General features: G+C 33.1%; 6 protein-coding genes and 1 pseudogene across 6 annotated transcripts; 5 read left to right on the top strand and 2 right to left on the bottom strand.

Annotated features, from left to right (window-relative positions):
• Positions 1-6,096: 6,096 nt before the first annotated feature.
• Positions 6,097-8,490, top strand: LOC139896277 (GDSL esterase/lipase At5g14450). Its single transcript, XM_071878876.1, has 4 exons — positions 6,097-6,463; positions 7,141-7,523; positions 7,729-8,002; positions 8,111-8,490. Exons 1-4 carry the CDS (start codon positions 6,214-6,216, stop codon positions 8,362-8,364), a joined length of 1,161 nt encoding a protein of 386 aa, XP_071734977.1. The 5' UTR covers positions 6,097-6,213; the 3' UTR covers positions 8,365-8,490.
• Positions 8,491-10,504: 2,014 nt separating this feature from the next.
• Positions 10,505-12,002, bottom strand: LOC139900062 (protein ALP1-like). The gene is made up of 2 exons (XM_071882868.1): positions 11,998-12,002; positions 10,505-11,858 (listed from the first exon to the last, which is right to left on the bottom strand). Exons 1-2 carry the CDS (start codon positions 12,000-12,002, stop codon positions 10,505-10,507), a joined length of 1,359 nt encoding a protein of 452 aa, XP_071738969.1.
• A 16,207-nt stretch (positions 12,003-28,209) lies between these two features.
• LOC139896278 (uncharacterized) lies at positions 28,210-29,357 on the top strand. The gene is made up of 2 exons (XM_071878877.1): positions 28,210-28,737; positions 28,928-29,357. Exons 1-2 carry the CDS (start codon positions 28,381-28,383, stop codon positions 29,087-29,089), a joined length of 519 nt encoding a protein of 172 aa, XP_071734978.1. The 5' UTR covers positions 28,210-28,380; the 3' UTR covers positions 29,090-29,357.
• Positions 29,358-31,648: 2,291 nt separating this feature from the next.
• Positions 31,649-32,756, top strand: LOC139896279 (uncharacterized). Its single transcript, XM_071878878.1, has one exon. It carries the CDS (start codon positions 31,662-31,664, stop codon positions 32,754-32,756), a length of 1,095 nt encoding a protein of 364 aa, XP_071734979.1. The 5' UTR covers positions 31,649-31,661.
• A 28,823-nt stretch (positions 32,757-61,579) lies between these two features.
• On the bottom strand, positions 61,580-65,619 carry LOC139900063 (SUPPRESSOR OF GAMMA RESPONSE 1-like; annotated as a pseudogene).
• Position 65,620: 1 nt separating this feature from the next.
• Positions 65,621-93,937, top strand: LOC139900064 (uncharacterized; the record flags this gene model as incomplete). The annotated part of the gene is made up of 2 exons (XM_071882870.1): positions 65,621-65,865; positions 93,439-93,937. Coding segments are annotated over 2 exons (744 nt in total), but the record flags the coding sequence as incomplete, so codon positions are not given.
• Positions 93,938-108,010: 14,073 nt separating this feature from the next.
• Positions 108,011-110,225, top strand: LOC139900065 (hypothetical protein At1g04090-like). Its single transcript, XM_071882871.1, has 2 exons — positions 108,011-108,152; positions 109,564-110,225. Exons 1-2 carry the CDS (start codon positions 108,011-108,013, stop codon positions 110,223-110,225), a joined length of 804 nt encoding a protein of 267 aa, XP_071738972.1.
• The last annotated feature ends 24,241 nt before the right edge of the window (positions 110,226-134,466 follow it).

A 134,466-nucleotide genomic window follows, 5' to 3' on the forward strand; every position in this document is an offset into this window, starting at 1 on the left:
TTATAGTCCCACTTTTAAAATCTAATATTTTTGGGATGAGAATACATGCAGGTTTTATAAATGATTTATAAAATAGACACAAGTACGTGAAACTACATTCTATGGTTGAATTATCGAAATCGAATATGCCCTTTTTTATTAAGTCTGGTAATCTAAGAATTAGGGAACAGACACCCTAATTGACGCGAATCCTAAAGATAGATCTATTGGGCCTAACAAACCCCATCCAAAGTACCGGATGCTTTAGTACTTCGAAATTTATATCATATCCGAAGGGTGTCCCGGAATGATGGGGATATTCTTATATATGCATCTTGTTAATGTCGGTTACCAGGTATTCACCATATGAATGATTTTTATCTCTATGTATGGGATGTGTATTGAAATATGAAATCTTGTGGTCTATTATTATGATTTGATATATATAGGTTAAACCTATAACTCACCAACATTTTTGTTGACGTTTTAAGCATGTTTATTCTCAGGTGATTATTAAGAGCTTCCGCTGTCGCATACTTAAATAAGGACGAGATTTGGAGTCCATGCTTGTATGATATTGTGTAAAAACTGCATTCAAGAAACTTATTTTGTTGTAACATATTTGTATTGTAAACCATTATGTAATGGTCGTGTGTAAACAGGATATTTTAGATTATCATTATTTGATAATCTACGTAAAGCTTTTTAAACCTTTATTGATGAAATAAAGGTTATGGTTTGTTTTAAAATGAATGCAGTCTTTGAAAAATGTCTCATATAGAGGTCAAAACCTCGCAACGAAATCAATTAATATGGAACGTTTTTAATCAATAAGAACGGGACATTTCACATACCATTTTCTAGTATGGGGGGAGTTAGTGCCCGTAGGTCTACCTTTAGGATTCGCGTCAATTAGGGTGTCTGTTCCCTAATTCTCAGGCTACCAAGCTAAAAGGGGTGATATTCGATTCGATAATCCAACCATAGAATGTAGTTTCGATTACTTGTGTCTATTTCGTAAAACATTTATAAAAGAATCGCATGTATTCTCGGTCCCAAAAATATATATTGCAAAAGCATTTAAAAAGGGAGCAAATGAAACTCACAGTACGATATTTTGTAGTAGAAATATGCATACGACGATACTGAACAATGCAAGGTTGGCCTAAGATTCACGAACCTATATCAATTATATATATATATATTAAAACATATAATCGTAATCGAACAAGTTTATGTATTATTAGTAATTGTTATTTTAGTAACTTGTATGTCTCATTAATAACTAAATTAGCTATATTTATTTTATATACTTTAGGTAAATAATTAGTATTAATTATGAAAATATTAATGTTGTTATGTGATATGTATTAAATATATTCTTATATGGCTATTTATTTGGTAAAATAATATTAATAATAATAAATAAAAATTTGTATCTTTTTATGATAATAATGATACTAAAAATAATTAGATTTAGTAATGATACTGATATTAATAGTTTTGATAATAATACTAATAATAATAATAATAATAATAATAATAATAGCTATAATAATTTTTAATATTAATGATAATGGTTTTAATCCTAATGATACTACTAATAATAACCTAATTGATAATACTAATATTATTAATACTTATAATAATAATAGTAATAAAAATTTTAATATTAATATTAATGATGCTAATAATTGCAATAATAACACTTATGATAATAATATAATGATAATCATAGTAATAATAATCATACTTTTATAAATTATAAAAAATCATATTTTTAAGGATGATAATAATATTAGCAATAACAACAACAATAATAATAATAATAATAATAATAATAATAATAATAATAATAATAATAATAATAATAATAATAATAATAATAATAATAATAATAATAATAATAAGTAAAATACCTCAAAGAAGTATTCCTTAAAAAAATGCCCAAGTTCGGGTTTGAACCCGCGACCTCCCGTTAACACCTTTAAACCAATGAACCAACAATTTGTTTTGGTATTAACCACCATGATTAACTAGTTCATCTTCATCAAACACTTATCATTTCATTATCATTATCATGATCTAATATCATCATCATTCTTATACCATAATCATTTCTATTATCATGATATCATAGTCATCATCATCATCGTAACACCATTTACTTTGTTTAATCACATCATCACCATGAATCATAACATTCTATCTCGCATCAACTTTATTATCATAATCATTATCCTCTATCCTCGTTACTTATCTTCATCGTACGTATATCATAACTATCATCATCTTATCATTACTTAATCAATATCTAATTCTAATTACACCTTAAATATGTACGGGGTAAAGATTTAATCCACCAATAGTCCAAATGATCAAAAAGCTCGATACTAATCTAATAGCCCAACGGAAATGTCTAAGCCCAAATAATAAACAAAGGGATACGGCCCAAATAGGAATTGAATGATTTCAGTTTGCACGTAACAGAATTAAAGCCGTCACTTTTATCTCAATCATTATTTTATACCTTTAATAAAATCAAGTGGTGTTATCTCTGATTAGTGATTGCAGGCCATAAAAAGAAAAGAAGCCGTCCTCCAATAAGCAGCAGACACAGCAAGTTGGTTCGATCATATCAAACAACAGCAAGGTGATTGTTCATCGAACACGAAAAGTAGACAGCAGGTGGTGTGATGTATTTGAATCGATCAGAAAAAGAAAAAAATATAATAACAGATGGCAGCAGCCTTCGTACAACAGTTTGTAATTCGATGTGTTTTGGTTTAGTTGCAGGTCAAACAGAATTAAAAGAAGAAGCTTTTAGAAGGAAGAAATAACACAACCGTAATATGTGATGATGTCTTGGTTGTTGTTCGTTTGTTAACATTGACAAGTTGCAGGTTTCATGGTGATGGTTTATGAATAGGAGAGAAGTAACAATTGGGTTTTTCGTTGGTGTTCTTTATGGTTTACGATTGGAACGGAATAGAAGGCAACGAATAAATTGCAGCAAATTACGTTGAGGTTCTTGATCTTGTTCAAGGGAAGAAGGGACGAGTAGGAGATGGTATTGTTGTTCAGGTTGTGTGGTCTTCGAACAGAACAGAAAATAGCTGCAGTTTAATATGAATGAGTGGTGGTTTTCGATCAAACAGAAATAGAAACGAGGTAATAATAGCGGTGTAGCAATAGAGTTTTGGTGGTGGTCATTTGATTAAACAGAAATAGTAAATGACTGTAGTAGTGATTAAAACGGAAAAATGGCAGCGGTGGTGGATCCTAGTGGTGTTCACAGTGGTGCTAGTGACTGTGGTGATAGTTGGTTAATCAAGAACACGATTCAAAGGACGAGAAGATGGTTGATTTATATCTATCTAATGTGTATGTGTATATATGCATATATAATTGAAATATTTGAATTTTACTCAATGAAAACTAAACGAACAGTAGTTCCATGAATAAGTTTTTCTATCATAATAACTTTCTGATTTATGATGATATAAGATGAGAATGAATAAGAGATGAAAATAATCATACGGTTTGATCGAGTAACGAATTGTGTTTTGAGAGTTTGAGACAGATAAAGAGGTTGTTGTAGGTTTATATGTTGTTTCGGTTTAACAGTAACAAATGGGTTCATCAAGGGTTATGGTGATGGTTATAGAGTGGCGGTGGTGAAGGTGTCGATGATGGTGACAAGTGGTTGATGTTTGGTCTGGTCTTGCTTTGACATCATTAGTAACCAGAAGACTATGGCAACGGTATTGCAGGTGGTTTGTAGCTTCGAGTAGTAGTAACGAAAGAGGATGGCTCGTGTTTGGTGGTTGCAACTGATCACGATGGTTGTGGTTGTTAACTGGCCGAGGGAAGATGAAAAGTGGTGATTGGTTAAGAGTTGATGTATGTTCAAGTCTCAGGAAGTAGAGACAAATATATATCCATTATATGTAAGTGGATGCATGAATATGTAATAAATTTAAAATATTAAAAGAGGACAAGTACAGTAAATGGTTTTGTGATCTAATTGCATGTATGTTGCGTGTAAAGTCAAAAAATTAAAAGAAATAGAAACAGTAACAGAATAAAAAAAATCATTTGTGTTGTGGATGGATGCATGCATATGTGTATCGACATATAACATAATATATAATATTATAACAATAATAATAATACAATACAATATGTGGAGGTGAGCTGACATGGATTGAGACATATGCAAAACCAATTCTCATGTAGAGTAAAACAACATGGCATAATGTATGGATATGACTTTTGGCCGAGCATGATAATGATTAGGCCCCAATTTGTTGAACTTGATCACAATAAGTTAAATATGTGCAACAATTAAATTTCTATTATAATCATCCCACGTGAATTACGATCTTGATTATTGATATTGAACAAAAATTAACAATAATGATCCTGTTTATTTATTAATTTCAAAACACCAACCTTAGCTACTTACATTCATAAATTAGTTAAAGTCAAATGAAACCAGTGGCGGATAAAAGTCTTCAGAAAAATCTCAAATTTTTATATTAAATAAATTTAGTTATTTTATAAAAACGGTCATTAATTGTTTATATTTTATTAGATAAACATTAACTCAACTGTCCGCGCTCGATCCCAGGTAAAATATAAAAAGTGTTAAAATTTAATAATTAGATCCTAAATACATTTCTAATAAGTCTATAATTTATATCGCTCATTTTCGGATCACTGATTATTTTACAATCATATAACTTCGTATTTAATTTGCTTAATATCAATCGGAACATAAAACGAGTATTACAATCATTTAATATTTATTTTTAATATACTTTTATTTATATATAGATATGTTTTTAAATAATAATTATTGTAATATCATATTTTTATTTTATTTCACATAATTACTTATACCAATAACATATAATATTTCAAATTACATTTCCAATTTTATATATATATATATATACACACACACACACACACACACACACATCTATTTACAAATAATTGTTCGTGAATCGTCGAAACTGGTCGAGGTCAATTGCATACATGAAAACAGTTCAAAAATTTAGAGACTCAACCTAACAGACTTTTCCTATCGTGTCAAAAATATTAAATCGTATCGAGAGTTTGGTTTAAAATTAGTCGAAAATTTCCGGGTCGTCACACCATTAATATATCAACGAGTAGACGAAACTTTAGACTCGCCATCCAGAGATATATTCCATTTCCAACAATCATTCCCATCTGATACCCTTGAATTGTCAATATCTATCATCATCTGTAGTAGATCATCCTCATTAAGTGACCCACTGATGTCTCTATGCCACTCCCACTTCCAACCACCATCATCCACGCGATCGGGATACAAATAATTGGGATTAGCGTCTAAATGAAATATTCCCTTATACTTCAAACATAGAGCCCATCGCCTTCCGGTTATCTCTCCAAAATCGAACCGAGTTTCCATTCCCAACTTTAATCCGAAGTGTGTTACTTCAAATGATCCCTTTATTTTTTGCTTTAATGGACAATTTCACAATAGTTAACCAATTGCTTGATCTATTTGTGAACTGGCCATCAATGCCCCCTTGTTGTCCATAAATTGAACTGGCCGTCGATGCCCCCTTGTTTCCCATAAATCGCACGTATGACTATTCCATTTCGCATCAACATAAGAGACAAAACGCCATATCCAAATCATTATGTATAGCTTTAATCAAACTCAAATTATTATGTAACACTAAACTACGTGATCATACAACACCAATTGCATCCTCAAACAGAATACAACCGAAGTTAGTTGGGGACTCAAACATAAATGCTACTGTAATTCATCTCTCTCAAATATGTCAAAAAGAGTAGGCAACGCACATGTAAATAAATAAGTAAAAAAATAGAGTAAATAACTAAATATGATTGATTTGTGAAGATCACTTTAACAAAATCTCGTGACTCCTATTTCAACAAATAAATAAAAAACAAAAAAGGGTGCAGTAGTGTCATTAATCGGTCCTTTTAGCCTTACATTGCCATCTGCTTCTAGCTCATCTATCATCTTGCTAAACTTAGCATAGAAAACCTTAAAACATCACATGATATCTTACTTTCATCCCTAAAAAACATACTTTTACCCCATCTTTTATTCACCTTTCTTTAATTATACGAAACTTCACATCAACCTCAGTATTTATAGTTCCAACAACACAAGCTAAAAACTCACACAAAATTCACTAACAAATGGAGCCATTTGTTATCAAACTTGCTTTAATTTCCATCTTAATCTCGTTATTGTTCGTCCGTTTAGATTCGGCAATGGTGGTTAATCAACGTTGTAGTTACGCCGGACTTTACAACTTCGGGGACTCGAACTCCGACACCGGTGGAATCTCTGCAGCGTTCGAGCCGGTTACTTCGCCGTACGGTATGACTTTCTTCAAAAAACCTGTTGGAAGGCTTAGCGATGGCCGACTTGTGTTTGATTTCCTTGGTAAGTGGTAACCCTATCTTTTTATTTATTTTACTCTTTTAAATTATTTTTGTATTTTTTGTACAACTTAAGTAAAATCATTATTTAACGTTGTAATTTTATTGGCTGTTAAGATTTTATGAACAATTGCAAAAGAAAGAAGCTAAAATGTAAATTAATAATTTAATTTGGAACAAAAAATGATTAGCCAGACCAATGAAGCACACCACCGGGTTCAATTCCTGGTTATGCCAAATTGTTCAAAAATGGAGTGTGACTAGAGGGTGCACATAATGCGCAATTCACCCGGTAACAGGTCTCGCGCTCGGGGGCTTGATTACCCGAGGTTTTACCTTCTATGGGGAGCCAATGTGCTCGTTCATAGGAGGGTTTCCTCGCTTACCAAAAAAAAAAATGATTAGCCAAACATGAAGATGACGTGCATTGCCACATACACTGAGGTGGTGATGTGGATGCTGAGGTGGACTGCCGTGTAGGTTTTATGGTTGTATTTTGATTATTAGCTTGTGAACACTCAAATCTAAAACACTATTGCAACTTTAATTGTATACATTTTTTTAACAAAATACAATATCAGTGACAGGCTTTACTGATTGTTTGTTTACAAATTCAATATTACTCTGAAATAGGTTAGTATAAATCTTACTGTTTGTATAATTTCATTGTTGTTGTTGAAGCCGAGTACATTGGGCTACCTTACACGAGCGCATACCTGGACACAATCAACACAGATTATCGCCACGGTGCCAATTTTGCAACAGGTGGATCAACGATTCGTAAACAGAACGAATCCATATACCAGGCTGGCATTAGCCCTTTTAATCTTGGTATCCAGACCATTCAGTTCACTCAATTCAAATCTCGAATCATTGATCTATGGAGTTCGCGTCATCCAGCAGCCGATATTAGCCAGCTCCAAAGGCCTGAATTCTTCTCAAGTTCCCTGTTTACATTGGATATTGGCCAAAATGACCTTTCTGTTGGTTTTCGAACACTTAACAAACAACAATTGCGTGCAGCAATACCTGACATCATCAATGAATTCGCTCTCTCTGTTCAGGTAAAAATTCACGATCTTACCTACAGGAGCTAGTAATGTACTCAACTTTGGCCCTTATAGCTATATACTTAGTTTACTAAGATGACCTGTTATTGGTCAAATTAAGTCAAATTGACTATTTGAGTAAATGGATTGAAATTACCACATATACCATACTGTTATTATAGTTTACAAGTGGAGTTAACTAATGTAATGATGTAAGCAGCAATTGTATCAACAAGGGGCGAGATGGTTTTGGATTCATAACACAGGACCAATCGGGTGCTTACCCGTGGCAACATTTTATGTTAAAAACCCGAAACCTGGTTATCTGGATCAATATGGGTGCATCAGGTATCAGAATAACATGGCCATACAGTTCAACAAGCAGCTTAAAGCTCAAGTTACCAAGCTTCGTTCGCAACTAACCGATGCTGCCATTACATATGTCGACATTTATTCTGCCAAGTACAAGCTTATCAGTAGCACAAAAGAATATGGTACTTTACTAGTTTCCTCAAACTATGAAAATAAAATGATGTTCAACCACTGATGTCTTTTTTTTTTTTTTTTTTTTTTTTTTTTTTTTTTTTTTTTTTTAATTGCAGGATTCAGTGATCCGCTAAAGGTGTGTTGTGGGTACCATGAGAATTATGATCATATTTTTTGTGGAAAAATGGGAACTATTGCGAATGGAACTAAAGTTTTTGGTGATGCTTGTGCAAATCCTGCGAGATATGTGTTTTGGGATGGGGTTCATATGACTGAAGCTGCAAATCGATGGGTGGCTAATTATGCACTAAATGGATCGTTATCAGACCCACCAATCCCAGCAACACAAGCTTGTCATAAGCATATGTAATTAAGAATTGAATAATGTATGTTTTAGAATATGCTATCGACGTATTATGAGTCAGTGTACTCCATGTTGTCCATGTAAAACGCTCCTTTCATATTTGATTCGGCTGGTTCTGTTGGTAGACTAATTCAGTTGATTCAGTTTGAGAAAACGTTAATCCTTGGCTACTGATTTGACTGAATTGATGAATAGACTTTGGGGTTTCACAGGGGAGCAATGGCTAGTTGAAGAACCGTCGCATTAATGATTAATTTAACAAGAATATTGATCATTGCTTTTGGTCCAGTGAAACATTGTTTGATCTTTAGCCTCTATGAATTGTGGCCGTTATCATATATTAACAGCCCATTCCACCCAAATTATATTTACCCCTTGTGACCCAATCCGTTTTGTAGAACCCATTCTGACGCATTTCCGAAACTTGTCCATTTCATGTACCCTACTCATTGCATGATACGTGTTGCCTGCATTAGCATGCAAGTTAGGGTAACACCTACCCTCTGGCGGCCCCACACCGACTAGTCTAATTGCTAATATGGTAGAGGAAAATCGTGTAACCCATGTTTAAAGGGACGTGTAGTTGGGACTGAACCCATGACCTCCGCTTTATGATGCATGTCCCCAACGGTTAGCATGCAAGTTGTCATCATGTTCATGGTATTTTGTTATTTGGTATACACACAGTTTATTGACACCATATTTTAGAGGTGGTGTGTTGAGAATCTTCAGAAAGCGAAACAGATGATAGTATCTCCATGATTGACACTTTTATCGTAACGAGCAAAATCAGTTACAGAGTACCAGTTTTTATATTTTCGATGAGGTAACAATAAGCGTCGAATTCTCGAAACACATATTTCTCATTTGATTTCAGCAAACAAGACTCGTGGAAATGGGGATTATCAAACAACGGGAACTTCATTGTAAAGAATTATTGAAGACAAAGTGTTCATGAACCTTTCAGCGACTCAAGGTACATTGCGTAATTCCTTGGTGTCAAAAGTACCAAGAATATATCTAGGATGTATGACATACATCTTTATATATAAATGGAGATATGCTAATCTAATAGAAAAAGTTCGGTACAAATTGAACTCTGATATTGAAGAGCAATTAACGATGATTGATGAATTGAAAATAAATCACTTATTTATTAAGTTAATAATTCGTCTTGAATGGTAAGGTGGTCGAGCAGGGTTCTAAGCGTCGAAAGGCTCCCTAGCTTGTTTCGGCATGCCTCCTCGTTGTGGAATTTTGTTTGATTGTGAAGTGTTTGTTTTTGTTTCGTCTGCTTTATTTGGTGTGTTTGTGTTCGTTTAGTGTAGCGTTTAGTGGTTGTGTGTTTTTTTAGGCTTGTTGCAGGGTTGTTCCGGTTAGGCTCAGTTGTAGATAATGGTTTGCTAGATGTTTTCTTTTCAGCAGTTATGTTGCCTAGTCTCGAGTCTTGTCGTTATATTGGTTGTATTTTTATCTGGCCTCTTTCATCACTCGACGAAATCTTTTTTATTATATACTTTTTGTTTGCTTTCCCAAAAAATCATACAAGCTAGTACAGAGTAATTATCACCATGCAAACTTTATATTGAAGCTATATAGAGTATCATTAAGTAAAATCATTTAAAAAAAATTAATAACTTATTCTTATTTTGGTAGTTAACTTTCTATCTTCTAACATTAATTGTGCCTTTATAACATCAGCAGTGGCGAGAATATTAAATCATTAGACCACTCCCAACCATGACGTACTTCCTCTCCAGGACACACCGACACATCAGTTTTCTCTCTCCATTTATTTTTCACTTCCTCTCCATCACACACCACTGCCAACCATGACATCCTCCCTCCCCATCACATGGCCCCACATTTTTTTATTAATATTATTATTATTATTATTATTATTATTATTATTATTATTATTATTATTATTATTATTATTATTATTATTATTATTATTTTTCGAATATATATTTATTTGAACAACACTTTTATTAAATAACATTAATACAGTTACATTTATTTAAAAAAAAATACATAATCAAAAGTTACATTAACTAAACATAAATTAAAACTTATGAAACTATGCGTCATCTTTGTCCAAGTCCACGTCTTCACTTTCATGTTCATCGTCGCTTTCGTCCTCGCTTTATTCAACATCTTCGGTGGTGTTGGAAGATCCAGCTTGTGGAGCGGCTCGGGCATGTGGAACGTGCCGAACACAGAAATTAGCCGGAAGATTCCAAATGTGTTCGATGAGCTTTTGTCGTAGTAGATGATGAATGGACGAATCTCGCAATTCTTTATTAATGCGCATGTGTGCGTCAACCCTTTCCTGGATTGAGCGATGTGGACGACGAGCTGGCTTGTAATTCTCTTCAAGTGAACACATTGCATATCCATTGTCTTCGGTGATCATATTATGCAAAATAACACAAGCGTGCATAATTCTTCGGATTCTTTCGACATAGAATTGTCGGCACGGGTTTTTTATTATTTGCCATCGACCTTGAAGTACACCGAATGCCCGTTCAATATCTTTCCGAGCAGATTCTTGATATTTTTTAAATTTTTCCGATTTTGGGTCAGGTGGACTTTTGAAAGACTTAACTAGTGTCGCCCAATCCGGATATATCCCATCGGTTAGGTAGTAACCTTTATTGAAATCACAACCACTAACCGAAAAATTACACGGTGGAGCCGTGTCTTGAAGTAACTCGTTAAATAAATCAGATTGATTAAGGACATTGATGTCGTTGTTTGAACCAGCGGGTCCAAAATAAGCATGCCAAATCCATAAATCATAAGATGCCACAGCTTCTAACATGATTGTTGGATACCCATGATCGCCTCTAGTATAATGACCTTTATATTTATATGGACAATTTTTCCAAGGCCAATGCATACAATCTAAGCTACCCAACATTCCCGGAAAACCATGTAATTTCGCATGTGCGGATATAAGACGTGCTACGTCTTGTGAAGTCGGTTTTCTCATATACTCCGAACCGTACAAGTGAATCACGCTCTTACAAAAATTATTCAAACAATCGTATGATGTTTGTTGGCCCATATGTAAGTACTCGTCAAAAGCATCAGGTGCAGTACCGTATGCTAATTGGCGTATTGCGGATGTACATTTTTTAAAAACATTAAAACCCAACAACCCGGTAGCATCCCGCTTTTGATGAAAATATAAAAAATAATCGGGAATAGGTTCTTGAGAGTAATTCATTATACGTTGGCATATGCGTATAAACAATGGTCGACTCATCCTATAACGGCGACGAAAATAATCTCCGGGAAAAGTTGGATTCTCGGAAAAATAATCATTCCATAAACGCATCGCGGTTCCCTCTCGGTCTCTATGAATAAATCTTCGAGGCGCCCTTGGAATTGGTTGATTGACTTCTTCCTCTTCGTCTTTATCTATTTGAGCAAGTAGATCGAATGCGACAATATTGAAATTAGAACTTGCAATATCTAACGCATCTTTCGTAAGACTATCAATATTTTTTTAGGCATTTTTAATGGAATTGAATGAATATTGTGAAATAAAAGTAGAGATTGTATGAAGTGGTAGTGTAATGGTATAGAGGTATATATAGTGGGGGTTGAAAAAAAAAAAAAAAAGGTTCCAACGGCATTATAGCCGTTTGAAACAAATAATGTAACAACCCGTCCTTATCCACCTGGACGAAGTCGTCAACATTTGGTCTCATTGCGAGACGTTGACTTAAATATGTCATGAACGACTCCATGTAATATCTCTAAAATGAGCAAATGCACAGCGGAAGGTTTCTTTCATACCTGAGAATAAACATGCTTAAAAGTGTCAACCAAAAGGTTGGTGAGTTCATAGGTTTATCATAACAATCATTTCAATATCTTAATAGACCACAAGATTTCATATACACAAACGTTTTAATAAAAATATTCTAAGTGGTTGAGCACTTGGTAACCATACTTAACATTTAATCAACGTCGCATATTCCCTTTATTATGAAATCTCACTACACTGTACCAAGAGTAGTCACCGAAACGAAGTACTGTGCAACCGTTGAATACTGGTCGTCCAGTCCGGTTGGGGTTGTCAAGCCCGATAGATCTATCAACAGGATTCGCGTTTACAATACCACATGTAAATAGTAGTTACCAAGCTATTAGGGAAGATATGCAGGGTGGTACAACTCAACGTAGAATATATTTTAAGTACTTGTGTCTATCTCATAAACATTTATAAAAGCAGCGCATGTATTCTCAGCCCAAAAATATATATTGCAAAAGCAATTAAAAAGGGAGCAAATGAAACTCACCATACTGTATTTTGTAGTAAAAATACATATGACGACATTAAACAAGTGTAGGGTTGGCCTCGAATTCATGAACCTATATTCAATATGTATATTAATATATGTAATGGAAATCTCATAATCTCATTTATTAATTATATAATATTTATGTGTTTGTAGTTATATAAATTCATACTAATTTTTATTTTATACATATACTTTGTTTATATGTATTATAACTTAAATTATATGTTATATATCTATTTTCTATATATATATACATTGAAAATGATTAATATTTATTCATTTATATATATATATATATATATATATATATATATATATATATATATATATATATATATAATTATATGTTTTAATGTTATATTATATATATATAAATGTAGTTTGTTATATGTAATATTGTTCATAATAATAATACTAACCTAAATGAAATTTTTAATAAATATAATAACTTTATATAAAATTAATAATTTTTGACAAGGTGATAGTTTTAATAAAAATAGTAGTAATAATCATATTAATAAATATAATAATAATATTAATAATATTACTTATGTTAATAATAATAATAATAATAATAATAATAATAATAATAATAATAATAATAATAATAATAATAATAATAATAATAATAGAAATAGAAATAGAAATAATAATAACAATAAGTTATACCTTTGTAGCATTAAAAAGACTTAAAGTGCCCGAGACAGGACTCGAACTCAAGACCTCTCGATCACACCCAACACCCCTAACCATCCCACTGTTTCTAATTTTCTATCTTAATAGACAACACAATCTATTAAACCCATTTTGTCACGGCCCAACTTTACTTAATCGGCCGAAAAACAATTTACGGCCCACAACAGTTTATGGCCCAACGAGTAAATAGATTCATGGCCTGAAATTCTGTTTCAATTTTAAATCGAATAAGGGTTAGTGGGTAGTGGGTTCGATAGAAAAAAATAGAAAAGGCAAGTTGCAGCCGCAACTTTTACAGCTCACACACCATTATCATCTTATCATTATCATAGAATCACGATCATCATCAATCTTCGTTTATTCATCATCATTATCATAATAACAACAGGAACAGTAATATTGGAGGTGGGTTTCGGTGTTTTAATGGAGGTGAAGTGGTGGCAACAGCAGCAGGTGCAAGTTTTCGATGGTGAAGGTGATTGTTTGCAGCGGTGATAACCAGAAAACAGAAAAAAGAATGCAGCAACTGTAGCATAAACAAGTTGCAGGTGATGGGTTGTTGGTTGGGTTTTTGAGGTCTGTTCGAGTATCATCAAAGGAGCAGAAGTAGCAGTATTAGGGGTGTTGGTGATGAGGTAGGTTTCAGTTGTGGATGGATGTGGTCACGAACAACAACATGATGATGGTGACTCGTGGTGATCTTGTGGTGGTTGATTAGAAGTGGGTGGTGGTGACTTGAACTAAAAACCAGGAATAGCAGCAGTCCGTTAAAAAAAACTGTTGTGGGATGTTTTTCAACTGCAACGCGTAGCTATAAGGTGGCGGTGATGATGGTTTACGGCTGATTTACAGTAGCACAACAAATGGGTTTTGAATAGCGAATAGAAACAGAAAAATAGGAACATATTAGGGGTTGGTTCGATGAGGATGATGATGATTCTTGGGTTTGGTCTCGCGTTTAACAGAAAAGAAAATAAGAACACGAATAGTTGTAGTGAAACAACTGGAGGTGACTATGTGATGGTTCTTATATGGATGCATGTATGTTAAATAAATCATCATCAAGATATTTTAAATCATACAAAAACAATAACAAGCTCAATTATATGGATTGTTTGTCAAAAGAAAAACAGTACCAGTTAATATATATATATATCTATATGTTCTAGTTGTTGGAGATATTTATGAGTTATATATATATATATATATATATATATATATATATATATATATATATATATATATATATATATATATATATATATATATATATATATATTAATAATAGTTAAATGAGTCATAAAGTTGAAAGGAAAAGGAACTAGTAATATGTATGTATTTGTCGAGTGATATGGCCAAAAGTGGTGATTGGTTTTGGGGTCGGGGTTGGTTTAATGATGAACAAGGTGAGTTGCAATAATAAAACAAGGATGATATTTTAATTAAGTTAGTGCTAGTGAGGGTGTTAGGTTCATGATTGAAATTAAAATGATATGCATATATATCCATATAAAGATGCGTAGTGATAGCAATTGGTAACAGATGGTGGGGATATATATTAGACAAAGTTGCATTGTGATGTCCTTATTTAACAAAAGAAGATTATAAAGTGATTATGAATGTGAGATGTCGGGCAAACAAACAAAAATGAATACCTATCCTTCTCCAATCCGGTCCCAATTATAAAACAAAAGATTTTGTACCGAAACTATATATGTCTAGATGCATATATGTATTTATCTCAATACATATACCTATGCAAAGTTACAAGAAAGAAATCAATCATCATGAAACAAATTCGATGCTACAAATATAGAATTTCCATTATTTGTTTGGTTCTATTTCGTGGTATCATATGGTAATATAAATCATCCTTCATAAATTTGTTTTAAATTAGTTTATAACAATCGAATGACAAATAAATGTTACTATCGTTTACTAAATAGATTCGAAATTACAAAATATATATTTAATATATTTTTTTATGTATACATAGATTTATTTTAATAATAGATTTTATTATTTCTTCTATCATTTTACAATTTAGTTCTTACAATTAAATCATATATTATATCAAACTATATTTCAATTTATTTCATATATAGATATATATTTAAATATATATGTATCTATTTATTTATAGGTAACAGTTCGTGAATTCGTTGGAATTGGTCAGGGTTAATTGAATGTATGACAATAGTTCAAACTTTTTGAGACTTAACATAACAGACTTTGCTTATCGTGTCTAAATCATATAAAGATTAAGTTTAAATTTGGTCGAAAATTTCCAGGTCATGACAAATAAATATATAAAATGATAAATGTATTATACGTTCTCTAAATGTTATAGCCAAGACATTCACCAGAACGGAACCAGGAGAGAGGAACGAGGGCGGCCGACGGCGGGATGAATGCCATCGGCGCCCTCGAGGGCGGTGGCGATGACATTACTAGGGCGGAGCCCGTTGGGAACCGTCTTATAGGTATTAGTGTCACGTAAATGTAATAAGTAGTTGGTTTTGGTTAAAAGTGCCTCGGGATTTGTTTTCGAGCTTCAATTGGTGTCGCACAAGTTGGTTACCAAACGCGTTTTGTGTTGGATACGGTTTATGTAGCGACCCCGACAAATCGTCAAGTGACGGCGTCGGCTACGTGGGTCCCATTACCTGATTATAAGTCTTTAAGATAACGTTTGACCAAAATATATCGCCTTCATTTCAAAATAAAGATTGTTTTCAAAGTTTACAAGAATTGTTCAACCAAAAGTTAAGTTACAACGTTATAAGTACGATTGAAATCTAGGCGACACGGTTTAAAGTAAAGTCAAAAGACGCTCCATGAAATGCATGTATACTCGACATCGGATGCAAGTATCAATTAGTGAGCGGAAGCATGTATCACATATCGTGCAAGACCTGAGAAAAACATAGAAATATGTCAACGAAAACGTTGGTGAAATCATAGGTTTAAGTAAGTAAGTACAAGTGAACCACAAGATTTGCATCAATGAAATAATAGTAATACATTCCAAAAGTTTGTTTCACGAGCACCCAATTATCAATGCTTAACATTTCCTTCCATTGAACCCCATCACTTAGTGCTAGAACATACACTGTTTCTCGAAAATATATTTCATTCGTAAACGGTAGCGAACCGTTTGAATGAGGGTTTGTCAAACCCATATGGATCCATACAACATAAGTTCTCGCTTACACCCGGCAAGTGTAACTAATGATAATCGAATTGAGGATTTTGTTCTAAACTCGTATGTAGAATGTTTGTTTTCCTGTACTTGTGTTCACTTAGTAAAAGAAATGTTTATGTTTTCTCATCCCAAATGTAAGTTCAAAAAGAGTAAGAGTGGGACTATGATCTCACCTTGAGTGCAAGAGTTAATAAAGTACTTCAACAAGTAGACGCGTGCAAAGACAAAGCTAGTCTTGACCTAAACATATAGGTTGTATCAATAACGGTAAACACAAACGGTCAAAGATGTTCAATTAGTCCTATGGCTCGTTACGACTCGATTAATATAGCATGTGAATCAATTAGTCAAGTTTCATGCAAGATACAAATAACTAAGCATGTTAGAACGATCGTATAATTGTTTGGTTAAGTTTGACTAAAAGTCAAACTTGGTCAAAGTCAAGGTCAACGGGGTCGGGTCGGGTATCCGACAATTTTCCCATGATGAGAAATCATTTATGAGCAGAATGGCCAAGTTTCATGTTAATCGGAGTTACGGTTAAGCGGGAAACATTTTGTGAAAGGAAAAATAAAAAAACAAAAATGAGCTGGGCATATGCGCGGCGCGCAATGGGTTGCGCGGCGCGCACCCAAGTGTAAATCCTGGTCAGAACTTAACCACGAAGGCAAACATCTGGGATTTCTAATTCTGCGCGGTGCGCGGGTAAATGCGCGGCGCGCAATACCTGGGAATCATGCAGTTTGCAGAAAAATGGTCCAAGTCACGAACCAAAACATTTTCCAACCCAACTCTTGATCCGCAAACACTTATAATGCCTATCATATATCGTCGAAAAGGTATTTTGACGAGGAATACAACTAACTACCTTTCACAAGCAAAAACATCAATTACAATAACCGAAAACTCGTCAATTGATCAAGAAAGGTTTATTTTCAAAGTTTCAAGTTCGTAAAACGTATTTTATGATTCGGGAATCCAATTTACACATACGATATGCCGTTTCGAAGGTAATTAAGCATACATTGCATCTAAACACTTACTAACAACATTAACAAGCATTCAACGCATCAAAAGTTCATTTCAAAGTCTAACAAACCCTAACCAAAATTCACAAAAATCAATAATCGGGTTTTTGAAGTTTTCTTAATCAACCTACGCATCAAAACGAAGCTAGTGATACTAGTAACACAATTAAAACATGAACTTTAACAATCAAACAACATTTAATCTTCCAAAATGCAAGATTAAGCAAACCCATTTCAAATGTTCAAACTAGTTACTCAAAACAACAAATCGAGCAAGTAAATCATATATTCATGCTAGACACGAGCCATAGACACTAACTAACACCATTTCAAATCAAAAACACGAATTTAGAGAAATCTAGAGTTTTAGAAATGTTACCCAAACGAGATGAAGTTGGTATCAAATTGTAGAGGATGAAGAGAGGATTCCAAATATGTAATTTGTTTTGTTGTAAGCCTCCTAGATCGAATTTAGATGATGAATGATTGAATTGGGTGTTTGTGTGTGTGTTCTTGCTAGAGAGAAAGAGAGAGAGATGGAGGTGATTGAATGGTGGTGATTGGGGTGGACTAGTTGACCTAGTCAACTAGTTTGCCCCGTGTCAATTTTAGTCCCTCGAGTTTAGAAGCGGGTGCGGGATTTAACCGATCGAATATTTTTAAAACGCAAGTTAACGAGAGGTGTTATAATTAAATGACGGAATTATTATGAACGTTAGTCAACGGAAACTACGAATTTAAATAACGAAAGGTATTATTTAAAAAAAAAAAGACGGGCGTTAAAATAATTTAACGGAAAAATGCGGGATGTTACATTATCCACACCTCAAAAGAAATTTCGTCCCGAAATTTAGTTGGAAGTAATAGTCGATGTCTCTTACTCGAGACCTAGTGTAGTAACTCTACGAATGATTGAAGGTACTTTCTTGGACATTCCACGAATCCGGATAGTCGGGGTGTTACGTTGTATTAGGGCTTGGTTTTACGATCCACAAGTTCAGCCGGTTTTTCCTATGAGGAGGAGTTTGTCATCAATAGTTGGTGCATCTAGAAGGATTGCACGTTCCTGTTCCGCAGGACACGTTTCTAAGTTTGTTACACGAAATGTAAGGTAAACGGAAACTTAATTGAGTCGGAAGTTCTAAACGGTAGGAAGCGGTTCCAATACGCCCCAAGGTTTCAAAAGGTTCAATATTGCAGCTATAGCCTTTCTCGATTTCCTAAAATGGATTTTACCTTTCCAAGGTGCGGTTTCTCAATATTACGCGATTATACACTGGGATTTGTGAGGTTTTCATTTAAGTTTGGTATAACTCTTCTGGCGACAATGGGTTGCCTCGAGCCCTTCTCGGACTTGAACGATCTCAATTGTTGTTTCTTGATGGAGTTCAGATTTCGGTGGTTGATGCTTTGGTTAAATGAACAGGGGTATGACATTAGCGGTCATATAGGGTTTCGGAAAGTGCTGCGTTAATATACGAGTGATAGCTGTCGTTGTAAGAGGAACTACTGAAGGTGACAATACCAGTCTGTAACATGTCTTTCCAAGATTGAATCGTACGTTTGCTCGGTTCGTCGGTTGTGGGAGATACGCGGTACATGTGTCTAAGCGGGTTCCCAAGGTTTCTTGTAACACTATAAGTGAAACGAGTATTTCGATACAGGATAAATGACGAAGATACACCGTGTTGGTGTAGAATCTCTTAAGATATGTTTGAACAAGTCAGTTAGGGTTCGAAAAATGTTCGTTAGGACTATTCACCCTCGTGGCGAATACTAATGTAATATGAGGAATTTCTCTATCCATGGAGGAATGTTACAAGGAGTTTCTTTAAACGGAAATGCGAGCGATAAAGATAGGAGTGAAATGAGGACTTAGAATAGGATGAGCTTGCATCTCGAGGTTGCCATAACGCGCCTCTAGTTGTCGAAAATTGAAGTCTGGAAGAGAAACAAGATAGTACACGTAATTGTATAGTTCGGGGTTGAATAATAGTTGGCCGATTATCAGAAACACAAGGACGTTAAGTCAAAGAAGAGTGAAGTATCGTTGGATTGTGTGTTATCTTAAATTCCAGTAATATCAGACGGTAACGGTGAAATAATATAGGTATGTAGTGTGGTACGTGATGACGAGAAAGTTGATCGGATCCACATTTTAGTATTCAAATTCTTCGTGCAAAATAACGAATTTCAGTTATGTTGATTTTTGAGTCGAGAGAGTATGCCTTTCGGCGTTCAAGTAGAAATATTTCCATGTTTGAGTTCCATCTAGTGCTATACGAATTTAGCTAGGAAGGTTTGTGTGAAGAATCACGTTCAAGGCTCAGTCATGAAGAGGTTTAAAGTTTTCCCTTAGTGAGTTAACGAGTTTAAAAGTCGGGTAACACGAGAAAAGTCAGAAATGAATCTTCGGTGATAACAGGCGAGATCTAAGATTTTACGAATACAAGTCTGAGTTGAGAGAGTTTCATGATTACGTGTGGCTTGATTTCGAGATTGATTGTAATGCCTTGACCATTAACATCATGGTCTAGAAAATTTGACTTCGTTTAACAGAAATTCTCACTCGGAGAATTTGGTATAGAGTTGCTCTTTTCTCAAAGTTCGAGCGTAAGATGATGATGTTGTTCGTTTGCCTTCTTTACTTGAATAAGTTAAGATGTCATCTATAAATACGATAACAGATTTGTCTAGATAAGTTTGCATACGTGGTTTAGGAGGTTTATGGATACGGACGAGCCTTGGATAAATCGAATGGTACTAAGAGAGATTTACAACTAACGTTGCGAGTTCGGAAAAGACTCAGGAGACATCGTCTCCCTTAACCCCCAATTGATGATAACCAGAACGGAGGTCGATTTGGAATACACGGGATCCACGCAAATAATCATGAGGTAATGGATACGAGGAAGAGAGTATTGGTTTCCAACCGAAAGTTACTTAGTTCACAATAATCTATACATAAATGTAGGGCAACAATTTCTCCTTAATGAATAGGTTTTGAGTTCCTTAGTTCTATAGGTGTCGAGTCAAATTTCTTAACGCATATCCTCCGATAAAATTTATAGGCACACAATATATTCCGTCGGTCACTTAAATCGTCTAAGTAGTATCTGGGGGAAAGAGGTGGAATATAAAGAGCACGAGTCAAATCCTTGGTTATAAAACGTCTAACGGTACTCGAATCGAATAAGTATGAAATATACGGTTTGTTGTGAAGAAACGTACCCGTGACTAGTCCATCATCGTCTCGGGCATCCTAGGTGTCGATGTTGTAAGTTCAACGGCGCGCGTTGGTTTTTGCTTTATTCTTTGGGCATTCATTCCTAAAATGACCCGATTGGCCACATTTGTAGCAAATACTCGGCTTTGGTGCGTCGGGCCCCTTTTGAGTGACGGGGGCGGTACTTCCACAATATTTGGCAATATGACCACTACCTTGGCACCGATGGCAAATTAGCTTGTCACATTCACCAAAATGATGCTTGTGGCATTTGTTGCAAAAAGGTCGTTTTCCGGCATACCCTTTCTTGTTGCCGGGGAAAAAGGGCTCTTTGGTGAAGTTGTTATTGTTGCGGTTGCTTGATTGGGAGGCTTCCCATTTTCTTTTGTTGTTACTCGGGTGGTTCTCGATCATTGGTGCCGGTGCTTCCATTTCATTCGCCGTTTCTAAAGTTTGGCGGGCCTTGGTTAAAGCCTCTTGTAGGTTAGTGGGTTGGGATGCCATTACCCCGTGTTGAATGCTCTTAGGGAGGCCATCCATGTAAAGTTCGACTCTTAGGGATTCGGGAGTCATGAGATTTGGACACATTGAGACTAGTTCGGTAAACCGTTGATTATAAGCTCCGAGGTCATTCCCGACCGTTCTTAAATTCCTTAGCCCTTGCTCGAGCCTTCGAGTCTCATCGCGCGGGAAGTATTCGGTGATCATTCTTTCTCTTAATTCGGTCCAAGAGAGTGTAAGGGCTTCATCGATACCCACTGATTGTACATACGTGTTCCACCATGAGAGAGCGATACCGGTAAGAGTGAGGGTGGAAAACTTGACCTTATCTTGGTCCTGACAACCGCTTATGCTAAAAACGAATTCTGTTTGTTCAAACCATCGGGTGAGAGTAACCGGTCCCCCGGTTCCATCGAAAGTGGGAGGATTGTACTTCATGAAGTTCTTGTAGGAGCAACCTTCGATTGAATTACCGGCTCCATGATTGTTGTTGTTAGAAAAGTGATTGGCCACGGCCGTACCCACGGCGGTGGTTATCATTCGTTGAAGAGCTTGTTCTAGAGTTTCGAGAGGAGTGTTGTGTTGACCTTGGTGAGCCATTGTTCCTTCATGAGACAAGAATATCGTTGGTTAGTATTTTCAACAATACTAACCGTGGCATGGAATAAGGATAGAGAGAAAATTTTCCTTGACTCGCCTTAAATTCTCTATGTCATAATGTCGGAACGTCCATGTGAATCACCGTAATATAATCCCGGAAATTATATTACCCTGATTCTCATGTGCATTTAACATTACTTCATAAAGTCAAGGTGGCGCATCAACAAAATTTATCAACGTAAGATCAAGATCGAATACGAGTTAGATATGATAGAAGAGTTCGAGTATAAATGCACAATTAGTCAAATAATTCCTACTTCAGTCTATATGCCGGTTGTAGTCTAGATTCACCTATGTACCCTATGACTCGGGGTGGACACAAATGAACTCTAAATCCCTACAACCAAGGCTCTGATACCACTTGTAGCGACCCCGACAAATCGTCAAGTGACGGCGTCGGCTACGTGGGTCCCATTACCTGATTATAAGTCTTTAAGATAACGTTTGACCAAAATATATCGCCTTCATTTCAAAATAAAGATTGTTTTCAAAGTTTACAAGAATTGTTCAACCAAAAGTTAAGTTACAACGTTATAAGTACGATTGAAATCTAGGCGACACGGTTTAAAGTAAAGTCAAAAGACGCTCCATGAAATGCATGTATACTCGACATCGGATGCAAGTATCAATTAGTGAGCGGAAGCATGTATCACATATCGTGCAAGACCTGAGAAAAACATAGAAATCTGTCAACGAAAACGTTGGTGAAATCATAGGTTTAAGTAAGTAAGTACAAGTGAACCACAAGATTTGCATCAATGAAATAATAGTAATACATTCCAAAAGTTTGTTTCACGAGCACCCAATTATCAATGCTTAACATTTCCTTCCATTGAACCCCATCACTTAGTGCTAGAACATACACTGTTTCTCGAAAATATATTTCATTCGTAAACGGTAGCGAACCGTTTGAATGAGGGTTTGTCAAACCCATATGGATCCATACAACATAAGTTCTCGCTTACACCCGGCAAGTGTAACTAATGATAATCGAATTGGGGATTTTGTTCTAAACTCGTATGTAGAATGTTTGTTTTCCTGTACTTGTGTTCACTTAGTAAAAGAAATGTTTATGTTTTCTCATCCCAAATGTAAGTTCAAAAAGAGTAAGAGTGGGACTATGATCTCACCTTGAGTGCAAGAGTTAATAAAGTACTTCAACAAGTAGACGCGTGCAAAGACAAAGCTAGTCTTGACCTAAACATATAGGTTGTATCAATAACGGTAAACACAAACGGTCAAATATGTTCAATTAGTCCTATGGCTCGTTACGACTCGATTAATATAGCATGTGAATCAATTAGTCAAGTTTCATGCACGATACAAATAACTAAGCATGTTAGAACGATCGTATAATCGTTTGGTTAAGTTTGACTAAAAGTCAAACTTGGTCAAAGTCAAGGTCAACGGGGTCGGGTCGGGTATCCGACAATTTTCCCATGATGAGAAATCATTTATGAGCAGAATGGCCAAGTTTCATGTTAATCGGAGTTACGGTTAAGCGGGAAACATTTTGTGAAAGGAAAAATAAAAAAACAAAAATGAGCTGGGCATATGCGCGGCGCGCAATGGGTTGCGCGGCGCGCACCCAAGTGTAAATCCTGGTCAGAACTTAACCACGAAGGCAAACATCTGGGATTTCTAATTCTGCGCGGCGCGCGGGTAAATGCGCGGCGCGCAATACCTGGGAATCATGCAGTTTGCAGAAAAATGGTCCAAGTCACGAACCAAAACATTTTCCAACCCAACTCTTGATCCGCAAACACTTATAATGCCTATCATATATCGTCGAAAAGGTATTTTGACGAGGAATACAACTAACTACCTTTCACAAGCAAAAACATCAATTACAATAACCGAAAACTCGTCAATTGATCAAGAAAGGTTTATTTTCAAAGTTTCAAGTTCGTAAAACGTATTTTATGATTCGGGAATCCAATTTACACATACGATATGCCGTTTCGAAGGTAATTAAGCATACATTGCATCTAAACACTTACTAACAATATTAACAAGCATTCAACGCATCAAAAGTTCATTTCAAAGTCTAACAAACCCTAACCAAAATTCACAAAAATCAATAATCGGGTTTTTGAAGTTTTCTTAATCAACCTACGCATCAAAACGAAGCTAGTGATACTAGTAACACAATTAAAACATGAACTTTAACAATCAAACAACATTTAATCTTCCAAAATGCAAGATTAAGCAAACCCATTTCAAATGTTCAAACTAGTTACTCAAAACAACAAATCGAGCAAGTAAATCATATATTCATGCTAGACACGAGCCATAGACACTAACTAACACCATTTCAAATCAAAAACACGAATTTAGAGAAATCTAGAGTTTTAGAAATGTTACCCAAACGAGATGAAGTTGGTATCAAATTGTAGAGGATGAAGAGAGGATTCCAAATATGTAATTTGTTTTGTTGTAAGCCTCCTAGATCGAATTTAGATGATGAATGATTGAATTGGGTGTTTGTGTGTGTGTTCTTGCTAGAGAGAAAGAGAGAGAGATGGAGGTGATTGAATGGTGGTGATTGGGGTGGACTAGTTGACCTAGTCAACTAGTTTGCCCCGTGTCAATTTTAGTCCCTCGAGTTTAGAAGCGGGTGCGGGATTTAACCGATCGAATATTTTTAAAACGCAAGTTAACGAGAGGTGTTATAATTAAATGACGGAATTATTATGAACGTTAGTCAACGGAAACTACGAATTTAAATAACGAAAGGTATTATTTAAAAAAAAAAAAGACGGGCGTTAAAATAATTTAACGGAAAAATGCGGGATGTTACAGTTTATCTCATGTAATGTTCGTCAATGCACAATATGTAACACTATTAAATCTTCGGATTATATATATATATATATATATATATATATATATATATATATATATATATATATATATATATATATATATATATATATATATATATATATATATATATATATATATATATATATATATATATATATATATAAACTCCGTATTAATTTTGGCAAAAAAAACGAAATCATTAGACCACTCCCTACAGCTAGTTATCCGTTAGTTACCCGCTCATTACCCGTCATTACCCGTAACTAACCACAGGCATGAGCTAGTTACCCGCTTTAGTTATTCGCTTTCACCATGAATTTAATGGAAGTATGAGGTTTAGTTATAGATTTGTAGGTCCCAATGGCTTTTATTGTTTGGACTTGATGCTTTATTGCTTGTACGTTGTATATTAAGAGGAGTATTGTTTTAGCCATGATATGTAGTGTTTAGTTATGAGTTAATTATAGGATATTGGTGTTGATGTGGCGCTGATGTGGAAGGTTAAGAGGATGAATAGTTTAGTTACGATAGGGAGTGGCCTTATAGGTTTTGATATCATCATCAAGTGTTCATTTTTGACACTCACTTTACTTTGTATTAGTTTTGATTTCTTTGTTGTTGTTTTTGTGTTTGTATTGTTTTGTCTTATTAACAAAGTCAAGAGAATGCTAAACATGTAATCATTCATTATACGTGTTAATTTTTCATATTATAATTTGTTTTTTATATATGAATTCAGAGGTTTAATATATTCATGAAAATATACAATTTTATATTGGAATATTAACTTTGTAATTAATATTTAATCATAACTATTGATATTAACTCATGAAAATATGTAATTTTATCTTGAAAATATTAATTTTGCAATCAATACTTAATCATAATTATATTGGTTATGATTATCATTTTTCATTAAGTTTTTTTCTTTTCAAATGTGAGAATATATCAAACTTTAACAACTTACAAAACAAGGGCAGTGTATATCATAAAGTTATATTTGTCAGGAAAAAAAAAAGACAAAATTACGTGCGTCGTCCCTGAACTTGTTTCCAGCCTTCTCAAGTCATCCTGATTCTTTTTTTTTTTTTGCTTGCGTCATCCCTGTTCTTCTAAAATATAACATAGGTCGTCCTTCTGTATACATTCCGTCCAATATCTCCGTTAAAGTCAATCATGTGCGAATCATGTGGGGGTATTTCAGTCTTTTAATAACTTGAGGGATGACAAGCGTAATTTTGTCTAATAATAATAATAATTTGAGGGACGACGCACGTAATTTTATTTAATAATAATAATAATTATAATAATAATAATAATAATAATTATAATAATAATTGTTATTATAATAATAATAATTATTATAATTATTATAATAATTATTATTATTATAATTATTATAATTATTATAATTATTATTGTTATTATTATTATTATTATTATTATTATTATTATTATTATTATTATTATTATTATTATTATTATTATTATTATTATTATTATTATTATTATTATTATTATTATGTGCTTATTATTATTGGGGCAAAATCCATAAAAAGGTAACATGTTATACCACTTTTCCTACTTTCGGTAATATATTTCATTTCGCTATAAAAAAGGAGTGTATTTTCGAAAGTTAATCAAAAGAGGGGTATCGTTAACTTTTGTTAACTTTTTCAGTTAAGTGTCAACTTTGCATAACATGTCAAGTCCTTTATCAACCAACGTTTTCAAATCGCGATTTTGACGCACGTTTTTGATGCGCGAATCCGAAACGCGTTTTCGAAGTGCATTTTCGATGTGCGTTTTCGACACGCAATTTCGACGCGCGTTTTTAATGCGCGTTTTCGAGGTGTATTTTTCGACACACGATTTCGACGCGCGTTTTTTCAACACGCGATTTTCAGGCGTGTTTTTCGAGACGCGCGAAAAACACGCATCGAAAACGCACATCGAAATCGCGTGTCGAAAAACAAGCCTTGAAAACGCGCGCCGAAATCGTGTGTCGAAAAACACACCTCTAAAACACGCGTCGAAATTGCGTGTCGAAAACGCGCCTCGAAAACGCGTTTCGGATTCGCACATCGAAAACGTGCGTCGAAGTCGCGATTTGAAAACGTTGGTCGATAATAACAATAATAATAATAATAATTATATTATTAACATTGTTTTTATTACTGTTATTATTATTATTATTATTATTAAATAAAATTACGCGCGTCGTCCCTCAAATTATTATTATTATTATTAGATAAAATTACGCGCGTCATCCCTTAAGTTATTAAAAGACTGAAATACCCTCACATGATTCGCACATGATTGACTTTAACGTAGATATTGGACGGAATGTATACAGAAGGATGACCTATGTTATATTTTAGAAGAACAGGGATGACGCAAGCAAAAAAAAAAAGAATCAGGATGACTTGAGAAGGCTGGAAACAAGTTCAGGGACGACGCGCGTAATTTTATCAAAAAAAAAGTAATAATAATCATGATATCGTTATAGACATCTATAATTTTCTTATTAAACTAGTCCGGACCGGCACGCGCGTTGCGGCGGGTGCTTTCGGCCTGCGTATTTATATTTAATGTAGCGTTGTGTATTTACAGAGGGGAACACGACCCATGTGTTAAGCGTCGTTTTAGATGTCGTTTTTGTTAAGCACTTTTTAAAAAGTATTCGTTTCTAACGTAGTTAGTTTTACTAAAATTTAACTCCTGGCGAACAGAAAAATAAGGGTTGTCGTTGTGTTTAGCGTTTTTTAAAAAGTGTCCGTTTCGAATGTGGTTAGTTTCGTTTTGTTCATAAAATTATTTCGAGTCTGAAGCTCCCGTCGAAAAAATTTAACTCGTGGCGAGCGGGAAGATACGGGTTGTCGTTGTGTTTAACGCTTTTTTGAAAAGTGTCCGTTTTGCGTATAGTTAGTCCCGTTGGTTTCGTAAGATTTTTTCGAGTTGAACGGTGGTCTCTGAAAATTTTAACTCGCACCGAGCGAGAAGATAGAGCCCGTTATAAATTCGGGTGGAGTTAGTTTCTTTTATTTTAAAAAAATTATATATTTACACTTTTTACTCCTGGAAAAGTGTAAACTTGAGGGGCCGTTGTGTAAATATAGTCGAAGTTGATGGACCGTTTGTAATGTGAACACAACCTCAAAACGACAATCCGATATAACTGAAACGACGAATATAAGTGTTAGTTAATGTTAATGTTAATGTTAAGTTAATGTTAATGTTAATGTTAATGTTAATAAAAAAAATAAAAAATAAAAATAATAATAATAATAATAATAATAATAATAATAATAATAATAATAAAATAATGTTAATGTTATTGTTAATGTTAATACTCCAATTGAACAACAAAAACTCCAATTGAACAACAAAAAATTCAAAAATTAGAAGGAAAAAATTCTTTTATTTTGGGGATATATCTGATAATCAAAGTCGAGTGATCTCTCCAAAATCCAAAGCTCTGGGAATCATTAATACAACACCGCTCTTTCACTTTACAACCATTTCAAAAATCTTCTATCAATCTTAATCTTAATCTTAATATAAATGGAAATAAACGATGACTGGGAGCTCGTTAACGACGAAGGTTTCGTCTACAAGCGTCAAAAGCGTCACAACCTTGATTCCGCCGTCGCCGCCGCCGTTCCACCGCCAGATCCTGCAGCTGAAGCTAAAGCACGGAGAGAGAGAAAAAAGAAAGCGTTATTAAACCTCAGAACAAAGTACGAACAAGAAATCCGTCAGTGGGAACTTTTATCAAACACCTTGCAGGCATTACAAGACCTTACCCAAAATCAATCCCAACCCACTTTACTGTCAGTGCCAGATCAAACGGTCAATGTTTTGCTACAGAATTCGTCTGATTCAACTTACCGGGAGCGTATGGATACCCTTCTCGCTCAGGTATGGGTTTTTGTAGCCTAATTGGGTTAAATAATTTTAGGGTTTTGTTTATTATTTTGGGGGAATTTGATCATGTAACCAGTTTGTTAATTTTTGAATTCAAATATTTGGGGGTTTTAGGGTGAATAGAAAGTGGATGTCTTTATTTAGGGTTTTGAATATAATTTAGGGGAAATTGGTTGGTTTGTAGGTTGAAGGTCAGGAAGCTACTATTAGTGAGGTATCAAGATTGTGTGATGTTGCTGAAGCACTATGTGATACCGAAGAACAACGCTTAAAGCAACCGTTTCTTGATCTTCCGATTTGGGACCTATCACCGCAAGAGATAATGACTTCACTATTAGAAGAATGAGGGTCTAAGTGAGTAAGTGTCTCTAAACGAATAATCTGTTGTGTTATATATTTTTGGTTAGTGGTGTATCCCTAGATTATAGATTCATTGGTTATCAGAGATTTTAAGTATGATTGAGCAGATTTCGGATACTAACATTAGAGAAGAAGCACATTGTTAAAGGTAACCAGCTAGCATAGTGCAACTTGTTTGATCTTGTACAAGCGTCTTAATGTAATTGAGATATTGTAAAAATCATTTGTTGAGCTGGCTGTTTAAGCATTATGTTGTAGAGTTTGTGAAAAGTTTTACACTTTGTTGGTTTATTTGCTAAAAACAAAATGATTGTTTCACAATAGTGACTGGATGCTTCTAACCCAAAGCTAAACTTTGTTTCCCGAATAGCTTTTCAGTTTTTCGGCATTTCAATCCCAGAATCATGTGAATTATGTATTAGATTACATCTTCCTTACATTCCTCCTGTTTAGGTTGTTGCCAGTAATTATATTCCCACAGCGATATAGATGTTGACATGCTGTACATTTGTACTGCCACGTGTATATGCATGATTGTGCATCATGGTGATAAAATTCCGTTGTGGTAATATGGGCGGGCGGATCAAAACGCTTGTTTTATGTGGTTTGGCTAAGATGGCTGGGCGGGCCAAAACGTGGTGAAATGGGTGGGCAGATGAAAATTGCAGGAGTTTGTTTTGTCAAATGCAGGGCTTTATATGGTCAACTTTATATGACTGGCTTAACACGAAGACGTTTTTATCATTGTGTTGTTAGTCCAGTGGTAATGACCCATACATCTTTGTTAGAGGTTGGGAGTTCAATTCCCTAAGGTGGCAACATTGCACACAATGATATCCCCTTGATCTTGAAATTCAACCCAACGTTGCCTTTCGCACATAGCATTGCGGGGCTAAGAGTGTTTTACCGGTCATGCCCTCGGATTGATCCAGGTTTCCTCCAGTTCAGCAGTTGGAGACGGGTTATGCAACTGCTGGAGATGATCATGTGGTGCCCCTGGGTGATCGCAAACTGTTGTTCATAAAAAAAAACATGAAGATGCTTTTTGATTAATGTACATGTACCTTTGTATGTATAAAATAAAATTCCAATGCATTAGTATCATCTTAGATCTTAGATGTATATTATAACAATCTCAGAGGACCAAATTGTAAAACTTTAAATTTTAAAAAATCTTCAAACCACCAACCGTAAACCACGACTCTGTTCAACGTGGTGATAGTGAGGTAACGGTTCCCTCTAGTCAACCACCCTGAGTTACATTTCAAATATTATTTATTTTAATCTTTTTATAATTCAAAAAATGTACTTAAACTGGAAAAACTTAAACGATAATTTATCCTACTAAGCACCTTAATATATTTATCATATATATACAGCGTCAACGTATCTTTGCAGGCTTGTTCATTTCATAAATCTTATGGTCACTTGTAGAGGTCCATCCAGGCTACATAAAGCCTTCCCACGTGAATATAGAAATAAAACAGTTTTTAACTGATTAAATAAATTAATTAATCGTAAATAATTAATAAATAATAAATGTTCGTTACAAAGAATACTAAAAGGGTATGGTTTCGTAGTTATATTTCTATGGTTATTTCAATTTCAGGACACACAAGAAAAACATATTGCACATATATATATATATTTAAAGAGACACAAAATCTTTACATTTATATTTGTGAGAACAAAAGCCTAAAAATCTGGAAGGTTGACAACAGGGGTTTGTTCAAGGTTTCTGCATAATTCGGAAAGATTTTAAACACAAGAGGAAGAAGATTGACATTTTTTTTTTTCTTTCATAAACAAGGATTCGAAATAATTGAAATTGAGGCCTCATGAAGGTTGACGATTATTCAACCTCCAAAAAAAGTGATGAAATCTGTGGTAAGGTATGTTTTTTTTTTATATCTTATTTCTTAGCTTAGGAATTAATAATGTTTTGTTCATATGGATACGTTTGATTTTGTTGTTGTTTTTTTTTTTATTTTTGTTAAATTTATGATGACTTTTTGTTCGTCAACCACATGAACATGGGTTCATGTTTACAACGGTTTCATATATATTATTCTTCTGTTTGGTGGATTATTTGCTTTTTTTCCATTTTTTTTATTTTGTAAATCATTGCCAAAGAACTCCAGATTTTGGATAAAAATATGAAATTATCAACAAAAGATAATGATGTTTATTTTGTGAGATTATTGTGTTGTTGTATGCGTATTATCAGAAAGTCGACAATTTCCTTGATAAAACTTGAGAATTATTTTCTGTTACATTTATATTTATTTTATTTTATAGGTATACAGCATATACTTTCCAAATTTGACTGTTATAATTTTAATTGGGATCTTGATACATAAAATAGGTATACAGCATACACTTTCCAAATTTGAGCATGTTTAATCGTTTAGGATTAATCATCAATAAATGAAATAAATGAACACTTATCAACTAACCATTTTATATTTCACAAGTCTCATTTTTATTGTGTGGATCATTTTCTTGATCATTAATAATACTGTGCTCATATGAACCATTTCAGTCATGTTCGTCGTAATATGCAGGTAGCAAACAGACTATCTAGAGTTCAATGGATGATTCGAGGGCTCGATTTGAAGAACTTCATCGTGTTATTCATTGTACTCCCATTATCAGTTTTCGGTATCTATTTTCATGGACAAAAGGTAACTTACTTTCTTCGCCCGTTATGGCAGTCGCCACCGAAACCTTTTATTCGTTTACCTCACTATTATAACGCAAACGTTTCGATGAGTTCGTTATGCAAACTTCACGGTTGGGAGCTTCGAGATTACCCGAGACGAGTATACGATGCCGTATTGTTTAGTAACGAAGTTGATATGCTTAAAATAAGATGGAAAGAAATGTACCCTTATATTACTCAGTTTGTAATTCTTGAATCGAATTCTACATTTACGAGTATACCTAAACGACTAAACTTTGCACTCAATCGAGATAGGTTTGACTTTGTCGAGTCAAGGTTGACTTATGGAACGGTTGGGGGAAGGTTTAGGAAAGGCGAGAACCCGTTTATAGAAGAGGCGTATCAACGAGTAGCGCTCGATCAGCTACTGAAAATAGCTGGGATCGAAGATGACGATTTGCTGATTATGTCCGATGTTGATGAGATACCAAGTGCTCATACGATCGATTTATTAAGATGGTGTGACGGGCCACCACCGGTTCTTCATTTGAATTTGAAGAACTATTTGTACTCGTTCGAGTTTAATCTTGATCATAAAAGCTGGAGAGCTTCGATTCATCGGTATAAAAAGGGTAAAACGAGATACGTTCATTATCGACAGAGTGATTATCTGTTGGCGGATTCGGGTTGGCATTGTAGTTTTTGTTTCAGGACGATTAGCGATTTCGTGTTCAAGATGAAAGCGTATAGTCATACAGATAGAGTGAGATTTTCTCATTATCTTGACCCGAAAAGGATTCAAACAGTGATTTGTAATGGGGCGAACTTGTACGATATGCTTCCTGAAGAGTACACTTTTCGAGAGCTTATTGGGAAGATGGGACCGATTCCACATTCGTATTCAGGCGTTCATCTGCCTGCATACCTGTTGGAAAATGCTGATAAGTTCAGATATCTTTTGCCCGGAAATTGCATTCGAGAAGACGGTTGACCCGCCCAAATTACTCGTACATATTTCTTTTTGTTTCTCTTTAGTTACTAAAGCTGTTTATTTAGTTAGATTTATATAAAGCTTGATGGTTTTTGGACTTCTGTTTTCTTCGAATTAACAAATTAAATCGGTTTTGGTTGAAAGTCCCTTGACAACTTACAACTCATTTGACCCATTTGACCAGTTACATATTTAGCTAAACGCAACACAAATAGTCACAACTACAAACTACCTGTCACCATCAAACCTTAGCAGATGCAAGTTACAAAACAAATTATACAGAGATTATAGATGTTTAGAGGCCATAAACAGCAAAAACCGAAGTCTCAAGACACTTTATCGTCATTTGCCCAGGTCATTTACTTACTATAGCCGCTCTAACCAGCCAAAAATACTGTCTTGTGAAGTAATGGCAAGTCCTGCATATGATTATCAAGAAAAAAGTTGATTAATGTGAATAAATAGTTCGTACAAAAATGAACAAAAGTTCCTATAAAAATAGATCATTTAGGATCAAATGGATAATTTCGCACAAAATGGATGATTTCAAATGAAAGTATACTCCAAATTTGCTTAAAGTCAATGGCCCGAATCACATAAGCCGATTATTAAAAAGGTTATACCTTATATGCGAATGAGCGTTATTTCACATATAATTATGCAAAATTAAGTGTGTTTCCATCGGCTAAGAGTTGTGTGCAAGTGTTATCAAGGTACAACAACAAAACCGAATCCCACAAAAGTAGAGTATGAGGACGGTACGATGTAGACAATCGTTCCCCTATTCTAAAAATAAAGAGAAGTCAGTGTTATCAAAGTCCTCCATATGTGATTTTTGTGATGACCCGGAAATTTCCGACCAAATTTAAACTTTAATCTTTATATTATTTCGACACGATAAGCAAAGTCTGTAATGTTGAGTCTTAAAAAGTTTGAACTGTTTCATATATTCAATTGACCTTTGACTGTGGCTGACAATTCACGAATAATTGTTTGTAAACAAATATATAAGTGTGTATATATATATATAAATATATATATATAATATTATGAAATAATAAAATACACTGTAATCAATTTAATTTAAATATAAATAAAATACAGAATAATTAAGTTGCTATTAGAAATGAATATATATATATATATTTGAAATCTAAACATAAGTGAGATTATACATTGTAAACTATAAATATTAAATATCTAATACAAGTTATTGTATAACATATATAATTAGTAAATATGATTAAATTATAGAATGGTAATACATTAAACTTTATATAACTGTTATATTAATATTAACATCATTACTTTCATTATTATTACTAATATTAATAATAGTATTGATATTTGTATTACTAACATTATTATTTATAAATATGAAATACTTATATATAATGAGAAGTTGAATAAAAAATAACTTGTCATATCCTTTATGTTACTTGCATTATCATGATATATTATTTTTACCTTGAACATTAAAAATCATTATTTGGTTATCCTTAACAATATGATCATTTTTAGTTTATAGTTACTATTATAATAATAATTATTATTAATATGAGTGTTATTAATATTAATATCATTATTATAATTTCTATTATTATTATTATTAGTATCATGCTGATTAATAATATTATTAATATGCCTATTATTATAATTATTAGTATTTTTGTTAATCCTAATAATATTAATAATATAATTAATATTTAATAATTATCACTATTAATATTTAAATTTATAAAGTCAGTTGAAGAATCAGATATGTATCACATTGATATGGTATAGTTATTGATTTATTCTGTCTCTAAAGGTTCCAGCTATGTATAAATCAAACACAAGCAACCAAAATTTGTTCTAAGTCCCTTTCTCCTTTATTTTTTTTTAATATTATTTGGGATACCTGATGTACAAATCTGTTGAATAAATTGCTATATGATAATTGATATATTGGTGTTAAAACCGAATCACTTCAACTCCTTTTCATTTTCTCCATCAAATATCAATTAAAACTGCCTCAACAAAATTGAATTACCAAAAGAATTGAAGTACACCCAGACTTTTTACTCTGTTCGTGCTTCGTTCAATCAACATCTCTATCTTCAATTCAACTTCAAAAAGTAAAAATGCAGATATATCAGGAATCCTCCATTTAAACTCTCTGCAAATTATCAGGGTCTAATTTCATCTATAGATCTCTAATTTCAAAGTCAAAGATTATTTCCAAAAAGTCAACCGAATAGTTCATGGTAAAATTCGAACTTGTCTTTATGTTTTAAGTTTATTTGATGATCCAGAAAGTTTCCAAGGATCATCTAAAACATATTTCATGTAGGAATTATTAGCTAAAACAATCTTAAATTCATAATCAAAATTTGAGTTTATAGTGTTCTTGGTTCAAAATACAAAAACTAGAACTCGAATTAATTTGCAAAAAGTAATAATGTAGTGTTGTTAGGAATCTCGTACTCAAGCTATCTGCTAAGTTTCAAATCTCAATTCTAAATATCGAGTACGAATTTGCATGTCAAAGTTTTTTTTAGAAAAAGTCAAAGATAGTGTTCTTCGCGAAAATTGAACTCGTTTTGATATTTCTTGTTAAATTGACGATTCGAGTAGTTTATATAAACAATTTAGAACTTAGTTCGTGTAGAAATATTTATCCAAAACGTGCTCGATAACGAAAATATTTTATTTTTTGGTTAGAAGCTGCGGCAGCAGCCTTTTTTTTTCTTTCTTTCTATGTTATATTTTTTTTTATCCAGTTAATCACTTATGGTTGTTGTTGTATCGGGTATCAAAATCTAAAATCAGTTTCACAAGTGTTATTAAGATGAAAATCGAATTTTTTTTTTCACAAGCAACAGCGACGGTAGCTGTTGCTGTTTATTTTATATATATATATATATATATATATATATATATATATATATATATATATTTGTTGTTGTTTGGTTTGTTGTTTTGATTAATCCACATTCACCTTCTTTCTGGTTGTTTACATTTCGAGTTACATGTACCAAACCAATTTTTTTTTTCTGTTATGATTGCCTCTGCTCATTTGATCCTTGAAGAAGATGATAACTATAAAAGTTGGGTTAAATATAATTGGGGTGTCCATTAAAACAGAAAGACATCAAGCGGGTCAGTGGTCATGAGTGTTGAGGGGAAGCGGGTGGTCGCGGGTTCGAGCCCGGTCGATGCCAGTTTTTATCTTTTTAGCTATTTCATCAAAGGTAGCCAATTTATTTATTTACTTATTATCATTTATTATTATTATTATTATTATTATTATTATTATTATTATTATTATTATTATTATTATTATTAATTATTATTATTATTATTATTATTATTATTATTATTATTATTATTATTATTATTATTATTATTATTATTGATGTTAATATAATTTTTATCATTAGTTATTGTTACTAGTATACTAGTAATTAGTATTATTATTTTTACCAACAAAAGTAGTAGTTACTCTTTTAGTATTATTATCAAAAATTATAATAATAAGTAGGATTATTATTATTATTATTATTATTATTATTATTATTATTATTATTATTATTATTATTATCATTATTATTATCATTATTATTATCATTATTATTATTATTATTATTATTATTATCATTAGAAGTAGTAATATCATTAATTGTATAAGATTATTAGTATAAATATTATTACTAATATTATCATGGTTATCATTATTATTATGATTATGATCATAGTTAAAATTAAGAGTATTGCTAATATAATTATTATTATGATATCTATGGACAACTAATGTATGTATTATCATTATTATTATGTAACCATAAAAACAATGAATAAAATTTTATTATTATTATTATTATTATTATTAGTAAATCATTAATATCAAAATTATCGTTTTTAAACAAATAAATATTATGTACATAGAACATACTTATTATATATACTACAATCATATTAATATTCCATATAACAACATATAAACGATATTAACATTTCTTAGATAAAAACTTACATACAACAAAATAGATATTTTTAATATTATATTAAATGTATATATATAAATATTAATATAAACATACTAATCACTTTAAATACATATACAAATAAATATATATAACATATGATTTAAGATATAACATAAAATATATGTTTTAAATGGAATTTAGTATAAATCTTATATAACTACAAAATATATATAAATAATATATATTAACAATTGAAATTATGATATTTCAATTATATGTTTTAATAGAAACGCAATTAATATAGGTTCGTGAATCCGAGGTCAACCCTATGCTTGTTCAATGTCGTTCTATGTATTTTTACTACAAAATACATTAGGTGAGTTTCATTTGCCTTTTTACCCTTTATATTTTTTGGGCTGAGAATACATGCGCTGCTTTTATAATTGTTTTACGAAATAGACACAAGTAATCGAAACTACATTCTATGGTTGGATTTATCAAATCGAATATGCCCCTTTTTATTTAGTCTGGTAATCTAAGAATTAGAGAACAGACACCCTAATTGACGCGAACTCTAAAGATAGATCTATCGGGCCCAACAAGCCCCATCCAAAGTACCGGATGCTTTAGTACTTCGAAATTTATATCATGTCCGAAGGAGGATCCCGGAATGATGGGGATATTCTTATATACATATTGTGAATGTTGATTACCAGGTGTTCAATCCATATGAATGATATTTTTGTCTCTATGCATGGGACGTATGATTATGAGAAATGGAAGTATGAAATCTTGTGGTCTATTAAAAATTATGAAATGATTATTTATGTTAAACTAATGAACTCACCAACCTTTTGGTTGACACTTTAAAGCATGTTTATTCTCAGGTACGAAAGAAATCTTTCGCTGTGCATTTACTCATTTTAAAGATATTACTTGGAGTCATTTACGACATATTTCAAAAGACGTTGCATTCGAGTCGTTGAGTTCATCAAGATTATTATTAAGTCAGTTATAGTTAGATATATTATAAAATGGTATGTACGCCGTCAACTTTCGATGTAATGAAAGATTGTCTTTTCAAAAACGAATGCAATGTTTGTAAAATGTATCATATAGAGGTCAAGTACCTCGCGATGTAATCAACTATTGTAAATCGTTTATAATCGATATGGACTTCATCCGGATGGATTAGGACGGGTCTCTACAGTTGGTATCAGAGCGGTGGTCTTAGCGAACCAGGTCTGCATTAGTGTGTAAAACTGATAAGTCGTTAGGATGCATTAGTGAGTCTGGACTTCGAACGTGTCAGCATGTCAAAAGTTTTGCTTATCATTAGTGTCGAAAATTATTTGCTTGTCATCCTTAAAGTCTAGACATGTCTTACTGCCTCTATTGCATAGACAGTGTATAGATAAATTCATATCTTAGCGTATCTGTTATTGTTACCTTTGCCTAATAGCTTCCGTAGATTCCTCCGTAACTTATGGGATTTTAGTATTATATATGCATATGTAAATTATGTATTGCAGGGTACTAATCTACATCCTATAATCTATTTCTTATCGAAAGTCCTTCATCTAATTGTACGAGATAAATCCATCAACCAGTTCGAGTCCCTCAGTTTCCGATAGCTCTTTCGATAGTTGTTCCGACAGCTATTCCGACATGGATATTCACCTAAGCTCCGAAAGCAGTGTCACCAGAATGAATCAAACAATCATCCTTCCTCAATTCATCTGATGGGTTCGTGATCGACTTAATTAATGGAGACGCGAAGAAGGCGACCCCTCCATCAACCGAATTTACCTCTTGACGATGAACCTGAAGCACTTACCGGTGAACCAGTCCGAAACACCATTTTCACCATCATTTCCCGAATATATCAACACGATTATATTCTATCCACAATTCTAGACCTTATTCAGCCGCTCGTTCCAACCGACAATCATTCCGGAATAATGGAAGAAGCCAACAAGCTTCGCGCTCGAGTAATCAATTTGCAGAATATGGTGCAAAACTTACCAGCTTCAGCAACAACATTAATACCATTACCACCAACAACCCAAGTTTCAACGTCACATGCCTCAACGTCTCATTCGGTACCTCGAATATAATCATCGTTCTACGAATCGATCTACATAAACTATCTTCGTCCTTCATGGCAATTATGTAATCTTTAATGTTTTAGAGATTATGTACTCTAGTTTTAGCCGTAAATCTGATGAGTTTAATATCACATTGACTCATTAAATCCATGATTACGTCTGAAGAAAATATATATGTATATATGTTTTCATAAAGATTGTAATTAAAATTTTTATTGTACAAACTGTTAATGGTAAAAATATTTTAACGGGTAGGTAATACCCGAGGAATATTTAGATTTCGCATTAATAAGTTACACTGTACATTCTACGAATCTGATTCAACTGTTATTTACTATCCTGCTTACAACCACAGCTATACGAATCCGTTTACCACAAAATAACCATTTTCATTCAATTTTATATTTGGATTTTGACCTATCAGAATCCAACAAGTGGCATAATGAAGAAATAATGGACACAATAAAAATTGATTAGAAACAGACTAATTGACAATATGAAATTTTATTAAGAAACCACGCTAACAAAATCCTAGCTAACTGTTCTTAGCTAACTGTTAATTCCATATTATATTTTATTTATCGCAATTTAATTATCGCAATTTATTTTATCGCAATTTTTAATTCTCGCAATTTTATTTAATTTCTTTTATTTACTTTACGCACTTTAATTATCGTCTTTTATTTTTTTTGTTATTTATTCCACGCACTTTAAATATCGGGACACGTATACAAGGTTTTGACATATCATATCGATGCATCTATATATATTATTTGGAATCGCCATAGACACTCTATATGCAGTAATGATCGAGTTCTCTATACAGGGTTGAGGTTGATTCTACAATAATATATATACTTTGAGTTGTGATCGAGTCTGAGACATGTACACGGGTCACGATACGTATTAATTAATTCGAATATTATATATTAAACTATATATGAATTATTGGACTATCAACTGTGGACTATCGGTTGTGGACTAATAACCTTGGACAATTAAAATGAATTAAAATATTGATTATAACATATGAAACTAAACAATTCTTCAAGTTTGCCACTTGATTTCATCTTAAACCTCATTTGTATCTTAACAATTACAATCTGCGTTCAAACCTTTCATGATTCTTGAAAACACCTCAATCGATAGGATGAAACAACCGCACTTTATCTACGGAAGGAAAGATTTATGCATATAGTTACGCACCTGAGAAACTCTCGACAACTGAGTAAAAGTTTAACACGTAGCCGCGTTAGATCCTTTGGCATTCATTAGCAAAAATAATTTTTCGATCCCTTTTCAAAGTAGCCAATTTTGTTACAGCTCCAGCAAGTCAACTTCGACTTTTCATTCGAAGTAACCTTACTATAATCCTGATATATATACGATTACCCTTTTGATACTGGAGAATTCTTTTATATTCTACCATATTACCAGCAGACGTACCAGCAACCTCGTTGTTTCTTGGCTTAGATCTCTCTGACAAATCATTATATTTATTCATTGAAACCCTATCATATACTCATCCACATCTTGTAAAGAGAACTGTCATAACAATTACCGAGAATAAGCAATCAGTACTTTGAAAACTCACAGCATATCTACATCAACAGTTATATGTATAACATTTATCCTTTAGAATTATGGTCTTTCATTCTGAAATGCTGAACAGCACTCAGTCTACAAATCAATATTCTGAATGTTGAAAAAGCTGAATAAAGCAGCAGAAACTGTAGACAACCGTAAACGACCTTAATCGTCGGAAGTTTAATGATAAAGAATAGTATGTTGGAAAAGCCCAGAAAAATTGAAACTGAAAAACGGATTGAGCTAACCACGAAGGAGACCAAGGACAAATACAAGGACCATACCCTATATTCAAAGGATCCAGATGATTCTGTATCCGATGAAATCTTTAGAGAATATCCTACTCCGAAGTCATGTTAAAAGCTTGCGGAAAATCTTTCTCCATCAACCATCGAACTTAGAAATTCCAAAATATCATCATCAATATCTTCGATATTTCTGAGGATATTTTCAAAAATATTCTCGTCTGAAATTATATACCTCTTCGTGCTTCCTGTGTATCATTATATTGGAAACATTCAAGAGAAAATTTAGTACCAAAAAGCAGATTATGCGAAACTATGAAGAAAGCCGTGAACAAATCACAAAGAATAAGTTTGACTTCAAAGAATCTAAATGATTCAATGTCTGTTGAAGTCTTTAGCGAATATCTTGCTCGTTACTCTAAACCCTTGCAGATAATAGTTTCTATCATCCTCTGATCGTAGATATTCCGAGATATTATCGTATCTTTCATTATAAATATCCTCCATATTTCTGAAGATATTTTCATAACTATTCTTATCTGAAATCAGTAATCTCTTCGTGCTATCAGTTTTACATCATATAGAAACTATTAGTTTCTATATTCTGTTAACTTTCGAGTTTAAAATATGAATGTTTTTGAAGTAGTGTTAGGAACTGATGCATGAGTTAGTATAATATAATGACACTTGATCAACGTGATTATATTACAGTAAGTCATGCTGAGTTTCTAATGGGACGTGATGATTCACAGAATCATAACATCATCACGTGTCATGTTACATAACTCTTTTATTCAAATTAACTTCTGAACATATCAAGAAAATATGTTCTTGATAGTTCTATTCTCAGTGATTCTGATAATTTGACAAATCAAATCGTGCTAATACCTTCTTTCTTATTTAGAACATGATGTTTATCTGAAATCCCATACTTACGAATTCTAGACCATTACTCGCTTTACTAGAGGTCGGGAGAATAATAAAAAGGCAAAGAGATCTAAAATATAAGAGAAAATATAAAGCCCAATGACAACACTTAAATTACAAACCGTGGATATCAGTACGTATAGCAATATAAAGACACGGAAGGATTATAAATACAATCATCCCTAGAGCATAATAGAAATAAACAGATTCTTCAGGTGGGAGTTGGAAAAGAAGAACGATCATTGCGATAGTTAGAATAAGAACAAGGATCAGAACAGGGTTAAGCATTTTCATAAATCTTTTGAATTTGGGAATTGAGTATAGAAGTGGTGAAAATAAATGGAACGGAAAAGGTAAATTTTATAAAGGAAATATCAGACGTAGTAAGCGAGACAGATCACCGTATTTAATTAAAGAGATCTTAATTTCCATAAATCCCGAAGAATCAGATCTTATAGATCTTCAAGATTTTCTTTTAAATCCCTTGAATTCCGAAATTCAAACCTGACTACGTCAAAAGTTAAAACAAATCTTTATTGTTCACTTCATTTTTTTGTGATAGCTTCACTCATACACTTCGAGAAATCGAATCGTTTTATCCAAATTATACAATGGTGATAAAACTCCAATTATCAACTCAAATTCGTCAGGAGAACATATTTATTGTTAGCTATGACGACCTCACTCAAATTTCGGGACGAAATTTCTTTAACGGGTAGGTACTGTGATGACCCAGAAATTTCCGAGCAAATTTAAACTTTAATCTTTATATTATTTCGACACGATAAGCAAAGTCTGTAATGTTGAGTCTTAAAAAGTTTGAACTGTTTCATATATTCAATTGACCTTTGACTGTGGCTGACAATTCACGAATAATTGTTTGTAAACAAATATATAAGTGTATATATATATATAAATATAAATATATATATATATATATATATAATATTATGAAATAATAAAATACACTGTAATCAATTTAATTTAAATATAAATAAAATACAGAATAATTAAGTTGCTATTAGAAATGAATATATATATATTTGAAATCTAAACATAAGTGAGATTATACATTGTAAACTATAAATATTAAATATCTAATACAAGTTATTGTATAACATATATAATTAGTAAATATGATTAAATTATAGAATGGTAATACATTAAACTTTATATAACTGTTATATTAATATTAACATCATTACTTTCATTATTATTACTAATATTAATAATAGTATTGATATTTGTATTACTAACATTATTATTTATAAATATGAAATACTTATATATAATGAGAAGTTGAATAAAAAATAACTTGTCATATCCTTTATGTTACTTGCATTATCATGATATATTATTTTTACCTTGAACATTAAAAATCATTATTTGGTTATCCTTAACAATATGATCATTTTTAGTTTATAGTTACTATTATAATTATTATTATTATTATTAATATGAGTGTTATTAATATTAATATCATTATTATAATTTCTATTATTATTATTAGTATCATGCTGATTAATAATATTATTAATATGCCTATTATTATAATTATTAGTATTTTTGTTAATCCTAATAATATTAATAATATAATTAATATTTAATAATTATCACTATTAATATTTAAATTTATAAAGTCAGTTGAAGAATCAGATATGTATCACATTGATATGGTATAGTTATTGATTTATTCTGTCTCTAAAGGTTCCAGCTATGTATAAATCAAACACAAGCAACCAAAATTTGTTCTAAGTCCCTTTCTCCTTTATTTTTTTTTAATATTATTTGGGGTACCTGATGTACAAATCTGTTGAATAAATTGCTATATGATAATTGATATATTGGTGTGATAGTGCTCCAAATGAACATATATTTAGTAGCAATATCCTCCCAATATGTAAATTATTTAGTTGTAATTGTCCTATTTTAAGTTGTAATCGTTTATATTAAATAAGTGCGAAGACAAAAGGCGAAAACGACGATTTGAAGACGCAAATGACCAAAAAGCTCAAATGTACAAGATACAATCCAAGTGGTTCAAATTATTGATGAAGAACGTCTAAAAAAGATAAGAGTACAAGTTACAAAACGCAAAGTACAAGATATTAAATTGTACACAAGGACGTTCGAAAATTCGGAACCAGGACATGAGTCAACTATCAACGCCCGACGTAACGGACTAAAAATTACAAGTCTACTATGCACAAGAATATAATATAATATATAAATAATTATATTAATTATTTATATTTTATATTTATATATATAAAACGTCGGCAAAGAAGATCCAAAGGGGTGTGAGCTGTATTCCATATCCCCGCGACTCGCGGAGTTCTCAGGCACAAAGTGCCGCGACTCGCGGAGCACAGAAATTTCAGAATCCCTATAAAAGGTCGCGAATTCTGCCGAGTTTAATAACATAATAATAATAATACTCCCTAGTATAATATAAATAAATATATATATGTATATATAGTATAGATTAGTGTTATATTAGATTAGTTTGGGTTATGTAAAGGTTATTTTTACGGGTTTTTAAAGTCGGAGCTCTGTCCGTGTAACACTACGCGATAAAAAATCAATGTAAGCTATGTTCTCCTTTTTAAATTAATGTCTCGTACTTAAGTTATTATTATGCTTATTTGAGCCAAAGTAATCATGATGTTGGACTAAATATTAAAGACAGGGTAATTGGGTTTTGTACCATAATTGGGGTTTGGACAAAAGAACGACACTTGTGGAAATTAGACTATGGGCTATTAATGGTCTTTATATTAAATTAACGATACCTCGTTAATTTAATATAAAGGTTATGATTTGAAGTATCTATATATAACCACATACGCTTAATCGGACACGATGGGCGGGATATTTATAAGTACGAATTATTGTTCATTTGACCGGACACGGGGATGGATTAATAGTCAATGGACTCATTAAAACAGGGGTGGATTACATTCAAGGGTAATTGGTGTAATTGTTAACAAAGTATTAAAACCTTGGTTTACACACAGTCGATAACCTGGTGTATTCATTAAGCAAAGTATTAAGACCTTGTTAAAGTTCGAATCCCCAGTTAGTTGGAATACTTGACTTCGGGTATAAGGTTAAATTTGCCGAGCAGTTTATAATTATGACCGATGAACTATTATGGACAAAAACCAGATAGGTTTCAAATACATCCAGGACAAAGGACAATTAGCCCAGGACAATAAATTAAAATCAAAACGTCAAACATCATGGTTACGGAAGCTTAAATAAGCATAATATATTTTATTTCATTTTTCCTCGTACTTTTATTTATTGTCATTTTAATTATTGTTATTTATTTTATATTGTTATTTAAATATCTTCATTTACTATACGCTTCGTTTAAAATATAAATCGACAAACCGGTCATTAAACGGTAAACCCCCTTTTATATATTATTATATATAATTATATATATTTTGTACAAATATAGTTGTTTAAAAATATAGTGTGCAATAAGCCCGCTCCCTGTGGAACGAACCGGACTTACTAAAAACTATACTACTCTACGATTAGGTACACTGCCTATAGTGTTGTAGCAAGGTTTAGGTATATCCCATTTGTAAATAAATAATTAAAACTTGTGTAATTTGTAACGTATTTCGTAGAAAAATATACACTATTTCGTACCCCCACGCTACCACATCAAGTTTTTGGCGCCGCTGTCGGGGAACTTGGCGAAACGCTATATTTTTAATATATATTTGTATAAATATATTTTTAGAAAAACAATAAAAAAAAAAATAAAAAAAATATATATATATATATAAATCTAGTTTTACGATTTTTATTTATAAAATTATAAAGTAGTTCTATTTTTATTTTAGTTTTTAAATATAAGTTTTTATTATATAAATATTTAGATTTAAAAAAAAAAAAATGTCGAATTTCAAACTGTACCAGAGTTGAATTCTGGAACCCCGCGACTCGCGGGGTTTGCAGCTTCGGGAACCGCGACTCGCGGAGCCGTCTGACACGAACCTGGTCCAGCAATTAATACGATTTAGGTTTTAATTATTTATTATTATTATTATTAAACCTAATTAGGTTTTATATATAATATTATTTAGTTTAAGTTTTTAATTAATTTGTAATATTAAGTTTTAATTAGTTTTATTTATATATAAAAATTAATACTATTAAAAAAAAAAAAATTTATAAAAATTGTATTTTTTACAACTTTTTGTATATTTTTATATTTTGTCCCTTTTTATTTGTTTTTAGCGTAATATTTGTATGTTTTTCGCTCGTATTTAGTTTTAAGACATTGTTTTTGCCGTAGCTTATTTTTATTTCTAGATTTTTAGGCTTTGCCGTAAAATCCCTTAAGTGTTTTTTTCTTTAGACTAAGATTTAGGTGCTTTAGAATTTTGCGACGCCATTTTTCGCTTTAGTTTTAAATAGATTTTAGTGCCTTTAAGTAATTGCCGTTTTCTGAATAAAATTTCATTTACCTTTAGACCTTTAGGCGCAACTTTTTAGATATAATTTTTAGACTTTTAAGTTACGATGCGCTATTTTCTTATTTTTATTTTTCGACGTTTTTCGACGCGCATTCTTTTTCTTTATTACTTCTCGACGCTTTAGTTTTTAGGACTTAGAAATTTTCTCTATTTCTTATCTAATATCTCAAACGGAAAGAAAAATTATTTAAGTGGTTAAATTAATGGACGTTGACAATTTTCTGCTTCGTAGTAATAGTTGGATTTGTTAGTGGCTGAGTTGTGAGCTTCCGATTTAAAGGGTTCTGGCTCCCTGCTGCATCTTTTGGCTATTCGAAACGTGGGCAAAAGCAGAAAAGTCTATTAATTGGACAACTTATATAAGTTTTTCTATTTTTATAACTAATAGGATAATTAGTAAATGCACCACATTGTAGCTAAAATTTGGCCATCGCAATAAAATGGAAAATTTTGAAAACAAGGCTATGGAAACTCTTTTTGATATCCAAAATCAATTAAATCAATACTTTCAAACGGGTGTTGATGACAATTCGTTCGGTCAATCTTGGATCACGAATGACGAAACAATAACTGGTTGCGAAATCTGTGGAGATTATCACTCAACATGGGAATGTTATTATTACGTTCCTATGGAAAATTACGCACCCACGGAACCTGAATGGAATGATTATGAAGAATACAATTCAAATTGAGATTATTCCCAAGAATATTTCCAAACTCAACAACCAGTAGACGAGGAAAATTACGTGTCTGAAAATTCTTTAGACAATATGAAAATCAAACTCGAAGAACTCGATGCTCAAAATGAACAAATGAGAGAGTTTGTAAATAGGCAAGCTGAAACTCTATCAGATTACACACCTGTTGATCTGAGGAGTATTGTGCAAGAAAATTTCATTTCATCGAATTTTGATGAATTCGAGAGCTCCGAAATCACCAATTATCCCGATGATACTTTTTATTCAGTCTTACCAATTTCACAACATATCGACACATTAGCCTCTACCGACGAAATCATTAATCCATCAATGGATGATGAACAAGAAATAAGGGTAACAAATTGGTACTCTTGGGAAAACAATAACGTTGAAAATTTTACCCCCGAGACCAAACCAAACTTCACCATTCCACAACCTTCCAACCCAATATTCTCAATAGACGAGTCATCCACCAGAAATGAACTACGAGCTGTAATAGATAATGACACCTCGAATTTCACCCAATTAGGTAATAGAGGTGAAAACTTTGATCCTGAGAATAAAAGGAAGGAAATATTAGGAATTGTCCACCCTATAGAAATAAGTATGTCGGTGTATATCGATCCATTTGACCAAAAACCAGAAAAGAGACATATCCATTTACTAAAAACTACACTTAAAAAAGAATTAAGTAGTGACGATCGGGTGGGTCTTAACTTTAAACCCATTGATATATTATACACCACCCGAGATGTAAATAACTGGCTCACTATTTTAATTCGTGGAACTTATTCTACCGACTTCACATGTCGTCAGCTAAGTATGGGGAAGTCTAACCCCACTTAACGTTAAATTCGGGGTTCGGGTTAGTGCATAACTCGTTAATAAAAATGCACAATTAGGGTAAAAGACACATTTTCAAATATTAGCAAACAGTTCATAAAAGCAACCGTTTTTGAAGAAAAACATGTGTGAAATAACAAAAGAAGGAATGAACGATGAGGCGCGCCATCTATCATTCGACGAGCTTTGTAATTACAAACTGGGTATTTTCAATCACTTTTCTACACTAATCACCCTCATGAATTTATAATTATAGTCTGATTTCATGCTAATGAGGGCATTGCATGATCTCAAGTGTGGGGAAGGGTTATAAATTCTCTCGGATTTACACTTGGTTTATTTGCCAAATTTTGTGAAAATTTGAAAAATATACATATTTATGAACGATGAAAACTAGGTGTTAATACCGAAATTATCGATACCTCGAAAAGGACATAAATTGAGAAACAACCCAAAATGCTTAAATTCATTTAAAATGGAATAAAGGAGAATAAAAAGGCAAAGAAAGAAACTAAGTGTGGGGAGAATGTACCAAGTTATTCAATTAAAAACTATCTATCACATGTTTCTGTAAAGTTTATTGCAGGTGCTTTTGTTTGGACTAAATTAACTGTTTTACCCTATTTACTGTAACATACTTGAAAGAAAGATGGATCTACACGATGAATCAATTCCATCATTAAAAGGAAGTAAAGTCTTCCGAAAAAGACACGCGCTTCTTGATTTAGGTCATGAAGTTGTCGTCCAGACCAGCTGTAGGTTGACGAAAAATCTAGAAAAGTCATCACTAAAATCAGCAGGAAATCCACGGACCTCAGCATTAAACAGGGTCGCCAAGTGGTCAGATTTATCCTAACCATGAGAAGGATTTATCTCGTACAATGGGGGGCACCATGCAAATTAGCTGGATAAGACAAATGAATCAGATCCCCAAAAAGGATAATCTCCTTAAAGATTAAAAATCAGCTTTTAAGACTGATATTACTCAATCCTAGAGATTGACCTTAAAGATTGAGAATTCAAACTCATGGAATTCAATGATATCTAAACTCGAGCTTGAACGAGAAAATATTTTGATCAAATTATAAACCGATTTGTTTTCTGAAAACCCATTTTCAATGCGTTCATTACCATTGAACGTAAAATCCTAGGAATTCACCTGGAATTCATTAGGTCACCTGAACCAAATCGGGTGTCAACCGTAAGAACGGTGGTTGCATAGCATGGTCGAAGACAGGACCTTGTGCCAGACCGAAAAATTATAAGGGTGAGCTTTACTATTGCTCCTACAAAGGATAGTAATTGCGTCCAACACGTTATAGACCATAATTAAAAGCATGTTAGGGGACATTGCCTTAACAGTTGCTTGTTCAACGCTTTCCTTTACAACCGGGCGGTAGTTTACCGAAAGGTAATATACGGAGCAAGTAAACTGGACGTGTTGCTTTCCTAATACAAGGTTAGCAAGTGGGTGACACAAAACCATAAGTTTTGAGCTAAAATTTTCAAATCTGAAACCCACAAAACCCACAAAAATATTTTGCAAACACCGGTGAAGGGTTATTCCGGAAAACTTATCTAGGGTAAAAGCTAGATTGAATTTTCAAAAGATCAAATGTTTTCATAAAGATCCAATTTCCTTAAGGATCTACATTTTCATAGTCATGTGGGACTGTAAACCGCCTTTCAAATGTGCACTTTGCTTTGGAAACCGAAAGTAAATCGGCTATTTGATTGCAAGTGTCGTTGACCTAAACCCGAGGCAACTGTGGATGACACACCCACCTTTAACCATGGTTCTATCGTTACTATCATTGTTTATACCACCATATCAAAATCACTAATGTACAAAGTGTGATGAATAAAAAAGTAATTCATGTATGTTTTTATTTCAAGTTCTGTATTGCTTGAGGACAAGCAACGTTCAAGTGTGGGGATATTTGATAGTGCTCCAAATGAACATATATTTAGTAGCAATATCCTCCCAATATGTAAATTATTTAGTTGTAATTGTCCTATTTTAAGTTGTAATTGTTTATATTAAATAAGTGCGAAGACAAAAGGCGAAAACGACGATTTGAAGACGCAAATGACCAAAAAGCTCAAATGTACAAGATACAATCCAAGTGGTTCAAATTATTGATGAAGAACGTCTAAAAAAGATAAGAGTACAAGTTACAAAACGCAAAGTACAAGATATTAAATTGTACGCAAGGACGTTCGAAAATTCGGAACCAGGACATGAGTCAACTATCAACGCCCGACGTAACGGACTAAAAATTACAAGTCTACTATGCACAAGAATATAATATAATATATAAATAATTATATTAATTATTTATATTTTATATTTATATATATAAAACGTCGGCAAAGAAGATCCAAAGGGGTGTGAGCTGTATTCCATATCCCCGCGACTCGCGGAGTTCTCAAGCACAAAGTGCCGCGACTCGCGGAGCACAGAAATTTCAGAATCCTTATAAAAGGTCGCGAATTCTGCCGAGTTTAATAACATAATAATAATAATACTCCCTAGTATAATATAAATAAATATATATATGTATATATAGTATAGATTAGTGTTATATTAGATTAGTTTGGGTTATGTAAAGGTTATTTTTACGGGTTTTTAAAGTCGGAGCTCTGTCCGTGTAACACTACGCGATAAAAAATCAATGTAAGCTATGTTCTCCTTTTTAAATTAATGTCTCGTACTTAAGTTATTATTATGCTTATTTGAGCCAAAGTAATCATGATGTTGGACTAAATATTAAAGACAGGGTAATTGGGTTTTGTACCATAATTGGGGTTTGGACAAAAGAACGACACTTGTGGAAATTAGACTATGGGCTATTAATGGTCTTTATATTAAATTAACGATACCTCGTTAATTTAATATAAAGGTTATGATTTGAAGTATCTATATATAACCACATACGCTTAATCGGACACGATGGGCGGGATATTTATAAGTACGAATTATTGTTCATTTGACCGGACACGGGGATGGATTAATAGTCAATGGACTCATTAAAACAGGGGTGGATTACATTCAAGGGTAATTGGTGTAATTGTTAACAAAGTATTAAAACCTTGGTTTACACACAGTCGATAACCTGGTGTATTCATTAAGCAAAGTATTAAGACCTTGTTAAAGTTCGAATCCCCAGTTAGTTGGAATACTTGACTTCGGGTATAAGGTTAAATTTGCCGAGCAGTTTATAATTATGACCGATGAACTATTATGGACAAAAACCAGATAGGTTTCAAATACATCCAGGACAAAGGACAATTAGCCCAGGACAATAAATTAAAATCAAAACGTCAAACATCATGGTTACGGAAGCTTAAATAAGCATAATATATTTTATTTCATTTTTCCTCGTACTTTTATTTATTGTCATTTTAATTATTGTTATTTATTTTATATTGTTATTTAAATATCTTCATTTACTATACGCTTCGTTTAAAATATAAATCGACAAACCGGTCATTAAACGGTAAACCCCCTTTTATATATTATTATATATAATTATATATATTTTGTACAAATATAGTTGTTTAAAAAAAAGTGTGCAATAAGCCCGCTCCCTATGGAACGAACCGGACTTACTAAAAACTATACTACTCTACGATTAGGTACACTGCCTATAGTGTTGTAGCAAGGTTTAGGTATATCCCATTTGTAAATAAATAATTAAAACTTGCGTAATTTGTAACGTATTTCGTAGAAAAATATACACTATTTCGTACCCCCACGCTACCACATCATGGTGTTAAAACCGAATCACTTCAACTCCTTTTCATTTTCTCCATCAAATATCAATTAAAACTGCCTCAACAAAATTGAATTACCAAAAGAATTAAAGTACACCTATACTTTTTACTCTGTTCGTGCTTCGTTCAATCAACATCTCTATCTTCAATTCAACTTTAAAAAGTAAAAATGCAGATATATCAGGAATCCTCCATTTAAACTCTCCGCAAATTATCAGGGTCTAATTTCATCTATAGATCTCTAATTTCAAAGTCAAAGATTATTTCCAAAAAGTCAACCGAATAGTTCATGGTAAAATTCGAACTTGTCTTTATGTTTTAAGTTTATTTGATGATCCAGAAAGTTTCCGAGGATCATCTAAAACATATTTCATGTAGGAATTATTAGCTAAAACAATCTTAAATTCATAATCAAAATTTGAGTTTATAGTGTTCTTGGTTCAAAATACAAAAACTAGAACTCGAATTAATTTGCAAAAAGTAATAATGTAGTGTTGTTAGGAATCTCGTACTCAAGCTATCTGCTAAGTTTCAAATCTCAATTCTAAATATCGAGTACGAATTTGCAAGTCAAAGTTTTTTTTAGAAAAAGTCAAAGATAGTGTTCTTCGCGAAAATTGAACTCGTTTTGATATTTCTTGTTAAATTGACGATTCGGGTAGTTTATATAAACAATTTAGAACTTAGTTCGTGTAGAAATATTTATCCAAAACGTGCTTGATAACGAAAATATTTTTTTTTTTGGTTAGAAGCTGCGACACCAGCCTTTTTTTTTTTCTATGTTATATTTTTTTTATCCAGTTAATCACTTATGGTTGTTGTTGTATCGGGTATCAAAATCTAAAATCAGTTTCACAAATGTTATTAAGATGAAAATCGAATTTTTTTTTTTCACAAGCAACAGCGACGGTAGCTGTTGCTGTTTATTTTTTATATATATATATTTTTTTTGTTGTTGTTTGGTTTGTTGTTTTGATTAATCCACATTCACCTTCTTTCTGGTTGTTTACATTTCGAGTTACATGTACCAAACCAATTTTTTTTTCTGTTATGATTGCCTCTGCTCATTTGATCCTTGAAGAAGATGATAACTATAAAAGTTGGGTTAAATATAATTGGGGTGTCCATTAAAACAGAAAGACATCAAGCGGGTCAGTGGTCATGAGTGTTGAGGGGAAGCGGGTGGTCGCGGGTTCGAGCCCGGTCGATGCCAGTTTTTATCTTTTTAGCTATTTCATCAAAGGTAGCCAATTTATTTATTTACTTATTATCATTTATTATTATTATTATTATTATTATTATTATTATTATTATTATTATTATTATTATTATTATTATTATTATTATTATTATTATTATTATTATTATTATTATTATTATTATTATTATTATTATTATTGATGTTAATATAATTGTTATTATTATTATTGATGTTAATATAATTGTTATTATTATTATTGATGTTAATATAATTGTTATCATTAGTTATTGTTACTAGTATACTACTAATTAGTATTATTATTTTTACCAACAAAAGTAGTAGTTACTCTTTTAGTATTATTATCAAAAATTATAATAATAAGTAGGATTATTATTATTATTATTATTATTATTATTATTATTATTATTATTATTATTATTATTATTATTATTATTATTATTATTATTATTATTATTATTATTATTATTACTAAAATTATTATCATTAGAAGTAGTAATATCATTAATTGTATAAGATTATTAGTATAAATATTATTACTAATATTATCATGGTTATCATTATTATTATGATTATGATCATAGTTAAAATTAAGAGTATTGCTAATATAATTATTATTATGATATCTATGGACAACTAATGTATGTATTATCATTATTATTATGTAACCATAAAAACAATGAATAAAATTTTATTATTATTATTATTATTATTATTATTATTAGTAAATCATTAATATCAAAATTATCGTTTTTAAACAAATAAATATTATGTACATAGAACATACTTATTATATATACTACAATCATATTAATATTCCATATAACAACATATAAACGATATTAACATTTCTTAGATAAAAACTTACATACAATAAAATAGATATTTTTAATATTATATTAAATGTATATATATAAATATTAATATAAACATACTAATCACTTTAAATACATATACAAATAAATATATATAACATATGATTTAAGATATAACATAAAATATATGTTTTAAATGGAATTTAGTATAAATCTTATATAACTACAAAATATATATAAATAATATATATTAACAATTGAAATTATGATATTTCAATTATATGTTTTAATAGAAACGCAATTAATATAGGTTCGTGAATCCGAGGTCAACCCTATGCTTGTTCAATGTCGTTCTATGTATTTTTACTACAAAATACATTAGGTGAGTTTTATTTGCCTTTTTACCCTTTATATTTTTTGGGCTGAGAATACATGCGCTGCTTTTATAAATGTTTTACGAAATAGACACAAGTAATCGAAACTACATTCTATGGTTGGATTTATCAAATCGAATATGCCCCTTTTTATTTAATCTGGTAATCTAAGAATTAGGGAACAGACACCCTAATTGACGCGAACTCTAAAGATAGATCTATCGGGCCCAACAAGCCCCATCCAAAGTACCGGATGCTTTAGTACTTCGAAATTTATATCATGTCCGAAGGAGGATCCCAGAATGATGGGGATATTCTTATATACATATTGTGAATGTCGATTACCAGGTGTTCAATCCATATGAATGATATTTTTGTCTCTATGCATGGGACGTATGATTATGAGAAATGGAAGTATGAAATCTTGTGGTCTATTAAAAATTATGAAATGATTATTTATGTTAAACTAATGAACTCACCAACCTTTTGGTTGACACTTTAAAGCATGTTTATTCTCAGGTACGAAAGAAATCTTCCGCTGTGCATTTACTCATTTTAAAGATATTACTTGGAGTCATTTACGACATATTTCAAAAGACGTTGCATTCGAGTCGTTGAGTTCATCAAGATTATTATTAAGTCAGTTATAGTTAGATATATTATAAAATGGTATGTACGCCGTCAACTTTCGATGTAATGAAAGATTGTCTTTTCAAAAACGAATGCAATGTTTGTAAAATGTATCATATAGAGGTCAAGTACCTCGCGATGTAATCAACTGTTGTGAATCATTTATAATCGATATGGACTTCGTCCGGATGGATTAGGACGGGTCTCTACAATTTTACTTTTTAAAATCACGGAAGGATAACAAGCTTACAAACAGGTTGAAATCTAAAGGTGTATCCAAGTCCAGATTGTCTAGATCAGCAAGAATCGCACCTCTACTGGTTAAAGGAGCAAGACCAAACTTGAGTCATCTTCCCATATGGGCAACCATTTCTTTAATCAAAATTTGGAACAAAAAAAGGGACTATTGGCTTCAAACGTTCAAAGGCCCCGTAATTCATCTCTTAACGTCTTGCTAGGGAGCGTTCTTTTATAATATTTCAATTTTACTTTCAATTTTGTTGTTAAAAAAAATCTTCCCATATGGGCAACTATATATTGTATCAAAATTTGGAACATAAAAAGGGACTACAAATAAAATGAGTAAGGTAATGTAACGGTCGTTACATAGAAATTAAAACCTAATAAATAAATACTAACAATTCCTTGCTTCACGTCACGGAACATATTCAGCATCAAATCAAAATTAATATCAAATCAAAATGGGGAAAGAGAACGGGAAAGAGAAATTGAATGACCGTAAGAATGAAAAGAAAAATCTAGTTCCTGATCACGTCATCCTTGAAAAGAATGTTGTTAATGTTGAGTATGTATTTAGGTCATAGGTGTCATTGTTAGGATATTAGGACCCAAACAACGCTAGTAATTCTACAAGATTACTAGCCGAGTAGTGATACTATCAAGATCACTCAACCCACTTAATGAAGGAAAGATTAAAATGCAAGAAATGTAAGAACGACACAAGATATAACGTGGTTATATGCAATCGTTGTGATTGCTTTAGTCCACGGACCAACTAGAGAGTGTTTATTTACTGAATATTTGTATGTGGTGTGTTACAATTGCATACAATGAGTTCTATATATAGAGAAAACAAGAACACCATGAAACTTCAACTTGATCTTCAAGTGTGCTAGCAATCATGAAAGATAAACTAACTAGCCATGCTTTCCACCTTGTATTGGCATGATCACATCCCTAATTTTAGGTGTAAAGTGATCAACTTTGCACCTAAAGTGAAAGGAGGCCAAAGCATGCTCGGATGTAAAGGTTGCAACTTGCCAAATTGCTGCCAGACACCAGATGCACCGCATCTGATGAGTGATGTGCCGCATTACCTGCTTTCCATGTTTCAGATTCAAGTACCAGCTCCAGATGCGCCACATCTAGAAGTGATGCGCCGCATCCGACCCCATTGATGCGCCATAACAGCTCAATGCTCCGCATCCAAAACCTTCGGACTATTTTGCTGCATGGATGCGCCGCATCCTTAGAGTGATGCGCCGCATTGCTCTATTTCACGCATCCCGAAATCTGCAAAATTCGTGCAACACTTTAACTCATCTTTTGTGGCGACATTTTCAACTTTGTTTAAATGTCTCCATATTCCAACAATCTCCCACTTGGAGACTTTGAACAAACTCCATTCATATCAATGATCTAACCAAGTACATTAAACCACCTTCGATTACCGCCAAATTCCATTTGGAACACGCACGCTCAACACATTCTTCGGATGAGTAGACTTTCGATAAAAGGTCTTCAATACTACTTGTTAAACTTGTAACACCATTCACATCTCTAGCTGGGGTCTTCTCTCATCAATTCGTGAGAAGACCAATTGAGGTAATGCAAAACCTCAATTTCTCCGTCGTGACTACCTTAGTAAACATATCGGCAGGATTCTTCGTATCAAGGATTTTCTCCAAGAATAAAGTGCCATCATTTATATGTTGTCGAATAAAATGATACCTTATCTTGATGTGTTTCGTACGACTATGAAACACCGGATTCTTCCCAAGATGAACCGCACTTTGATTATCACAATACAAGACGCAATAGTCTTGTCTTTTACCCAACTCGCCTAAGAAGTTCTTCAACCACACTAGCTCTTTAGAAGCTTCCGCAATAGCCATGTATTCGGCTTCGATGGTTGACAAAGCAACACTCTTTTGCAATCGAGATAACCAACTAATCGCCGTCTTCCCCATTGTGAAAACATAACCCGTAGTGCTTTTCCCCGAATCATCACATCCACCCAAATTAGCATCCGCATAACCTCTAAGTATGAGATTGTTTTTGGAGAAACACAATCCCATATTAGAAGTACCTTTCAAATAACGAAGCAACCATTTAACCGCTTCCCAATGCTCTTTCCCCGGATTAGACATATAACGACTTACAGCTCCCACTGCTTGAGCAATATCGGGTCTTGTACAAACCATGGCATACATAATACTACCCACGGCCGATGCATATGGAACCTTTTCCATATCCATTTTGTCTTTTACCATCTTTGGTGATTGACTTTTCGATAATTTTAAGGTGCTTCCCAAAGGCATAGAACGAGCCTTTGAATCTTCCATGTTGAATCTCTCTACTACTTTCTCAATATATTTAGATTGAGACAAGTATAGAGTACCCTTCACACGATCACGCACAATACTCATGCCTAGTATTTGCTTAGCCCCACCAAGATCCTTCATCTCGAATTCTCGGGAAAGTAATCCATCCAACTTGTTAATTTCGGACATGTTAGAACCTGCAAGCAACATGTCATCAACATACAACAATAAGATTATGTAAGAAGACTTGAATTTCTTCAAGTAGCAACAGTGATCCGCTTCACATCTTAAGAAACCAATCTTCTTAATAAACTCGTCAAACTTCAAGTACCATTGCCGAGGTGCTTGCTTCAATCCATACAAACTTTTCTTTAGCTTACAAACCCACTTCTCTTTACCCTTTACCTCAAAGCCCTCGGGTTGCCTCATGTAGATCTCTTCAACAAGATCACCATGTAAGAATGCAGTTTTTACATCTAGTTGCTCAAGATGTAAGTCTTCGGATGCAACCATAGAAAGTACCAAACGGATAGTAGTCATTTTAACTACCGGTGAAAATATCTCTTTGTAGTCAACCCCTTCCTTTTGTTGAAAGCCTTTGACTACCAAACGAGCCATGTACCTTCTCTTGCCATCTAACTCATTGTTGATTCTATACACCCATTTGCTTTGCAATGCCCTTTTATCATGAGGTAACTTCACTAGTGACCAAGTCTTGTTCTTCTCAAGTGATCCCATCTCTTCTTTCATGGTAAGCTCCCATTGTATGGATTCTTTTGTCTTCCTTGCCTCAAAGTAACTTTCGGGTTCACCATTCTCGGTATAGAGCAAGTAGTTTGCTGATGGAGAATACCTAGGATTAGGTTTGGGCACTCTAGTCGAGCATCTAGGTATAGGAGTAACCGGAATGGTTGGACCGGTTTCATTTGTATCCTCCTCATCACTAGAACTCGCACTATGTTCGAAATCATCACCGCTTTCCGAATCATTCCCATCATTAGCATTTTCCGACGCCTCACCGTCATTCGGCAATTCATTGTTTCCCAAACTCCCACTAGAACCTGCAAGATCATCAATAGAAACATCGTCAAAAGTAACTTGACTCGGTTTAGGACTCCCCGTTTTCGGTTTGCCATAGACCGAATCTTCATCAAAAGTAACATCTCGCGAACGAATTAATTTTCTAGCTTCGTTGTCCCAACAACGATAACCCATTTTATCCGACCCGTAGCCTATGAAAATACACTTCTTTGACTTAGCTTCAAGCTTGTCTTTATCCGCATCTTTGGTCTTCACATATGCATTACACCCATAGATCCTAAGGTGACCATAACTCACCTTCTTGCCTTGCCATTCTTCCTCGGGAATTCGAAAACCCAACGGTGTTGAGGGTCCCCTATTTATCAAATAAGCCGCCGTGCTTACCGCATCTGCCCAAAACATCTTAGGCAAACCGGCATGTAGTCTCATACTCTTAGCCCTTTCATTTAATGTACGATTCATACGTTCGGCGACCCCATTGTGTTGCGGTGTATCCGGTACCGTTTTCAACATTCTAATATCGAGCTTTGTACAATGGTCTTTAAACTCAAGACTACCATATTCCCCTCCATTATCCGACTTCAAGCACTTGACCTTCAAGTTAGTCTCATTTTCTACCATAGCTTTCCACTTTACCAAAGTATTAAATACATCGGATTTAGCTTTAAGAAAATAAACCCATACCTTTCGAGTGGAATCGTCAATGAAGGTGACATAATAGCGAGAACCTCCATGTGATTCTACATTGGTTAGACCAAACACATCCGTATGAACGAGCTCCAATTTCTCCAACTTAGGTGCATTCCCCGATTTCCCAAAAGTCACCTTCTTTTGCTTCCCATATACACATGGTTCGCAAAACCCAAGTTCTACTTTCTTCAAATCAGGAATCCTCCCACTCGAAACAAGCATCTTCATACCCTTCTCACTCATATGCCCGAGTCTTCGGTGCCATAGAGTTGATTTGGACTCAACATTAACCGTAGCAACCACCGTGTCTTCATCAAACACTTCAACCATATAAAGAGTTCCCCTTTTATGTCCACGAGCCACTACACAACTACCCTTAACCACCTTCCATTGGCGGTTTTCAAAAGTAACCGTGTTACCTTCATCATCTAATTGACCAACCGAAATAAGTTTCCTTTTCAATTTAGGAATGTACCTTACGTTCTTCAAAGTCCAATTAGAACCAAGAGTAGTCTTCAAAATAACATCTCCAATGCCCTCTATGTTGAGTTGCTTGTTGTCCGCCAATCTCACTTTTCCTTGATATGAATGAAAATTCTTCATCATGCTTTTGACATGAGTAGCATGAAACAAAGCTCCCGAATCCAAAATCTAAGACTCCATAGAATTTTCAACACTACACCAAAGTGCATCATCACTATCCCCTTCGGCCAAGTTTACACCTTTCGCGGAACCATTTTTGCAATTCCTTTGAAAGTGCCCTTTTTGATTGCAACCCCAACAAGTAACTTCACTTCTATCTTTCGATGAATTCCTCTTCTTAGACTTCTTCCTACCCTTCTTCTCACCGCGTTCAAATTTCCTACCCCGGTTGTCGGTACTTAACAAAGAACCGGACGTTGATTCTCCCGAGTTTCTCCTACGAGTATCTTCACCAAGAATCAAATCCCTTATAGCTTCAAACGCTAGCTTAGTAGTTCCCGTAGAGCTACTAACCGCGGTAACCATACCCGACCAACTTTTCGGTAATGATGAAAGCAAGATAAGTGCTTTTAGTTCATCATCAAACTTAATCTCTACCGATTCAAGCCTTGAAACGATATTATTAAATTCATTGATATGATCCGTTGCACTCGTACCTTCCTTCATCTTAGTATTGAACAAATGACTCATGAGAAATACCTTATTTGCAGCTGTAGGTTTCTCATACATGTTAGAGAGTGCTTTCAAGCAAGCAAACGTCGTCTTCTCATTCACAACGTTGTATGCAACGTTCTTAGCAAGTGAAAGACGAATAGCACCCAAAGCTTGACGATCCAAAAGCGTCCAATCGTCATCGTCCATGCTTTCGGGCTTGGTCTATAACAAGGGTTGGTGTAGCTTCTTTTGATACAAGTAATCTTCAATTTGCATCTTCCAAAAGCCGAAGTCTCTCCCATCGAATCGGTCGATTCTCAACTTTCCGTCTTCCGCCATCGTCCCCTTAAGGAAACCTTGTGCTCTGATACCAGTTGTTAGGATATTAGGACCCAAACAACGCTAGTAATTCTACAAGATTACTAGCCGGGTAGTGATACTATCAAGATCACTCAACCCACTTAATGAACGAAAGATTAAAATGCAAGAAATGTAAGAACGACACAAGATATAATGTGGTTATATGCAATCGTTGTGATTGCTTTAGTCCACGGACCAACTAGAGAGTGTTTATTTACTGAATATTTGTATGTGGTGTGTTACAATTGCATACAATGAGTTCTATATATAGAGAAAACAAGAACACCATGAAACTTCAACTTGATCTTCAAGTGTGCTAGCAATCATGAAAGATAAACCAACTAGCCATGCTTTCCACCTTGTATTGGCATGATGACAGCCCTAATTTTAGGTGTAAAGTGATCAACTTTGCACCTAAAGTGAAAGGAGGCCAAAGCATGCTCGGATGTAAAGGTTGCAACTTGCCAAATTGCTGCCAGACACCAGATGCGCCGCATCTGATGAGTGATGCGCCGCATTACCTGCTTTCCACGTTTCAGATTCAAGTACCAGCTCCAGATGCGCCGCATCTAGAAGTGATGCGCCGCATCCGACCCGATTGATGCGCCATAACAGCTCAATGCTCCGCATCCAAAACCTTCAGACTATTTTGCTGCATGGATGCGCCGCATCCTTAGAGTGATGCGCCGCATTGCTCTGTTTCACGCATCCCGAAATCTGCAAAATTCGTGCAACACTTTAACTCATCTTTTGTGGCGACATTTTCAACTTTGTTTAAATATCTCCATACTCCAACAGTCATAGGTGTCCAACTTCATAATTTATATCGTTTAAAAGCTTTCATAGAGCAAAAAAAAACTCCTTGAGGGTTGCAACATGTGTACAGTGTCCTCATCTTCATGACTGCTTTTGTCATGGCCAAGAAATGTTAGTAAATACATTGCATCCCTCCCAATATTTTTTTATTTGTGAAAGCCTTTAAACACTATAAATGATGAAGTTGACATCTAAAACACCTATACACAGTTCTCTCCATTAACAACTCTCACTTCAATGATGGCGCGATTGGAAATTAAATTCTTCTTTTGATCCTTAAGCTCATTCGATTTCTCTTTCTCGTTCTCTTTCCCCATTTTTGATTTGATAATATTCTTGATTTGACACTGAAATTGTTCCGTGGCGTGAACCGAATAATTGCTGGTATTTATTTATTCGGTCTTAATTTCATTTTAACGGTCCTTACATTACCTTACTCTTTTTATTTCTACTCCCTTTTTCTCCCAAATTCTCATTATTATTTATAACATTTAAAACGTCTTCTTGCTCAACTCACAACCCTGGTTCCTAATCCATCATCGAATTACAGTAATCATCATCATCATAACAACAAAGAAAAAAATTGTAGGTTACCTCAACTTGAAACAAGATTGTCACAACCCGTATTGGTGAATGGGAAACATAATCAGTAGTAACATCATCACGTGAAACACACTTTCCGGGTCGAGGTCAATCAGGAGCATTAATCTTTGGATTTGTTGGACTCATTTTAGACGCATCCACGCATCTAGTTCATCATTTACAACATGATTATCATCCTCCTTCTCAGTCTCCTTCTGTAGCTAATAAAATATTTTTGCAACAACGTATTATCCCTCCGTTTCTTCTTCAACAATACCTAAATGATATGGATGCATGACCCAGTTCAATTTATAAGGCTTTGAGCCCCCAACAACAGTACCAAAAAGGACCGGTATTTTCTTGCACGGCGTTTGGTTGCCATTGTGCATAACAGGTTTTGTTTTGCGCAGACGAACATCTTGGACAAATTAAATTCTTTCAATATATTGTGACGCTTTCTTTGACTAATGGGTTAGGCATTTGTGCTCCTATAAAAGACATGTACGCTGCTTCCATATATTCTAGCACCTGTAATATAACTCAAATTAGTTAAAGTTGCAAAAAATAGTTGTGTCAACTGTCAACCACACTAGATGAAATGAATGAGTTCACATTCATAGATTTGACTTCTGTAAGTGATGTGAAATCAAGTGTAGGAGAGTTGGTAAGGTTGCTGGACTCTGTTAATTAATGAACTAATACAAGAACACCACAGAAACAGAGAATATAACTTGCTAAGATTTAAGAATAAAAAGAGGAAACAGATAGAAGAGTCCACCACTTCAATCTATAGAGGATGTTAATCCACCAAGATTGAAGATAAAGGAAACACTTCAAACCACCAAATCAAAAGACTTATAAAGGAAAATGAAGATTTAAGGTAAATAGAGTTTGAACTCCATAAAGATAAAATTCATATTGACTGTTACATTACATTAGCTTCTCTTTTATAAAGGAGTCAAGTTTCTAGATACTTCTATTCCCTAGACAAATTAGAACAAAAGCTGAAAATGGTTAGTTGGAAATGTTAAGAGGTTGTAACATGGTACAATAGTCTTTAACAACCAACGTACAACAAAATAAGGAATCAAATCTGTTGGGACCACTTGGGAGTTGGGACCACTTTTGATGTCCCCATTTTCTACGGCAAATGCTATTACTCCCATATTAGCTCCATTTGCTAATTTGTCTCTATCTTCCTCCATACTTGATTGGTTAGCTTCAAAGCTTCATTTCCAACTAAAAGAGCATAGTTAAAACGACTATAATCACACACATATATGTTGCATACCAATACAAACATAAAGCATGTGATTTGTTTATCGAAAGGAAGTAAAATAAGAATGGTAATGACCTAAGCCATCCATTTAAGTAAGATTTACACTTGGTTGAATTTAGGGTCACCAAACTACCCGTCAAAATGAGACATAAAAGGGATCACAACCATAGCTTGAGTTGTATCCGTCAACATATCAGGTTGTGTAGTTATATATTTTTCCTTTAGCACCACAACCGTATAAGTAAAATTGAATTCAACAGTAAAAAAAAATATTAGTTTAAAGGAGATGGGTCCAAATATGACTACATACGTCAAAAGATGTTTATAAGTTTATTTCTTAATGCATAAAAAAAACACATAAATCATTACGAGTATATTCTAAGAGCTGGATCATTATTTAGTTAACATAGGAGCATGTTATCATACTTGACTTCAATTGTATATTAAAGAGAAATATGGAATCATTTTTGGGGAAACAGTGTTCTTGGCCAACCCAGCCTGATGCGTAATCAAAATCGCTTATTTTATTATTTTTATTTTTATTTAAAGGCAAAAGATATTTATCTATCTCATTGACCTTGTACCCAACCTGCCTAGTTTTCCATAAGAACAATAGATCAAAAGTAGTCTTACTTACCAGGAAGATTTCAGGATGCTTGTAACATATTCAATTATCCATTTCTAGCATAGGAATGAATTCATTGATGAACTGATGCTGTGTTTCATTTCCCACACCACATTTAGCTGCCAGATGTCCTAAAATCTCAACCTCACTCGGTTCAAATTTCACACCAACGGGAACCCAGGCCACTCAACTGAAACCTGCAAGAAATTTTATATTTAAAGATGAAATCTTGGTGCTTAAAATACAGATAGATAGATCATCGCTTCATATAGTATTTTATTAGCACATTTCTTACATCACAATTATCAGATCTTGAAACGGTATTGAGGGCATTCACGGGTAGCTCCAAAGTCTTTGATTTGACGAACCAAAGAAAGACTAGAAGTTTTCAGTTTCCTTGCAATAGTTCTTCCCTTAACAAGCCAAGTCCTAAATATATCAAATGTTGTATTATGAATAATGCGAAAAAGCAACTTCCTTTTTTGGGTAAATAGGTAATTAGGACCCCGGTCAACTTTGGTGTCCTAGCACACAAATTCGGGGATCCACAAATACCCTGCAAACCCGTGGAATCGGGCAAACCAGTACTACCAAAGGAAATGCAATGTTACAGAACTGCTCCGTAATAAATTCACTAATAACTCATGAAATGAGAATGAAAAATTGTGCATTACACGTCCTTATCATGCCTCATCATATCATAACCTTTATTGTAAAAAATTTCACAATGCACAACTTATAGTATATAAGAACTAGATATAGATATGTATGATGTATCATAGCTCATAGTATACCAAAGGGCCATCGGACCCTCTAACCTTGAGGTCATGGTTTCTTCAAGTCCTAGTGCAAACGTAACGTATATATCCGTGTCAAAAATCGTGGAGTGTGTGTTTCTTTGACTTTATAAAAAAATAATCATAGTTTATAATATACAATTTGCACCAAAACCTTTATTTACACAATTCCACATTTCATTTATCCACCATGATATCCACCACATATATTTATTAAAAAAAAAAAAGAAAAAAAAAAAAGCCGTTTAACTTTATATAGAGCCAAAACCACTTAGCTGATTGATCTAATAAAGTAGTCCCCTTCAGGAAAGAATATAACTCAATACAAACATACTAGTAGATGCAGTTGATACACTGACATACATATATGCATGTATATATATGACGTGTCTGATATATATGTAAAAAACCCATTGAGTTTTAATGACTGAAACCAACCCAGAAGACGATCGGAAATCGGTCTTTTGAGACCCGAACGCCCCTTCCCAAACAAATACTACGTAATATACTGTAATTATAAATAAATAAGGGTTGTAACAAGAGGGGGCATGATCAATGGGGAAGTAACCAATCGGGGGAAAGGGGGGAAGCAAAAAAAAAAAAATTTTCGTTTTTTTTTAATTTTTTTTTTCCGGCATCTAGATCACACGAAAATATGAACATTTAGAAGAGATACTTCGTGATGAATGTTATTATTTAGGTGGGAAAACGATCGACAAAAATGACATTCAAGATAATATTGTTCGTGAAGAATATGAACGTTTTTTTTCTTCATGTTTTGTGAAGTAAAATTTAGCCTGTTTTAGAGTTTAGGGTTTAGGGTTTAGGGTTTAGGGTTTGGTGTTTTGTGTTTATTCCATAAACCCAAAACACCAAACCCTAAACCCTAAACTCTAAACCGTTCGTGTTAAAAACTCAATCTAAATCCTAAATCTAAACCCTAAACCCTAAATTTCTAAACCCTAATATCTAAACCCTATAAACCCTAATATCTAAACCCTAATATCTAAACCCAAATAGCTAAAACATCAAAATACGCTCGAAAAACACGATAATTGTTATATATTACTTCTTCGAGCATTTTTTCGCCAAAATATAAACATTTATCACAAAATGTCTCTACTAAATGTTCATATTTTCATCTCATCTATAATGTTCGTGAACAAAGTTTTTTCAAAAAACGAAAAAAAAAAAGTTTTTGCTTCCCCCGCTTCCCCCCGAATGGTTACTTCCCTCTTGATCCTACCACGTAACAAGAATAACATAAAATAACATACCTTGCCATTTTTGAATCGAATTCTACATTTACGAGCATGCCTAAACGCCTAAATTTTGCACTCAATCGACATTGGTTTGACTTTGTTGAGTCTAGGTTGACTTATGGAACGGTTGGTGGAAAGTTTAGGAAAGGCGAGAACCCGTTTATAGAAGAGGCGTATCAACGAGTAGCGCTCGATCAGCTATTGAAAATAGCTGGGATCGAAGATAACGATTTGTTGATTATGTCCGATGTCGATGAGATACCCAGTGTGTAGGATTAATGTGCAAGGTACAACATATAACTATATGACTAACTTTATTTGAGTCTTCGGGGTCACACACATATACACCGAGATGTCAAATAAAATATATATATGATGTATATATATTACTCAAGTAACAAAATAGTAAATCGAAATTATTTCATTTACTATTCATGTGAATAGTAAATAAAACGAAATTAATTAATTTACTATTCACATGAAAGCGACATGATAGAAATTATTAATTATAAGTTACATAATATACCCCTAAAGTATTTGAGAAATACGACTTTGAAAAAGAAAATTACAAAAGAAGTTAAAATGCGTAAATCATAAATACGACTTTCAAAAAGGAAAATATATCCGTGATCCAAATTGATTGATACTCTTTACTTTACTTCATATTATATATATGGACGAGAGAATTGAAAAGAGAGGTAGTAAGAAAAAATAATATTGTTTCATACGGAGTATCATTTTGGATTCATAATATTAATCAAAGGTTGATTAATTATTACTTGGGTTTGGACTAGCATCCATTGACGTTGTTTGAAGTGTAGTGTGGACTATCCTAAGAGACGGTCATACTTTTGATCGTAAGTTTCTCTCTGTCTCATCAATTTCTCCAAGAAAGGTATATCGTTAACTTCTCTTTTTGAATTACATATTTTGACAATTATTAGTGGTGTAACTAGATCTTTGGGATCGTTAATCATGTGCATGTTTTATTAAATTTAAATATATGAATATTTAATTTTGTAAATGGTTTATAAAATAATAATTGATTATTATTTTAACTATCCGCTACGTTAATCTGATTTAAAAGTACACACAATTTTCCAACAGTGGTATCAGAGCCACTTTTACACCATCTTAATTGTCGCGTGATTTTCTTTAGATTTAGCTTTGTGGTGAATTGGTAAGAGTCAAAACCTTTATGGTTTTGAAAGTCAACTTTGTTGATTACCTCATGACGCACGAATAAGATCTGGAAAAAAGTCACTGTTATAAATTTTGAATTTATTTATTATGGCTTGAATAATTGTTGTTTATTTCATTCCATGGTTGTACACATGCATTGTAACTATGGACAAGTCATATGTAAGTTTTAATAATGTAGTTATTAAAATTTATGATTGCACACATAGTCCATAATGCCCCGACATATGTATGATTGTTGATTACTGCAATATTAAGTCATATTGATTATTTATTTTTTATAAGAAAGACCATTTTGAAGCCAAAGTTGTATTATATTTATTTTTCATTTTCATAGTATTGTATTTAAGTTTATTCTAAATTGTAAAAGTATTAGATTAGTTATATTTTTCAATTTTAAATAAATGTAATAAGATGAAAATTAAAGATAAAGATACAACGTGGAGTTTGACTTACAAGATGGCGAACGGGTCAAATTGACAACGATGACGTTTGTCAAGTTTTCACTTGATTCTTGAATTAAGTGGGAGCTACGCTATTACCCATAGTTTGACCTCTTGATCCCATGTCGGCTCATGGGATCAAGCATAGGATTTTTGGGCTAGGCTATGTGTGTGTGATGCATGGTTGTGTTTTAATTTTGCATTTATATATAATTGTTGATTAGAATATATATGCTAAATGTTTTTGATGAAAACATTAAATAAAACCGATAATGAGTTTCAAATATTAAAATTGATGATTTTAAAAGGTTAAACTCTAACGAGTTTAAAGTTAAATAATTTTGAGACTCAATTTATATATCTTTTTGATAAAAACATTAAATAAAACTCAAAACGAGTTTCAAAGATTAAAATTGATGATTTTAAAATAAGTTAAACTCTAACGAGTTTAATGTTAAATGATTTTGAAAGTCAAATAATATATATGGATGACATCTTTTAAAACTGTTTTAAAACGATGCACGTTTGTGTATTTGTTATTTTTATATCCTATAAATTAAATAACAAATTAGATCACAAACATAATCGACACATACAATTGGTTAAAATATTTTTTAACTAATAGTGTAGCGAATTTTGTGTGCATGCATTATTCGTTGACACAAATTTTTTTTCCAAAATACCCGTCAAATTTAAGTCATGCCATCCAATGAGCTTGCAAACACTCCTCGTTATTTTTCTGATCTAGTGAGACTAGGCTGAATTATAGCCACGAGGTGAATTTTTCGATCTAGTGAGACTAGCGTGAATTTCCACTGTTTCTAAATTGGAAGACTTAATCGTATTCACGGTGAGACCCGAGTTCGAGGCAATGATGGGACAAACATGCCATTAGATAATAGTGTTTTGTTGGACTACAAATATCTCTAGGTCTCATAAAGATCTAAGAGTTGTACTTGTAATGCAATTGGTATCCGCTACCTACCAGTAGACTCCATAACTGCTAGCTGATCAACAGATGTGGCTATGGAACCTCTATGTGGATCTTAGGCTTTCGTAAATTAATTTTTTTTTTAAAATATTATAAAAACTTGGGTAGTTAATTTATTAAAGCTCAATATCGAAAATACTAAATTGAATCTTATATCTGTTGTAGATGTCAAATAATCAAAACGTAAACCAAAACACAATTCCTTCTTTGTTGGAGAAGGATAAACTCAATGTTCAAACTTCCTAGACTGTCACTGCAACCTGAGAATTGTTCTCAAGCATAATTGAAAGTTGAATAAAGTTTAGAACCCATATCCTTTCTTCCTGTTGTGGCAGTTGCTGCTGCTCAGCAAAATGATTATCGAATGTTGTTCGATGATCAGGAAGAAATATGATTGAAGGGTGAAAAAGAATAAGCCGAATACTTTATGGAAGGAAAATGATAAATCATTTGCTAGGAAAAATATTGCACATTCCAAGAAGGAAAGCTCAACAAAAGACGCCAAATGATTCCATTGTGGAAAGGTTGGCAATTGGAGAAGGAAGTTGTCCTATCTTCCAATCTAAGCTAAGAAAAGGCAACGCCGGTGAGACTAGCAAATCAGGTATATTCCATATATAGTTATATACTTCTTCTAGTGATTCCTAGATCTTTATTAACTGGTTGTGGTCTTCACACCTGTAACAATATGAAGGGAATGAGAAGAAGTAATAGACTGAAGAAAAACACACTGGATTTGCAAGTAGATAAGGGGGATCAAACTTTTGTTAAAGCTATTGGTACCTGAAATGTCCCGTTCATATCGATTATAAACGTTCCATATTAATTGATTTCGTTGCGAGGTTTTGACCTCTATATGAGACGTTTTTCAAAGACTGCATTCGTTTTTAAAACAAATCATAACCTTTATTTTATCGACAAGGTTAAAAAGACACCACCTAGATTATCTAGAAATGATAATCTAAAAATATCACGCTTACACACTACCAATACATATTGGTTTACAATATTAATATGTTACAATAAAATAAATCTCGAATGCAGTTTTAAACAATATTATACAAGCATGCTGACACCAAATCTTGTCCACATATTAGCATGCAATAGCGGAAGCTCTTAATAATCACCTGAGAATAAACATGCTTTAAACGTCAACAAAAATATTGGTGAGTTATAGGTTTAACCTATATATTTATCAAATTGTAATAATAGACCACAAGATTTCATATTTCAATATACATCTCATACATAGAGATAAAAATCATTCATATGGTGAACACCTGGTAACCGACATTAACAAGATGCATATAAGAATATCCCCTATCATTCCGGGAAATCCATCGGACATGATAAAACAACATCGAAGTACTAAAGCATCTGCAACCATGGATGGGGTTCGTTAGGCCCAATAGATCTATCTTTAGGATTCGCGTCAATTAGTAGATCGGTTTACTAATTCTTAGGTTACCAAGCAAAAAGGGGCATATTCGGCTTCGATCATTCACCCATATAATGTAGTTTCATTTACTTGTGTCTATTTCGTAAAACATTTATAAAACTGCATGTAATCTCATCCCAAAATATTAGATTTTAAAAGTGGGACTATAACTCTCTTTCACAGATTTTTACTTCGTCGGGAAGTAAGACTTGGCCACTGGTCGATTCACGAACCTATAACAAATATGTACATATATATCAAAGTATGTTCAAAATATATTAACAACATTTTTAATACGTTTTACTGTTTTAAGTTTATCAAGTCAGCTGTCCTCGTTAGTAACCTACAACTAGTTGTCCACAGTTAGATGTACAGAAATAAATCAATATATATTATCTTGACCCAATCCATGACCCAGTGTATACACGTCCCATGCTAGATCACAACTCAAAGTATATATATTTTTGGAATCAACCTCAACCCTGTATAGCTAACTCCAACATTACTGCATATAGAGTGTCTATGGTTGTTCAAAATAATATATATAGATGGGTCGATATGATATGTCAAAACATTTGCATACGTATCTATGGTATCCCAAGATTATATAATATGTTAGAATATATGTATTATACAATATAAGTTAGCTAGGATATGATTAATATAGATTTGTTACCAATTTTCACGTAGCTACAACAAGTAAAAATATCCAATCTTGTTTTACCCATAACTTCTTCGTTTTAAATCCGTTTTGAGTGAATCCAATTGCTATGGTTTCATTTTGAACTTAAGTTTATGAATCTATACAGAAAAAGTATAAATTTATAGTCGGAAATACAGGTTACAAGTTATTTTTGTAAAGGTAGTCATTTCAGTCGAAAGAACGACGTCTAGATGACCATTTTGGAAAACATACTTCCAATTTGAGTTTAATCATGATTTTTGGATATAGTTTCATGTTCATAAGAAAAATAATTTTCCCAGAAGAACAACTTTTAAATCAAAGTTTATCATAGTTTTTAATTAACTAACCCAAAACAGCCCGCGGTGTTACTACGACGGCGTATATCCAGTTTTACGGTGTTTTTCGTGTTTTAAGGTTTTAAATCATTAAGTTAGAATATCATATAGATATAGAACATGTTTATAGTTGATTTTAAAAGTCAAGTTAGAAGGATTAACTTTTATTTGCGAACAAGTTTAGAATTAACTAAACTATGTTCTAGTGATTTCAAGTTTAAACCTTCGAATAAGGTAGTTTTATTTATATGAATCGAATGATGTTATGAACATCATTACTACCTCAAGTTTAGTAGGTAAACCTACTGGAAATGAGAAAAATAGATCTAGCTTCAAAGGATCCTTGGATGGCTTGAAAGTTCTTGAAGTAGAATCATGACACGAAAACAAGTTCAAGTAAGATTATCACTCGAATTAAGATAGTTATAGTTATAGGAATTGAATCAAAGTTTTTATATGAGTATTACCTTGATTTAGAATGATATATTACTGTAAACAACAAGGATTTCTTGAGGTTGGATGATCACTTTACAAGATTGAAAGTGAGCTAGTAAACTTGGAAGTATTCTTGATTTTATGAAACTAGAACTTATAGAATTTATGAAGAATACTTAGAACTTGAAGATAGAACTTGAGAGAGATTAATTAGATGAAGAAAATTGAAGAATGAAAGTGTTTGTAGGTGTTTTTGGTCATTGATATATGGATTAGATATAAAGGATGTGTAATTTGTTTACATGTAAATAAGTCATGAATGATTACTAATGTTTTTGTAATTTTATGAGATATTTCATGCTAGTTGCCAAATGATGGTTCCCAAATGTGTTAGGTGACTCACATGGGCTGCTAAGAGCTGATCATTAGAGTGTATATACCAATAGTACATACATCTAAAAGCTGTGTATTGTACGAGTACGAATACGGGTGCATACGAGTAGAATTGTTGATGAAACTGAACGAGGATGTAATTGTAAGCATTTTTGTTAAGTAGAAGTATTTTTATAAGTGTCTTAAAGTATTTTAAAAGTATATGAATATATATTAAAACACTACATGTATATACATTTTAACTGAGTGGTTAAATCATCGTTAGTCGTTACATGTAAATGTTGTTTTGAAACCTTTAGGTTAATGATCTTGTTAAATGTTGTTAACCCATTGTTTATTATATCTAAAGAGATGTTAAATTATTACATTATCATGATATTATGATATATTAATATATCTTAGTAAGATATATATACAGTTAAATGTTGTTACAACGATAATCGTTACATATATGTCTCGTTTCGAAATCATTAAGTTAGTAGTCTTGTTTTTACGTATGTAGTTCATTGTTAATACACTTAATGACATGTTTACTTATCATTTATCATGATTAAACATAGTGTATCAATATCTTAAGATGATTCATATGTATTTAGTAAGACGTTGTTATAACGATAATCGTTATATATATCGTTTCGAGTTTCTTAATTCAATAAACTCAATTTTATGTATATAACTCATTGTTAAAATACCTAATGAGATACTTATTTATCATAATATCATGTTAACTATATATATAATCATATATATGTCATCATATAGTTTTTACAAGTTTTAACGTTCGTGAATCACCGGTCAACTTGGGTGGTCAATTGTCTATATGAAACCTATTTCAATTAATCAAGTCTTAACAAGTTTAATTACTTAACATGTTGGAAACATTTAATCATACAAATATAGTTTTCAATTAATATATAATCATGGAAAAGTTCGGGTTACTACAGTACCTACCCGTTAAATAAATTTCGTCCCGAAATTTTAAGCTGTTGAAGGTGTTGACGTATCTTCTGGAAATAAGTGCGGGTATTTCTTCTTCATCTAATCTTCTCGTTCCCAGGTGAACTCGGGTCCTCTACGAGCATTCCATCGAACCTTAACAATTGGTATCTTATTTTGCTTAAGTCTTTTAACCTCACGATCCATTATTTCGACGGGTTCTTCGATGAATTGAAGTTTTTCGTTGATTTGGATTTCGTCTAACGGAATAGTGAGATCTTCTTTAGCAAAACATTTCTTCAAATTCGAGACGTGGAAAGTGTTATGTACAGTCGCAAGTTGTTGCGGTAAGTCAAGTCGGTAAGCTACTGGTTCGATACGATCTATAATCTTGAATGGTCCAATGTACCTTGGATTTAGTTTCCCCCATTTACCAAATCGGACAACGCCTTTTCAAGGTGAAACTTTAAGCATGACCATCTCTCCAATCTCAAATTCTATATCTTTTCTTTTAATGTCCGCATAGCTCTTTTGTCAAATTTGGGCAGTTTTCAATCGTTGTTGAATTTGGATGATCTTCTCGGCAGTTTCTTGAATTATCTCCGGACCTGTAATCTTTCTATCCCCCACTTCACTCCAACAAATTGGAGACCTGCACTTTCTACCATAAAGTGCTTCAAACGGTGCCATCTCAATACTCGAATGGTAACTGTTGTTGTAGGAAAATTCTGCTAACGGTAGATGTCGATCCCAACTGTTTCCGAAATCAATAACACATGCTCGTAGCATATCTTCAAGCGTTTGTATCGTCCTTTCGCTCTGCCCATCAGTTTGTGAATGATAAGCAGTACTCATGTCTAGACGAGTTCCTAATGCTTGCTGTAATGTCTGCCAGAATCTTGAAATAAATCTGCCATCCCTATCAGAGATAATAGAGATTGGTATTCCATGTCTGTAGATGACTTCCTTCAAATACAGTCGTGCTAACTTCTCCATCTTGTCATCTTCTCTTATTGGCAGGAAGTTTGCTGATTTGGTGAGACGATCAACTATTACCCAAATAGTATCAAAACCACTTGCAGTCTTTGGCAATTTAGTGATGAAATCTATGGTAATGTTTTCCCATTTCCATTCCGGGATTTCGGGTTGTTGAAGTAGACCTGATGGTTTCTGATGCTCAGCTTTGTCCTTAGAACACGTCAAACATTCCCTTACGTATTTAGCAACATCGGCTTTCATACCTGGCCACCAAAAATGTTTCTTGAGATCTTTGTACATCTTCCCCGTTCTAGGATGTATTGAGTATCTGGTTTTATGAGCTTCTCTAAGTACCATTTCTCTCATATCTCCAAATTTTGGTACCCAAATTCTTTCAGCCCTATACCGGGTTCCGTCTTCTCGAATATTAAGATGCTTCTCCAATCCTTTGGGTATTTCATCCTTTAAATTTTCCTCTTTTAAAACTCCTTGTTGTGCCTCCTTTATTTGAGTAGTAAGGCTAGTGTGAATCATTATATTCATAGCTTTTACTTGAATGGGTTCTCTGTCCTTCCTGCTCAAGGCGTCGGCTACCACATTCGCCTTCCCCGGGTGGTAACGAATCTCAAAGTCGTAATCATTCAACAATTCAATCCACCTACGCTGCCTCATATTCAGTTGTTTCTGATTAAATATGTGTTGAAGACTTTTGTGGTCGGTATATATAATACTTTTGACCCCATATAAGTAGTGCCTCCAAGTCTTTAATGCAAAAACAACTGCGCCTAATTCCAAATCATGCGTCGTATAATTCTGCTCGTGAATCTTCAATTGTCTAGACGCATAATGAATTACCTTCATTCGTTGCATTAATACACAACCGAGACCTTGCTTTGAGGCGTCACAATATATCACAAAATCATCATTCCCTTCAGGTAATGACAATATAGGTGCCGTAGTTAACTTTTTCTTCAATAATTGAAACGCTTTCTTTTGTTCATCCTTCCATTCAAATTTCTTCCCTTTATGCATTAATGCAGTCAAGGGTTTTGCTATTTTGGAAAAATCTTGGATGAATCTCCTATAATAACCATCCAGTCCTAAAAATTGGCGTATATGCTTCGGAGTTTTCAGGGTTTCCCACTTTTCAACGGTTTCAATCTTTGCCGGATCCACTTGAATACCTTCTTTGTTCACTATGTGACCGAGGAATTGAACTTCTTCCAACCAAAATGCACACTTTGAAAACTTAGCGGACAGTTTTTCTTTCCTCAACAACTCTAGCACTTTTCTCAAATGTTCTTCATGCTCTTGATCATTCTTTGAGTAAATAAGTATGTCATCGATGAAAACAATGACAAACTTGTCAAGGTATGGTCCACACACTCGGTTCATGAGGTCCATGAACACAGCTGGTGCGTTAGTTAACCCAAACGGCATAACCATAAACTCGTAATGACCGTAACGCGTCCTGAAAGCAGTCTTCGGAATATCATCCTCCTTCACCCGCATTTGATGATACCCGGAACATAAATCGATCTTCGAATAAACCGACGAGCCTTGTAGTTGATCAAATAAGTCGTCGATTCTCGGTAGTAGGTAACAATTCTTGATGGTAAGTTTGTTCAACTCTCGGTAGTCGATACACAACCTGAATGTACCATCCTTTTTTTGACAAACAAAACAGGAGCTCCCCATGGTGATGTACTTGGTTGTATAAAACTACGCTCTAAAAGTTCTTGTAATTGACTTTGGAGTTCCTTCATTTCACTGGGTGCAAGTCTGTATGGAGCACGAGCTATTGGTGCAGCTCCTGGTACGAAATCTATTTGAAATTCAACAGATCGGTGTGGAGGCAGTCTCGGTAATTCTTTCAAAAATACATCGGAAAATTCTTTTGTGACGGGAACATCATTGATGTTCTTTTCTTCGGTTTGTACTTTCTCGACATGTGCTAGAACAACATAACAACCTTTTCTTATTAGTTTTTGCGCCTTTAAATTACTAATAAGATTTAGCTTCGCATTGCTCTTTTCTCCGTACACCATTAAGGGATTTCCTTTTTCTCGTACAATGCGAATTGTATTTTTGTAACATACGATTTCTGCTCTCTCCTTTTTCAACCAATCCATACCGATTATCACATCAAAACTCCCTAACTCTACTGGTATCAAATCAATCTTAAATGTTTCGCTAACCAAATTAATTTCTCGATTCCGACATATATTATCTGCTGTAATTAATTTACTATTTGCTAATTCGAGTAAATATTTGTTATCCAAAGGCGTCAGTGGACAACTTAGTTTAGCACAAAAATCTCTACTCATATAGCTTCTATCCGCACCCAAATCAAATAAAACATAAGCAGATTTATTGTCAATAAGAAACATACCCGTAACAAGCTCCGGGTCTTCCTGCGCTTCTGTCGTAATAATATTGAAAACTCTTCCGCGGCCCTGCCCACTAGTATTCCCCTTATTCGGGCAATTTATACTAATGTGGCCCAGTTTTCCACATGCAAAGCAAACTATGGCGGCATTATCTGTTTCGACATTATTTGTTCTTTTAATTATGTTAAACTTTGGTCCGTAGGCCTCATACTTTGCTGCACTATGACCATTTCTTCTACACCTAGTGCAAAATGTCGTGCAGAACCCCTGGTGATTCTCTTCACACCTTTGGCATGACTGTTTTTGGTTTTTGTTGCCATTGTTGTTATTGAGATTGTTGTTGGGATTGTTATTGTTGCTATTGTTGTTGTTGTTATTGTTGTTGGGACGGTTATTGTAGTTGTTGTTAGGACGTTTGTTGAAGTTGTTGTTGCGATTAATGTTGCGGTTGTTGGGATAGTTATTGCGATTGTGGTTGTGATTGTTGTTGTTGTATTGGTGACTCTTGTCATTGGTTTCTTCCCACTTTCTCTTGACTTGTTTCATGTTAGCCTCTTCAGTCGTCTGCTCTTTAATCCTTCCTTCGATATGGTTAACTAATTTATGAGCCATTCAACTTGCCTTTTGTATGGAGGCGGGCTCGTGTGAACTCACATCTTCTTGAATCCTTTCTGGTAACCCTTTTACAAATGCGTCGATCTTCTCTTCTTCATCTTCGAACGTTCTGGGGCACAATAGGCACAATTCGGTGAATCGTCGTTCGTACGTGGTGATATTGAAACCTTGCGTTCGTAATCCTCTAAGCTCTACCTTGAGCTTGTTGACCTCGTTTCTGGGACGATACTGCTCGTTCATCAATTGCTTGAATGCTGACCATGGTAGTGCGTAAGCAGCATCTTATCCTACCTGCTCGAGATATGTATTCCACCACGTTAACGCCGTACCTGTGAAGGTATGCGTAGCGTACTTAACTTTGTCCTCTTCAGTACACTTACTTATAGCAAACACCGATTCGACCTTCTCGATCCACCGTTTCAATCCAATTGGTCCTTCGGTTCCATCAAATTCCAAAGATTTGCAGGCAGTGAATTCTTTGTAGGAGCATCCTACACGATTTCTTGTGAAATTAGTTCCACTGCTAGATCCAGAGTTATTGTTATTTTGCATCGCAGCCTGTACTGCGGCTATGTTTGCTGCAAGGAAAACACGGAAGTCTTACTCACTCATGTTCAAATTCTGACGAGTTGCCGGTGCCATTTCCTTCAAAAATAGCCCAAAAGAATTAAGTTAATCATATAGAATTTTAAGAGTAGTCAATAGTATTTCGTAGCATAGTATGAACTCATTTATAAAAGCTTTTTCTTCATATTAGCATTTTATAGTTTTAATTCAGGTAGTACCTACCCGTTAAGTTCATACTTAGTAGCTAATACACAATTCAACTACTATAATTCTATATGAAAAACTGATTATAATAATCTTTCGCGTTCAAATATTATACAATATATACAAACTTACAATAACGCTATTATACATATAGGATGAAATATTGCACATAATAACTTTGCTACTCGGCAGCTATAAAGGCAATTCTAGTTAATACGCAAGTCGTTCAGCAAAAGAAATAAAGACACGTAATTCATAAGTCCAGAAACAATTCATGCATTCTGGTTTTACTAAGACGACTTCCTATCCTTGGTCTTGTGGAAAGTATCCGTTATGACCATTGGCTAGGCAGCATGTTGTAATATCTTCAAAAGGACAAGGGTTTCGTAATATCCAACAAACCTGTAATAATCTAAAAACCTTGTTTCTCCCCCAACTACTGAATCCGTCACTTGTGGGAAAGTTTTATTTAAAAGTTGTAATCCGACGTTCTTTTTCTCACTTTGGTAAGAAGCGAACATCACTAACCCGTAAGTATAACATGCTTCTTTATGTTGCATGTTAGAAGCTCTTTCTAACTCACGAAATCCTATATTGGGATATGTTGAGTCAAAATAAGTTCTTAACCCGTAGCATAAAATTGCATTTGGGTTCCCCACATTTAACGCTTTAAAGAAAACACGATGTAACTTACGGTCTCCCCAATGTGATATACTCCACCTATCAAAGAAAATCCTTTTATAAACTAAGGCATTTATGGAAAGTCTTTCAAATATTTGACAAGTTAATTTCGCCATAACTAAATGTGCTGATGAATTCTGACCGACTCTAGACAAGATTTCCTCAATCATATCCTCTGGTAGGTCTTCTAAAATATTCGGTTGTCTACCCTTAACGTCTATTTTGTTTTTATACTGTAAAATAGACAAGGATTAGATTCGTAAAAGATAATTAACAAATAATACAAGCAATTATTTTTTTACATAGAACATAAAAGTACAAGCACACTACAATACATATAATACACAACATGATTACAACTCCCTAATCTGAATCACTGGTTTCTTCTTCTTTGAACTTGGTTCGTTTTCCTAATTTTCTAGGAATATATGGTGTTCCTCTAATACGAGCCGTCGTTTTCCACAATGGTTTAGAAAAACCTGGTGGTTTAGAGGTTCCCGGGTCATTGTTACATTTTAGGAAATACGGATGTTGCTGATACATATAAAGTTTATCGGGGTCGGAATCGAGTTTCTCTATTTTTATACCTTTTCCCTTATTATTTTCTTTCGCTTTATTAAATTGGGTCGAGGTAATTTCTATAACATCATCGGAATCCTCATCGGGATCCGATTCATCAGAAAATTGGTAATCTTCCTGTGACAATCGCTCCAAATCCATATGGACGAACACGTCATTCATCGATTTCATTGCGAGGTATTTGACCTCTATATGATATGTTTTGTAAACATTGCATTCTTTTGAAAAGGCACACCATAAATGAATATTTAAATCAATGGTTTTCAACATTTGATGATTTCTACATATAGACAATCACCGTAAATAATAGTTTACAATAGTATTTCCATTGACAATGCAGTCAAAATAAGATACACGGTGATGATTTGGTGAATGCAACGTTTCCTTGATAAACATGTCATGTAAGACTCCATGCACATAGCTTGTCTAACATATAAGCAAACAGCGGAACACTTCTAGGGAACCTGAGAATAAACATGCTAACAAGTGTCAACACAAAGGTTGGTGAGTTCATAGTTTTAATGTTTCGTATAATCTGTATATAAAGGTGGATCACAAGATTTCAGTTGTTTCATCCAGAAACGTTTATCAAAATATTTTACAAGATTGAGCACCCTGGTAACTAAACTTAACGTATATATAATTTGTACCCTTTGTATAATCATCTTAATAATATACGCAAACCAATGTGTACGCTTCTCAAATAGCATACGTCCGTTAAAAGGCTAGCGCTCTAGCTCGAACGGGGATATCAAGCCCTATGGATCCATATACTACTACTCGCGCCCACTAGTTCTTATAACTGGCAGTTACTAGTTACCAAAGCTAAGGGATTTTCGGTTCAAACTCAGTGTAGAATTTAGTATGTACTTATATCCATTGCGTTTAAAATAAAGTGCATGTATTCTCAGCCTAAAAATATAGATTACAAAAGCAATTAAAAAGGGAGCAAATGAAACTCACGCATATAAATATTGTATATCGGTTAATAAAGCATTTGCATGTATTCTCAGCCCAAAAATGTAGAGAGTAAAAGGGATCTTATGAAACTCACAGTTTAATATTGATATACAATATTGCAGGAAAGCACGTAGACGCATCGGAGATGATAAACACGAGGTTTGATTCACAAAAATACCCCCGAACATTACCCATAATTTCCTTGGCAATAACCCATATTTTCCTTAGCTCTAGCTCGCTCGGAAACTCGTTTTGAAAATTACTTGGACAGCACTCCGTCGTAATATTTTATGTACATTATTATTTTTGTATCGCAAAAATAATAACACTTATAATAAAAAAATAATAAGATTAATAATAATCTTATTATTAATAATAATAATAATAATAATAATAATAATAATAATAATAATAATAATAATAAATAATATTACGGAGTATATATATATTTGTGTATGTGTGTGATTTAAATCGAGCGAAAACACTGGAATTTATAGATGTGGCCTGACAAACACTGACATGAGATCGCATGGGTTTGAAGGCCTGTGGCCATGCGATCGCATGGCCTCCCCTTCCAGCTCACATATTGTTTGTCATCAAGCTTGTCGACATATTTTAAAAATAATATATATTATATATAATTTAAATTAATTAATTATATATTATATTTTATTCTCGTGTTTAGTGGACTTGTAACTTTTGCTCCGATAAGTCGTACGTCATCACTCGACTTATGTCTCGGTTCCGGTTTTTCGAATGTCCTATCGTATACTGAGAAAACTTGTACTTTACGTTTCGTGAATCGTACCTTTGTCAAAATATAGTCTTAAATCATCCATAAACTATACCACCGCAGCAAAGTACTGTAGCAATTCACTGTAGCAAATAGTGATTTTCAAAAACACTGTAGCATTTTGGGTACTGTAGCAATTTGAAAATGTTACTATCGTTTACTAAATAACTTGAAATTATATATATGTATATATCTTTTTTAATATACATAAATCAGTTTTTAAATACACATTGGAAGTTATTTATAAATAAATTTTAATAATAAATATTTCAACTTATCATATATATTCAAGTAGATATTTAAACCAATAAATTTAATGTACGGTATCAAATAATTAATACATTGTTACCTTTTCAAGTTATAGTATATATGTATCTATTTACATATAATTGTTCGCGAATCGTCGAAAATAACCGAAGGGTATTTAAATATATAAAAGTAGTTCAAAAATTTTGAGATTCAGTTTTACAGACTTTGCTTATCGTGTCGAAAATGTTAATCATACAAAGATTAAGTTTAAATTTGGTCAGAAATTTCCGGGTCATCACACTTCCCAATATTTTGCTTCCTCGGCGGAAACACCATTGACCATTATTAACTTTGGTCCGTTGGTTGAGGATTTTCTTTTATTTAATCGAATTACTGTAGGTATCAATATTTCTTCCTCCGAAACCTCTTCTCCTTCCGGTTCCTCCTCTTCCGGTTCCTCCTCTTCCAGTTCTTCTTCGGGAATTTGTGAATCTTTTCAAAATATATTCGACTCTTCATTATTATTAGGTGAATCGATGGGAATTGTACTAGTGGTAGACATCTATCACACAATATCAAACACATTAAGAGGTTAATATATCACATAATATTTACATATTAATAATATATAGTTTCCAACAAAAGTGTTAAGCAATCGTTTTTAAAGAAAATACGGTCGAAGTCCAGACTCACTAATGTATCCTAACAAACTCGATAAGACACAATAATGCAAATTTCTGGTTCTCTAAGACCAACGCTCTGATACCAACTGAAATGTCCCGTTCATATCGATTATAAACGTTCCATATTAATTGATTTCGTTGCGAGGTTTTGACCTCTATATGAGACGTTTTTCAAAGACTGCATTCGTTTTTAAAACAAACCATAACCTTTATTTTATCGACAAGGTTAAAAAGACACCACCTAGATTATCCAGAAATGATAATCTAAAAATATCACACTTGCACACTACCAATACATATTGATTTACAATATTAATATGTTACAACAAAATAAATCTCGAATGCAGTTTTAAACAATATTATACAAGCATGCTGACACCAAATCTTGTCCACATATTAGCATGCAACAGCAGAAGCTCTTAATAATCACCTGAGAATAAAAATGCTTTAAACGTCAATAAAAATGTTGGTGAGTTATAGGTTTAACCTATATATTTATCAAATTGTAATAATAGACCACAAGATTTCATATTTCAATATACATCCCATACATAGAGATAACAATCATTCATATGGTGAACACCTGGTAAACGACATTAACAAGATGCATATAAGAATATCCCCTATCATTCAGGGAAATCCATCGGACATGATAAAACAACATCGAAGTACTAAAGCATCCGCAACCATGGATGGGGTTCGTTAGGCCCAATAGATCTATCTTTAGGATTCGCGTCAATTAGTAGACCGGTTTACTAATTCTTAGGTTACCAAGCAAAAAGGGGCATATTCGGCTTCGATCATTCACCCATATAATGTAGTTTCATTTACTTGTGTCTATTTCGTAAAACATTTATAAAACTGCATGTATTCTCATCCCAAAATATTAGATTTTAAAAGTGGGACTATAACTCACTTTCACAGATTTTTACTTCGTCGGGAAGTAAGACTTGGCCACTGGTCGATTCACGAACCTATAACAAATATGTACATATATATCAAAGTATGTTCAAAATATATTAACAACATTTTTAATACGTTATACTGTTTTAAGTTTATTAAGTCAGCTGTCCTCGTTAGTAACCTACAACTAGTTGTCCACAGTTAGATGTACAGAAATAAATCGATATATATATTATCTTGACCCAATCCACGACCCAGTGTATACACGTCTCAGGCTAGATCACAACTCAAAGTATATATATTTTTGGAATCAATCTCAACCCTGTATAGCTAACTCCAACATTACTGCATATAGAGTGTCTATGGTTATTCCAAATTATATATATATATATATATATATATATATATATATATATATATATATATATATGGGTCGATATGATATGTCAAAATATTTGCATACGTGTCTATGGTATCCCAAGATTATATAATATATTAGAATATATGTATTATACAATATAAGTTAGCTAGGATATGATTAATATAGATTTGTTACCAATTTTCACGTAGCTACAACAAGTAAAAATATTCAATCTTGTTTTACCCATAACTTCTTTGTTTTAAATCCGTTTTGAGTGAATCCAATTGATATGATTTCATTTTGAACTTCTATTTATGAATCTATACAGAAAAATTATAAGTTTATAGTCAAAAATACAGGTTACAAGTCATTTTTGTAAAGGTAGTCATTTCAGTCGAAAGAACGACGTCTAGATGACTATTTTGGAAAATATACTTCCTCTTTGAGTTTAATCATGATTTTTGGATATAGTTTCATGTTCATAAGAAAAATCATTTTACCAGAAGAACAACTTTTAAATCAAAGTTTATCATAGTTTTTAATTAACTAACCCAAAACAGCCCGCGGTGTTACTACGACGGCGTATATCCAGTTTTACGGTGTTTTTCGTGTTTTAAGGTTTTAAATCATTAAGTTAGAATATCATATAGATATAGAACATGTTTCTAGTTGATTTTAAAAGTCAAGTTAGAAGGATTAACTTTTGTTTGCGAACAAGTTTAGAATTAACTAAACTATGTTCTAGTGATTTCAAGTTTAAACCTTCGAATAAGGTAGTTTTATTTATATGAATCAAATGATGTTATGAACATCATTACTACCTGAAGTTTAGTAGGTAAACCTACTGGAAATGAGAAAAATAGATCTAGCTTCAAAGGATCCTTGGATGGCTTGAAAGTTCTTGAAGTAGAATCATGACACGAAAACAAGTTCAAGTAAGATTATCACTCGAATTAAGATAGTTATAGTTATAGGAATTGAATCAAAGTTTGTATATGAGTATTACCTTGATTTAGAATGATATATTACTATAAACAATAAGGATTTATTGAGGTTGGATGATCACTTTACAAGATTGGAAGTGAGCTAGTAAACTTGGAAGTATTCTTGATTTTATGAAACTAGAACTTATAGAATTTATGAAGAACACTTAGAACTTGAAGATAGAACTTGAGAGAGATTAATTATATGAAGAAAATTGAAGAATGAAAGTGTTTGTAGGTGTTTTTGGTCGTTGGTATATGGATTAGATATAAAGGATGTGTAATTTGTTTACATGTAAATAAGTCATGAATGATTACTAATGTTTTTTGTAATTTTATGAGATATTTCATGCTAGTTGCCAAATTATGGTTCCCACATGTGTTAGGTGACTCACATGGGCTGCTAAGAGCTAATCATTAGAGTGTATATACCAATAGTACATACATCTAAAAGCTGTGTATTGTACGAGTACGAATACGGGTGCATACGAGTAGAATTGTTGATGAAACTGAACGAGGATGTAATTGTAAGCATTTTTGTTAAGTAGAAGTATTTTTATAAGTGTCTTAAAGTCTTTTAAAAGTATATGAATACATATTAAAACACTACATGTATATACATTTTAACTGAGTGGTTAAATCATCGTTAGTCGTTACATGTAAATGTTGTTTTGAAACCTTTAGGTTAACGATCTTGTTAAATGTTGTTAACCCATTGTTTATTATATCTAAAGAGATGTTAAATTATTAAATTATCATGATATTATGATATATTAATATATCTTAGTATGATATATATACAGTTAAATGTTGTTACAACGATAATCGTTACATATATGTCTCGCTTCGAAATCATTAAGTTAGTAGTCTTGTTTTTACGTATGTAGTTCATTGTTAATACACTTAATGAAATGTTTACTTATCATTTATCATGATTAAACATAGTGTATCAATATCTTAAGATGATTCATATGTATTTAGTAAGACGTTGTTATAACGATAATCGTTATATATATCGTTTTGAGTTTCTTAATTCAATAAACTCAATTTTATGTATATAACTCATTGTTAATATACTTATGGAGATACTTACTTATCATAATCTCATGTTAACCATATTTATATCCATATATATATTGTCATGTCGTTTTTACAAGTTTTAACGTTCGTGAATCGCCGGTCAACTTGGGTGGTCAATTGTCTATATGAAACATATTTCAATTAATCAAGTCTTAACAAGTTTGATTGCTTAACATGTTGGAAACTTTTAATCATGTAAATATCAATCTCAATTAATATATATAAACATGGAAAAGTTCGGGTCACTACATTGTACATGCAATGCTCCAATGTAAAACTGTACGGCCGAAAATAATTGATGATGATAAGTACCCAGAGGAGCAAGATGACATATGGTTTAGATTCAAGCCTAATTTTTCTATTAGATTTGATCGCCGTGAATTTTGTCTAGTAACGGGGTTTTTGTTTGGTACCCGTACGGATATGGCACATTACATCCCTAAAAATTATGAAAAAGAGACGGATCCAATTAGACAACGTTTATTTCCGTCCATTAAAGAGAGCAAAAACATTTTGATTGGTGATATTGAAAAGAAGCTACTAAAAAGTAGTCGGGTTGGTGTTTCGGACGATGATGTGGTTCGACTAGCAATCATATTAGTTGTAGAGAGAGCTTTTATGGGTAAACAATCTTCCCATGTGGTGAACAAGAAGTTCTTATATTTAGTTGAAGATTTTTCAAGTGTTAATAAGTACCCATGGGGGTCTCGTATATGGGAACCGACTTACGAAGCGGTTAGTGAAGGGTTTGGTGTTCGGGAAAGCCAATTAGAGAGCGGCAAGGCGTACACTTTGGCGGGATTTATGTGGGCATTTAAGGTAACGACATGTTTGATTTCAAATACTTTTATTATTTAAAGATAATATATATATATATATATATATATATATATATATATATATATATTGATATTGTTAAAACAAATGATTTGTAGATTTGGATCCTCGAGGCTTACCGTCGTACCATTAAATCCTTTGCTACAAAAACGGACAAGAATGGAGTACCGAGGACTCTTTTTTGAAAGCGTAAAACAGCGGAGACTTTTGGAATCTCTGATTACATTAAACTCTTAGATATTCAGGTCAGTTGCATTTAATATTTGGAATTACAATTGATTGGTAATTGACTGTTGAAACAGAGAGGAAATGGCAAGGACGCAAGACCATTCCTGCGTCCTTGCGTCTTTCTTAAGCTTGGACGCAAGGTTGTACTTGCGGCTTTGCGTACGTGCTACATTGGAGATGCAAAGCATTGTTTGCGTCCTTGCGTCTGTTTGACCAAAAAAGTTCCAAGTATTTTTTGTTTTCTTGTGTATAAAGTCATGTTCGATTATGCAGGATGATTGTCCCAAGAACAAGAAACCTCTACGTGGTCTCTTCCCCACTGATACAAAGAAGGAGTGTCAATGGTGGATTGATAGTGACACGTTATTTCTTGGAACTTTAGTTGAACAGGAGATCCAGCAAGAAGAAACCCCAATAATTCCAGAAACTGTAGAGCAGACACAGACACAGACACAGACACCAACACAGACACCAACACATCAAAATACCGAAGTACAAGAATTACATTGTGTGGTAGCGTTGTTGACCGAGCGGGTAGAAAAAAGTGAAAAAGAATTTAAAGAGCGGTTGGACAAAGTTGAAAATGAATTAAGTAAATGTAAAAGGAAATTGTCGGAATACGAAGAAAACCCTTTTCCAGAGGAAGAGTATCCGGTATATTAAAATTTATTAATTATTTTTATTTTTTGCATTTGAATATTTGTTCTCATCTGAATTTATATAATTTTTGTTTTTTATTTGTTATTTGCTTAGGACGATATGTATTATGAGAAATCTTTCTCTGACAATGAGATTGTCAACCCTTCTCTGATGCAAATACGACGTGGAATAAGAGAAAGACGGCCCACGCGTGCATTAAGGTCCCCGTTTACCTCACCTGGATATAGAAAACCAATTGAGAAGGTAAATTGCTGCATTATAATATTATAATTGTTTTTTTTTAAATCATAAATATTTGTTGTTCTTGCTTCACTGATGTAGACGCAAGGTTAATCTTGCGTCCTTATGTTTAGTGGACGCAATGTTAGTCTTGCGTCCTTGCGCTATATGGACGTAAGGTTATTATTGCGTCTTTGCGTCTGTGTTTTTTACTAACCAGATTTCCTGTTTTGCACAGTTGTCCAGACATGTCATTGAGAAAGTGGAAAACATGAATGTGGTCAACCTAGATACAGATGAGTAATTTGTTGATGAGCAAATGGTTGATCAGAAAGCTGTTGATGGACAACCTGATGCTATGGTAGTTGATAACGTTGCACCTGGTGAAACAGAAGGACCAAAGAATGTAAGTGGTAAGGATGTGAAGGTGTGTTTTAAGAGAAAAATGAAGGAAAAGGACTGGGCTACTGAAGAAGAAATCTGGGCCATGATCGACAGACTTATCAATGATCAAGGTTGTCTTAAACCACCACCCACTGGAGCATGGAGAGATCAGAGAAAGCATGCACCCCCTGCAAAAGATCCCACGACAATTATACAGAGCAAGCAAGAGACGCGTTGCAAGTTCATCTTTCAAAGTGATCAGTTCATTTACCTTAGTAAAGAGTTTTGGATTCGCTTGCTGGGGTTAGGAAAGGTAGGATATTTGGAGAACTTGGTGAGTGATCTCCTTAATGTTTTGTTTATGATATGAATTAATTTGTGTTAATATCCTAACCTGTCTTCTTAATTTGTAGCACATTGATGGCTGGGCTACATTTCTTTTAAGATATCGTCAGAGATTTCTCCCCAGAGCAAGCCAGATGTTTAACACTCCTGAGTTTCCACATGAGGTAGTTAAAGCAAGTTCTCGATGGACAATTATGCCATCTGGATTCCTGGCTCAGCTTGCAAACTTTAAAGAATTTTGGGGATTAAGTCAGAAGGAGAAGGAGGAGAGGTTGAAGCAAAAGGAGGAGAAGTTGAAGCAGGCCAAGGCCAAAGATCCTAATTTCAAAGATAATGAAGGAATCACTGTCTTTAGGGAACCAAATTACACGTATATAATTGCTCTTGGGGATGGTAGTGATGAAATGTATCCAGCTTGGTCTTCATGTGATCAGGTAAACATTCTAATTATCAATCTGGTGTTGTTTATAATTAGTAAGCAAAATGGTAGTGATGTTTTTTGTAAACTGGAACAGGTGCAAGGTAAATATTGCGACCTTGTGTCTGCAAATGTACGTGGACACAAGGTTAGTCTTGTGACCTTGCGTCTGGTAATGTGCTTAGACGTAAGGTAAGTCTTGCGACCTTGCGTCTTCGTGTAATTTGGACGCAAGGTTCTTTTTGCGTCCTTGCGTATGGATGGTTTTCTGACTAAACATTCTTTCTGTTTCAGATCTTGATCCCAGTACACTTTAGACAACCAGAACATTTCTTGCTGCTATCATTAAAGTTAGAAGAAATGAAAGTTTATGTGTACGACAGTTTACCCGGTCTTGCAAGTGAACAGCTACAACATGTTGTCACAATGTTGTGTGAAAACTTGCCCGTCTACTTGCACGCGATTGACTACTATAACAAGACGCCAGAATCACAGCTTGAAGATTACTACCAAAACAATGAGAGTATGGAGTTGATGATTGAAACTGGGCGTAATGTGCCAGTGCAGGCAGGTGAAACCGGTGACTGTGGTGTTTGGGTGTGCATCCATATGGAGAGACTGGTGTTTGCACAGGAGGGGCTTGATGACATTGGAGATCCAAAAAAGGCTGCACAGGAATATAGGAACAGAATGGCAAGTACGTTCTTCCGTGCACGTTTTGATACACTACCGCCACCACCAGAGGAAAAAGATGCGACAAAGGATGCTAAAAAGGCTGTACAGGTTGTATGATTTGTACCCTTGTTGATATGTATATGTGTTGTTGAACTTGTTGTTTTTTGAAATTCTGCTATTTTGAAGGTTGTAATTATATGATACAAGTACTTACTAGTAGGTCTATATAAATGTGACTCGGATTGGAAAGAATAGACTGTAAGAGTAGCAGAGTAGCAGGGTTTGGAAGAAAGATGGACTATCTTGCGACCATAGTTATGCAAATCAAACTCTTCTGTGTTTGGAAGTGGCAATTCAGGTTCTTCCACTTCCAAATTGTTACTTGCGAGGTTTTCTTCGGTATCATGTTGTAGTAAGAATTGTTGTGGTTGGTGTTTTGGTGGTTTTGGTTTTTTTGGTACCTCTTTTTCTTGGTTTTGTTGTAGTAGTGGCTGGTTTGTCGAGTATTTTGTTTCTGGATTTCGTTGTGGCTGATGCATTATTACTCTATCGACAATATAAATATCTATAGGATTATTTATAATTGCATATTGTAAAAACTCTTGAAAGTCTTCATCATCATCAGTAATATCAAAAACTTGATTATTAAAAACGTATCTCATTGAAACAGCTGCATTGGGTGGGAAGTCAATCTTTTTAAGAACATTTTTTTAACAATATTCTCCGATTCATTGGTTTTACCGGTGCAATTGGGAGTCTTAACCGAATTCTAAAACAATCTCGTGGCATATATATGGTTATGTTGTTAATGTACTCAAAAGAACCCCCACAACATATATTAACAACAAATTCATCATCATTAACACAATTCATAATGACAAAAATTAGTGAAAAAATGGTTAAAATAGTACCTTAACGTGGGTATAAGCTCTGCAATGAAAACTTTTGAAATTTTTATGAGACTGTGATTTCAAATTCTCAGGGTCAATCTATATATAGGGACAAAATATTATCCGTAGAAATCTAGGATATCTGACGAAATCTTATCCACAAAATCGTATTTCTGATCAGATAAGATCGCAAGATCGCAAGACGCAAGGACGCAAGCTTGTGCCTTGCGAGGGCAACTCGCAAGGCACCTTGCGTCTTGCGAGGGCAACCTGGCAAAAAAAAAAAATTTGGGGCTCCAGCGCAAGAAACTTGCTGGGAATGGGCATTTTGGCTATAATCCCTTCAAAAGTATTCTAAAATGAAGTAGATAATCAACTTGGAAAGACCATTAAAGCATTTCGCTCCGATGGAGTAAGTGAGTTTATGATTCAAGAGTTTTTGGACCACCTAAAGAATTGTGGGATTGTCTCATAGTTCGTGTTGTGTCCGAGTAAGAGGAATCGAACTTTACTTGATATAGTTTGATTTATGATGAGTCTGATTTCTCTACTACCATCTTTTAGGGATATGCATGAGAGTCTGCTGCATGCATACTCAATGTAATTCTAACTATAAAAGTAGAAAAGACACCATATGAGTTATGGCATGGGAAGAATCCCAAGTTGTCTTATCTGAAAGTCTGGGGTTGTAAAGCGTACGTGAAGCATGACACTTCAAACAAATTAGAACCCAGAACTATCTAATGTTACTTTATACGATACATAAAGGAAACAATGGGTTACTATTTTTACTACCAAGCTGAAGACAACGTGTTTTCTGCTCGGTCTGCTGAATTCCTGGAAAGAGATCTTCTCTTACAAGAAGTCAGTGGGAGTAAAGTAGATCTTGAAGAAATTCAAGTACTTTAAAGTAACATACCTTCAGTAAGCACTAGCAATCCACACGTTGAAACTGAGCGCACTGTTGGTGAGCCAGAATGTGTTACACCTGCACTTTATAGATCTAGTAGAACTCATCGGCTTATGAGGTTTAATTATCTGATTAATTCAGATAAACCTCAACTAAGGGATTATGATGAACCCTCTAGCTGCGTGAGACCATATCAGATCCTGAATCTGAATATGACTAGATTCTATGAATACAGATTTTCAGTCCATGAAGGATAATCAAGTATGAGACTTGATTGATCTTCTACCCAATTATAAGACAATGAGGTAAAAATGGGTCTTCAAAGGAAGACTGATATGGATGGTAATGTAAACACTTTTAAAGCTCGATTGGTGACAAAAGGTTATGATGAAAGTTTTTCACCAGTCGCGAGCCTTAAAACAATTAGGATACTTATTGCCATGGTTACTTTTCATGATAATAAAATATGGCTAATGGATGTCAAAACCGCTTTCCTAAATGGCGACCTAAGTGAGGACGTATATATGGTTCAGTCGGAAGGGTTTATGAATCCTAAGCATCCTAATAAAGTATGCAAGCTTCTAAAATCCATTTATGGATTAAAGCAAGCATCCAGGAGCTAGAATCTTAAGTTTAATGAGAAAATCAAAGTGTTTAATTTTTCTCAAAACCAAGATAAGCCCTGAGTTTACATTAGAACTAGTGGGAGCAAAGTAGTCTTCTTGATCTTATATGTTGATGGCATATTACTTGTTAGAAATAACATTCTAACTTGCAAGATGTCAAGTCTTGGCTTGGAGAATGTATTTCCATAAAGGATCTTGATGAAGCTACTTATATTATTGGAATGAGGATCTATACAATAGATCCAATTGGCTTATTGGTTTGAATCAAAGTACATACATTATCTTGCAGAGATTTAGCATGCAAAACTCCAAGCATGGAGCTTTGCCAATGCAAAAGAACATAACCGTGAGAAAGTCTCAAAAGTCCTATCACAGCAGATGAGATGAGACAAATGAAATGTATCACATATGCTTCGGCTATATGATCCATTATGTATGCCTTGATATGTACTATACTCGATGTTTCGTTAGTTTTGAGTTTGACGAGTCATTGTCAACATAATCCAGGTGAAGTACATTAGATTGTTGTTATGAATATTCTTTAGTATTTGCAGAGTACTAATGATATATTCTTGGTTTACGGTGGTTTGGAATAAGAGTTAAGTATTAAGTTTTATACTGATTCTAGTTTCCAAACTGATCAAGATGATTCTCGATCCAGTCACATTGTTTCTTTGTCATGATGGGCAAGACAGTTGATTGGAAGAGCTCTAGGCAGAGCACTATTGAACAATCTACAACAAAATCAGAATACATTGTTGACTGAGAAGCTGCTCAGAAAGCTGTCTAGATAAGGAAGTTTGTTGTTATAGTCAGAGTAGTACACAACATTTAATCTTCTATAATATGTACTGTGATAGTTCGAGTGTTAATATACTTTTGAAAGAATCACATGTACATAAAAGTATCTGGCACATTCTTCAAAAGTTTGACTACATTCATTAAGTCATTAAGAGGAATGATAATAGTATTCTTAAAGGTTCATACAAATGATAATGTGGCTGACCCGTTCATGAAGCCCATGATGCACAACAAGCATGATGATCATTCTAGTAATACTGGACTTCGTTATGCCGCTGATCTTTTTCATTTGTAATTTAGTATTTGGATATTTTTGGAACATTAAGCAGTTTTATATTAATGAATTGATATATAGTTGGTATGATCGTTTTCATTTATATCACTGTGTTCTATATTAGCATGTTTAATCCATGAATAATTGTTGATTATTCAAAATCTCCATAATCGGTCATGTTATGGGAATAACATGAATTAAGATTAATGTGAAATTTTGACTATATTCATTGATGATGAATAGTTAACTTGTTGAGACCAAAATTCATATGTATTCATCGATGATGAATATTGGAATGACCTAACCATGAGATGTCACTACATGGATCGTAGTCAGTAGTGAATCTTTTAGTAATTATGTCTTTGTGTCCTTAGACTTGATATGCACGCCCGTCTTGATGAGTGTAGCATTGTACTTTGATATGGTTAAACGCTGTCCTGAATAAGGCTGTTATAAAGGTCATTATTGAGTATAATGTAAAGCTCATGATAGACACGTGTATGCAATATAGGATTTGTTCCTCTAAAATGTTTGGAGTTAGATACTTTTTGAGCTCCTCGATGAATGAATAATATATTTGTGTGGCCGCACCCAGATGAAATTAAGATGAAACTTAATTAATTTGGTGATCTAATTCAGTTCTAAGATCGAGAAACAAAATTGTTAAACAAATGAGAATGACCGATGATCCATATCACAAGTTTAACTAAAGTATCTGAAACAAAAGGACGAATGACATTTAAAACTTACCATAAACAGTTTCGAGAAAATACCCTCACATGAATTTGGGGACAATGACTTGTTGCTAGACGCTTACCATTGTTTGTATAGTTACTTAGTGTTGTGCCATGCACAAGTGGGAGTCTGTAGGATTAATGTGCAAGGTACAACATATAACTATATGACCAACTTCATTTGAGCCTTCGGGGTCACACACATATACACCGAGAAGTCAAATAAAATATATATATTACTCAAGTAACAAAATAATAAATCGAAATTAATTCATTTACTATTCATGTGAATAGTAAATGAAACAAAATTAATTAATTTACTATTCACATGAAAGCGACATGATAGAAATTATTAATTATAAGTTACATAATATATCCCTAAAGTATTTGAGAAATACGACTTTGAAAAAGAAAATTACAAAAGAAGTTAAAACGCGTAAATCATAAATACGACTTTCAAAAAGAAAAATATATCCGTGATCCAAATTGATTGATACTCTTTACTTTACTTCATATTATATATATGGACGAGAGAATTGAAAAGAGAGGTAGTAAGAAAAAATAATATTGTTTCATACGGAGTATCATTTTGGATTCATAATATTAATCAAAGATTGATTAATTATTACTTGGGTTTGGACTAGCATCCATTGACGTTGTTTGAAGTGTAGTGTGGACTATCCTAAGAGACGGTCATACTTTTGATCGTAAGTTTCTCTCCGTCTCATCAATTTCTCCAAGAAAGATATATCGTTAACTTCTCTTTTTGAATTACATATTTTGACAATTATTAGTGGTGTAACTGGATCTTTGGGATCGTTAATCATGTGCATGTTTTATTAAATTTAAATATATGAATATTTAATTTTGTAAATGGTTTATAAAATAATAATTGATTATTATTTTAACTATCCGCTGCGTTAATCTGATTTAAAAGTACACACGATTTTCCAACATAGTGCTCATACGATCGATTTATTAAGATGGTGTGACGGGCCACCACCAGTTCTTCATTTGAATTTGAAGAACTATTTGTACTCGTTTGAGTTTAATCTTGATCATAAAAGCTGGAGAGCTTCGATTCATCGGTACAAAAAGGGTAAAACAAGATACGTTCATTATCGACAGAGTGATTATTTGTTGGCGGATTCGAGTTGGCATTGTAGTTTTTGTTTCAGGACGATTAGTGATTTTGTGTTTAAGATGAAAGCTTATAGTCATACAGATAGAGTTAGATTTTCTCATTATCTTGACCCGAAAAGGATTCAGACAGTGATTTGTAATGGTGCGAACTTGTACGATATGCTTCCTGAAGAGTACACTTTTCGAGAGCTTATTGGGAAGATGGACCCGATTCCACATTCGTATTCAGGCGTTCATCTGCCTGCATACCTGTTGGAAAATGCTGATAAGTTCAGATATCTTTTGCCTGGAAATTGCATTAGAGAAGACGGTTGACCCGCCCAAATTACTCGTATATATATATATATATATATATATATATATATATATATATATATATATATATATTGTTTCTCTTTACTTACTAAAGCTGTTTATTTAGTTAGATTTATATGAAGCTTGATGGTTTTTGGACTTCTGTTTTCTTCCAATTAACAAATTAACTCGGTTTGGGTTGAAAGTCCGTTGACAACTTGCAACTCGTTTGACCCATTTGACCCGTTACATATTTAGCTAAACGCAACACAAATAGTCACAACTACAAACTACCTGTCACATCAAGTTAACTAGTAAATAGCCATTAAAAAATGTGTGTAAACACCACCAAACCTTAGCAGATGCAAGTTACGAAACAGAAATAAACAGAAAATATAGATATTTAGAGGGCGTAAACTGCAAAAACCGAAGTCTCATGACTTATTAACGTCAATAGTTCAGATCATTTACTTACTATAGCCGCTCTAACCAGCCAAAAGTACTGTCTTGTGAAGTAATGGCAACTCCTGCACATACATTAACAAGAAGAAAGTTGATTAATGTGAATAAATAGTTAGTACAAAAATGAACAAAAGTTCTTATAAAAATAGATAATTTCGCACAAAATGGATGATTTCACATAAAAGTATAGTCCAAATTTTGCTTAAAGTCAACGGGCCGATTTACATAAGCCGATTATAAAAAGGTTATACCTTTTCTGCGAATAATTATGCAAAATATAGTGTTTTTCCATCAGCTAAAAGTTGCGTGTCTGTGTTATCAAGGTACAACAACAATAACAAAAACCCATTCGACATGTGTGGGGTATGCGAAAGTGGAATGAAGACAATCTTTACTCTATCCTAGAATATAGGGAAGTCATTTCTCCCCGGAGTTAAATACTGCAAGAGTAGAGAAAGCCCGTGATTTTACTTTTTAAAATCACTAAAGGATAGCAAGCTTAAAAAAAGATTGAAATCTGGAGGTGTATCCAAGTCCAGATTGTCAAGATCAACAGAACTCGCACCTCAGGAGCATCATTGGTGTTGTTATCAGACCGAACTTGAGTCATCTTCCCATATGGGCAACTATTTTTTTTGTATCAAAATTTGGAACATAAAAAGGGACTATAGATAAATTAAGGTAATGTAAGGACCATTAGATGTAAAATTGAACCTAATAAATACATACCAACAATTCCTCGATTCACGCCGCGAAACATATTCAGTATCAAATTAAAACTAATATCAAATTAAAATGGGGATAGGGAACGGGAAATAGAAACTGAATGAGCTTAAGGATGAAATGAAAAATCTAGTTCCCAATCACGTCATCGTTAAAGTGAGTGTTGTTAATGTGAGAAGATGTATAGGTGTCCTATGTGTCCAACTCTATCGTATATACCGTTTAAGAGTTTTCACATAGCAAATAAAAACTCCTTGAGGGATGCAATGTATGTACAGTATCCTCATCCGCATCCTCATGACTGCTTTTGTCATGGTTGATAAGGCTAAAAAGGAACATATATTTCATAGCAAAATCCCCCAAGAAAGATAAGATTTTAGTTGCAATTGTTCCATTTTCAAGTAATATTCGTTTATATTTAATAAGTGCGAAGACAAAAGGCGAAAACGAAGATTTGAAGACAAAAAGGTCCAAAATGCTCAAATGTACAAGATACAATTAAAAAGGTTCAAATTATTGATGAGGAACGTCTAAAAATGACAAAAGTACAAGTTACAAAACGTAAAGTACACGATATAAAATTGTACGAAAGGACGTTCGAAAATCCGGAAACGGGACATGAGTCAACTCTCAACGCTCGACGCAACGGTGTAAAAATTACGAGTCAACTATGCACAAGAATAAAATATAATATTTAAATAATTCATAATAAGAATAATATTAAATAATAAAAAGTTGTTAATTGAGCATAGTTCAGGGGTCGTAAGCGAAAATTCAATTTAACATTTTGCCTATAAAAGGCGACGTATTACGATCAATTTGAGAGAACTTTTTTTTTCGATCATTTTTTCTATCTTTTTCTTATTTTTCTATCTATCAATATCAATATCTATAATTTATATCTATAATTCTCTATCAAAATGTTAATGTAATCAGATATAACAATAATCTTAATTTTAATTTTAAATTATGATAATAATAAGATTTATGATAGAGATCGTTTGAGTGTGTAAGTCGAAATTCTGTCCGTGTAACGCTACGCTATTTTTAATCATTGTAAGTTATGTTCAACCTTTTTACATTAATGTCTCGTAGCTAAGTTATTATTATGCTTATTTAATCCGAAGTAATCATGATGTTGGGCTAATTACTAAAATTGGGTAATTGGGCTTTGTACCATAATTGGGGTTTGGACAAAAGAACGACACTTGTGGAAATTGGACTATTGACTATTAATAGATGGGGGGTATTGTCTAATTGAGTGACAACTCATTGGAGTCTGTCGAACCTATCTTCAAATTAATTAACCTAATAATTAATAATGATTATGGTTGTCCTATTTAGTGACGTTCATATGGAATCTGTTATAATCATTTAATTAATCAATTGGGTTGGGTAATTGATTATTCATTCTGATCAAGTGGATGAATTAATATTCATATTCATAAACTAATTAAAACAGGGGTGAAATTATGTACAAAGGACACTTGGTATAATTGATAACAAAATATTAAAACCTTGGGTTACACTCAGTCGACAACCTGGTGTAATTATTAAACAAAGTATTAAAATCTTGTTACAGTTTAAATCCCCAATCAGTTGGAATATTTGACTTCGGGTATAAGGGTAATTTGACGAGGATACTCGCACTTTATATTTATGACCGATGGACTATTATGGACAAAAACCAGATAGACGTATCAAATAAACCAGGACAAAGGACAATTAACCCATGGTAATAAATTAAAATCAACACGTCAAACATCATGATTACGGAAGTTTAAATAAGCATAATTCTTTTATTGTATTTCTCATCGTATCTTTATTTACTGTCATTTTATTACTCGCAATTTTATTTACTGTCATTTTATTTATTGTCATTATTTTACGCACTTTAATTATCGTCATTTATCTTTGCGCTTAAAATATAGAATCGACAAACCGGTCACTAAACGGTAAAAACCCCATTTTATAATAATAATAATAATAATAATACTTATATTTATATATTTTTGTAAAAATATAGTTTTATAAAAATATAGCGTTAAACTTCACGAGCTCCCTGTGGAACGAACCGGACTTACTAAAAATTACACTACTCTACGATTAGGTACACTGCCTATAAGTGTTGTAGCAAGGTTTAGGTATATCCATCCTTAAAATAATTAAAACTTGTGTAATATTTTGTAGTATTTCGTAGTAAAATTAATACTATTTCGTACCCTCACGCTACAACATCAAGTTTTTGGCGCCGCTGCCGGGGAGCGCTAAAACGCTATATTTTTAAATATAATAATATTGAAATAAAATATAATAATATAATAATATTGAAATAGAATATAATAATATAATAATATTTTAGATAGAATATAATAATATAATAATATTTTAGAATCAAAATTCGATACGTAAATTTTAAAAAAGTCGTATTTATTAAATACTTCAGGGGTATATTATGTAACTTATAATTAATAATTTCTATAATGTCGCTTTCATGTGAATAGTAAATTAATTAATTTCTTTTCATTTACTATTCATGAATAGTAAATGAGTTAAAAAAAAATTTGTGTAAAAAAAAACGTTTTTTTTAAAGAAAAAAAAATTCTTTTTTTATAAAAAAAAAAATTGTAAAAAAAAACGTTTTTTTTAAGAAAAAAAAATTCGTTTTTAAAAAAAAAAAATTGTAAAAAAAAAATCGTTTTTTTAAAAAAAAAAAAAAATTTTAAAAAAAATAATAAATAATAATATATATATATATTTTTTTTAAGTTTTATTACCTTTAGATTTTTAGATTATAGTCGCAACTTTTAGTATTAAGTTTATTTTTGGCGTAGTTATTTTTTTTATTTCTAGATTTTTAGGCTTTGCCGTAAAATCCCTTAAGTGCTTATTCCTTAGACTAAGATTTAGGTGCTTTAGAATTTTGCGACGCCATTTTTCGTGCTACCTTCTTATTTTTATTTTTCGACGCTTATTTTTCGACCTTTTTATTTTTCGACACTTTTCGACGCGCAATCTTTTTCTTTCTTATTTCTCGACGCTCTAGTTATAGGATATAGAATTTTCTTTACTTCTTATCTAATTCTTCAAACGGAAAGAAAAATTATTTAAGCGGTTAAGTTAATAGACGTTGACATTTTTCTGGTTCGTAGTAATAGTTGGATTTGTTAGTGGCAAGTTGTGGGCTTCCGATTTAAAGGGTCCTGGCTTCCTGCTGCATCTTTTGGCTATTCGAAACGTGGGCAAAATCAGAAAAGTCTATTAATTGGACAACTTATATAAGTTTTTCTTATTTTTATAACTAATAGGATATTCTGTGAATGCACCGAGCAAAACGTTCAGCACCTTTCATACGTTCACCGCCTGTAACCAGATCAAGACATCTAGCCAATATTGCCGCCGTTGATTTTTCTTTAGAATCGTCATCTAGTCGACCAAGAACTCCAACTCAAATTTTCGACAATCCATCTTTTGAACCCGACTTCACAACTAAGAACCCGGAGGATATTCAAGGACAATTCAGAGATCCTGAACCACTAATCATTCCTCCTGAACCACAAACCATTAAATCAGAATCTTCTAGTGATTCGTATTCAACAAATTCAATTATGAAAAATCTGGAACCTCTAAGTATGGAAGACCGAATGAGAGCCACACGCACGGGCCAAGGTCACGCCATTATTAAGCCAGACATTAATGCGCCAGATTATGAAATCAAAGGACAAATCCTACACATGGTAACTAATCAGTGCCAATATAGTGGTGCGCCGAAGGAAGATCCTAACGAACACCTTCGTACGTTTAAAAGAATTTGTACACTATTCAAAATCCGAGAAGTGGAAGATGAGCAGATCTATCTCATGTTGTTTCCCTGGACTTTAAAGGGAGAAGCCAAAGATTGGTTAGAATCGTTACCTGAAGGGGCGATTGACACATGGGATGTTTTAGTTGAAAAATTTCTTAAACGATTCTTTCCGGCATCCAAAGCCGTGAGACTTCAAGGAGAAATTGTTACGTTCGCGCAAAAGCCAAATGAAACATTATATGAGGCGTGGACAAGATTCGGAAGGATGTTGAGAGGATGTCCTCAACACGGTTTAGACACTTATCAAATAGTACAAATATTCTACCAAGGTGTCAACGTTGCTACAAGAAAAGACATCGACATAACAGCTGGTGGTTCCATTATGAAGAAAACCGCAACTGAAGCTTACAAGATCATTGATAGCACAGCCTCCCACTCACATGAGTGGCATCAAGAAAAAGATATCTTTCGATCATCTAAAGTGGCTAGAGCCTATTCTAGCCATGACTTTGATTCCGTTTCCGCAAAAATAGATGCTTTCGAAAGACGAATGGAAAAGATGAATAAAGATATTCACGCAATACGAATCAGTTGTGAGCAATGCGGTGGACCACACTTATTGAAAGATTGTCACATTGAACCAACCATGGAACAACGAGAGAATGTTTTCTATATGAACCAAAGGCCGGGAAATAATTATCAAAATAATTATCAACCGCCAAAGCTAAACTTCAATCGAAATCAAAACATTCTTTACAATCCAAAAGGACCCGAAAATAACTGGTATAACCAACATGGTCCGAATAACCAACCAACTCAAAACAACACTTTCAATCAACAAAGACCTGGCTTATATAAACCACAACAACAAACCGAAGAGAAAAAGTCAAATATGGAAGACGTGGTATTCAAGCTAGTTGAATCTCAAACACAATTTATTGAAACTCAAACCCAAACAAATGAGAGGTTTAATCAGTCATTAAGAACTCAACAAGCTTCCATTTTGAATCTTGAAAAACACGTAGGTACTCTTGCTAGCATGATGAGTGAGAGGGAACAAGGAAAGCTACCGAGTAATACTGAAGTAAATCCTCGGAAAGAGAATGTTAATATGGTTTCAACGAATTCTGAAAAACCAGCACCAGAAGATGGGAAGGTTTTAGATGAGAGTAACAATGAAGAAGTTACACCACCACCACCCGAGTATGTAAAGCCAGTGGTGGCACCATACAAACCACCCATCCCGTTTCCAAGAAAAGGAGTTGAGTATGAGCAAGTGATAGGTAATAAAGATTGTGATACCTCTGGAAAGAAGAAGAAGAAAAAGAATAAGAAAGTACAAGAAACAAAAGCCGTAGAAGTAAACCCGGTGAAGACAGTTCCACCAAAACCTCCTCTTAGGATAGGTGATCCGGGTGAATTTATTGTTCCTTGTCTACTTAGTGATTGTGTCATGTATGATGCACTAGCAGATTTAGGTGCAAGTGTAAGTGTTATGCCTCTTTCATTATATAAGAGATTAGGAGTAGGTAAGTTAAGTCCAACGGATATGAGTGTTCGACTCTTTGATCAAACCATTAAGCACCCAGTTGGAATTGCTGACAACCTACCCGTTCAAGTAGGTAATTTAACCTTTCTAGTCGAATTTATTGTCATTGACATAGAAGAGGACCCAAACGTTCCTCTAATTTTAGGTCGACCATTCTTAGCGTCCACCAAGGCGTTATTTGATGTAGGAAATGGTAGAATGACACTTAGTAATGGTGACAAATCGATCACCTTTATGATTCGAAAGTCTAAATCTCCACCAGCCAAAACCGTTGAACCAGTAAAAACAATTGGTAAGAACCATGTGGTTTTACCAACTCCAACGGTAATACTTAGCAATAATGAAACGCCTAAGTGTGGGGAAAATGAAGTAACACCTAATGATGACATGATAACAAAGAACCCCGTTGTTGATACGAAATTAAATGATCCCGTTATTAATAGTTCAATGAAGAAACTTATTAAACGGATTCGCGATGCTAGAACCAAGGGGAACTTTAAGTTATGTAACCGGTTAGTATCCAATCTATCACCTAAAGAAAAGGAGAAACTAGTTGAAATTGTGGATATTACACAGGAATCCGACCAATGGCTTAAAGAAAAAGTCACGGATATGCAAGTTGATTATGGACCAAGAGAAATTAACGATGAAGTTAATCACAATTTTGACACCACGGCTACCTAAGTGTGGGGAGATTCAAATGTTCTAAAAAGAAGAAGCTATCTAGAGCTAGTTGTTCTGTTCTTGTGTAGTTCCGAGAATGGAACCCGATTGGTCTTTTCCGCTAGCAGACACTAAAGAACTAGTTTTCTCCCTCCATTCTGAATTTTTGTTTTGTAGGTTTTTTTTTATGAAATTAATATGCATTTTAATTTAAGTTTTTAAAAACAAAATTTACTTTAATTCATTAAGTTGAAAAAATGATTTCTAAAATTCGTCGTGAGTTGAAGACTAGGTCATTAAGCCGAAATTACTTTACCCGAGGGCGGGGCGACAAATTTTGTTATTATTATTTTTAATTTTATTGATTTAAAGTATGCCAAAAATATTATACTTTATAAATTTTTGAAAAGTGGGGTTATAAACTAAACTTCAAAAAAATATATATATATATATATATGTTTGTATTTTATCTTATGTACAAAACAGGGTAAAACAACGCACTTTCAAAGACTGTCATTAAAGTTCAGCAAAAGGTACTAATTTTGACGACAAGACGCAAAACAACAAATATGATATAACAAATGAAGGAATGAACGATGAGGCGCCATCTATCATTCGACGAGCTTTGTAATTACAAACTCGGTATTTTTAATCACTTTTCTACGCTAATCACCCTCATGAATTTAAATTATAGTCTGATTTCATGCAAATGAGGGCATTGCATGATCTTAAGTGTGGGGAAGGATTATAAATTCTCTCAGGTTGGTTTATTTGCCAAATTTTGTGAAAATTTGAAAAATTTTCAATTAAATGAAGTCAAAATCATGATTATACATATTTATGAACGGTGAAAACTAGGTGATAATACCGAAATTATCGTTACCTCGAAAAGGACATAAATTGAGAAACACCCTAAAACGCTTGAATTCATTTAAAATGAAATAGAAGAAAATAAAAAGGCAAAGAAAGAAACTAAGTGTGGGAAGAATGTACCAAGTTATTCAATTTAAAACATATATCACATATTTTTGTACAAGATTATTGCAGGTACTTTTGCTTTGGACGATACTAATCAGTTTTACCCGGTTTACTGTAATACATTTGAAAGAAAGATGGATCTACACGATGAATCAATTCCATCATTAAAAGGAAGTAAAGTCTTCCGAAAAAGACACGCGCTTCTTGATTTAGGTCATGAAGTTGTCGTCCAGACCAGCTGTAGGTTGACGAAAAATCTAGAAAAGTCATCTCTAAAATCAGCAGGAAATCCACGGACCTCAGCATCAAACAGGGTCGCCAAGTGGTCAGATTTATCCTAACCATGAGAAGGATTTATCTCGTACAATGGGGAGGCACCGTGCAAATTAGCTTGATAAGACTAATGAATCAGATCCCCAGAAAAGGATAATCTCCTTAAAGATTAAAAATCAGCTTTTAAGACTGATAATACTCAATCCTAGAGATTGACCTTAAAGATTGAGAATTCAAACTCATGGAATTCGATGATATCTAAACTCGAGCATGAACGAGAAAATATTTTGATCAAAAATACAAACCGATTTGTTTTCTGAAAAACCATTTTCAATGCGTTCATTACCATTGAATGTAAACTCCTAAGAAATTCACCTGGAATTCATTAGGTCACCTGAACCAAATCGGGTGTCAACCGTAAGAACGGTGGTTGCATAGCATGGTCGGAGACAGGACCTTGTGCCAGACCGAAAAATTATAGGATGATCTTTACTATCGCTCCTACCAAGGATAGTTCTAGCATCCGACACGTTAATAAGACCATAATCATCTGCATGTCACGGGACATTGCCTTAACAGTTTCTTGTTCATCGCTTTCCTTTACAACCGGACGGTAGTTTACCGAAAGGTAATATACGGAACAAGTAAACTGGATGTGTGCTTTCCGATACCGGGATAGCAGTGGATTACACGAACCTAAAAGTTTTTAGCCAAAATATTGATCCACAAATATATTTTGCAACACCGATGATGGATCAAATCAGAAAACTTGTCTAGAGTAAAATCTAGCTTGAATTTTCAAAAGATCAAATGTTTTCATAAAGATCCAATTTCCTTAAGGATCTACATTTTCATAGTCATGTGGGACTGTAAACCGCCTTTCAAATGTGCACTTTGCTTTGGAAACCGAAAGTAAATCGGCTATTTGATTGCAAGTGTCGTTGTCCTAAACCCAAGGCAACTGTGGATGACACACCCACCTTTAACCATATCGTTACTATCATTGTTTATACCGTTCTATCAAAATCACTGATGTACAAAGTGTGAAGAATAAAGAAGTGATTCGTGTGATGTATTATATTATTTCAAGACTGTATTGCTTGAGGACAAGCAACGCTCAAGTGTGGGGATATTGATAAGGCTAAAAAGGAACATATATTTCATAGCAAAATCCCCCAAGAAAGATAAGATTTTAGTTGCAATTGTTCCATTTTCAAGTAATATTCGTTTATATTTAATAAGTGCGAAGACAAAAGGCGAAAACGAAGATTTGAAGACAAAAAGGTCCAAAATGCTCAAATGTACAAGATACAATTAAAAAGGTTCAAATTATTGATGAGGAACGTCTAAAAATGACAAAAGTACAAGTTACAAAACGCAAAGTACACGATATAAAATTGTACGAAAGGACGTTCGAAAATCCGGAAAAGGGACATGAGTCAACTCTCAACGCTCGACGCAACGGTGTAAAAATTACGAGTCAACTATGCACAAGAATAAAATATAATATTTAAATAATTCATAATAAGAATAATATTAAATAATAAAAAGTTGTTAATTGAGCATAGTTCAGGGGTCGTAAGCGAAAATTCAATTTAACATTTTGCCTATAAAAGGCGACGTATTACGATCAATTTGAGAGAACTTTTTTTTTCGATCATTTTTTCTATCTTTTTCTTATTTTTCTATCTATCAATATCAATATCTATAATTTATATCTATAATTCTCTATCATAATGTTAATGTAATCAGATATAACAATAATCTTAATTTTAATTTTAAATTATGATAATAATAAGATTTATGATAGAGATCGTTTGAGTGTGTAAGTCGAAATTCTGTCCGTGTAACGCTACGCTATTTTTAATCATTGTAAGTTATGTTCAACCTTTTTACATTAATGTCTCGTAGCTAAGTTATTATTATGCTTATTTAATCCGAAGTAATCATGATGTTGGGCTAATTACTAAAATTGGGTAATTGGGCTTTGTACCATAATTGGGGTTTGGACAAAAGAACGACACTTGTGGAAATTAGACTATGGGCTATTAATGGGCTTTATATTTGTTTAACTAAATGATAGTTTGTTAATGTTAATATAAAGATTTACAATTGGGCGTCCCTATAAATTACCATATACACTCAATCGGACACGATGGGCGGGGTATTTATATGTACGAATAATCGTTCATTTAACCGGACACGGGAATGGATTAATAGCCACTAGAATAATTAAAACAGGGGTGAAATTATGTACAAAGGACACTTGGTATAATTGATAACAAAATATTAAAACCTTGGGTTACACTCAGTCGACAACCTGGTGTAATTATTAAACAAAGTATTAAAATCTTGTTACAGTTTAAATCCCCAATCAGTTGGAATATTTGACTTCGGGTATAAGGGTAATTTGACGAGGATACTAGCACTTTATATTTATGACCGATGGACTATTATGGACAAAAACCAGATAGACGTATCAAATAAACCAGGACAAAAGACAATTAACCCATGGTAATAAATTAAAATCAACACGTCAAACATCATGATTACGGAAGTTTAAATAAGCATAATTCTTTTATTGTATTTCTCATCGTATCTTTATTTACTGTCATTTTATTACTCGCAATTTTATTTACTGTCATTTTATTTATTGTCATTATTTTACGCACTTTAATTATCGTCATTTATCTTTGCGCTTAAAATATAGAATCGACAAACCGGTCACTAAACGGTAAAAACCCCCTTTTATAATAATAATAATACTACTTATATTTATATATTTTTGTAAAAATATAGTTTTATAAAAATATAGCGTTAAACTTCACGAGCTCCCTGTGGAACGAACCGGACTTACTAAAAACTACACTACTCTACGATTAGGTACACTGCCTATAAGTGTTGTAGCAAGGTTTAGGTATATCCATCCGTAAAATAATTAAAACTTGTGTAATATTTTGTAGTATTTCGTAGTAAAATTAATACTATTTCGTACCCTCACGCTACAACATCAATGGTCAAGAAATGTTAGTAAATACATCGCATCCCTCTTAATGTTTTGTCGCTTTGTGAAATCTTTTAAACGTTATAGATGATAGATGATGAAGTTGGAAAACTGAAACACCTATACAGTTCTCTCCATTAACAACGTACACTTTCATGAGTTCGACTCTCTCTCGCTGCAAGATTTCAGGATGTTACCCCGCCCATTTCATGGACCTCGGAGGTTGCGGACGTCTTGCATTCGGGCCTCATCCGAGGAGGTTTTACCACACGCGATGCCCGTATGGATTTATCGTGTGAGTTTTCTTTTGAGGGGGCGGTATGATTGTAATGATTTGTACAAAGAAAATGATCGGGTAGGTGGCTGTTGACATCGCGTTCGACCACCTACTGGGAATCGCCCTGTTAACCACGTCCCACGACAAATGCAACTGACTTTTTAGACGATATCAGGTACATTTGATGATTTCGCAACAACTACATTTTTGGTACTATTAATTTGAGAGGTTGTCAATCGTTTGATTTTGTTAGACATTATTCTTTCTCTTAGTTTACGTCTAGAAATAGATATGGTTGTAATTCGTATTTTTGGCTATCCACTCCTTTGTAATTTATTTTATAGCTATTTGCTAGTTGATATATAATATATTCATCCATTAAACGAATAAAATAAGATATGCGACGAAAAACAAAACAACAATATAATAAGTAACAAAGGAATCATCTTAAAGCTTGCCGTTAAAAAAAAAAAAAAAAAACCATCTTAAAAATAGTGATATTAAATCACACTATATGATTTTTCTAGCAACAACTATAACGGATATCGTTATGTAGTTTTGATATATGTTGGTAAGTGTTTCAAAGTACAGGTGTTCATTGTCTCAATTTTCGGTTTTTTTTTTATTCGGTTCGGTTTCCTCGATTTTGACACTGTAAAAATCAAAATCGAAAAACGAACCGAAATCGAATTCAAATATCAAAACCGAACCTAAAATCGAATTTGAATTCAGTACGGTTTCGGTTTCGGTTAAAATCACTTTCGACTTCCACATCAATTTTTTTTTACTTTTGTTTACTCGAGATGAACATTAAGCATTAACTTTGTAAAGTATCATTCCAAACTGATATACGTAACTGAACTGATATACGTAACTGAACTGATATACAAATTTAAAAAACATAATAAACTTATTGAATACTATAATCAAATATCATTATACAATACATAATATACTAAAAATATAAACAAAATCAATAAAAGAGAAAAGTGAAACCATCTTTATTGCAATTAAAAAAAATGTTGTACATGAATTTTATTGATTCACCATACACACACATATTGTCTTGGACAGAAAATACAACTTGAAAGGGTTACGGTTTTAAAATGCAAAGTGAAAGAAACTAGAAAAAAATATGAAATTAATGATTCAAAGCATTTTTCGGTTAACCAAATACAGAATATTCAAAATTAAAAATCGAACCAAAAACCAAATTCGATTTCGATTTCGGTTTTGCTCTATCTGAAAGCCATGTAACAAATTTGGTTTGTTTTTTTTATTTGGTTGTGATTCGGTATTCAGTTTAAACGGTTTTAAACCAAATATTGAACACCCTGTCTCATGTTTTTATTTATTCTTTGTTGCATGAAAATAATACATTTTGCAAGTTTAGTAACAACTAATATTATTATTTTTATTATTCTTATTAATTATTATTTTTATAAGTTATTACTATTATTATTATTATTATTATTATTATTATTATTATTATTATTATTATTATTATTATTATTATTATTATATTATTATGTTTTTCTAATATTGTATAACTTAATAACAAGTTAGATTTGATCGTGTTTTTTTTTTTTTTTTTTTTTTTTTTTTTTTTTTTAGAACAACTCAAATTTATTAAAAACAAACCCTCCTAGCAAGTAGCTAGGATAGGCCGAAAATTACAATGGCAATGTAAGCCATGAGTTCCAGTTTACATCAATTTTGCCTCTACTACTAAACCAAACGAAAGACGTAAAAACAATAGAATCAAACAACGTGTTCTTCTTCATCGGTCGGAGAAAGATGATGCTATTTCAATACCTTCATATGTGCCAAACCAAAGAACCCACGATCGTGTACAACCTGACTTTAACTCCAATCTTTTCGCGCCAATTGTCAAACCATGACAGCCAAACCAAAGAACCCACGATCGTTTACTTTTTTTTGGATTAAAATTTTTCTTATTTTGTGGTCGTTGACTTTTTTGGATTCGCATGGATCATATGGAGTCTTAAACATTTCAGTAGCCACAATACTTGCACACCAATCATGTGCACTTTATGCATCATCCTTTGTATAGTATCTATTTCTTTATACATTTACATTTGTTTATTACAATTTTAATTTTGAAAAAGTATAACGACCAAATATTTAGTTAAGATAATACACAAGGCAAAATTAAAATAGTATCAATTCCTTTAACACAAGATTTTTGTAACATATATATAAGGAATTTGGATCTTTTATCTTCTAATCTAATGAAAAAAAGTGTATATATATATATACACACACACGTATGACTAACTATAAAATCACAGTTGGTCATTAGTTCACTAATTAATCCCATTCTGATATCATTTCAAAAGATGAATTCTTCTCCGGTTGTCACTCTGATCTTATTCTCTTTTATCTTCTCCTTCAATGTGGCAACAATGTTTAATTCACAAGATCATATTCATACCATGTTTCAACTTCCTTCTTCTTTATCAAAATGGACACGTGATCAAGGTATCACTCTTGCCCCTTTATATAATTATTTCACACTAAATTAATTTATTGATTCATAACATGTTATGTTCAACGATTACGTCACTTTCTTTTTTGGCGGATTGGTAGAGCAATGAGTAAGCTGTCCCGATGATCGGAGTTTTTTTTTATTGTATTTACATGTTAAAGTTTTACGTTTTAAACTATATTGTTTACTTAAATTTTTAACTTTTATGGATGTAAGTTTATTAACTTTATGAGAAATGTTACATTTACAAAAAGACTGCATATACAAAATGATATACTCGATCAAAGTAATATAGAATGGGAATATACAATTACAAAGAAAGAACATGTGGACGGTGATTAATTAGTTAATATCGACATTATTTATAAATTGGTTGTAACTTCACGTTCATGATCTTTATTTATCTATATTTAGTCCACAGGTAACTATGCGTTTTTGATAAATACTTTTATTTATATTTTTAAAAATGTAATTATTGAAGTTGTCTTTAACATGTATGAAAATGTGAAAAAATTGTTGTAGTGCGGATTATTTAGTTGTACATTAATTTTACATGTTAGGAAAGAGTCCGTATAACTTTATTTATAGTCAAACTCTTTGACGTATAATTATTTTTTATTTTTTGCTGAAGATATCTTTCACTCTTTAAAGTGTAGTAAACTAGTAATCTACTGTTTCACCTACAAAAACTATGTATGTGTTCCATTCATAAACTATTTACTGATTACATGTCTTGAACACAAAAAATAAAAATACACAATTCTTCGAACAGCCAAAATTTTATAAAACGACAAAAACTCAAACTAGATGCTAGAAAGGCAATAAATTACAACGGGTTTCATAACCAAGAAATTAAATTACAACCTAATTTACCTCTAGTTTTTAACCAGAAACACCATTTCTTCGTTAATTAGTCGTCTATACTGAATTTATTTTCTCTAGAGCAAAAAAAAAAAAAAAAAAAAAAAAAAAAATCAACGAAAAAATAAAATCAAAATATAAAAGATTCAGCACTTTTCATGCTACATGTAGTCGGTAACGTTTTGAGTCAAAAGTTGATCCAACAACAGTTAAAAAAAACCTTGCTATTTTGTCGTTTAATATAGTCTTTGTTAATAATTTGTCGTCTATTAATATGGGCGTCGGAATAAAATCATTTTTCTTTGTAGGTAGTGTTCTAAAATTTTAATCTTAATTAACAAAGATAACGATAATGATGGTTATGATATTACTCACTTAATCTTGTATTTATTCTCTTGTTTTGATTACTCGTATATTCATACAGTATATATCTGATCATTTACAATTTTTAGGTGGAGGATTTGGAAGCGGAATAATAGATTTGGGAGGATTAGCAGTAACTCACGTGACATCATTCAAGAAAATATGGTCTAACTCATGAAGGTGGACCCAGTGATCTCGGGATAACATTTTATGATCCAGTTTTAATCCCACGTGGTTTTTCAAGTTTAGGATCTTATGCACAATCAAACAACATGCCACTTTTTACACATTTTCATGTCGTAAAAGATGTATCAAATAATCCGTACAAACCAACTCTTAAATCACCCACTGATTACGTTATTAAGTGGACTAGTCACTCGTTAAATATCTCAAAAAGCGGCGAATGTTATGTTTGGTTCCCGATCGCACCATACGGATACAAGGCGATTGGGTACGTGATCACTCGAGAATTTATCAAGCCATTACTTGATCAAGTGAGTTGTGTTCGTATCGATTTTACTGATCACATGTCGGAAGAAACGAGCCCAAATGATCATGTAATGACAATTGCAATTGAAAACCAAAATGTTATTGATATGAACGGGTTACATGTTTATAGTTCCGTGGGCGGGTTTAAGATCGAAAATGAGCGCTTAGGAAAGTTGCAAGGCAGGGGTAAAATTGTAAATGATCTCATGCCGAATTTGGACCAAATTCGAACCTTAATAAAGGCATATGCTCCGGTTATTTATTTCCATCCCGATGAAGAATATCTACCTTCATCGGTTGATTGGATTTGTAGACGTACTTGGATCTTAGATCAAACGTTATACCTAGATTAGAGGTGGAAAACACTAAACTAAGATGAATCGAATACGTAGTTCACTTTGGGATCAATCTAACCAACAATATGTTGATATAATCGACGCCTTAATGATTGTATTCGGTTGGGGTATGGTCTAGGACGATAGTAACAGCGGAAACCGACGGCAAGAGGGTGTAGGGTGTGTAACCTAACAATGTAACCCGACTTCCCTATTTATATACCATTACAGTGACCATCGGTCGGTGGTCCCTGACCTACGGCCGGTGGTGTTCGTCCCTCGACCGATGGTCTCTACCATCGGTCGATGGTCTGAGCTGCCAACCAAACAACTCAAACCATTTTATGTCAATACACTAATCAAACCAAACACAATGTATTAATGACATAGTCCTTACACGACTGAAATATCAAAGACAAAACGAATAAAACATATTACAATCATAGAACTTGGGATTATGCACCAATAAACTCTCCCTAAGACCTAGTTCTATAACAAAAGTCTTCAGTCGTCATCCAATTCATTCGTACGGATCAATCACCATATTGTTCAAGTAGCATAGCTTAGCTACTTTCACATACTGTTCAGCCTGCACCTTGTTCTCACGTCGATAAAGCATACGATTATAATATAACGTGAAAATGTCAGCCTCGGTACATTTTCGCAGCCAAATCGGATCCAACACACGAATGCACTCAATATCATTCTCATTCACCTAATCGAGCACAATCACAGCTTCTTCTGAACGATTATCATAAAACCACCATCTGAATCTCTGACTCCAATTTTGCGGCAATTTCCTCAACGGTACCTTCTTCATAGTCTTTGCCCTCTTGTACTTTACGATTCTTCGAGATTCACCAGTTCGAGGATTAACTTTGTAACTAATCATAGGAAACTGTGGCCTAAAACCTTCCCAATTCTTTGAATTAAACGCAATTCGAATCTTCTTCACCAGTAAAGAAGATAGATCGTTCATTCCACAATACAACATCCTTAACCTGGCAATCTGCATTAGCTCAAAGTACGGTAGTGACTTGAATTCGTGTCCATGTTTAAAATAATCAACACCAAACTCTCGTTTAACCGCAAACATGTTGAATTCTTCAATGTAAGCCCAGGCAAGAATCCTTCCTTTCGCACTCTTTCTTAAATTTATCATTTTCAAATACTTTGGCTCAAGCTTCGGTTTCTCACAATACTTCCTAATTCTCAAGATATCTCTCTAATCAGCTTCCAACTTCTCAACTGATTTATCATTATATTTAACAGGTAAGAAACCTTCAGGAAAAACTTCAGTTCTCTCATTCTCTTTACACCTTCTATTCGAAATCTCATCATTAGTCTTAAACAATTCATCAAAACCAGGAAAATCTTCATTCTTATCATTTCGATATGTAGGAAAATCTTCATGAGTAACATCTTCAACCAGACCATCAACATCTCTATCACTTAGATCCTCAGTAATCTCTGGACCAAAAGATTCATCCTCAGATGGAGAATCGTCGGACTGTGCGTCAGCAGTTTTAGCTTCCTCTTGCTCTAGACACACCAGTTCGTCCAGCTCATCTCTAGAGAGGTTGTGAGGGATCTCTCCCTCTTCTAGTTCATCATAAACAACAGAATTCTTGAGCTCATCCTGTTTAGAAAAGAAATCACTAAAACTATAATCAATTTTAAGAGGAAATACTGACAGTGCAGTAGCATGTGAAGAACCAGGAGCTTCCATCATTCTGTTTCCAGCTCATCCTTTGTAATATCAATCAAATCAAACTTTTCTTCCCAAGCAGTCACCTTTGCAATAGCTGAAGCTGCCAATTCTCTAGCCTGTGCAGCCTCTCTCTTTGCATCAGTCAGCAGCAATGACTGATCACCTACTTTCTTCTGCAACATATCAACTTGCATAGTCAACCGTGCAACATCCTCAGACTTAACACGATTCTCCTCTTTCAGTTTTTCAAACTGCTCATCCATTTCCTTTTTCATTATCAAATTATCTGCCATAGCTTGAACATACAGATCGTTCAAATTACGAAGAGTCGAGGAACCAACTCCACCTTCTGTCCCAGCATGAGGAGGAGCATCAGGAGTAGGAGTAGAAACAGTCTCCTGAGATACTTGCTGAGTCACGGGCGGTAACTGATGAGTTGATTGCGTTTGTTATTGTAGTGGTTGTTGTTGTCCTTGAGCTAGTGAAGGTGGAGTTACCGAAGTAGCACTAGCAGCCGATCCACCGGTATTTTTATAAACGAACCTAAACCTCTTTTTCAATTTAAGCTTTGTTGAAACCTGAGAACTCTCATCTTCAACCATTCTCCTTTTTAAGCCCCTAGAAACATCATCAATACCAACAGTAGGACGAACATCTCCTGTCTCATCAACTAACGCACCTGTACCAGATCCACCAGCAGTCTGAGTATTTATCGATTGATCCACTTCTTCATCGCTATTAGCCACCTCAAAATCAGGCTCTCTATCAGAAACACTAGTCTCATTTCTCCATTTCTTCCCAGGAGGACACTGATAGTTTTTTCTGGCAAGATGACACACCAGCTTGCCATCATTAGCACTCCTCTTTTGAGTCTTTTGACTTTCACTCCTATTCGCTTCATTATTTGGATTCTTAAAAATTGTATCTGGTTTAGTTACAACTACAAAGGGTTTCCCGTCCTTTTCGGTGTCGACATCAGTGTCGGACTCCGTCCCATAAACAACATCTAATGGCTTTTTACCCTCACCAGAGTCACTTTTACTCTCTACAGAATTTTTCTCAGGCTTACCATACTTTGATTCTACAACCGGATCCCTATTCTTCTCAACAGGTTTATTGACAAACTCTCCTAAAAGCGGTGGAGCAACCTGATTGTAGCCTATCCCTTGGTTTTTGGGATGTTTCAAGGTTTGTGTCACGTATGACATTCTCTGCTAATTATCAACCCTAGCCTTTCCTGACTCATATTTTAATTTGTATGAATCTTTTTCAGCCTTAAGTGCTTCTATCTGGCTCAAATACAGGTGTATCACTTTCTCATCATCTACAATAGTTGATTTTAAATGACCTACCTAATTCTCTAAGGAGTTAATAACATCAACATACTCTTTCTGCTTATTAAGGTAGAAAAGAGCATCATCGTAGTTCTTCCTATGTGTCTGAACTTCTAGACTCAAGTTCTTAATTTCAAGTCTAAGTTTCGGACAAGTTTCACAAGTAGCAGGTATCTCATTAAGCTTAGAGACCACACATTCAAGTCTAGCTATTTCCTGTTCAAGATCAGTGCATTTTAAACATAAAGAATCTGAATCATTACATACCTTTTCATTGCTGGATGTGTTAGCCATGAACGCGTAATCTTTTCTACCATCCTGTGAATCTGTATCTGATTCTGATTCTGACTCTGAACTCGTACTGTCTGAATAATCAGCATCATAACCTTCTTTGCCCTCAACTTTAGCAGAATTATCCGAACTTGTCACCGTGACTACCTTCTCATCAGTACCTTCAACATCACCCTTGATCAAATGTGCAAGCTCTTTTCTAAACCAGGTTCCTGTCATACCCCGTCCAAAATCTTCCTGAACGAATACAATAACATCTGGTACCATCGCGATGATACTGACCTCTATATGCCATGAACGACTCCATGTAATATGAGCAAATGCACAGCGGAATATTTCTTTCATACCTGAGAATAAACATGCTTTAAAGTGTCAACTAAAAGGTTGGTGAGTTCATAAGTTTATCATAAAACAATAAAATTCATCATTTTGATAGACCACAAGATTTAAATGCTGCATGGTACAAATGGGCTCGAATCCTATACCCACCTGTAATGTATATGCGATATCTTTTAAATACAGTACACCTTTCTTGTGTACGAAACCATTTTTCATAAATCTTAGTAACCGTACACATATCTCGTGCACAAAAGTAACATACACATAACCTGTATAAAATCATTCTCTCGATACATAACATTCACTTTTCATTACTTTCATAGCTTGGCTTGGTAACCGACCTTAACATATTATGCGCATAATAATATCCCCAAAATAGAACATCTCGTCTGTATAATAATCATATAAACTTCGAAGTACTAAACACCACGACCACTAGCCCTTCCGTCTAGTGAACATTCTGGGTGGGGGTGTTAAACCCGGTAGCTACCTTTAGGATTCACGTCAATTAGGCGTGCACTAATTCTCAAAATTAGTGATGTTCCCTAATTCTTAGGTTACCAAGCAATAATAATCAGGGGAAAAATATTCATATCAATTATGGCAATTATCACGTACACATAATTCAATGGTGGCAATCATCACGTCCACATAATTCATTCAAGGAATGTTTTGCTTGTGTCTATCTCGTCAAACATTTATAAAAGCATTTCATGTATTCGCAGTTCAAAATACATTTCAAAAGCATTTAATAAAGCAGTTGTAAAAATAGCGCATGTATTCTCAGTCTCAAAAATATAAAGAGTAAAAGGGAACAAATGAACTCACCTAATGTATTTTGTAGTAAAAAATACATATAACGACAATGGACAAATGTAAGGTTGGCCTCGGATTCACGAACCTATATCATTTATATATATTAACACATAAAATGGTAATCAAACAAATTTATATATTATTAATGATTTAATTGTTATTTTAATTGGATTTTTCATTAATAACCTTATTAATTATATTTATTAATATTTATTATAAATGTGTTAATATATTTATGTTATGTGTAGTAAATATAGTTTTATATAACTAATAATTATTTGATAAAATAATATTGATAATAATAATAACTAAAAGTTGTTTTATTTTACAATAATAATAATAATAGTTATTATGATAATAATATTTATAATATGAAAATAATAATATTAATGTCAAAATAATAATAATAATAGTAATAATAATAATTTTGATAAATATGATAATCTTTCTAATAATGATAATAATAATAATGACAACAACAACAACAATAATAATAATAATAATAATAATAATAATAATAATAATAATAATAATAATAATAATAATAATAATAATAATAATAATAATAATAATAATAATAGATAAATAACTACCTCAAGGAAGTAGCCCTAGAAAAATGCCCAAGTCCGGGTTTGAACCCGCGACGTCCCGCTAACCCAACAACAAAACCCAACCGTTCCTCTACCCGAGATTCGATATCATTATCAATTTAATTGATTAATATTCATCATCACCCGTATCATAACCAATTCCCTAACAACTATCATCCTAATCCTTCGATAGTCATATTCATTATCATCATCCTAGACTATCTTATATCATAATCATAGACGATCATCATTTCATAACGAACATCACTCATCTTCGTTAACTGATTAATATTGAGTTTTGGCCCAACATTTAGAATGGCCCAGGACACCATTTAATCAAGCCCATCAATCTTAAATATTTATGTTCTGGATAAAACCCTTTCATGAGTCCAATACTAGCCCGAGCCTATTACTCAATTTCTAAAAAAAATTTGTTTTCAATATTATCTTCGCATTCATGTTTCATCATTTCCTGTAATTAATTCTTAACAATTCAATTCGGGTAAATCACCCATATGATATACAATACGAAACTAATCGGGACCCTCCATTAATCTAGCAATATCTCCTTCCAAATTTTTAATTTCCCTTGGCCTAATTAAATAGAATAAGTTTGGTACCACAAGGAAACATGGTGGCCAAGGTGACGATTTATCTCGGTTTCTATATCGATATTGTAACACTAATCTTTATGTACCGACCCCACTCCCCTACTTACTCCACGATATTTTTCCATAATCATAGTTGCTAGAATTGGATCCACATATTAATTTATACACCGCATCACATGTTTTTAACAAAAAAAAAAAAATATCAAACGGGCGGGGAAAGATGTCAGCCATGATACCTACCTCATCACACTTGATTAACTTTTAGTGCACTATATGGAATCTTAAATCTTTTTAAATTTCCAAAGTATTAAGTTGTTTTTCGATTGTCATAAGGCATTACGGCTCACCTTCGTTCTTCTATGCCATTTAATGTTACGTATCCTCCTAGTTATTATCCAGCTACAGCAGTAGTAACGGTTGCTGTAACTAATATAGCAGCGAACTGGCGAAGGAGAAAGAGGTTAGAGAGAGAGTGAGGATAGTAAGATGGTGGTCCTTGGTGTGGTGATGGTTAAGGTGACAACGGGCTGGGGTGGTGATGGTGGTATTGAAGTGAAGATCACGATGAGTGGTGGTATTGATTGTTGTTAGTGATTCAAGGTGGTTATAGTGGGTTGGTTCTCGGCTAACCACAAGTAAACCGAAAGTGGTCGTGTGATTGTATTGGTTCTAGTTCGATGTTACGTGTTTCGATGATTAGACGAGGTGATAAGGGTGTTGTTAAGTTGATCTCGTAAAATATAGCAAAGATAAATTTTGCATATTGATTTGAAGAAAAACACATAAGGTTGTGTTGATAATATGTGGTGTTTTGGTGGGCGTTAAAGCAGTAAGATTGATGGGTGGTGATTGTTATGGTTCTTGGTTTGCAACAAATTCATGAAGCAAGAAACAGATTATTAATAGTAATGATGATAATGGTTAATGTTTGGTTTGATGATTTCATCAAGGTGATGGAAGGTGATGAGGAGATGGTTGATCGATTGAGCTAGATGGTGACGGGTGCAGATGGTGATGCAGTGAAGGGTGTGTTAGAACACGATCCTCATTGTTCACACTCAACGTAACAATTTATAAACTGAATAAGAATGATATGATTGAAGAAGTAGTGAGAATTGTTCACGATTGTTTTGTAGTGAAAAGTGAAGTCGACCTGTTAACAAAATCAGACAGGAAGGACGATTGAAATAAAGAGTAGATATTGAAGTTCAACTGCTTTTGTTTCTATATTGATAATGGAATGCAGTTTGTTGGATTTAGCAAACAGGAAACAAGAATTGATACATGATTGATGGGATATGAAACTGAATACGTATTTAACTGTATATACAAATGTATATAACTGTATGTTATCTTTATAAATATATATCTTTATATATATTTTATTTCAGTTTACGTATATATATCAGTTATTTATATATCTATTATATTAAGTTCTGTAATATTAATTAATAATATAAATCTATTAATAAAATCTGTTAATATTATTAATTTTTAATAATAATACATGTAATAATATTAATAGAATTAATAATAATATTAATAATAACTTTATCAAAATTATACTAACATTAGTAATAATAAAAGTAACTATAAAAATGATATTATTAATTATAACCATATTAAATTGTATTTTATTATAATTATGTTGATAACTATAATAATAATGATAATGATAATAATGTTATTAATGATACTAATTACAATAATATTAGTAATACTAATATTTATATCCATTTTCATAATAATCTTAATAATACCATTATATATGTTAATATTAAAAGTAATAATATTGTTACGATAACAATTATAGTTTAACTTATAATTAAATTTATTATATTAGATATTAACATTACGTGTTATTAATTGTATGATATAAAAAAATAATTCTTAATGTCAATACTTAATAATAATAATTCTTAATTCAAATGATTAAATTTTATTATTTCTAATTATTATATATATTTACAATTTATATATGTATACACCTATATATATTTATTTACAATTAATTGTTCGTGAATCGTCGGGAACAGTCAAAGGTCAAATGGTTTCATAAAACAAAATTCAAAAATCTGAAATTCCACATAACAGGCTTTGCTTATCGTGTTGAATTCATATAAGGATTAAGTTTAAATTTGGTCGAAAATCTTCGGGTCGTCACAGTACCTACCCGTTAAAGAAATTTCGTCCCGAAATTTGATTGGGATGGTCATTGCTAACAATAAATATGTTTTCATGACTCATATGTGTTGGAAATTAGAGTTTTATCACCATTGAGTAATAGGAATAAAACAATTCAATTGTGTAAAGAGTACGAGTGAAGCTATCACAAAATAGTGAATTGAAATGAGATAATAAAGATTTGTCTTAACCTCTGACGTAGTCAAGTTTGAATTTAGTAAATAAGGTTCTTCTTAATTTTTGACGTCATCTTGGTTGAATTCTGAAATTCAAGGGATTTAAAAGAAAAATCTTCGAGATCTATAAAATTTGATTCTTCGACGAGTAAGGAAATTAAGATCTCTATAATTAAATACGGTGATCTGCCTTGATTGCTCTGTCTGATATTTCCATTATAATTTAAACTTTTTCCCTTCCATTATTTTCCATCGCTCCCATTTTCTATACTTTAATTCATATTTCCAAATCATCAGTCAATATGTTTCATCCAGTTTTAATTCTGGATATAATCCTGACTTTCATATCAGTCATTCTCTTTTTTCATCTACCACCGGAGGAATCTGTTTTCTTCTACTATGCTCTAGGGATTATTGTATTTCTCATTCTCCCGTGTCTGTATATTGCTATACGCATTGATATACATGTTTTTTTTTAATTTCTGTGTTTGTGATAGGCTTTATATTTCCTTTTATATTTCGGAGCTCCATGCTCTTGTTTTCTCCTCCCGACCTTATGTAAAGTGATGAAGACGTCTCGATTTGTAGGTATGAAGTTCGAAAGAACATAACTAAGATTCTAAGCAGAAAGGAAATGTAATAGCATGATTTGATTTTTAAATTACTAAAATCACGGAAGATAGAACTATCAAGAATATATTTTCTTGATATGTTCGGAGGTTAAGTAGAATGACAGAGTTATGCAACATGGCACATGATGAGGTAAGATCTGTGAACCTTTATCACGTTCCATTAGAAACTCAGCATGCCTTACTGTAATATAATCACGTTGGCCAAGTGTCATTATATTATACTAATCCATGCTTTAATTCCCAACACTTCTCCACAATTCGTTCATAATTTATACTTAGATCTTACAAAAGTTTCCAATATCATGGAATACAAAAAGCATGAAGAGGTAGATAATTTCAGACAAGAATATTTATGAAAATATCCTCAGAAATATCGAAGATATTTATGATGATATTTTGGAATTTCTAAGTTCGAAGGTTGATGAAGAAAAATTTTCCGCAAGATTTTAACATGACTTCGGAGTAAGATATTCTCTAAAGATTTCATCGGATCCAGAATTACCTGGATTCTTTGAATATAGGGTATGATCCTTGTATTTGTCCTTGGTCTCCTTCATGGATAGCTCAATCCATTTTTCAGTACCAAATTTTTAATCGAGCGTCCCCAACACTCCATTCTTTATCATCAACCTCTTGGCCATTTAGGCCATCTACAATTTTAATATTTCGTCTGCATTTAATGCAGCCATATCTGAATCGTCGGTTATCAATCTGAAGTGATTTCAGAAAGATTGTGTTTTTAAATGATTAAACACTGATGGTAATCGTCAAGATACGAATGATTGTTTAGGACAAAATCAAGTGACAAACCTATATATAAAACTTATAATAAGGCTAATCCGAGTGAAAGTCGAATGTGATTTGCTGGAGCTGTGACAAAATTGGCTAATTTTAGAAAGGTATTGTATAGTTATTTTTGGTAATAACACGCCACTGGATCTGGCACAGTTTTTGAATTCAAAGTATGGCTTTGAAAGATGTAGGAATCTAAAAGTGATGTCTTCTGTTAAATCTTGACTTGGATTTTGATCGGTCAAAGTCCGAATATGAAATTAAATTTGAATGAAATTGGTTATTCTTTGGTGAACGGATACGTATATCTGTGGTTGTAAGTAGGATAGTAAATGACCGTTGAATCAGATTCGAAGAATGTACGGTGTGACTTATTAATGTGAAATTTAAATATTCCTCGGGTATTACCGACCCGTTAAAATATTTTCACCATTAACAGTTTGTACAATAAAAATTACAATCTTTATGAAAACATATATACATATATATTTTCTTCAGACGTAATCAAGGATTTAATGAGTCAATGTGATATTAAACTCATCATATTTACGGCTAGAACTAGAGTACATAATCTCTAAAATATTAGAGATTACATAATTTCCATGAAGGACGAAGATAGTTTATATAGAACGATGATTATGCTTGAGGTACAGATTGAGATGTTGAGGCATGTGATGTTAAAACTTGGGTTGTTGGTGGTGCTGGTGTTGCTGGTGCTGTTGTTGAAGCTGGTAAGTTTTGCACCATATTCTCCAAATTGATTACTCGAGCTCGAAATTCGTTGACTTCTTCTATTATTCCGGGATGATTGTCGGTTGGAACGAGCGGATGAATAAGCTTTAGAATTTTAAATAGAATATAATCGTGGCGAGATATTTGGAAATGAGAGTGAAAATGGTATTTCGGATTGGTTCGCCGGTGAAAGCTTCAGGTTCTTCGCCCAGAGGACAATATGACGGATGAAAGGGATCGCTTCTTCTTGTCTCCAATGATTAAGTAGACTACGAACCCATCAAATGAACTGAAGATGACTAGTTGGTTGATCCATTTCGTTTACACTGCTTTCGGAGCTTAGGTGAATATCCATGTCGGAATAGCTGTCGGAATAACTATCGGAATAGCTATCGGAATCTGAGGGACTCGAATTAGTTGAGGGATTCACCTTGTACGATCAGATGAAGGATTTTCGATAAGAAATAGATTATAGGATGTAGATTAGTACCCTGCAATACATAATTTACATATGCATATATAATACTAAAATTCCATAAGTTACGAAGGAATCTACGGAAGCTGTCAGGAAAAGTCTACAGTAATAGATACGTTAAGATATGAATTTTTGTTTGTACACTATTCATGCAATCCTAGATTAAGAATGATAAGCAAGTGATTCGCTAAGAATGATAAGCAGGTAATTTTTGACACGAAATGATAAGCAAAACTTTTGACACGAAGACACGGTCGAAGTTCAGACTCACTAATGCATCTAAACAACTATCAGTTAGACACACTAATGCAAGACCTAGTTCGCTAAGACCACCGCTCTGATACCACATGTCATATCCCGTCCAAAATCTTCCTGAATGAATACAATAACATCTGGTACCATCGCGATGTTACTGACCTCTATATGCCATGAACGACTCCATGTAATATGAGCAAATGCACAGCGAAAGATTTCTTTCATACCTGAGAATAAACATGCTTTAAAGTGTTAACCAAAAGGTTGGTGAGTTCATAAGTTTATCATAAAACAATAAAATTCATCATTTTGATAGAACACAAGATTTAAATGCTGCATGGTACAAATGGGCCCGAATCCTATACCCACCTGTAATGTATATGCGATATCTTTTAAATACAGTACACCTTTCTTGTGTACGAAACCAATTTTCATAAATCTTAGTAATCGTACACATATCTCGTGCACAAAAGTAACATACACATAACCTGTATAAAATCATTCTCTCGATACATAACATTCACTTTTCATTACTTTCATAGCTTGGCTTGGTAACCAACCTTAACATATAATGCGCATAATAATATCCCCAAAATAGAACATCTCGTCTGTATAATAATCATATAAACTTCGAAGTACTAAACACCACGCCCACTAGCCCTTCCGTCTAGTGAACATTCTGGGTGGGGGTGTTAAACCCGGTAGCTACCTTTAGGATTCGCGTCAATTAGGCGTGCACTAATTCTCAAAATTAGTGATGTTCCCTAATTCTTAGGTTACCAAGCAATAATAATCAGGGGAAAAATATTCATATCAATTGTGGCAATTATCACGTACACATAATTCAATGGTGGCAATTATCACGTCCACATAATTCATTCAAGGAATGTTTTGCTTGTGTCTATCTCGTCAAACATTTATAAAAGCATTTCATGTATTCGCAGTTCAAAATACATTTCAAAAGCATTTAATAAAGCAGTTGTAAAAATAGCTCATGTATATTCTCAGTCCCAAAAATGTAAAGAGTAAAAGGGAGCAAATGAACTCACCTAATGTATTTTGTAGTAAAAATACATTTAACGACAATGGACAAATGTAAGGTTGGCCTCGGATTCACGAACCTATATCATTTATATATATTAACACATAAAATGGTAATCAAACAAATTTATATATTATTAATGATTTAATTGTTATTTAATTAGATTTTTCATTAATAACATTATTAATTATATTTATTAATATTTATTATAAAGGTGTTAATATAGTTATGTAATGTGTAGTAAATATAGTTTTATATAACTAATAATTATTTGATAAAATAATATTGATAATAATAATAACTAAAAGTTGTTTTATTTTACAATAATAATAATAATAGTTATTATGATAATAATATTGATAATATGAAAATAATAATATTAATGTCAAAATAATAATAATGATAGTAATAATAATAATTTTAATAAATATGATAATCTTTCTAATAATGATAATAATAATAATGACAATAATAATAATAATAATAATAATAATAATAATAATAATAATAATAATAATAATAATAATAATAATAATAATAATAATAAAAATAATAGATAAATAACTACCTCAAGGAAGTAGCCCTAGAAAAATGCCCAAGTCCGGGTTTGAACCCGCAACGTCCCGCTAACCCAACAACAAAACCCAACCGTTCCTCTACCCAAGATTCGATATCATTATCAATTTAATTGATTAATATTCATCATCACCCGTATCATGACCAATTCCCTAACAACTATCATCCTAATCCTTCGATAGTCATATTCATTATCATCATCCTAGACTATCTTATATCATAATCATAGACGATCATCATTTCATAACGAACATCACTCATCTTCGTTAACTGATTAATATTGAGTTTTGGCCCAACATTTAGAATGGCCCAGGACACCATTTAATCAAGCCCATCAATCTTAAATATTTATGTTCTGGATAAAACCCTTTCATGAGTCCAATACTAGCCCGAGCCTATTACTTAATTTCTAAAAAAAATTTGTTTTCAATATTATCTTCGCATTCATGTTTCATCGTTTCCTGTAATTAATTCTTAACAATTCAATTCGGGTAAATCACCCATGTGATATACAATACGAAACCAATCGGGACCCTCCATTAATCCAGTAAAACACTATTTGCTACAGTGAAACCGTATTTTGCTACAGTGCTACAGTGAAAACGTCTTCCTACAGTGATTTGCTACAGTAACACACTATTTGCTACAGTAACACTATTTGCTACATTAAAATACTATTTGATGTCGACGAACTAGCAAACAAAAACGGATAAGGCGGCCATGCGATCGCATGGCAAAAACACTGAAAACTCATGCGATCGCATGAGGTACTGTAGCAGGCCACATACTATAAAAGCTCGGTTCATTCCTCCGAATTATTATTTTTTATATTATTATTATTATTATTATTATTATTAAGATTAATATTATTATTATTAATCTTATTATAATATTATTATTAGTAGTATATATACCTAAAATACTACGACGAGGTTATGAGCGTGTCACCTTAAAAATGGGTTTTTGAGCGGGATAGAGCTAAGGAAATTATGAGTTATTGCCAAGGAGGTTATGGGTAATGTTCGGGGGTATATTTGTGAATCAAATCTAGTGTTTATCATCTCCGTTACGTCTACGTACTTTCCTACAATATTGAATCTCAATATTTATACGTAAGCACTCATATTTTATCTTTTATATATTAATTGTGTATCCATGTCTAGTGCTCGAGTATATATATATTTATATATGCTTGTATGCTAAATTTCGTCGTTAAACAGTTATAATGAATCACGAATTAAATACATATATTTCTGGTAAAAAGTATATGATATACATATTTTTGGAAAGCTGGCGAAAAATCAATAACTTTTCATTTAGATATCGAATAATTTCGATGAACGGATTAAAAGATATGATCAACTGAATTATGGTTGACGTTAATTGAAATTGCTTTTGAATCTACAATTAAGATTTAAACAACTCGTTTACGAGATTGATAATTTGGATTTTTGAATATTACCAACCGAGTAAATGAATCCTTATATAAGGTACGTCTCGTTTTGTTAAACAACTGTCAAAATTGACTTTTTGAAACGACATTGGATAACTTTTGTATGTCGATCTCGAGCATTAGGATTGTGATACACTATGACCTAACCTAGCTTGATAGACGTTTATTGACCAACATATATTCTCTAGGTTGAGATCTACGATTATTTGGTAATCCGAGTTTCGATCACATTTTGGTGAACGACTTTATATGCTGCTAAGGTGAGTTTCATATGATCCCTTTTACTCAATATATTTTTGGGCTGAGAATAATGCGACTGTTTATAAATACTGAAAATACTAGATTTATATGCGTGAGTTTCATATGATCCCTTTTACTCAATATATTTTTGTGCTGAGAATAATGCGGCTGTTTATAAATACTGAAAATACTAGATTTATAAGCGTGAGTTTCATTTGTTCCCTTTTTAAATGCTTTTGCAATATATATTTTTAGGCTGAGAATACATGCACTTTATTTTAAACAATGGACACAAGTACATACTAAATTCTATACTGAGTTTGAACCGAAAATCCCTTAGCTTTGGTAACTAGTAACTGCCGGTTATAAGAACCGGTGGGCGCGAGTAGTAGTATATGAATCCATAGGGCTTGATATCCCCGTCCGAGCTAGAGCACTAGCCTTTTAACGGATGTATGCTATTTGAGAAGCGTACACGTTGGTTTGCGTGTATTATTAAGATGATTATACAAAGGGTACAAATTATATATACGTTAAAGTTTAGTTACCAGGGTGCTCAATTTCGTAGAATATTTTGATAAACGTTTCTGGATGAAATAACTGAAATCTTGTGATCCACCTTTATATACAGATTATACGAAACATTAAAACTATGAACTCACCAACCTTTGTGTTGACACTTGTTAGCATGTTTATTCTCAACCTTCCTAGAAGTCTTCCGCTGTTTGATTATATGTTACACAAGCTATGTGCATGGAGTCTTACATGGCATATTTTTTCAAGGAAACGTTGCATTCACCAAATCATCACCATGTATCTTATTTTGACTGCATTGTCAACGGAAGTACTATTGTAAACTATTATTTACGGTGATTGTCTATATGTAGAAATTATCAGATGTCGAAAACTTTTGATTTAAATATTCATTTATGGTGTGCCTTTTCAAAAGAATGCAATGTTTACAAAACGTATCATATAGAGGTCAAATACCTCGCAATGAAATCGATGAATGACGTGTTCGTCCATATGGATTTGGAGCGATCGTCACAGTTGGTATCAGAGCGTTGGTCCTAGTGAACCAGGTCTTACATAAGTGTGTCTAACTGATAGTTGTTAGGATGCATTCGTAAGTCTGGACTTCGACTGTGTCTGCATGTCAAAAGTTTTGCTTATCATTTCATGTCGGAAATTACATGCTTATCATTCTTAAGTCTAGACACGTTTTCCTGCATTTATTGCATAAATAGTGTATAGACAAAAATTCATATCTTAGCGTATCTGTTACTGTAAACTTTTCCTGACATCTTCCGAAAATTCCTCCGTGATTTATGGAATTTTGGTATTATATATACATATGTAAATTATGTATTGAAGAGTACCAATCTAAATTCTAAAATCTATTTTATATCAAAAATCATCTCTCTAATTATACAAGATGGATCACGTATCTAGTTCAAATTCCTTAAACTCCGACAGCTATTCCGATATGGATATTCACCTGAATTCCGAAGACAGTGTAACCGGAATGGATCAACCAATCAACCATCATCTATTCTGGATGAATTGGGGATAGGTTCGTAGCCTACTTAATTATTGGAGATAAGAAGAAGGCGATCCCTTCCATCCACCACATTGCCCTCTTGGCAAAGAACCTGAAGCACTTACCGGCGAACCTGTTCGTAATACCATTTTCTCTCTCATCTCCAGAATATCTCGTCATAATTATATACTCTCTCAAATTCTGGATCTTATTCATCCACTCGTCCGAACCGTCAATCATCCCGGTGTAGTAGAAGAAGTCAACGAGCTTCGCGCTCGGGTAGTGGCTTTGGAGAATATGGTGCAAAGGTTACAAGCACCAGCAGAATCACCGGCATCAACAGTACCACCGACAACAACACCAACAGTATCATTACCACCACCAACAACATCCACACCGCAAGCCTCAACATCACAATATGTACCTTGAACATCAACGTCATACGCATCGTAGTTACCAAGAAATACCAGCAACAATAACCGATGAAGTATTAACTCATTTCCCCTGAAGAAATTTTATGTATATTTAATATATATGAATTTTGAAATCAAAATAAATCTTTTCGTACTAAGATATTACGTGTGAATCTTAACTGGCAGGTACTACTCGGTTAGTTCATATTACTAATATGCAATGATGTACATCCTTCCTTAACAACTTAACCATTGTTAACTACAATCTCTGTTTCAACTTAATGAATTCCATTTCATAATAAACCAAGTGTATTATTCAATTACATAATTGATTTTACATTTTCATTTTAGATGTACTCGAAACTTTTCAGAAAACATCATCTGTGCCTTGTAAGGTTCACAAAAATTCCACGAGCACCAACATCCTTCACTGAGGAATATCAATAAGAATAAATAATGAAGTGTTGATTTCATTAGTGAAATACTCCGCAAAGACTATGTAATCTTTAATGTTTTAGAGATTAATCATTTTTAAGTCAAGTCAAAAATCAAATGAGCTTAATATGATATTAACTCATTAAATCCGTATTACATCTGAAGAAATATACATACATATATTTTCATAAAGACTGTAATAAAAATTCTTTTGTACAAAATATTACTTGTGAAATCTTTAACGGGTAGGTAATTCCCGAGAAATATATAAGTTCATAATTAATATGTTATATTGTACATTCTTCAATTTTGATTCAAAAATCATTAACTATACTCACTATCTTCACAATGATACACAATCATTTCATACAAATTCAATCACATATTCTGATATCGACGTATCAGAATCCAAGCCATAACTCTGAATCGGTGACATCATTCTTAGATCTCTACATCTTTCAAAGCTATACTTTAACTTTAAAACTGTGAAAGATCCTTTATCATTGTTATTACCAAAAATAATCTTGCAATCCCTGTTCAAAGTATCCAGTTTTACCACACTTCCAACCAGTCAACTTCGACTTTTCAGATTAGCCTTATTATAACCTTGATATATACATTTTTGTTACTGGGGAACCTTTCATGTTCCACCACATTAGCAGTAAATTTACTAACAACTTCATTGATCCTTGACCTTCCGAAAAGTCATTATACTCATTGAAACCCTATCATGTACTCATCCACATCTTGTAACAGTAATTGTCATACCAACTACTGGGAATTAGCAATCAGTATTTTGAATCTCGCAGCATTTTCTACGACAACAGTTATATATAGATAACATCTATCTTCTAGACTTACATACTTCGAATGTGAATTTTCTGAAGAGCATCCCAAACTATGAAATAGTTCTCTGAAATTGAAACAATGCTGATGAAGCAGCAAAAACTGTAAACGACCTTAACAATCAAAAGTTTGATGATAAAGAATAGTATGGTGGTAAAGCTGAGAAAAAGAGAAGGTTTGGAACTGAAAAACGGATTGAGCAGACCATGAAGGAGGCTGTGGACAAATCACAAAGACTAAATCTACCTTCAAAGAATCCAAATGATTCAGTGTCTGCTAAAATCATTAGCGAATACCTTGCTCCTTACTCTAAAACCTTTACGTATAATATTCTTTATCATCATCTTATCTTAAATATTATAAGATATCATCGTATCTTCCGTTATAAATATCTGATAACGCCAAAATTATACATGTTTATTGTCGTTATTTCGATCCAATGTTGTTCCATTTGTATGTAATTGTTATACGTATGTATTGTAATTCATGTACATTTGTAAAAAGTCCATTGTGAATGAATAAATGAAGACCAACAGCGAAAACAGAGTTAAAACGAAGATCAAATGCGTAAAATAGCCCGAAACCACTGAAACAGGTCCAAATGCGGTGCATCTCTCTTAGATACGGCGCATCTTTACACCAAATAACTCCCGACAGTTTCAGATGCGGAGCATGAAGACTTCTGGGCCAAAACAGCAACAGATGCGGCGCATCTGAGATGGATGCGGCGCATCCAAGCCAGATGCAGTGCATCTGTCCCAGATGCGGCGCATCTGACCCCCTGCCGACAGTCCTGAGTGCAGAATCGAGCTGGAATCTACTAAACGTAAAGAGATGCGGCGCATCCCAAAGAGATGCGGCGCATCTGGTCGCTTTCTGGCTAAAATACCTAACTTTTTAGGCTATTTAATGAAGCAAATGGTTACTTACTCCAGGAACCTTCACTACTACGTTCTCCCCCAGTTTTAAGACGATTTTCAAGGTCCAAGGAAGGCTGCAAGTTAATCTCCACTCTTTCAACATCAATATTAAGCTAGGATCGTTTATCGCAATTGGTACTATTGTTCTATATCTTTTTAGCATGAATTCAACTTGTATTTACTGTTTCATTAGTTCTACTATGATTATGTTAGGCTAAAAGCCTTGTGTGTTTGCTTCAATGCAAGATTTATGGCTTGGGATTGTTCTATACTTTGATGTTGTAATGACCCGGACTTTTTCGATCAATTTATACTTATAAGATTAATATTTACATAAATTAAACCTTACCAACATGATAAGCAATCCAAATTGTTGAAACTTATGTTTTCGAAAAGAGTTTTACACAACGTTTGACCGTCTAGTTTGACCGATGATATCACGAACTATATAATATATGATAATTATACGTTTGTGTATATATATTTATATATACATATTTAACATGATTTATGGATGTTTTAATATCTTATTTTGTATTAACAACAATAAGTTATAAGTATATTTTGAAACTACTAACTTAAGTTTTCAAAACGATAACCATACGTAACGTTATTTGACATAAATACTTATGACCTATAATGTTTATACATATATCGTATGTATAATGTATTTAATCACTTTTTAAGGACTTAAATACATAAAACCATATAAGTATATTCACAAAAGATAGCTATATTTGAATCCTCGTTCCATTTTCACAAGAATTCTATACGTATATTTAGAGTATATGTACTCGTATCATACCTAGCTTCTATACTTATTTACTATTGGTATATACACATCAAATCACCACCTAACCAGCCCTTGTTACTACCCTAGGTATAAGGTAATTAGAATTTGGAAGCAAGTATGACTAAGTTTACAAAATAACAAACTTAAAATTTGTTCTTGTCTCCCCCATTCACGTTTTTAAGGAGGGTGAGGAGTACTCCATTTTGATTCATTTTCACTTCCATTTTCTAGCTAAACACACACACTTACTAGCATCATGTCTCTATAAGAACTCCAGCAAAAATCCTCTCAAGAATCACCTTAAACACCACCATAACAAGATCAAACAAAAACACTACAAAAATACAACTTTCAATTCAAGTTTATGTCTTAAGTTGCTTCCAATCTTTCATCCAATTCCATCACTCTTTTGGTTCTAGGTTTTTACTCTTCTTTTACAGCAATCTTGTCCAAGTAACTTGAGATAGTAACTTTGTTCATAACCTTATTTGATTCATATATATATAGCTATCATATTTTATGGTATACAATTTTAACAACAAGAACATAGTTTGAATGATTTCAAACTTATTTGCAAACTAAATAGATCCTTCTAACTTAACTTTTAAAATACTTCAAGACCTGTAATATATCATAAATATATGCTAATTTAGCAAGGTATAACTTGGTTTTTCAAAGAACACCTTAAAAACTGAATTTACGACGTCGGAGTGTAACCGGGGGCTGTTTTGGGTTGGATAATTAAAAACTATCTTGAACTTTGAATTGGAGGCTTATTTTCTGGAAAATTGATATTTACTATGAATATGATAACACATAAAAATTTCATGATTTAACTCTAAGTATAAGTATTTTTAGAAAAATAATCATTTAATGTTGTTTACATAAGGGAAAATGATCAACTTCATAAGTTTCACCAAAGTTTGACCTATGACCTGTGATTTCGAATACAAACTAAGGTATTTACAGTTCATATTCTTAAAGAAGGACTCGATCCAAGGAAGTGGCAAGTTGAACCAACGAATACGGAGTTGTAACGAAGAAACTATGACCAAAACAAGATCGGATATCCAAAACTAGTTTAGCCACGAAAATAATTGGAGAAAAATTAAATGAATCACATCTTTCTAAAATAACATGATATTTTATATATATGTACTCATAATTTAATTTTATATATTTCAGGACCACCCGTAAACAATACGAGAAGATTAATCATAAGATCCCATGATTGTACGCAACACGTCATTTGACAACACCGGTACTTTATGTACGCAACACGTCATTTGACAACACCGGTACCATGGGTCAAGATTAATCCCGACCAATACAAATACGATGGGGTTTTATTTATTTCGATGGGGGTTTTATTTATTAAACACCTAAATATGAACCATTAAAATTGAATTACTAACATCGGACTGCTAACTACGGACTAAGAAATTATTAAAACTATTAAAAGTATAACAAGTATATATATGTGACGATTGTTTAAAATGGAAATATATTGATAAACTATATATGGATAGGTTCGTGATATCAATCGGAGACCAAGTCAAAATTACATATCTTCAAGACGAAAGTGAGTATATAGTCCCACTTTTAAACTCTAAGTATTTCGGGATGAGAATACATGTATTTTATATTTTACGTTATGGACACAAGTAACTGAAAAATATATTCTACGTTGAGTTGTACCACTGGCATACTTCCCTGTAGCTTGGTAACTATTATTTACAGCGGTATTGTAAACGCGAATCCTGTTGATAGATCTATCGGGCCTGACAACCCCAACCGGACTGGACGACCAGTATTCAACGGTTGCACAGTACTTCGTTTCGTGACTACATTTGGTACGGTGTAGTAAGATTTCATAATAAAGGGAATATGCGACGTGATTAAATGTTAAGTATGGTTACCAAGTGCTCAACCACTTAGAATATTTTTATTAAAATGTTTACATATGAAATCTTGTGGTCTATATTTATATCGCTGCCGGCATTAAACCTATATCTCACCAACTTTATGTTGACGTTTTAAACATGTCTATTCTCAGGTGATAACTAAAAGCTTCCGCTGCAACATGTTGAATTTAAGCAAGATCTTGTGTATGCATATTTGTGTCAAAAATAAAACTGCATATCCGAGGAGTTGTAATGTAAAATATGCTAGAAATCGTATTGTTATCATCACATGTAAAGTTTGTAAGTCTAAGATTATCGCTAAACGATAATCATCTTTATATTGTCTAAAGCTTGTATTATCATAAGAGTTATGGTTTGTAATGTAAAATAAATGCAGTTGTTCTTTTAAAAATGTCGCATATAGAGGTCAATACCTCGCAATGAAATCATACGTTATCTAACTCGTTCTTATGGTTAAGGACGGGTTATGACAGATGTTATGCTAGTTATACATATGTTTGATTGACTTAATTATCTAGTTCAACCGTAAGAACCATTGTTATGCATGTTTAGATCATTACTTCAATTATATAGATTGCAACCTATTAATGTGAGTTAACTAGGAAAACAATCTATACTTCAATACATCTAGTAATCTAGACGATTAGATACATACACTTAAGTGATTTTGTTATGTGTTTAATTCGGTAATTGAATAAGTTCCAAAGCAACATAGTTATGAAATTACCTCAAGTGATTGTTGTAATTAAGGTTTCACGTGAGTTTAACCGGGTTGAATCTAGTTAGTTAATCAATCTAAATCACCATGTTCTTTCAAGAAATCCATTGTTGTAACTATCTTTATATTCTAGTTCAATTATACGAGTTATGACTTGATTTATGTGAATTTATCTAAGGCTATAATTTGTACTTCAACACCTAGTGATCTAGACACCTATATGTGAATATAGGATGGTAATTGGATGATATTTAGGTTTTACAATCATGTAGTTTACTTAGAGTGATCTTAGTAAACTAGGTTTTATGTGAATTTAACCAAGAAAGAATCCTGTTGATTAAACATAGTTCTTAAATTTATAGATATTGTGAAATTGATATAAATTACTCTATTGTAACTATCGCATAACGGTTTTAATTATAAAAGAACAATCCCTGTCATCTATCAAGCATAGAAGTAAACACCGCATTCTCATTATTGTCTTTCATTATATTTATTTACTGTTTCGTTAAACAAAAACACAACTTCAAATATAAACCCCCTTTTTAGAATAATTAATCGTGGTAAAATCATTTAAACAAACTTCTCCCTGTGGATCAAACTGGTCAATTTACTTGCTAGTTACTACATGATCGGGTTTTAGTTGCCTGTATTATGTGTTAATTATTAAGCATATTGTCTACATTTTAAAGGTTACGTCTTGACACATCAATATCCTCCATATTTCTGAAGATATTTTCATAACTATTCTTATCTGAAATCATTCATCTCTTCGCGCTATCTGTGTTATATCATAAAAGAAACTGTTTCAGTTTCTAAATTCTGAAAATTTCGAAAAATGGATGTCTTTGACGTAGTGTTGGGAACTGAAGCATGAGTTAGTATAATATAATGACATTTGATCAACGTGATTATATTACAGTAAGTCATGCTGAGTTTTTAATGGAACGTGATAAAGGTTCACAGATCATACCCTCATCATAAACCATGTTACATAACTCTTTCATTCTATATAATCTCTAAAAATATCAAGAAAATATTTTCTTAATGATTCGGTCTTTTTCGAGGTATTCTGGTAATTTGACAAGTCAGATTGTACTATTACCATTTCTTTCTTAGAACATTAGTTATGTTCATTTGAAACTTCATACCTACGAATTCTGGACCATTATCCGCTTGACTTAAGGTCGGGAAGAGAAAACGAAAGCATGAAGCTCCGAAATATAATGGAGAATATAAAACCCGATAACAACCCCGAAATTACAAACCGTGTATATCAATGCGTATAGCAATATAAAGACACAGGAGAATGAAGAACACTATAACTCCAAGGTAATAGTAGAAGAAAATAACTTCCTCTGGTGGCAGATAAAAAAGAAGAATGAAGGGTACGATAGCCAGGAAAATATCAAGAATCAGAACTGGATTAAGCATTTTTACAATCTATTGGGATGTATGAAATAAGAAAGAAGATTATAGGAGTGGTGAAAATAAATGAAACGGAAGAGGTCAATTTATAGTGAAATATCAGACATAGAAATCGACGCAGATTACGCATTTAATCAAAGAAAATCCTAATTTCCGCAAATTCCGAAGAATCAAATTTTTTTTAGATTATGAAGATTTTATATTATTTAAATTCCAGAAATCAATCGTAAGTACGTCAAAAGTTAATACGAATCTCTATTCTTTCATTTCACTCTTTTACGATAACTTCTCTCATACGCTTCGAGAAATCGGATTGTTTTATCCATATAATTCAACGGTGATAAAATTCTATTTATCAACTCATATCTGTCATGAAAACATTTTTATTGTCAGCCATGACGACCTCACTCAAATTTCGGGATGAAATTTCTTTAACGGGTAGGTACTGTGACAACCCGGAAATTTTTGACCAAATTTAAACTTTATCTTTAAATGATTTAACGTTTCCGACACGATAAGCAAAGTCTATGAAGTTGAATCTCAAAATTTTAGAACTGTTTCATTACATTTGACTGCTCTCGACGATTCATGAACAATTATATATATATATATATATATATATGTACAAGTAAAAACGACTTTTCTACAGTAAAACACTATTTGCTACAGTAAAATGACTTTTCTACAGTAAAACACTATTTGCTACAGTAAAACACTATTTGCTACAGTGAAACCGTATTTTGCTACGGTGCTACAGTGAAAACGGCTTCCTACAGTGATTTGCTACAGTAAACACTATTTGCTACAATAAATACTATTTGCTACAGTAAACACTATTGCTGCATTAAAACACTATTTGCTACAGTAACCACTATTTGATGTCGACGAACTAGCAAACAAAAACAGATAAGGCGGCCATGCGATCGCATGGCAAAAACACTGAAAACTCATGCGATCGCATGAGGTACTGTAGCAGGCCACATACTATAAAA

This window comes from Rutidosis leptorrhynchoides, chromosome 3 (genome assembly GCF_046630445.1).
Source record: "Rutidosis leptorrhynchoides isolate AG116_Rl617_1_P2 chromosome 3, CSIRO_AGI_Rlap_v1, whole genome shotgun sequence".
Classification (NCBI taxonomy): Eukaryota; Viridiplantae; Streptophyta; class Magnoliopsida; order Asterales; family Asteraceae; genus Rutidosis; species Rutidosis leptorrhynchoides.

Bases quoted from the DNA above. Each gene is read 5' to 3' on its own strand.
- LOC139900065 (XM_071882871.1), top strand. From the start codon at position 108,011: ATGAATTCTTCTCCGGTTGTCACTCTGATCTTATTCTCTTTTATCTTC. The intron at 108,153-109,563 runs GTATCACTCTTG...TAACTCATGAAG, and splicing joins AAAATGGACACGTGATCAAG to GTGGACCCAGTGATCTCGGG.
- LOC139896279 (XM_071878878.1), top strand. From the start codon at position 31,662: ATGCAGGTAGCAAACAGACTATCTAGAGTTCAATGGATGATTCGAGGG.
- LOC139896278 (XM_071878877.1), top strand. From the start codon at position 28,381: ATGGAAATAAACGATGACTGGGAGCTCGTTAACGACGAAGGTTTCGTC. The intron at 28,738-28,927 runs GTATGGGTTTTT...GTTGGTTTGTAG, and splicing joins TGGATACCCTTCTCGCTCAG to GTTGAAGGTCAGGAAGCTAC.
- LOC139896277 (XM_071878876.1), top strand. From the start codon at position 6,214: ATGGAGCCATTTGTTATCAAACTTGCTTTAATTTCCATCTTAATCTCG. The intron at 6,464-7,140 runs GTAAGTGGTAAC...TTGTTGTTGAAG, and splicing joins ACTTGTGTTTGATTTCCTTG to CCGAGTACATTGGGCTACCT. The intron at 8,003-8,110 runs GTACTTTACTAG...TTTTAATTGCAG, and splicing joins CAGTAGCACAAAAGAATATG to GATTCAGTGATCCGCTAAAG.